The following is a 122,561-nucleotide window of genomic DNA, read 5'->3' on the forward strand; positions in this document are numbered from 1 at the left end:
CAATCAAAAACATAATCAGGTTTCTGAGTGTTCCCTGCTGCACTATATAAACATGATGTAAAACAAGGGTGAAATGACAGTAATGTGCCATTTGATATATATTTAGTATCTGCAAATGTATGCAGAACTGTGGGCAACAGGACAAGATTTTGGTATTGGAAGTGTTCTGGTTTCCATTTGTGGACCATTTCAAGTCCAAGCATACTGACATATCCAAGTAGTAGTCCAAGTAATCTTGACATATGTAGATATCTGTTTATAGAAATTACCTGAAGTGACCGGTGCATGGGAGAGGAAGTCTTTGTCCGGATGGCTGGCTAACACCGGATCAAGCCAAAATATTGGCCCTCACCCCCAGACGCTTTATTGCCATCAGACAATAGGCGATGGGTTCCAAGATTGACTCATATTTGACTTATTTTTCCACGGACAGAGCCACCAAAGTAACAAGAGCAAAGTATTATGCAGGACTTAGTTGTGCCACCACCTCTTCACTTCTTCCTGCCTTTGGCTCCTTCTGTAGGAAGCTAAGATTGGTAGTTTGCAGTAATGTACATGTAGAACCCAACATGATTGTCTTGAAATAGATGAAAGGGGCATCTCTGCCTTGAACTTTGAGTGGCTTCCATCTTTTTATCATCTCCCGTTCGGTTCGCCCCTCCAGGCTACTCAGGGATGAGAAAGATGGCAGGGGAGACAAAGAGCCTGTACCTCCACCATCTCGCCTTCCCTTTGTAGCGCTCTCTCCATCACTGTTAGTCACACATGATTATGCCCTGTCGACTGGCGAGCAAGTGTTGCTATTTGCCTGTAATAGCATGACAATCAGTGTCAATCTGCGCTGGGCTCCAAATGTTGTTCACACTGCGTGTCCTTTGACTGTGTTTTACATATGGTTAGCATACACAGATGCTGCCTGGTCTCCACTCTGTTGATCTTGTTTATACATCTATTCAGTGTATAAGATGTCATGTTGTACATATACACTGTTAATAATCATCTACATTTTCCATGTAAATAAGCCACTCGGCATAATATTGTAGCCTACGTCTAAAGGGTAAACAATTGACTGCCTGCACTTGTCAAATCAGTTATTTTTCATTGGTGAGTATTTTGTTTTGAATTGTTTTCATGATCGACATCAAAGATGAGAATGAGATGAGGGTTAAGAAAGAAAGGGGTGATGGGGGAGGAGACGATAGAGAGGAGACAAGGCAGTGAGGGATCAACGTTCATCTCCCTTAAGTGTTTCTGCTTCACCTTTAATCTATGGAAATGTATGGAGCAGATGAAGTATAATTGTAAGGTGGACTTTGACCATTAAAATCTCTCAAGTGCTTGTTGCAGGAGGGGCCAGAGAGAGACTGGGCAGCAATCACTACGGGTTCACTCCGCTGATGATGGGGAGGGAATTAATTTACCCTGGAGAAAAACAAATTAAGGCTCTACTCAGCCCAGCGCTCCGTCACACAATAGCATATATAAATATTTTATCTTGGGCGATCCAGGTTAGCAAAGGTTTAGTACATCTCCATTTACACAAGGGCCTGCTCTCCACACTGTGGCCTCCGCTCCCCTCTCCTCCTGATGAGAGCCTGCTGTCCTCTCCTTCACCTCCCTGTCTTTCTCCTTTCACGTTCCTCACCACCTCTCCATCTTCCAGCAGTGTCTTTCCCGCTCGTGTACGGCATTTCTCCTCTCGCACTCTCCTCCACTCCAACTCCCACTGTCTCTTGTCTCCACTTTTCCTTATGCGCACTCCGTCTCCTCCAGTTGTTAAATGCAAAAATCCAAATATTCTTTCTCGAGACCAACTTGCCTGGCTCCGATGTCTTAATCCCCTCTGACACAGACGTATCACTTGTTGACAGACAGTGTAGAGTACACCGTGAAAAACAGGATTCAGCTGACACAGTTGAAAATGTCACAGTGATTTATGGACCCGTGTGTAAATCAAGTTTGGAGCTGCACTGCATTATAGAAACAACTCACTTTTCCTATTTAAAACGGAGCACCGACCCCGTTGGATGTTTTGGATTGCAATAAATTTGCCCCAGCAAAAATATGGGGCTTGTTATTTTAGCTTCCTTTTTCACCCGCTTTCCAGTCAAACAATAAAAAATAAGAGCGTGTCATTCTATATTATAGGAAATTGAATAATATTGTAAAATAGCTTTCCACTGAATTGGACCGTACCAAGATTGCCGCTTGTAAAGAAATACCCTTGGTTATAGGTCCCCTGAATGCGTCCTCCAGCCCACAGTTGGATAGCTACAGTATTTATCAAATTAACAATAATAACTGCTATGTTTGTCTTAAAATAAAATATTTTTTTGTTTATATGTGTAGACGTTAGCCCTGTGATAGACTGCTGGCATGTCCACAGTGTGTTTTTTGCATCTCTTCCAAATGCATGCTGGAATATAGTGGTAGAGAAATGGATGATTAGATGTTTGACAGTGCCTGTTGGGAGGTTGTAGTTTAGCCAATGTTTTTATTGAATGTTGCTTCACCTTTTGTGGCTTCTGCGGGAATAACTCAGTGCACACTGTTCCGTACTGAAGTACAAATTTGAGGTACTTGTACTTGAGACTTGAGTATTTCCATTTCATGGCACTTTATTGGCAACTTATACTGCAATAGGGGGAATACTGGAAATCTGTCTTTTTACTTCATTACATTATATATTACTTTAAAAGTTTTTACACAGAAATACATAGTATGATGATTATTTTTATAGATTAAACTACCCAACAGTGTAAAAAGTGATATAAAATGAGGGCTGCAGCCATGAAATATCTACTCAAAACTATCTAATGATATATTATGTAAAGGGAAATTTCTGGGTTTTTTTTTTTTTTGACCCAATGCATTTCCCAGGTAATTATTACATACTTTAAGTTAAGTATATATATTTTATGGAGTAACTTTTACTTGTAATTGAGTACTCAATTACTCAATTACAAAGTACTCTGTGGTATTGCTACTTTAATCTAAATACAACCACTGTCTTTGAACGCCTCAGTTGGAAAGAGCGTTGCGTGAGTTGTTGTGCTGATGTCTTGTTGTTGTTGTCTTGTTGTTGTTGTTGTTGTTGTTGTTGTCAACAAAGTGAGGCAATTAGGGCCACAGCAAGCCAGTAATGACTGCGGTGCGGAGGGAGCGCACGAGGGCAGGGCGACACCCGGTGTGAGAAACAGCACGCGCCCCCGCTCCGTATCCCGCCTCGCAGCAATGAGGCTCGTGCTCTAATGAGAGGGATTTAATGGATTTACAGCCGAGGATTCCTGTGTGTCCGCATGCTCTTGGCTTCGCTGACTAGAAACGTCTGTAATAATTGGTGAGCCGCCTCCACATTAACACGAAGCACACACAGAGAGGGGGAGAGGAGGAAGAAAAAAAAACCCTGCATCTCCTCTTGACTGCTTTCCCACGGCCATGATGAAAACAGGTAGCCTAGGCCAACACAGATGCTGCGCAGTTAGAGGAGGATTGTGGGAGTTGTGTGAACATTTGCGTGTGAAAATTTGTAGACGTGAAGTTTCATAATGAGGGTAATTTTCTGACATTTTTATTTGGACCTGGTTTTGCATAGAAGTTTTGTAACCTACAAAGTGAGGAGTTTTCTGCTGTGAGCTGACAGCAGGACTTTACATGGTAGTATCAACATTAGCGTGTGGTAGGCAGGTGTATTATAGAGAGGAAGCGAACATCCTGTGCTAATATATTTCTGAAAATGTTTTTTTTTTTAATTTTCTTTAAATATTGGGTGTAAAATACATTGGGGTTACATATTATCTTTAAAGTGCAGATTTAAACCGATAATAGGCTACATGGTAATGTGGTGGATTGTGTTTACCTTTTTACATTGCTCTTGAATCCTCAAATAAATGAATAAAGAAAGAAAATAGGATATAGGAAAATTAATTTGCTTTTATGAAAAGATGTAGATTTCAGGGGGGAAGCAAGGAACACATCCCCTCAGTATTTAGATGTATTTGTGCCCCCCAGTAAGAACATGAAAGTACAACAGGATCTTTATTTTGACAAATTTAAAGACATTTACATCATAAATTGATGCAGCAAATGCACATATTGTTGCATGGGAAATAACCAGAATGCAAGGACAGATATTTATTCATTTAATTTTGTGGAGGACCCATAAACTCCCAATTTCATGTGTCCCTTTCAGTGTTAAAACAAAATCCACACATTTGCTTTTATTAAATATATTTGTATGTTTGTTTTTAGTACCCACAGCATTACCCCAACTTCGCATTTCTGCCAATTAAGGTTTGAATTTAGATGCACAATTTTGTCTTTGGTTGCTTGCAGTTCCTCTTTGATCCAACCTTTTCAGACTGAGCTACTCACCAGCTGTCGCCGAGTCGCAGTGTCCTCTGCTTAGTTAATCGATAGGCCTAGTCGGCTAATTCATTGTTAATATGTCCATTGATCAGGTGTCCTCTGGGAGCAGATAGAGAAACAGCACTTAAGCCTAGTTCAACTAACCTTAAGTAAGACATCAAATAAATACCATCAAGTGATATTGCCATGCTGAGCCATGCCATTACAACTGAATGAATGGATTATAGCTTCATTAAGAAACAATATGTTGCTTCTAAATGTTGTTGTAACTATGCAACAGTTATTACTGTGAAGAAGAAGTATTTAATACTATTAAAGGGATTTTAAAGGTTTCAAAATATATTTTATAAGTAAGCTTTATTGCATTTTCGTGTTCATATCAAGATGGCATAGCAGAAAATATGATTTTGTGTTTCCACATGCGTTCATAATGGATTACAAATATGTCAACATTTATTTCACATCTGACCCAAATATCCTGCCTCCCAAACCTCATCTGATTTTAATAAATCGCATCAAAATGAAAACACCGGTTACAAAACCATGAGCTTTTATTGAGTTAACAAGTTAAATTCCCCCCCCACCCCACCCATCCTCCATCCTCCACACTCTCAGGCTGAGGAGAATTTTCAGGACAAAAGAAACATTTAGTGTCTGCTTGTTTATTCCTGTGCTCGCTCTGTATTTATTCACTCCTGTCACTCATCTTTTTTTTTTTTTTTTTTTTCCTCTCTCAGCCTCGCTCTCCCCTGCGGCTTTCTCTCACACACAGGCGGTGTGATGGCGCTGCAGCAGAGAGAGAAAGATCTGGGTGACCATCTGAAACCAATTATGGCGGCGCTGCAGCCACCCAGAAACTCAGTGACGGATGGGGATCTTGTATTTATAGCCGGGGTAATTGGCAACACTCAGACACACACACATAACACGCGCGCACACACTACACGAGGAAGTACAAAGAAATAGACACTTTTGAACATACACACACAAGGCACAGTTTGTGTTTACACTCTGGGATAGACATCACACACACACAGACACGCATGCACAGGCCTCACAGGCAGCATGAAAGGTGCACACTCCCTCAGTGCATGTCTGTCTTGCAGGCAAAGTGACGCAGCCAGAGTATGAATCAAAGTCCTTTGTCATGGGAAGACAAATAAGGCTCAGGGATGGCCAGAGAGGCATGTTTGTGTTTTCCACGGTCTAATCAGAGCTGATGTTTACAGCCGATACTGCAGTCAGGACAGGGGTAGAACATCTCAGCTATCTGTCTCGGCCTGTCAACGCGTCAAACCTGCATGTGAAAACATATACAAAACACATCTGCCTCTTGTTAGGCACCATAAATGGCTGCCATGTGGTCTGCTGATAAATAGGCCAGTCTATTTATTGGAGCTCAACAAATTGGCTACAAACACTGACAAGGAATTGAAGAACTATAAATATTGGGACGTGATGAAATCTTTAAACGTGCTGCAGGTACTTTACGAGGGGTGCCACTCCTTTGCCTTTTTTATGCAGTTGAAGGTATTTCTTTTGACTGCTTTCTTCTTTCACACACCGCCTTGTTAAATAGGTGGGGGGACAATGGCACTCTCACACTGAGCAGGTCCAGGGCTGAGTGTGTGTGTGTGTGTGTGTGTGTGTGTGTGTGGAAGGCTTGGCCGCACTAAAGCTGAGCAGATCTGCCACTTGAGAACGATAAAGAGCCCTGTTACACCCGAACTCTCAGAGAGACGTAACCAGAAATTCCTGAATGAATCGGCAACAGACAAGCCCTAAACCCCGTGTAATTACATATTTGGAGTTTATCGGGGTTTATGCGAAAATGCACAAGTTTCCCTTCCCTGGTGGTCCTTAAACACATCCATATGTTTCCATTTCTGCTCCTCCCTCTGCTCTCTCTCTCTCTTTCTCTCTCCCTTTCTCTCTGTCTCTCTTTTCCCCCCTCCTTTATCTTCCACCTCCTATTTTCCCTCCATGAAAAATGGCTGCGGCGTACAGATGGATGATATGACCCATTGGAGTGGTGTTTTCCTATTGTTAAGTTGTTGTTGACTCTCTAGACTCACAGTGTGACAGATCCAGTTTGGTGTTTTGGAGTGTGTCAAGGCCATCAGCACCGGGCCAGAGCTCTTGGTGGAGCTGTGTGCAAACAGAGGAAGCCGCAGCCTGTCCACATCGCACAGACTGGAACACACACACAAATCTGGGGAGGCCTTCTATCGTGTGTGGCCCAGTTTTTTTTTTCTTCATTTCTTTTCCTCCCCGTCTGCGTCTTTCTCTCCTCCTCTCTCACTCTTTGCTTCTCCCTGCTTGAGAAAACTGATCTGTTTTAAAACACGTGCTAAATATTACCATATTTACATTTTCCTGTTTCAAGAAGGCAGCAAAGGGGGAGTGTATGGTGTGGATTTTTCTTTTCTTTTTTTTTTCAGTGGAAAGGTCTCAGTCCGGGGTTAGGCTCTGTTTGAAACTTTAAACCTTTTTCATGCTTATTTGTTTTATGATTCTGCAGGGCACTGTGTTTACACTAAGAGTGCAACATCTGGATTAGATAATTTGTTGGGAATTAACTGAGCCCGAATGCTTATCGACCTCATCTGATTACATCTGTTTGATGTTTGCTGCTTTTCCTTTTTCAGCGTTCATTATTTTGCAGCCAGCTCACCGGTATTCAGTTTTTGCTGTACATTTTTGTTTGATGTCTTTTTAGACAAATAGAGGATTAACATTGTTAATCCTGCTTCTAATCAGTGGCAGCAACAGGCACTCCATGCGCTGTCCCATCTCTCCAGTCACAGCAGTGCAGGCTTTTCCATAATGGCTTATTCCCAATTAAATCCCACTAGTTATGTTTGACTTTTCATTGACGCAAGAGGCTGCTGAAGTGGACATGTCAGCAACATTTCCCGCCATGGTTTTGCATTGCATTAAGAGGACACAGCAACTGGTTAAATCCTCAGCTCACGTCAAATAATACTCCACACCCTGATGACGTTAATAGAATTACATAAAATGCATGTAACAACTAATGAAATATCACAAAATACAATGGACTTGTGACTCATAATGACTCTGAAGCAGCTGTAAAACCCAAGGAAGGATCTATTAGTCATTGTCATTACTTTCATCAGGATTGTGTCAGTGTTTACACTTGTAATAACTGTTTCTCCATTCTGTTTCTCTGTCCTCTCTTTCTTCATTCTTCCTTCATTCCTCGTGTTTCTCTCTCCCTTAATCACTGTCTTTTATGTATATTTTATTAGCTGCAACCAGCAGCGAGGATACTTCACTCTGTCACACAGTTTGTGAGCTGGCTGTCCCAAATAGTTCAACAAACTTGACACAGCCATTAGGACTGTTTGAGCCTAATTGCTCTGCCACTTTAAGTTTTACTGGGGCTTTTAGGCATAGTATTGCAACACTAGAAAACTCTAATCCTCAGTGAGGCAGTTAAGCACCAAACTGGTTGCATCTTCACTATTTATTTAGTGTTTGATGGAGGGTTGGAAATCCTTCAGCTGTATAACTATTTCTCTGTTATCTTTGGGTGTGGTAAAGCAGAATGGGTATTGGAAAATATTTTATTTCTATTAGCATGACTGCTTTATGGCAATATCCTCCTGAGACCCAAAGTTTGTCTGGTATGCATTTTTAATTTCTCCAAGCTATTTGGGATTAGTAGGACCTTATATGCATATAAAAATTAACATTGTCAAGGATAATGAAGTCCCAAAGTCCTTAAACAAGACATCAATTAAGTCCCAACGTCCTCAAACGAGACCGTAATAAAGTCCCAATGTTACTGTTGCTAAAATGGCTAACATTTGTATGGCATACTACAAACATTATTAATCATAAATAAACAAGTTTCAACCATAAAATCTGATCAGGTTTTGGACCTTGTCCACTTTTGTTTCAGGGTCGGCTGCAGACTGACTTGGTAGACATACCATCTCGTTTTTACATGGATTAGTGTATGGTGGTCTTAGTACCACTAGATGGCACAAAGAAGTGTCCACGAATGAGGACAACAGGTCTAAGTTAAGCAGAAATAAGTACAAGGTCCCGTAAACCCAAAATGAAATGTCCTCATATAAGGACACAGGGTCTCAGGAGGATAATGGCTTCATATGGCTGTTGCATCAAAGTCATGAAATAACTTGATTTAGTTAGTTAAGGAGTAGCCAAAGACATTAACCTCTGCGTTTGTCTTTTGGTTTCTAAAAATCAGTTTCCAGAAAATTCACTGTATTGCAATACATGTTGATACTGTGGTGGAAAGTTTTATCCATAACCTCTGGTCATGGTTATGTTTAGACAACAAAGCTACTTTGTTAGGCTTTGAAAAACCATTATCTTTTGGGTTAAAATAAGTTCATAATGTGGCACAGTCTCCTGGGTGAAAGTCTGTTTGTTTGACCCATCTGCCTCCCATCCCTAATGCTAAAGGGTGCCTTTAGCGTCAGTTTCACATGCCAAGGGCTGTGGCAAAGCGTCTCTATTTGACAACCTGGGAATGAGAATGAGCTGAAATTGTAACTTGACTTAAATAATGGCTCGATAAACACTTTGAAAGGGAGCTATTATGATCTTTTTCAGGTTAATACTTGTAGTTAAGGTTTCTACTAGAACATGTTTACATCCTTAAATGTAAATGCTCTCCTCCCAAATGCTCTCCTCCCAAAAAAGCTCTGTCTGCTCTAATTTGTAGGTGTTTCTGGGTCTTCTGCATCTTGGCGTCTCTGAACCATCACTGCAGCCCTGTTAAACAACTGGACATGCTCCAGCAGGAATATGTTCCAAAATCGGGAAAAATCAAACATCACTGGCAACAAAGACAACGTTTTCCTGACATTAGCATGTAGCTTCATGTAGCAGTGTTAGCTACGTAAAATAACCACTCTGGAGCGGATGACCATATAAAGAAATCTGTCACAGTCTGACATCAGCTTGTCACCAAAGTAGAGCAAAATGTTGGAAACAGAGTGTTCAGAAGGTCTGAAACCTGTAGTTTTTACTCACAGGGATTGCTTTTACATATGTCTACCTCATTATTTGAACTCAATAACATTACATATATAACAAAACTAAACATACAGAAAATAAGTCCCCTTTAGAGAAGGGTTTCTTGACAGAAAGCTAATGGACACAATAGGACATTTATTTCTGGTTCTTATCCATGCTACTGACTGTATCTGACTAAAACAAGTCCCCCCTGGCCTCTATCGGGTTTTTATCTCCTTTCTACGATCCATTACAAAGCTGCCTGCAGTCCCCTGGGTGATCTGCCCTGTCCCCTCTAATCTGGCCGAGCTGCTGTGATTCCATCACTCCTGTGGAACCTCACAGAAAGATTAGTCAGACTCTACGTACAACAGATGTGTCCAACACTTGATTTGTGTGTGTTTTATTGACTCTGGCCATCTGTTAATACAGTTGCTGGTTCCTCCTCATGTGTTTGTTGATGCACACAGACAGGGGAGCTGAGTGCCAGAAGAAACATTCAGCAAAGGAGAGATGAGAGATAGAAAGACAGGGAGAGGGAGAGAATGGAGTTGGAGGTAGGAGGGTAATATTTCATAAAAGACTGCTGGTTTAAGTGTTAACCTGCGACCTGCTGTATTCCTGCATATAGAACAGAAGCGTTTGTCCATGTTTTTAGTAAAGTTGGAGCATTGATTCAGGGTAGCACACAAGCGGCGTACGTTGATGAATGAGTCTCAGATGTTCGGTGCTTTCACAAAACAGTAAGAGCTTAAATTCCTTCACTAGGAGGAAAGTGAAAGATTGCTTTAGATATCTGAAATTCCTCACGGTACCATTCCTTAGATTCCCTCGCAACACTGAAGGCGCATAAGGAGCAGTTGCTGTCAGCATTCCTTGGATTGTCCATTTGTGTGTGTATATCTGCGCATGTATGTGCCTGTGCATGCTTATACGCATTGCAGGAATTTCTGGCCACGCAAAAGGATGATAATGCCTAACAGTTGCAGTCACTTGTGTTGGGTTGTTGTTTTCTTGGACATTCCACCCGACTCCTTGTCTTCCTCCTTTCTGTGTCACTCCTCCTCACAGTCTTCACTCCCATGGTGTCTTTTTCCCCCTCTCCTCCTGTCTCACATAACATTTGTACGAATGCCTTGGAAGCCAGAGAGCTTATGAAAACTTTTGCCTCACATTAATTATCCCCTGTCTTACTAAAATGCCTAAAAGGTGAGACAGATTACATCTTAAAGCTTAACCTACTCACTCAGCAAGAATTACATCATTTAGTCATCTCAATCTGAGACAATATTTTTACTCTTTCATCCGTCCTCCACTCGCTGGCTGCCTCTTTCCCCACATTCCTCCCACACGTCTCCTGTGAAGCTGCCCGTTTGCCCACTGAATGGAAAGTTAAGAGCGGTCTGCTTTTAGCTGCCTCGCTCTTCATGACAGTGGTAATGTTGCTTCTCGCTACCCTCTCTGCCATGTCATGATGATGTGATTTCTTGACTCAGGCGTCACTGGGCCAGTTGAAACCCCAGAACTCCATGTGAACCTGCTGAAAGGGAGGTGGCTCCCGGCCTGGGTAAACACAGTGTGAGGGGGAGCCAGGGACACAGCCTGTTGGTCCTAAATGTGGAGGAAAAATGTCCAATAACTGGTCCTGTGGGGAGCGAGCAGGGCCAAGGCTAACCCTTACACAGACTCACTGGGAGCAGGCATAAGAGTGAAGTTGGACCACAGCTGCTCTGAGGGACGTATAGGTAACAGACAGGATTTAGGCCCGGGTCTTGCAAACAGGAAATCATTTTCCAGGGGGCAGTATCCCCTTTGCGAGGCAGCAAAGTTCAACTCACTTCTAAGTCTACCTACCAAGTACGTTTTCTTAAAAATAAAATTTGAAAATAACCATAAAATTGCTGCAATAACCTATAAGGAAGTTATTCTGGATTAAGTGCATGTTATCATTTAATGAATTGCAGTTTTAAGTTACATGTTAAACTGAGAACAAATTGACCCCAACTCTACAAGGGAGACATTTGAGCTTTACATGGACATGCACTGCTACTTATGTATCCGCCCTTCGTTCTGTACATTCATCCCTCTGAAGAGGTATGGATATCGTCCTTTATGCTTTTTACCTCATTGACTCTCAGTTCCCCCTTCAACTCTGACCGTTGAAGGTTTAAGCACAGTCCAGGCAAGCAGCAGGGGTTCGTGGGAGAAAAAAAATCACACACAGAGAGAACACTGTACTCAGCACAGAGCTGGAGGTGTTAACAGTAGTTGTGTCTATGTGAGGGATAACATAGCCAGACTTGGGTCAGATATTCAGAAGTAATTCTTGTTGCATATTTTAACCTGCATGAAGTGTTACGTGGACTGGGTTTACCCACTCAGAATAACTCAGATGGTATCAGGAAGATAAGTATACTTAATTGACTTTCAAAGAGTTCTTTATGCTTGTCTAACTTGTTGGCACTGCCTGGAGCAATAACCTCCGCCCACACAGCACCTGCAGGATTTAACCATATATCCATGTGGACAGGTATATGAAATCCAAGCAGTGTTTATTTTTATCCACCAGTGCAACGTATCCTCATACAGGACACGTATGATATCTTCTGACAATGCACAAGCAAGGGTTCATACGATATCTAATGAATTAGCGCCCCCAGGAATGGCGTCCTTTTAAGTACTTAATGTAAAGTTGTGTGAGTTAGGTTTAGGCAGTTTAAGTTATGTAGGTTAGGTTTAGGGAAAGAAACGTGGTTGGGTGTCATCACATTACGTGCTTAAAGTAAAGTTATGCACATTTAGGCATACTCCTACCAGTGTATTGGTCACATGATCCTTCTCGATTACATGGGTTAGGTATAGGCAAATTTAGTTATGTAGGTTAGATATAGGCAAATAAAGTTATGTAGGTTATGTTTAGGAAAAGAAACATGGCTGGATCTTTAGGTATAGGCAAATAAAGTTACATAGGTTAGGTTTAGGAAAGTAAAGTTATGTAGGTTAGGTTCAGGAAAAGAAACATGGTTGGGTGTTTAGGTGTAGGCATATAAAGTTTCGTAGATTATGTTTAGGAAAAGAAACATGACGAAAATAACTCAAAGTTCACTTGGTCTGACATGAGACCTGAACACCAGTCTCCCAGGCGGAAAGTCCTGTGTTTGTTTGACCCATTCACCACCCCAACATGTCTCTTTACACAGAATTTCACTCTATATTCTAATTCCTTCTTTACTCCTGTAAGCGTATTGGTCACATGATCGCAGCCTTCTCGATTACATGGGTTAGGTATAGGCAAATTAAGTTATGTAGGTTAGGTTTAGGAAAAGAAACATGGCTGGATCTTCAGGTATAGGCAAATAAAGTTATGTAGGTTAGGTTTAGGAAAGTAAAGTTATCTAGGTTAGGTTTAGGAAAAGAAACATGGTCGGGTGTTTAGGTGTAGGCAAAGAAAGTTACGTAGGTTGGGTTTAGCCAAATAAACCTCTGTAGGTTATGTTTAGGAAAAGAAACATGATGAAAAACTAAACTCAAAGTTCACTTGGTTTGACATGAGACCTGAACACCAGTCTCCTAGGAGGAAAGTCCTGTGTTTGTTTGACCCATCCACCCAACATGTCTCTTTACGCAGACTTTCGCTCTATATTCTAATTCCTTCTTTACTCCTGTCAGCGTATTGGTCACATAATCGCAGCCTTCTCGATTGAAAATGATCTGCATTTTATTCTCTGAGACCTGTTACCAGGCACTGACAGCATGTTAAATATACTGAAGTCATCCACTCTCCCCACACCGGGCCACCTTTTTTCTTTACTGTTGTGTTTCCAGGAAATTAAACCCTTTTGAACTTGTTCTGGTTCAGCCCCATGGCCACTTGCTGCATGTCCCACCCCAGTTCTACCTCACAACCTCTGGGAAGCAGTTAATGCTTTAATTGGCACTTAATTAGTTAATTGACCCCAGTGTTGTCGGGAAGGGGGGGTAACGGGGGGATGGGGGCTCGGGGGCACAGGTGAGGGTGGAGAGGATTGGCCCAAGGTGCTTCCTGTGTCACATCACCAGTGGAGGTACCCATCAACCCCTTTGAACTGGGACACAAACACTGGAAACACTTTCATCGGGCCGATGTGTCATCACAGCCGGGTCCCATGTATATGTATGGGACTGTCTGAAAATATACAAAGTCCAATTTGCCCGGGACAGGCCAACCTCAGGATAATGAATCACATGTGATGTGTATCTGATATGCAGCCTGAGTCATCACCAGATGTTTCAACAGGATTACTTCCAGTTCTGGAGAAGAACAGTGGATTTTTAAAGAGAAACCAACAACGCTCCATCAAGAAAGACAAAGAAAAGAAGTCAACAAACATTGGCCGCCACGATAAGAGTTTATAAAAATTCAGTACTGGAATGCACTCGGTGCCTCCTGAAGGCAGACCAAAGTGTTTCTTGTATCTATAATTGGGGGTACACATGCCAAATGAGAGGAGTTTTGAGGTCAAGTACAGAAGAGGAAGTAACTTGGGCACCAGACCTTCAGATAAAAGCTTACAGGTGGAACCAAGTACAGTCCTACATATGTAAGCAAGCTGTGGTGCTTGTTTGTTCTGGTGTCTGTTTGTATGTGGAAAATGCAGCTCCCAGCGCATAATGTGTTTGCTCAGTCGAAGCATAGCATGTACTCTGGATAACATTCCCTGTCTCTTTCACTTGGCAAAAATACATATGAACCTGTGTGAATTTGTGAACCCATGTGCAAACCTCAGGACACTGACATAACCACACAAACAGAGAAAGCACGCACAAAGGCTTGTTGTTTCTCTGTAGTTCACTCACATATGCAAAAATAAATCAGAGCTAAAATTTGCCTCAGGTCTCATCCTGCTTGCTGTTTCCTTAGAAATTAATAACAGTTTTAGGGGGACTTTTTGGGGGGAGCTGGATCTGTGTGTGAATCTGCGTGTGGGTTCCTGCATTTGCCCCCGTGTGTTTGCACCCATGTGTGTGCATCAGAGAGGGACGCCCAGCAGGCAGTGTTGTTGTAGGTGAGGGTGAGGAGCCCCCTGATGGGCAGCTGTGGCAGAGAGGCCAGCTTTGATCAAAGGCCCAAGGAGAGGAGGAGGAGGAAGGAGGGGAGAGCAGCAGGCCGTCCAGAGGAGAGAAGAGGTGAAGCAGGGCTGCAGAATGGGGGATGACGGTGTCCTTAAGCCTATGATGGGACCCTCCCAACAACCAAGGAAAAACACCTGCTTCTCTGCTACCACCACTGAAACACACTCCTCTGGCAGCACTGAAATAGTGTAACTTGCACAAAATAGTGCCAAAAGTCTGAATTAATTTACCTTTGTAACATTTGGAGCAAAGCAAATCTGGCTCTGTTTCTGCGTTAGATTTCCTCCTCTTGGTGAGATGAAAAAAAGGGGGATGCATGCTGCGGAGTTTTCCAAATAATTGAATAATGTATTTATTCAATAGGCTCTGGGCAGCGTATTGATTGTCGACAGATTGAGTTACGCAGGGAATCTGTGGGAAGTCTCGCAAAAGGAGACGACCTAACCAAGGGCATGTGTGCAAGGAGCCGTGTGGCCAAACAAATGTATTCAGACTGAATTCATGTCGCTTAGGTCATTCTGGCTTCACATTTGCCCTGAGGGAGACGTATTTAATTTAGGCCCTCGGTTCTTTTTGCTTTAAAAAAAAAAATCATACTTTATTTCTGTTTGTTTTTTTTTAAAGTAAATAAATAAAGACACCCGGACATTAAATAAGATACTCCGGTGAATTTTATTTATTTTTTTTTATTTATTTATTTAATATTGTCTTAGGTCGACCATTTACAGCAAATTGTGCCACACTGGAAATTCCGCGAGGCTACTGAGCTGAGAAATTATATATTTAAAAAAAAAAAAAAAGAAAAGAAATAAACTCATAGAAGTAGACTTTGAAACACGAGGTCGCAGTGTCGACACCAGCCAGTTTTCTGTGCCAAGCACAACTGCAAACATCCCTCCAAATCCAGGCTTCACTGGGCTTGACGCACACTGAGAAAATGTAATTTGACGAAATAAATTAATTCCAGTTCGCCACTTAGGCGGACCTCAGCTGCTCTGTCATGGAGCTCATGCTGTAAGAAAACATTTGGAAGAATTTGTTGGTTTTAAGGCACCATTTCCTACTTTGGATACTGAATTTTTAAATAATAATAATAATACCGAAAAAAGGTTTTATTATGAATGATAATAATGATTATTATGCTTATGTTATTTTAGCCCTACTAATTTAGTGTAGTGTAGTGCAATTTAGTTTTTCCTTATTTTTTTCGAATAAATATTAAATATATTTAGATAAATGAACAGTCTGCTCAATTAATCCCCCATTTGTATTTGATTGTTATTATTATCTCAAGCAAATTACAGTAATAAAATAAAGATTTTTTTTAAGTCTTACAGAATTATGTAATGTATTATGTTATATTGTGGCCCATGACTCGCTCTATGAATCACAGTCAGCGACTGTGGAAATGGAGAACATGTGTTTCAGCTTTGACTTGCATGATGCAGCTTTCATGCCGTTGCGCGCTGGGTACAATGATGGAGAATTATTTTCTTAACCTCTGCATTCACCTGCATAATGTTGTTTTTTTCTGCTTTACAATAAATGGCGTTTAAGTATGGATAAAGACGGATTAGGGGGTAGAATTGTTTTTAAAGAAGAGAATGCAGCCCGGCCTCTACTGGACCTTGAAAATGGGTGTTAAATAGTCAGATCGGTCTTTGCTGGCAGGAGAAATGCTGAATGCGAGAGTTAACTTGTGACAAATGAGGTGGGGGTGCTGGTGTGTGCAGCCTGGCAGCAGGCACACATAAAGGCTGTGATTTACCTTCCAGATCCACGCGTGTCATTGCGCTTTGGAGACGGACTCAGGGACGTGCCAATCATTTGGCTTCATCTTTGGCTCAGAGTTAATTTGGATTTTACAGAAACAAGCATCGTTATTACTAGGGTCAAGAAAAGTGCTCTAATTCTGCACAAAACGAAATCCCCGCATTATTTTAATATTGTACAAAATTACAATATTGAGAATGGATGCGTGACTAAACGGCGTGTTATGATGCAGCGTGTATTTCCAGGGTTCTTCTTCATTGATGCTAAAACGGACATTGACTTCCGTGATATAATTATGGCCGTGTTGATCTCCAGAGAGAAAAGAATGACGCTTGTTGGGCCACAAGCCCGAGCCTGCTGCTCTGCATGCAATGGGAAACGCTGGCCCCGTGCAGAGCTGTTTAGTGTGGTTTCAGAGGAGGACCGATGCCATATGCGCTGTCTGTCCTGCATGATGCATGTGCGCCTTGTGGGGTACACTAAAAAAGAAAAACAACAATTAGACATGAATGTGTGTGTCCAAACAAACGAATCAAAGGCCCCGTTGTGTTTGTGGGAAGATGACTGGTGGGGGAGAGATCTCCCCCCCGTCTCTCTTTCTCTCTGGGCTGACCCCGCGTTTGAGTCCTGCGGTGCGAGGCCGAGACACACAGATGGGCTGCAGTCTCTCTTTCTGTCGCTCCCCTCTCACTCTTTCATTATCTGTCTTTTACTCCCACTTCAATTCAGATGAATTCACTTTAATTCAACTCAATAACTCAATTCAGATCTTCCGCAGGGACTATTTTCTGCCTCAAATGCTCGTGTGAATTAAGAAAAATAAAATATCTGTGTGTGTCTATAACGAAGCAGAGAAGATAAAACGTGCGTAAAAGCATCTTCCTGTCTGCCTCCTGCCCACAACAAACAAACAGCAGTCAGTCGGTCCCCGCCTGAATGTCCCAGACAAGCAAAAATACAGTGCTGTTATGGTTTTTCCTGCAGACACGTGAGGATGTGGTTGCACTCCATCAAATATAATAACAGGACCCAAACAACCTGTCATGCTTAGGTCATAATGTCCAAAAACAATATGACGCGTGATGATTTACTTAACTTGCTGCAAAATAGAAAATCTAGCAAGAATAAAAAATAAACAACAACGATGACAAGATGTAATTAACCATGGGGGAAATAAATCTCATTTCAGAGAATATTTAATATCCTTTGTTGGTTTATAAAAATAGAAAACTGCTTTCTGCTCCATGTTGAAGAGGCTACTAATTTCTGTTTTGTGTGATTTATAGTTATTTGAATTCATATACAGTCATTTCACTCTGGGTGGTGACGCAGTCGCTGATTTGGAGTTATTGTAAAGCAATAAACATGCGTTGTTCACAAACTCGCACTTGAGACGTGTGAAGTCTGCGCACAGCTTGTGTGGGCCCGCAGCGGTGGAAAACCTCATGTCCGTTTAGCTCCGCTGTCCCCGATACCAAACTGTCTGAGCCTCAGCCACGGTTTCTGTCCCTCTCACAACCTCCCAAGCTGCTCGGAGATGATATAAAGCTCCAGAAGTACACGGAGCCTGAATAGACCGTGGGGCCAACAAAGCCATGGAGCCGTGGGGCCCCGGCCGTGCGGGGTCTGTGTTTGCAAGCCTCCGGTGGTTGAGACGAGGCGGTGCGTGGGGCTGGGGCTGAGGGGGGTCCCACTGCATTAGGCAGTAATAGGTTTGGGATGACTTAAACGATTTGTTGACTGGGACAATAAATCTGTTGTGTGTTTCTTGGCATGCTGAGGGGAGGATTACAAGTTGTCACACAAAGGAATGCAAATTGCAAGCCAAACTCTCCGAGAGGCCTGTGGAGTAGCCAGCTATTTAGAGCATTTGTGCGGATCTGTGCTTCTCTCTCTCACTATTTTATGTTTCTCTATTAGTCCTAATAACTGTGAAGGGCCTGAGAGTAGCCACTGTATTCATCCCAAATCAATGGCTTTCCCGCACCAGGCCCTATAGACCTCCGCATTTGCATTCTATCGAGTGAGATGACCAGCAGGACAATTGGCGTTAAGTCTCTTTCAGGCGGCCAAATGGAAATCTTGAATCCTAAATGACATTTTCTCTCGGCCCTTTTTATAAAATCCACTTTCCATATTATGATTATTTTCGGCAGAGTTTCTCACTGGTTGAACCATGAGGAGGCCAGAGGTGAAATTCAATTAATATATATTATTTAATTATTTATAGAAACATATATTTATATAGTCTACATATATAATTCTTCACACGTTTTATTTATTTATTGTATTATTTAATATGTAATTTATATACTTTTAAATACTTAATATTTATTTCTAGGCACAGGTGCAGATTGTGGGGGGGGGATGCAAGGGGCATGTCCCCCTTAATTTTATTTTATTAAAGTAGCAGACAAGGTCGTAGCCATGGAGTCAACATTGTGGGGGCCAAATCTGCCCAGGCCCCCACCCCCCAGAAAAAAATTAAAGTTTAAAAACTCATGTCCTGCTGTATATTATTTATTCTAAGCAAGCTCAAGCATACAGGGATGTAGTATACCATATCATAGTGGTATATAACAGTATAACAGTAGTAGTTGTAGTTTTTTTTTCTTGTTTTTTTCCTCCACATTTTTATCAATATATTTTTGAATATTAGGGGGAATGTGTCTCCTCCAATTTGTATTTTACTTGCTGCCTTGGTAGCAAAGGACATTTTTTGACAGACCTGAAGACATTTACACCATAAACTGATGCAGAAGAGGCACAAACTTGTGCTTAAAATTCACCGGAACGTAGGAAATTAAGTGTTTGATGCTCAAGATTTTTTGGGCCCACCCCAGTAAAAACATTAAAGTAGCAGACAAGGCCGTAGCCATGGAGTCAATATTGTAGGGGCCAAATCTGGCAAGGGGTCCACCCCCCTGAAAAAAATTCAAAGTTAAAAAACTTGTGTCCTACGGTATTATATTATTTATCAAAAGCAAGTGCAGCTCAAGTATGCGACAGCTATACAGTATACTATATGAATATGCAATAAATAAAAGCAAGGCTACAGCTGTCGACATAAATTACATATGCAGTGCAACATAAACAATTGACACTTTACTCAGACTTCATGCATGAAGTAATAAAAATTGCATTATAAATTAAAGTAATTTTAAAGTAATTGCCAGATAGTCCACATAACATAATAAACTCATTAGTTGAATTCGCCCATGAGCCATGTTGGGGTATGGCAACACCACTTGTACAAACCACATGCAGAATGGCAGCACACATTTATACTAGAACCAGTACTAATAATAATGGCAATTTGTTCAGTTTATTTGTGATTCTGGTGACATTTGCCAATGATAATTTCAGAAAGTGGAATTATTAGTCAAGATTTTATTGGTTTAAAAGGCTCAGTACATGACATAGCCTATATACATACATATATATCTATATCTATCTATCTATCTATCTATCTATATATATGTATATATATATATATATATATATATATATACATATATATATATATATAATTTATTGGGCATACAAGAATACAAGGCATGCATTTTTTGTAATATGGAGGTGGACTCCTGTACATAAAGAAAAATGACCAAATAAGTCTAGAAAAAAAGAGAAGGAAACAAACAATAACATGTCACACATATGTCCTCATATATCACTCTACAGGGTCACATCATCAAGCAAGTTCATAATTATGTAGGCTTATTTTCCATTTTGATATGAGTCCATAATCAGTCCTGAGGAGATACTCCTTTCTCCTGATCGCCATTTATTCTACTGAGCACATTCATAAGATGCAGTTTCCACCATTGCATTAATGTATTCTTTCAATTCTGGGGCCTTGTTGAGCTGGGGGACGACGGCGGGGGCCGAGGTCCCTCCCAACGCTACTTGCAGCTTTAATTATCAATATATTTTGGAATATTAGGGAGGATGTGTCTCCCCCAGTTTGTATTTTACTTGCTTGGACTTTTTTGACAAAGCTGAGGTGATTTGCATCATACACTGACGCACAAGTTTGCTTCAGATTCAACAGAATGCAGGAAAGTAAGTGTTTGATGCTCATTTTTTTCTGTCAGAGGACCCCCGTTTCATGTCCCCCCACCAATGTTGAAACATGACCTACGCCCGTGTTACTGGAGTCATTTCTCACTTTTGGTTCCTGCTTCACCCTTTAATGGTTTCACTGAGGCTGAGTTTGCAGTTCTCAGTCCTCTCTGCACAGGGCAGCAGTCTGTCTTCATTCATACCTCCTCCTAGCGACTGCAGGCTGAAGTACAGGGACAATAGCTTCCGAAATTAGAGCCCATCAGCAATAACAGCAGGTCGACCCGCGATTGCATGAACAGTAGCGGGATTATTCTCTGCGACGTGTCTCACAAAACAACGCCGGACTGCAGGCCTATTTTGTCTCAGTGCTGCTGCAGGTTAAATCTGGACTGCCGGTCTGTGCGCCAACTTTCTGTCAGGCAGCAGAAAGCAGATGCCTGAGGCCGGGCGGACCAAACCGCAGGACACGGATCAGCACGGAGATAGCGGAATTATTCCTCTCAAATCTCAGCAGCAGTCGCTCTGACCTACCGCTACCAGAGCTGAGAGAAATTACAGACGGCTGAAGCTGCCGGGTCGAGTTACTGTGTTCTGCATCATGCAAGCATCCTGACACAAAGTCATGCTGAAAGTCGCAATGAATTCCACAAAACATCCCTGCAAATTTGATTTACGCCTAAATGTCTGACTATTTCTCTGTGTCAGGCTTTGCAAGGCATTGTGAACAGGCCTAAATCAGAGCATCAGCATGATTTATAATTAATTTCTGCAAGTGTGACATCACAAGTAGCCTAGGTTTCATCAACAATAGTATTATTGCCAATTATGAGCAATAAATAAATACACTCAAGGCAACTTTATCAGCCCATTCAACAAAAATAAAAGCAATAGACCAATTATAGTTTAGACTTTTTGTAGCTTCAGTGCTCAGATATCTACATTTGCATACAGTAGATGGTTTAAAACAAACAGTAGACCCATAGAAAAAATATTTGAAGTATCTAAAAATCACATGCAGCTTTATGCATATACAGTGTGTCTGTTATTTGACAATGTGGTGAGACCACAGCGCCGGGTCGTGCACAGTGTTTAATCGGGACAATATTCTGTTCCAGGTTTTAATCTTGTAAGTTGAAGCTGCTTCAGAGGCCGATCACCTGATTCCTGTAATGAGCTCTGATGGTTGATTCATAACTGTGATTGCAGGAGTCAGTTTCATGTTTTCGCTGAGCGGAGGGTTGTTTTAATTGGCAATCAGTCTGGAAAGTGTGCTCACATTCACACACATTATATTACACACACTTCTAGTTCGTCCAAATGCATGGACACACACACACACACACACACACACACACCGCTACCACACAAAGACCCTACAATACTCAGAATTCATAATGCCTTGTTTTGCTCAAGGTTACCATACCTATTTGCCTTCTCCCCCCGCTCCTTTACACTGCCTGCACAGCAGAGATAGTTTAATTAAAGAACAACATTATCTTAGGGCAGCTGCACTCCTCGCAGTGAGGAATGCCTTGTTTTCAGTGCTGTGTCAGGAGAGAGAAAGAAGGCATGCCACCTACACTAACTGCCGCTTACCCTCTAGCCTATATGGCCCGTGCTCTCTCAATAGCTTTTAATGGTGCGATTGTAAAACATCCTGTCACATGAGGGAGTTACAATGATGTTTTACAGCCCCCAGCTTTCAAAGATGAGCCATAATATTGCCCTCGGTAACTTTTAAAACAGGCTCGGTGTGTGTAAAGAGTTGCATAACGCAGAGGACCATTATTTTTAAATGCACACTGCAAGATGGAGTATGTGTGTCCTGATGTGTATCATAAAGTGGGTACTTAAACACAAGGCCGCTGATATGGACATGCTGCGCACATGGACCTGACCACACTTACAGGATGACTACCAGCACACACTCATGAGTTTATACATAGCAGAGTTAGAAGGAGAGATATTATCCAGACTGAGGAAATATTTGGAGCATTTTTGTACGTGGTCAGACATGAGCACAGGCAGACAGGCAGGCAAGGTTAGGGGGAAAAATGGAAGAAATTGAGTCACCTCTGATCACCTCATCTTGTAAAGAATTATTTTACCAGGACAAATGCTTTTGAATCCACTGGTTATTTATTTACTTTCCATTATCCCCCCCATTTTCAATGAACCCTGTGTGTTGAATGCTGATCTGTTGGCCAGGTGAAGCCCTGTCGGCCACATGATGTGTGAGGCCAGCCGAGAGGGCGGGCCGTTTAAACAAGATTTTTTTTCCCCTAATCAACACGATTGTAACCCCTGCAGAACAAAGGCATGAATATCCATTTCCAAGGAAAAGGGTGAGTGCCCTCTCCATGCCCCCCTCACCCTCCTCACCCCTCGGTGTACTGTACTCGTTACCCTGGTAACCCCATGGGCAGAATGCAGATCAGGGGGACCAACGAAGCGGCCTCTTGTCTCCCCTCACAATTCACCCTGATGATGACTAACACTTTTGTTCATGGAGAGGGCAGGTGGGAGTTACAATACGCTTCAAATCATTGCCCACCCGAGATCGCCCCTTTACTCTCCCTCTCTAACCCCCCCCATCCGCATCTTTCTTCCTCTTTTCCTTTCTTTTCATCTCTCTAACACATTCTCTCTTTCTTTAACTCGATCTTTCCGTTTGTGAATAATACATTTTTCTTTTTTTATGTCCCTTTTTTGTTCATCCTCCCACTCAGGGATGACAGTGAGTCTCGCAGCAGACGTGGCGGTGGTTTGCGAGAGGTCAGTGTTATCTAAACAGACCCATTGGGCTATTTGCTATAGCACCCTCCATCAGGCAGGAAGCTCTGAGGAATCAGCCCATCACTTCAATCAGCCACGACAGCATACAATGAATTTATAATGGCCGGAGCAGGGTGAGGAATGAAATCAGAGAGAGACGGAGAGGCAGGGAGGGGTTGGGGAGGACAAAAGAGCAAAAAAGATGGAGAGTAAAAGAGAGAGGAGCCAGAGGAGAGTCTGTGTCAATGACCACTATGTGGGGGAGTGGGTTGTTTGTTTGTGGTCTGAAACAAACAAGTGATTGTTGAAAGTGAGGAGATGGACTGTGACCGTGTTTGACAGTGAACTGTACAGTATACATGTGTGTGCAAGGTTACGTCCGTTCATGTGTGCTGTACATGCTTGCCTGTATACAGAGTTTTTATTTATGTGTACAAATATACACGTAGCATGTCGAAGCAGTTCACATGCGTGTACGGGTGTGCGCACGAATGTGTTTATTGGCCTGTGTGCAAAGAGAAGTAGTAATCTTATCGCTGTTCAGAGGGTAAGTACATGTGACAGTAGATATATACACAACTCTTGATCAATATCTTGATAGATTGTCAGATAATGACTCTTCGGGCAGATATGGACAATTGCTTCAATATGTATGTTTTCCTGGCTTGTGCGCAGACAGCTTGGCTAAGGGCCACCATCCACAATTCGCGGTCCAAAAGCCGAGCTCGGTCCAGTCTGGACTTGGACTGACTGACTGCAGCCGGCCCCTAACTCCCCAGCACAGCCTCTGCCCTTTGACCACATTAACCGGCGCAGGCAGACTCATCTCTCAGTCTTCTCTTATCACCTGGAATCAAACATTAAAAGAGGGAGGGAGTCGGAGTTACTCATAAAGTCAAAGAAATATGGGAACTTGGAAGGGGGAGAGGGGAGATAAAGACAGTGAGAGGCAGAGAGTGGATTACAAAAAAACTAAAATGATATCAAAAATTGAAAAGTTAAAGCAAATAAGAGGAGGTAGACATGTGAGGATTGGTTTGAAGGCAAAAGCAGGTTATATGAAGCACAAAAAAGACAACAAGCACGACATAGAGCGACACCACGCCATGTCACCTCGTCCTATGAGCTGTCGCTTCTTGCCCCTTCATTTCCGTGTTCTAAAACGAGCGGGGCGGAGTTCAGCTGTAGGCAAACAGGCCATTTTACGAGTACCATTCCGCAATTACCTGTTGCCTTGACTGTTGTGGTTTTAAGAGCGGCCTGGCCTTGGAGTTACCTGGATACACCTGGAGGAAAGCGATAAAAATAGCCGGGGGTATTAGAAACACAGGGCGGGGAGTGATCTCCCTATCTGAGCAGCCACAGTCTGCCCCCAAAATTATATCTGTCTGTCTGCTGTGCCACGACTGCTGGCGCCCACACACACCTCGCCTATCTGTCTGTCAGCCTGCCTGTCTGTGTGTCTGTCTGACTCGATGTGTGTGTGTGTGTACTAATAAAGCCAAGTTGTCTCAGCTAAGCCTGTATATGTCTCTCAGCCACCCTCTCTTCCGTGCACACACACTTGAAGATTTCAGGCAGGTGGTTTGCTGATAGTGATGGGTAGGAAAATATTTGATGTCCCCAGCTTGGCCGTTTAACATTCTCACCCTGTGCTCTGACCTTAAAGAGTGTGCATGCATGCATACAGCGTGCGTGGGTTTGTGTGTGTGTGTGTGTGTGTGTGTATTGTGTGCTTGTGTGGATCAGCGCAGTGCATCGCTGTGTGTTTGTTCGCTTAGCTTTTAGCCCCAGTTAGCCGGTCAGACCCCCCCCACAATCCTATTCAGACACACACACACATACACTGTCCTATTAGCAGGACTTATCAGAGCCCATTTGACCTCCACCTTCTCCCTGACCTCTAGGAGGTGGAGGTCTCCATCCCTCGGGAGAGTGGGTCAGGGAGGCGAAAGTGTGTGTGTGTGTGTGTGTGTGTGTGTGTGTGTGTGTGTGTGTGTGTGTGTGTGTGTGTCTCTGTGTGTATGTGTGTGTGTGACAGGATGGGGGGCTGCTCTGCTGTCTGACTGAGAGCAAACACTGATGGTCAAACACACGGCCTCCTCCAGCCCCCATGTATTCGCTCTCCGTCCTCCTCAGCAACAAGCAGTGCAGCATGTCACATCACCTGATTTTATGTGTCAAGTATACCAGTAAAATTTTACTTTTTATTGCACATGAAATATATGTTAAAGGGAACAGTTCACCTCAAAATCAAACACATATTTTTCCTCTTACCTGTAGTGCTGTTTATCAGTCTAGATTGTTCTGGTGTGAGTTGCCGAGTGTTGGAGATAACGGCCTAGAGATGTCTGCCTTCTCTCAATATAGTGAAACTAGGCACTTAGTTTGTGGTGCTCTAAGCGCCAAAAAATACATTTGAAAAACTCAACAGCGATGTCTCTTTCTAGAAATCATAACACACTTAATCAAGATAATGCACAGACCTTGTTGTGAGCAGTTTCATGTAGAAACTTTTTTCTTTCTACTAGGTGTGGGGGGAAAAAATCAATACAGCATGATATCATGATATTTTGCATTGCGATATTGTATCGATACACAGACGCCAAGAATCGATCTTTTGTTATATACATTGTTTTTACATAATTTTTGCAAACACACATTTTAATACAGCTTTTGGTACTAGAATAATAAAATCAGTTGCTTTTTCGGTCCATTAGATGGCGCTGATGGGGTTTTTTTTTCCTGGTGAGGACGACAGAGGTCTCAATCAGTGGCATTTGGCAGGAAGTTCATCAAAACAAAAATGGCAGCACTGGAAAAAGAAATCAGAAATGGGCCATTGGCATTTAAATCAAACGATACATTTTTAACACGGATTGAAAGATCTCATTTTGCTGCAATGAAAATGATTAAAGTCAGATGAACAGACTGAAAACTTTACCTTATGAGGTCAAACTGATGTTGGCAAAGTTTTCCTTTGGGGAAATAATTTGCAGTTAGAAAAAAAGATAATAAATCGCAATCTCGCAATACTCAGCATATCGTGACCTAAGTATCGTGATAATATTGTATTATGTGTCCTCTTGGGATTCCCACCCCTACTTTCTACCAAACTACTCCCGCCTAAGATATCACCTCGCAGAAAGGAGCGTGCATCTACTGCTAGCTCACCTAGCAACATTGGACTAGCTAGCTTAGCCCAGGTGGACACCGTTAATTTTAACATCTTACGCTGTCACAAAAATTAGCCTCTCATCCAGGAGTAGATACACACTTCCTTCTGCATGGTGATATGGTTAACGGGTGTAGTAGTCCCTATATCAGTCCCTTTTGCTGGCTTTTTTGGGATTGTTGTGGTCTAAAATAACTTAGGTCACAACAGCTTTTTTTAATAATTGCGATGCATGTTGTAATGTTTTTAGGTGTTTTTTTGTTTTGTTTTTCGTACAATTTATTAAAAATCAAAGGCAGCTTGTTCCAGTAAGAATAAAACCACACTGTTCTGAGTTTATTCACTCTAACTTACCTTGACTCTGTCAGTGCTTGCAATAGCAAGAATATCAAGAAGCAGCAGCCTCTGTCGTGATGATTTGTCTTGACTGCTGTTAATGCATTTCAGCCATTCTCTGGATGTGTTTCGGTAGGAAAGTGTTTGTCATTTAATGACTTTTGTGTGTATTCTACCACAGTGTTGCACGTGGTGCAAAACAGTTTACCCCCACTCTTGTACAGAACATCAGGGAGTTGCCTTGCATGGTCTTTAGCAGTATTTTTTGGTTTTAAATGTGAGATATTCGTGCTATACATGTCTGTATCCTCACAACCAGAAACAAGGAAGTGAGTTTGGTGACATTGTGTGGGAAACTGCTATGATTGGTGAAATGCGATTGGAAGTTTTTGCAGGATTGGTTGAATTTGTGTTAATTGTTGTGAGTGTGACATTGCTCCATCATGGAGACGCTGCTTTATTGTACCTAAGTGTAGGTAACTGTATCATAGCATCTTCCAAGAATTGCTTTCCCCACTTTAGCAACAGATTTCATACTGTCTGACCAAACTTGGCCTCTGGAAGTGTTTTATAATGGTTTTAGCTTTATTATCCATTCTTCACGGTTGCAAAACATTAAGTTATCATAACAACAGTAAGATCTAATTTATACTGACAGGCTCTGCTCCCAGCCATGCTGTGCATTTCACATTCTTCCTCTGTGCCATCTCTGCTCCGTCTCCCTGTTTCTCTTATGGGACGTCTCTGTCTGTATCTGCAGAGAGACCACTAGCGCTCTAAAGCCAAATTGTCTCTCATTCCTCCAACAAACCTACCGCCAAATTTACCATGCATCCAAGCCTGCCCCACTCACCAGCTTCCAGCCCAATCATGCAGCCATTTCCGTTTGTCAAAACAGTAACTGACGATATATCAAGTTGTGGTCCCTCTCTTGTGAACTTTGATTTGTTTCCCTGGGTAATATCTAAAACTGTTGGAGCTCGACTGGAAAATGCAAGCATATTGCTCAAATTTCCATTGTGTAAACTTTAAACATAATATGTTCCTTTTAAACGTCTTACCTCCCACAATCAAGTTACCAGTTTTTCCACAAATGGAGCTTCTGAGGAGTTCGATAGAGCCAAGTGTTTGTGCTGTGGAGTCAGTTTTGCTTTCCAGATTGGGTGAATTTCAAATCAGGAAAAAATATCTGCTGCTGCAAAGAAAGGGGCCTAAGTTAAGTTAAGAGCCACAGAGCACGGCACATAGAGTACTCTCTTTGGAGGTCTTTTTTTTCACACTCCTCCATCCTGTGTTCCTCAGCAGACAGGGTCTTGTATTGAAAGGGAACAATAGGCTTCTTAATCAGCAGACCTTTCCCCCTCGCCAGTTCCTGGGTCAACTGATGGCCCACACTGCTTTGTCGCAAGTGAACGGCATAAAATATATGTTTATGAAAAGGAGAATTAATCACAGTGGGTATCTTTGGATAAAGTCATATTTGTTGTTTTTTATACCCTTTCTCCCGCTCTGTCTAGGAGGGCTTTCATGTGGCTGTAATTACCATATTTCATTAGCGTGTGGAGTGTCACCGCTGGAGCATCAAAGCGGTTGGCTCTTCGCATGTGCGGCAAACACTGCCAGGGAAGTACACAACTATCTGTTTTTTTCCCAGAATAAATTCGCCCGCGCCTGTTTTTGAGTGCACTCTCTCCCTCAAGCTGCTGTCGATATCAAAGAGAACCCATTCCGCATGTGAAGTGCCCCTTGTGCAGAATAATAAAGCAGTGCATCATGGCAAAAAACTGTGAAACACAACACTCTCACCACCATCCTTCAATGCACACACAAGGACACACACGCACATATACACATGGACACACAAGCACCCATGGTATTCCTCTCTCCTTTGTACCTACTTTGCTCTCCTTGGTACACATTCGCTCCTTCTACCTCTGCACTCGAAAACAAACTATTTTGCTTCACTGCATGTTGGAATAGAGAAACCAGCGGTGCAACATGTCTGTATCTATTATTCTCATACTTTAATTGAAGGTTTTTTTCCAGGACAATATGCATGCAGTTTGTATTTGCAACAATACATAAGAATCTTTGGGAATGATGCTAGGATTATCTTTGTATTTTTATTATTATAATCCCATTACAAAAAGGTAAAAACTAATCATGAATAGTGACATAACCACAACCTGACGCAGCTTATGCCTCTGTCCCGTTGTCTATGAACTAAAAACATATCAAAGAGCTGTACTGTTGCATCGGTTCACATACTCATTTAATACAAATAATAATATTCATTTGTATAGCACGTATCTTAACAAAGTGCTGTATAAAGTGCATAAAAATAAGACAAAATAAGACAATATTTCTGTAAGAGCTTAAGAAAATAGTGTGTATTGGGGCAAAAACAAAAGGAAATATAACACAGAAGTTACAAATCACAAAAGGCATTAAAAGGGAATGCTTTCCTATAAAAATATGTTTTATAGGAAAGACAATAATCCACTAAACTAAGACAGAATAAACATGGAGCTGTGTACATGCTCAGTGATGTCCTACAGAGACTGCAAATGCACTGACAGACTTTTTCAGAACAAACAACACCGGTCATGGTCATTGTAATGTAAGAATGAGTCACCCAATGCATCATAGTGGCCGCTGTATGTGCTTTAACAGAGCAAATCAACAAAGAATCACTTCCAGGCAGACAACTGGCATTTGATTTGAGTTGCAGAGATATGTGAAATCTGCAAACTTGTTTATTCTCAGCTGTAACTGTAACTTTAAAGATATTCGCCGAACATGGTGGTCAGATCTGTCTGAGGTTTCTGCTGTGCTAATTTTGTGCACTGTGTTGCTTTGCTAGCCACCAAATCTAGCGGCACGGAAGCTAAGCAATGTACAGCTGCTGCAAAACATATTGTAGCCACTTTAAGAATAAAAAGGTGGCTATATTTAAAATATTTTCTCCGCTCGACCTTACACTAACCAATCGAGGCAGCAGTAGACCAGCAACTCCTCTGTTCTGCTAAGTAAAATTACTGCTTCTGTCAGTGGAGTCTGGTGACTTTGAGATATCGGCTTCAGTTCCCCATTGGAAAGAGTTGTCGAGGTAAAGCAGTGAAAAAATGTGATATAAATTGATTCTTTTTAGGTGGCTAAAAACCAGTCAACTGATGTGAAGTTTGCTCATTCCATATGTGACACTGGGGTTTTACCCAGAAGTCACTGTAAACCAACATAGTGATCATGTCTATAGTTTCTGGATAACACTGGGGTTAAATGGCATTGAGTTCCCAGCTATGTTAGGTTGTAGCTACATGGGCAAACGTGCTATGCAAGTATTAATAGAAATGTATTGCTGGTTCACAGAATTGACAAAAATTAGAAATAAAATAAAACCAGCTTTATCCTCAGATTATTATTGCCCATTTTGGTTTTAATTATCAGGACCAGGCTCATTTCCACACTGAATGTAATTACGCAAAATCAAAACCACACAGTCCAACATGACCTCTTTATTATGAGCAGATCTTTGATATGCCTTCACCAGACGCCGTCTTGCCTCGGAGACTTGCACCTGACCTGTGTTAAAGCACCACAAGGCCACAGCTCAATCCTCCGGCTCAAAGCCTCACATCTTCAAGGGGACTGGGACAATGGGAGAGAATAATGTCTCAACCAGCACAAACACTGATGAGCTGCAAGTTAGCAGAGCTCACCAAACAGCACCGCTTTGCCTCTCACTATCAGCAGGATTATCTAAAGGCAGAGGAGCTATCAGCCGTGGGGCTAAACACACTTTTGTTTTCCCAAAGCTTTATGGCTGCCCTCGGCTAGACAGAGAATCAAAGCTCTCGGTGAAATGTGGGGTAACGTCCACCACACAGGACATGGTTAGGGTAGACAGACGCTCCCAGTAACTCATAATTACAGATCCAGTGTTAAAAGATGACGTTTGGTAAACATCCCTCAGCAACAACCAGACAGAGCCGCCGCTCCTCTGCATGGCTTTCAGTGCACACATGTGTCGCCACAATAGATCTGATTAGCTGAGAGACAATGTGTCGCTGCTGTGAATGTGAAAGTCGTGTGTTGTGTTGGGCCCCCGTGATGATTAATAACTCCTCGGCGTGTTATTGCTGTGATCAGCGTGCGAGCTGCAGCTCAACAATCAAAGCGACACACACTTGAAATGCTCTTAACGGCTCCAGCTGCCTGAGATCGATGTTCACCTTGGCTCCGGTGACTTTCAGTCTCTGTGAGGTATCGATCAAAGACGAGGCGAAGACGCAGAAATGTGAAAACACTTCTCCACTTGTGTGTCTTTGTGCATTTCCTCTTCTTTTTTTAGTGATTTTTTTGCACCACATTTTTCACAATCATTGTAAAGGAGGATGTGATAATAGCTTCTAGGTGCGAGACCTTGGAGGGAAGATAACAGATGATCCCTTATCTTGCTCCTGTTTCTTCCTCCCCATCGAGTCTGTGACTTACTGAGAGCACCTTAACGTCCTCTCGGGGCAAACACAGCAGTTTGATTCTTAATCCTTTAACCAGAGGTGATTTTTAACAACTTCCTGGTCCCCTTTCAGTCAAGTCAATGGGTCTGAAGCCTGATCCACTGCAGGCTTCCTCAGGCCCAGTAAGCCTTAACCTTGAGACACTCTCCCCCAAGAGAGAAGGAGATGGAGGGGGGGGGGAGGCAGGCCAGGGGGTGGCGGAGGTGTGTGGAGAAACCAAGGACCTGCCACATTATATGCTTTAACATGACTGGCAAATCCAGCACGGTTAAACAAACTTAACCTTCATTTGTGAAACGGTGCAAATCAAAGGGCAAAAAACGACTTGTGCAAGTAATTACCACCGGGGGAGAGCAACAGGGCAAAGGAAGGATGGAGGGGAGAGGGGGGAGGGGAGGGGAGGGTGGGATGAGGCAAGGCAGCGGTGGTGGTCGGTCTCAGGGACAGCCAGGCGTTAACAAGTTGAATGGAAGGAAATGGGAATCATTTAAGGCGAGGGGCATTTTTAATGAGTTTGCTCAGAAATTGATTTTCCACTGTAATCTTTTATTTATATGCGGCTGGCGGCGTGTCCCCGGCAGAGTGAGGGTCAGCCCTCAGAGCGCCCTGTCAAGGCCCCCACTCCTTCAAACAACACCCCAAAGTCCAGGGAAAATGGTATTCTAGCTAAGGCAAATATTGTCCTGTCTCGGCTTAAGGGGCGAAAAAGCTGTTTGTTCTAAAAAACTTGCTCCTCACTGCTTTTTTTTTTTCTCCCCACGTTTAAGAGGAGGCTGTTTAAGATGGGAAGGCTCTCTTGAAAGATAAGTGTAAAGTTAAAACCGAAAGAAAATTTGCTCTGTAATTATTTATACAGTTTAATTAATATTAATTAGAAGCATTTAATTACAGCATCTTAAGAGGTTTCGGTAGCATCTTACCAGTTTAAAGCTGTTTCAAAATGACTGTACTTAAGACACATATTTGGTTTATTCACTTTATTTGTACTGATTAATTTTGTCACATCAATCCAGTTAGTTCACCCTCCAAAAATAGCCCATGTTTAATGTATGTGGTTGATTATTTTTATTTGCTCTGCTCTGTTGAAATATTGAAATGGATGTTTTGAATTTTTATTGTTTCATGAAACTGTCTGCTTAATACATCCACACACTGCAGTCAGTATAATGTATCTTGATTTAAGCCTAACCCTTAACATACGGTGTTTAGTTGATAAATTTAAATGACTTAGACAAACAGAAAAGATTAAAACAACTCTTGATCCCGTGTCATAAAAGTGGGAGTGAAATGAGCCATAATGCTCCTTCCATTCTGTTATAAATTATTACGCAATCAGACATGAAACAACATCTCTTGTTCTGAAAGTGATAAGAAATGTGAACTGAATTTGCACAAAATGTAAAATATTATGTATATAATAACTGTTTTGAATAAGTGAAATTTTCTTGTAAAAACACAACCTAAAATAATATTAAATGTTTTTTGGTTCTTTGATATTTTGTGACCATGATCGCAAACGTTGCAAAATATGTGTGGTTAATTTAAAGAAATAAGTAGTTTTTTTATTCAATTAAAATTTGTTAAATATTTGTGAATGTATTTCTGACCATAGTTTTTGTTGTAATTTCAAAATACAACATAAACACTATCTGTGATTTATGTGGACTGCAAAGTTTGAATCTGATCAGCAGGTCCAGTTTTCATCCGTACGATTAAATATTATTTATTGGGTTGATTATCATGTGACATTTATTGTGTATTTTCTGGTTAAAGTATAAACATTTTAATTTAGAGATGGTATCCAAAAAGCAAAGCCTTCCTCTGTTGCTGCATGTGCTCAGTCTCAGGCTCTGGTCATGAGGCCTTTACACAGTTTCAGACAGCACACTGTGCACTATGAGCCATCGTTGAAGTTATTCTTTGACTGTGGCGCCACTTAGTGGTCAAAGTGCGAACTGCTGCAGTGCAACGCATTACGTGTGTTTACTTTTCTATTTAAATTTTGTGAGTGGTCACTATGTTGACATTATAATACATGTTCAACACGTGAATATACAAGAAGAAAAGTGTGCTTTTAATAGTTCAACTGGAACACCTTGGGGTCACATGTTGACTTGTAAATGTAAATTATTTTCCTGCAGATTGTTTGATGTGTCTTAAAACCATAAATACTAAGCTGTGTGACTGTAATCTTGATATCCAGGGGTAGTTTTAGGGTTCTCATCCCCTTCAGGCTCCCAAAAGGGAAAATATGCAGCATTATCACAATACTGCAGATACTGTAAAACTTCATTTAAAAGCCCAGTCCCACTTAAACTTAAAATTAATCCACGTGAGTATTGTTTTAACAGGGTAAAGTGGTGTTGTGTTGGTATGCTGGGTATCGTAATCCTTTAGTATCGCAACTGTCTCTCGGATGCTTTGTCTGTCAGAGTTAGATGAAATGAATCATTCATAATTATGTTATCTGAAGCCCAATTTTTATACGAGTAATATTCATACTGGTTCAAATGAACAATTTGATTATATTTCCCGATCTTTGCTGAGCAACTGTTTTATGTGAAAGAAATTAAAGGCCTGTCCCATACGGACGCCTGTCCCAAATATAGGCTCATTGACTTCAGTGATTTAAGCAAATAATAATTGAAGTTTTATGCTAATGTAACCCTTTTATAATCATGTAATTAAAGCCTGCTGGGAAACAGTTTACTCCAATGAGTCAGATTGTATTTTTAAACAAAACCATGCTGATGTTTTGTTTCTGCTTTTTCTCCAGGGTGTTACTGCAGTTATGTCAACATCTAGACATCTAACAGTGAGTACACAGTATACTAACCTGCTTTTGCCCCATTTACCCCATTTTTACAGTAAATCATCAGCTCTTTTACTAAAAGAAAGCTACTGTGTTGATGTAATATAAAAAGATCAGATGAATATTAACTAGAATCATTTATTATTTATCATACGATCAACCCATCAAAATTTACTTTACTATTCAGGCCAATTTTCCTTTTGGCCCTTGTTAGTAAACTGAAACCTTGAAGGTTAAGTGATATTTTTTCTCATAGTGAACATAACTTCAAAAGTGTGGAGAATGTACAAATATAATTATCAATCATCGATCGCTTGAAATGAAATTCATCATCAGAGCGGAACTCCTCCATGCAGACTCAGCTGTCTTCAGACTAAGATGGTTGCATCAGCAGAATGACCTTGTTCCCTCTGCAGACACACTGAACACAATCACAGCAACAAAGCCCTCTGCCTGTCACTGATATTGTTATTGTGCAGTCACAGAATGAGCTGCTTTTATGCTTTCAGTACACCCTCAGTTCAACTCGGTTTTGACCTTGAATGGTTACAGACTGGGCGCTAAATTGTCATCAGTTCACAAGATTCGGGCCAAAATGTGGAGTTAGTCAGTAGCCTGCTGATAATGGTCCATTGGAGAAGTTTCTGGGTTCTGGCTCTGGTTTCAGAGCTCTTCATTGCACTGAAATTTTGAGCCCTGACCACCAATGTATGGTAGAAATTATTCATGTAAAGAAAAAGCAAAATTCAGTTGCCAGGTGTCAATTCAACATATAAAAATATAATGGAATATAATGCAGTTAGGCTCTGAGCAATCTGTATTGCTTTCAAAAATGTGTTCTCCTGTAGATTAACGTTTCTCATTTCATGCTAAATTATTTCAGTTAATTTTGAACCTCTATATGTGTTGTCATGTTCACAGAAAGAGAACAGAAAACTTAGACAAGATGAAGCTGTCTTTTTTATTTTAAAGCTGTTTTTAAAGAGTCAGTAGGTTTGGGGAGATTTTTTTCCTTTTTGCTTAGCTTACTTTTTTTGGACAATGCACCTTCTTTTCTTCTGTACTGACACTGTATTGCATGTTTTGGTATTGTGTTAACAAACCTTTATCTAGGTGTTCACATCTGCTAGTTAACATTTCTTGGTGCAAGCTATTTTTTTAGAACATTTTCAATAGATAAGTATGAAATTATAAGTTATTATTATTATGCTTTTAAAAAGTGAAGGCAACAAAATTGGCCATTTTAAAAATGTAATGGGGACATGTCCCCAGCATCTCCAATATAAATGACACCTTTCACATCTTAAACTCCTCATATCACTGTACACTCTCAAGGAAAAGCCTCTCACTTTACATGTGCCCTTACTAAACCTTTTTCACTGCATTTGTCAAATCAGATCATCAAATCAATCACATTTATTTGTCACATAGACAGCCATGTACAGCATAGCGTGTAGTGAAATTCCCTTGTGCCTAGTAGCTCCAGAAAGCAACTGACAAATAGAAAAAGTAGAATATAGGACTGTAGAGTAGAATATTTGATAAAAGAAACTAGGAATGCACGATAATATCGGCACATTATCGGTACTGGCCATGAGAATCACCCAATGTCCTTTTTCTTATTTTGCACAATGAATAAATATTACATACATTAAAAATGATTGTATTTCATGTTTTCATCTGCTGGTGGGCCATCATAATAACAGCATGCATGTATGATATAATGTTAATTTCACTACAGAAGAGACTTGATGATCACTAAAATCAGGTGGGGAAAAAGCAGATTTATCGATATTGGTATTGGTTATCGGCCACATGAGTTGGTGTGTGTCAGCATATTGGATTTTGGCAAAAAATCCAATATGGTGCATTCCTAAAAGAAACAATAAAACTATAGAATTATGCTTCTGAAAATTGAAACCTGCAATATATGACAGGTGGATGAATTATTGCATTGAATAATATGTTCAACTTTTCTCTAAACCTTTTCACTCTTGAGGTCTGATGACTTTGATTGTATGGTGCATTACCCTGAGTGGTATATCTCTAATGCCTCTGTAGCACTTCATAGTTGTATAGGCTCAAATTGGCGAGCGGTGTTTTCTTACTTTCAGCCTGCAGGTGGCAGATGGAGACCACCTGTTGCACGTTTCTCTTTCTATACTCTATGTTCAACTAAAATGCTGTTAACTCGCAAGTTGTGTTTTCAGTATGTCGTTTATGTGTATTTATTGTATGCAAGAGATGTTTAACTCACAGTCTAACATAATGTACATTCACTTTTGTTGCTTATTTATTTAATTTTTACAATCTAAAAAAGCATTAACATGTTAAACAAAGCATGAATCATAAGCTTTATAATTTGCCAACATGTAATGCACGCACGTCACTAAATTTATTTAAACTGTTGTTATTAAAATAGTGGCTGGCTCTCTCTAGGAAGCTGTGGATGATTCTATTTTGCCTCCAACATTTGGCCATGAACGTCCCAAATGTTTTCTCCACCAGAAAGAAAGAAATCTTTGCACACTTGATTAGTTTTCAAATTTTATTTTTGTCATTTATCTTCAAAAAGCAAGAAAATATACTCTTTTCTTCCAGAAATAATAAATATACAATATTTCTTTATGAACAAAATGCACAATTTACAAAAAAGTGGCAACTGAGTGCTCCACCTCCTACACAGTTCTGTTTGACTGTATGCATTCAACTCATTTATCACAGAGTTATAACTGCTATTAGTACATCCTACTCTCATTATTAATGTCTTATTTTTCTATACAGTATTACAGTTTTCATTAGGTAGAAAGTTCCACCACACAAACTCTTCTTAATTACAGGTCTTCATTGTGCTATGTGTTTGTTATTCTACCATAATACTTTCACAAGGTATGAAGACTCCACAGTCAGTTCATTGCTTGTGTCGTGGCTGAGAGCTTATTCCACACATTTTGAGACAAGTTTGTAAAGACGTCAGCCGGCTGGAGCTGATCCCTCCCTGTGGGTGGAGGCTGACAGCAGAGTTAGCCGTTGTTCCTCCATCTATTTCCTGCATGTGCTGATGGTCATTCCTTGTTTATCAGGTGCATTCCACTGCTCTGGTATGGAGGCAGTAGTGTCTGTCTGTGAGATAACGCTGTCTTGTGGTCACGAGGTGAACAGCATGTGTGATAACAGCCAGGCTAAAATACAGGACAGTGTGAGAATGCTGTGGACTGAGGCCGGCTGGGCTGAGCTGGGGTCGGGCGGAGGGGAGGAAGCTGGACTGGGATGTCTCTCTGCGGCATAGATCTCCACCCGTCGGTGCTGCTCTTGGTGGGTCAGCGGAGGCTCCACTGTCACATAGCCATTGATTATCCTCACATTAGGTGGTGGAGTCGTGCTGGAGTAAAGAGGACACAAGAAATCAGGGTTTAACTCAAATACTTGAACATATCTAATACATTCTTAGGCAACCTAACCAATAGTGGTCTTCAACTTCCCCTGACACACACAGATCTTACTTTAAATTTTATTCATCATATATCTATATTCAAGTCTTCCTTGACACGAATATCACCCAAGCAGCTACTTACAAAAAAACTTAACAACATCTAAAGTTACTGTATAAAGCTGAATATCTTTTGAAAAGCTGAAAATCAGTGGTGTTTTCTGTCTATGTAAAAAAGCGACTTGTTGTCTGTGTTGGATTATAATGATCTGTTATATATACATACCTCCGCTTAGTGTCTTAATATGCTTGACACAGCTTTACATGCGTCCTTGATCCACGATACAATATTATCACGATACATTATTATTACGATTTTAAATATGTTTTGATATGCCGACTATTGCGATAAAATATATCAGAATATGTTGTGGTTTATTACCTTTTTTTTAACTGTAAAATTGTCCTCAAAGGAAAACTTTGTCAACATCTGTTTTATCTAATAAGATCAAGTTTTCGGTTTGTTCATCTCACTTCAGCCATTTTTCTCACAGCAGCAAAATGTGTCTGTGTCTGTGTGAATGAAAAAGCAATTGGTTATATTATTCTAGGCTACCTAAAGTTTAATTTCTATTTGTAACATTAATAATTCATCCGCTAAAAAAACACAAAACAATACTTAGCACTGTATGGCGATAAAATATTGTGATACTATGTTGTATCGATTTTCTCCCCCACCCCTACTACCTGTGTGTCTTTATCACGCATAAAAGAGTTAGACGATTCTTTTTGCTTTCTCAGTTTCTCATTATGTTATCTGTTCCAAATGCCCAGGCGGAAATTGGCAAAAAGGGCATTAATGTATTCTGCACCCTCGGCATGATATATGTTGCAGAATGACTTGAAACCCAAGGCATTAATGTCGTTAAATGCTTTAAAAGCCTGGAGGTAGACTGCTCAAGATGTCAGTTTTTAATTCACCTGGTTACGAAACACGCTCTTTTAAACTTCTCGTTTGAGTTGTGTGTTCCTTTTGCTTCACTTCCTTTTTATTTAGTCTCTTTTTTTTCTGCTTGTAACTGTGTGTTTTTATTTATGCTGCTGCCTATCTTGGCCAGGTCCCTTGAAAACATATTCCCAAACTCAGTGGGACTCTCCTGGTTACATAAAAAATTACAATAAATAAAAAAAAATCAATATAGTAAACAGATTATAATCGGTATCTCACCTATCCCCAATGCGAACCCACAGGTCACTGAAGAGGCGGGGCCTCCCGTGGCCGCGGTGAGCTTTGCGAGGCCGCTTGTGTCGTCCAAATTCCTCCAGCTGGCTCAGGCTGTCGGGGAGCAGAATGTGAGGCAGCTCCTCGTCTCCCAGGCCGGGCATGTTCTCCGGTTCGCCCAGCTCCATCTCTGAAGGACTGGTCGACCAGCTGTCAGGAGATGCTGTGGTGGTGTCGGTGCTCTCCTCGCTGGGCTGCGCTGCAGGCTTTTGAGCTGGATCATGCCTGGAGCAGAAAAAAAACAGATAGAGAGGATATAGAGTCAGTTTACACTCAGCCCACTCTGGGTTTTATTTTTGGCTAAATGAATCCTGAGCATCACTGAAACCTTTGACTTATAGATGGAAAACATGCTTCCTTTGTGTCTCTGAGCTGATCGTATTAGACTGTTCCACTTTTCAAATGTTATTGTTCGTGGTTTCGGACCAGTCTCTTACTTCCCACTTACATCTCTTGACTTGAATCAAAGACATGACTACCACATAGGATGCCTTGCCCCATAAACTCCACACTGAGTGGCAGAAATACCCAGCAGGCAACTTTAGAGGAAGTTGTAACTCTTGTGGCCGTACTGTAACGTCAAAACTGACATCTGCCCGAAGCAGACCACCCAGAATCGCCGGCCGCTCCTCAAAAACTTTTGCCATGCTCCTCTTTCTTCCTCCCATTACTCATACTTTCTCCTTTCTTGTTCTTTTCCTGTCAGTATGGCTCGCATGTGACTTTGCGTTTGAAGGTAGGACATCAAAAGAACTAAATGTATCCATCATTTAGAGGTCCAGTGTGTAGGATTTAGGGGGATATATTGGCAGAAATGTAATATTATACACCAATCAGCCAAAACATTAAAACCATTGGAGGGTGAAGTGAATCACATCATCTTGTTACAATTCAGTGTTCTGCTGGGAAATCTTAGGTCCTGGCATTTATGTGGATGCCACATAAAGCGTTCCACCCACCCAAACAAAAAATTCCCCGATGGCAGTGACCCTCTTTTCAGGACAATGTGTCGTGCCACATTGCAAAAACTGCTCAGGAATGGCACGAAAAACATGACAAAGAGCTAAAGGCCAAGACCTGGCTTTGAAATTCCCCATATTCCAATCTGACCAAGTGTTTGTGGGACACGCCTGTACCCCAGAAGTACCCTGATCCTTGATAGGGCCTCCTTGGATTGAACTAGGCTCCTACCTATCAAGGCATGGACACAGGTTCTTGGGGGTGTCCTGAGGTGTCTGGCACCAAGGTGTTGTTGGCAGATCCTTTGAGTGCTGTGGGTAGGGTGTCCCACGAATGCTCTATCACATTGGGATTTGGGGCTCTTTGTCACATTTCTCTGGCCATTCCTGAGCACTTTCTGTGGTGTGGCATGGCACATTGTTTTGCTGGTGGGTGGAGCATGTCACATGGCATCTACATGATTGCCAGGACCCAAGGTTTCCTAGAAGAACATTGTGTTGTAATGAGATGATCAATGCTATTCACTTTACATGTCAGTGGTTTTAATGTTGTGGCTGATCAGTGTATAATAAGTATGCTTCCTTTAGTGTATAATCACCTGAAAATATGAATTGTTGTGTTTTCGTTACCTCAGTATAAACCATTTATATCTACACAGGGAGCAGATCCTCATCCAAAGAGTCGCCATGTTGCTACAGTAGCCCACAACGGACAAACCAGACACTAGCTTTAGATAGGGCCATTCGTGTTTTCGATTACTAGTTAGCAGCCTCTCCTCAACAAGCATCATTGAGAAAACACTTATTTTAACGTGAAACAGCTTTATTCAGTGGTTTTACTGTGTTATATCACTGGGTCTGTTTGTGTTGGAGAGAAAGAGACCTCTGTGGATAATTCTCCTCTCATTAAAAACCTGAATGTCTGGATCTGAAGTTGTCAGAGAAAAAAGGTGAGCACATATTAGAAGGTGCTGGGCTAGTAGCCTGTCTTGGACAAACTGGACAGCATTTGAGAAACACTGATTTATAAAGTTAAACTGCTTCAATCAGTGTTTTCATTGAACACTGAAGGAATCCTTAACCAGGAGTTCATGCTTGGCACATAGGAGAAGTTTAAGCTGCCTGCAATCTGCAATCCTCACCGTTAGATGCCACTCAATCCTACACACTGCTCCTTGAAAGGAGTTACATGGAAACAAACAGTAGAAAGTTCAGAATTTTCTGTGCTCATGTTAAACTTTTTTACCATTTCACATTGCTAAACATGATATGATGGATCATAGGATGGATCATAGTCATGATTTCCACAGCTCACTCATAATTACCATACTCATTTTGTCCCTCCGGTGATCATAAATCCGATGGTCTGCACTTCTACTTCCACAGACATGAAAACCCCCCTCAGTCAGGGTGATGATAGCTCCAGGCCTGCGGTCAAGCTACTGTGGAGCCAAACCCACCTCCAGTCTGCGCTGTCTGTCAGTCATATAATCGCTCTTTGAGACCTTTTGCCAGTCGGTCCGAAACACTCCAGGTCTGAGGCTGTCATAAACACCTCTCATTCAGCCATCTTGTGGTGTTTTTCCTCGCCTGTCATGTCACCTTGTATCAGGGAGCTATAAAAGTGGTTGTGCACACGTGTAAGTGTGTGGTCGCGTGGTCGTGTGTGCAAGCGTACGCAAGTGTTTTGTGACCACAGTAAGGCAGTCCACTTGTCAGCTTTTAAACCAGAACCACTGGCTAAAGCCCACAACTCTGCAAACAGGGCGGAGGGAGATAGAGAGTTTACAGCTGTAGTGTGCAAGGGAGAAGTTTGTAAAAGGCTGGATGGATGGATGGGGATGCATTTAGTGTTTTTAAAGGGATGCCCCTTGTTGTTTCCATTTTAACCCTGATTCAAGTGGCTTTTGTTACTTTTTTATGGGCCCATGGATCAACCCCCTAGGTGAGACGGGAGCTGCTCTGTGCCAAGGAATGGCGCACACACACACACACACACACACACACACACACACACACTGAGATATTAAGAGGGCTTGTGGAAGGTTTTTGTGGAGAACTGCTGCAGGACGCCAAGCCTCTGTGTGAGTTTAAGTGTGTGTACAACCCCGCTCCTTGGCACTGTGCATCCCTCCACTCACCCTGCATACACATGCACACGTGTGTGTGTTTACCAGTGGTACCAGTGGCTGCTGAGAACAGGCAGAACCACCACTGGCAGCTTGCCTTTGGCAGGCAGGGGAGGGAGGGAGGGAGGGAGCAGGGGAGGAAGGTGAGGGAGTTGATGAGGTATCAAAGGATTCCTGCATAGCTTAGCTATATTTGTTACAGAGCACAATTTGGACCATATCTGCGTTGCACTTCAATAAATCTACCGAGGTTAAATAGTTCGACTCAAGAGAGACTAAGACGGATGTGGACTGGCTGAGTTTCTTTCTCGTTTTGATGGGCTCTGTTGATGGATGTCCACATGTATCTGCACGCCTGCCAAGTACTAAGAGAGCACAAATGCTCTGTTTCACAGTCCATATTACCATAACATTATTAGTGTGATGCTAGCACAAACTCTTTGTCTTTTTCCATTCATCATCTTGTCAGGATCTCAACTGTAACCTGTGAATGATTACTGCGCAAAACAAAAATAATACATCCGTTCTACTGTATTATCAACCTTGTCAGTTTGGTGATGTCAAACAATCTCTGTAATTTTCTCATCAGATATATATAATTAGTAACCCAAGCAATCATCTGCACTTTTCTGTTTTTCCACAACAGATTTTTTGTTTGTTTCTTTGTAACCACGGTACTTTAATCAAATGACATGCTCCATCATCTCTTACACTCTGCTCTGCTTACTCACTCTGTGACTGGCTCTTGGTGATCAGGTGGCACGTGCACGATCTCGTAGCCCTCCTGCCTCAGGATGTCCAGCACGCTGTGGTTCCCCAGGAAGTGACCTAAGAGTAGACAAAAGGCCAAAAGTCAGAACAGATCTAAGAGAAACGAGACAGAGTTCAAGCATTTTTTAATTTTTTTGCAGAGCGTGCATTTGGTCTGTATGACTAAACATAACCTGGAAAACATTCTGACGCTAACAACGGCAACTTAAAGGAACAGTTCACCGCAAATTCATAAAAAGATATTCTCCTCTTACCTGTAGTACTCTTTATCAATATAGATTGTTTTGGTGTGAACTACTGACTGTTAGAGATATCGGCCGTAGAGATGTCTGACTTCTTGCAAATATAGTGGAACCAGATAGAACTCGGCTTGTGGTGCATTTCAAAATACATTTGAAAAAATCAACAGCAGTCTCTCTTCCCAGAAATCATGACTCAGTTACTGAAGATAATCCACAGACCTTGTTGTGAGCAGTTTCATGTAGAAAAACAATTTTCTTTCTACTGAACTACACCTGCTAACCGTATCACTGCGCAGAAGGAAGTGTGCATCTACTCATGGATGAGAGGCTTATGCTTGTGACAGTGTGTGATGTAATCATTAATGGCGTCCTCCTCGGCTGAGCTGTAATGTTAGCTAGCTCAGTGGTGCAACGTGAGTCTGTGCAGTGATAAGGTCAGTGGGTGTAGTTCAGTAGAAAGAAAATAGTTCCTACATGAAACTGCTAACAACAAGGTGTGTGGATGATCTTGAGTATCTTGGTCACGATTTCTGCAAAGAGTTGGGTTGCTGTTGAGTTTTCAAATGTATTTTTTTGACGCTTTGAGCACCACAAACCGAGTACCATCTGGTTCCATTATATTGGAGAGAAGGCAGACATGTCTATGGCTGATATCTCCAACACTCTGCAACTCACACCAAAACAATCTAGACTGATAAACAGCACTATGAGTAACAGGAAAAAATATGCATTTTTGATTTGGGGTGAACTGTCCCTTTAAAGCCAGTTTTTGGTTAGCATGCATTTTGTCTGTTTGACTAAATATGACCTGGAAAAATGTTTTGATGCAAATAACAGACACTCAAGTGTATCTTTAAACAGGATCAACACCAGATACACCCAACATTTAGTCGACTGCCCCAACCAAAGACAATATTTTTCCATCATCGGTCCAGGGATACTTTTATGTAGCGGCAGGTGCAGTCCTGCTGTAAACAGAAGTGAGAAACAGAGTTGTGGAGAATCTGTGAGATAACAAGGACTATTCAAATTGTTGCTCTGTAATGATGTCGGCACTCAACCTCCAGCCCCCTCTCCACCCCTCTTTCCTTCAACTTGTATATGATTCCTTCAGACTGACATCAAACATGCAGGCCTCAGCCCCACGCTGATAAAAGCTTTTTTTATTTCTCCCATCAGCCGATAATCCTGTGTGTCACTCAACCCAGCAATAAGCTGTAATGTAGCTTGACATCACCCCCCACTACACACACACACACACACACACACACGCATACCCTAACAGAAAGAATTCCTATTTGTGCACATGCAAAAATTTGCACACGCTCAGGAATTTGCACACTCACACACCTCAGCTCTCTCCTGCAGCTTATTAACAACACGTTGACAATATTCAAGCCTCTCGCTGGCTTTTTTTTTTTTTTTTTGTCGGGGGCCTTCTGCTCCCACTCAGCTCCTCACCCCCCTGCCAATTTTATCATTATAATGTTCCTGATCATTCCTGAGAGTCAAAGAAAGAGGCACGCGGTCTTACACTTTCTTGGCAGCCGAGTTCAAAGGCAGTGCTGGGATAGGCTGTGGAGTGAGAGGAGGCTTCTAACAACAGAGTGTCGGCGAGATCAGATGGGATTACACAGAGGGGAGAGTGTGAGGTTTTTGTCTGAGTGGAGGTGGGTGTATGTATTTGTGTGTGTGTGTGTGTGTGTGTGTGTGTGTGTGTGTTCCTGTTTTTCTATACTTAAGCAGACTTAATGTCCTCACAAGTGCAGAAGTGTGGATGTATTTCTCATGCCTGTTTTCTTAAATAATTTTCCAGGGTTTGGGAACTTAAACTGAAACATAAGGCAGTGACAGCTACAAGTGATTCTGTCAATGCAACAGAAAACAGAGTTCAAATTAAATCTCTTAATAGAAACAATAACCACAAAATAAAGTCATGGATTGCCTTGAAATATGGTACACACTTTCATGTCCCCCTCAGGATGAATTATAATAACTTTGGTGATCCCTTAACATTTTCTCTAGCGCTACCATCGGGCCAAAATTTCAATTTGTCCAGTACCTGCAAAACTAATGACATCCTCATCAGCCTCAGCTGTATTTTGTATAAAGTGCCCATCAGAGACTGTATTAAAGATGGACTTAGTTTAGTGCAGTTGATTTATAAGAGGACAGTGTGCAATGACATTAATCATTTACAAGAAATTAAATCATGGTTGCACCAGATTTAGCAAAATGCTAATTTCCATCTGTGGTCCTACACAAGTGGACGCATTAAATAAAAATAAAATTCAAGGTGCAATGCAGACTACAGTAAATAGAAGATTAGTCTGTATAATGCAGTATTAAAATATAATGATATATGAGAAAATGGCTGTTAAAATCTATACACTCAAAAAAGTTCCACTACACAAATACCTACTTAATTACTACCAATAATAACTCTTCTCTCCTCTCTCACATTCTTCTCTCTTTTCTTTCATCCCTTTCTCCCTAACAAGACTCCGGGGCCAAAGTCAGCTCATTCAGTGACCGCATGCTGACAGATTCAACCACTCTCATATCTGTGTCAAGCAGCTATTTCATTAATTTCTGCAGGCTGGGGGCAGAGAAGAACACCTCCTGTGTGTTCAGCTGGGTGTGAGGTCAAGCTGCCTGTTTGATGTGCTGACTTGATTTCCTCCGCTCTGCTGTCATGCATAACACGCACAGACTGAGCAGTTTGTCTGTGTGTGTGTGTTTGTTTGTTTGTGTAATTTAAATTGTAGTTTTCCTTCACAGCCGGCAGACAACCACATGTTTTTCATTTCTAAGACACACCTGCTGTAAATCTGACATCCTTAAAGCATTCAATCCCCTTCAGTTTGTTGTTTTCGGGATTCTGTAAACACGCACCCACTTCTTAAACAACCTACTGAATCCACAAACAAGCAGGCCAGCAATGCAAACACTTTTGTCTGCAACGCAGGGCTAAAAAAAGACACACGTAAACTACAAAGGCTGCAGACATGCACTTATGCTCACTTGCCTCCTCACACACACACAACTGTCATTCTCAGGGTGAAAACCACCACTTCTCAAATGTTGGTAACTTGATGTTTGAACTTAAATTGAGGGATTGCACAGTTCCCCATGAGTGGGCACAATTTGTCAAACAAAAACAAAAATGTTTATCTTTCTTCCTCAAAATTTGGACTCATGGAAGAGGTTTATGCACAAGCTTTTCATCTGACAACAGTGGCATGTGTATTGTTTGTCTCTGTGTGTTTTTGTGGTTCATCCCTGTGTGTGGGTGAGTGATTGGGTACAGAGATAATAGCTCTTTCCATACAGATGATTGTGTGTGTGTGTGTGTGTGTGTGTGTGTGTGTGTGTGTGTGTGTGTGTGTGTGTGTGTGGGAGAGGCTGGGCTAGTGTGTTTGTTTTTGGAGTATCCAGACAGTAAACAGTGTGGTGCTTCTGAAGCAGGGAGCAGGCCCAACAAACAGCTCCATTAGCCAAGACGTAATGAGAGGTCAGATGACTACTAATCGCTCCCCTGCTGCACGTTGAGCTCGTAGGCTTACTGCACTGGTAGTACGCTGCAAAACATGCCGCTGATGTGTAGGAAACACTTACAAGTTACTTATAGTAGTATTCTGTGACATTTTGTATACAACTAAAGGTCTGTGGAAAGCTGTGATATCTTCTAGTGTCTGAGTAGCATTTCAAATTCTCTTACAGACAGGAAGTCATGTGTCTAAACTGAACGAAAACGCCAAAACCAGGGATGTAGGATTTGTTTCATCTTTTAGGGGGGGCACATACTAATCCTCCCTGGTTGACTGACGTTATGAGTTCTCAGCAACCTTTTTTCCACGAGCTTTGACCATCCGAAATCACGAAGTACATGATCAGCATCAGGAGGGAAAACCACCCTCACCAACTGACTGATCAAGAACCTGCCGAACTGTTGTGTGGTATATCAGGATGACCTCTTCAAGCCACGAGATCAGATTGAAGTTGGTGAAGATGGCTTTAAGCAGTATGATGTCATCACTGCTCTGCACATGGACGCCATGATGAGTACGATCGATGCATGGTTGGACAACCCGGTGAAGTTTGAGAAGTCTTACGGTGTCAATAACACCCTGGATACTGAGATCGTCCCAGCGTCTGACCATAAGGAGAAAGAGACTCACATCCTTATTGTAGAGGGCCTTCTCTTTCCTTTTGATGGCAGATGCAGCCATTGTTTTTGAGGTTGCATAATGCTACCACCCACTTTACCAAGCATTACCACTGTAGGCCTACGTCTATGAGTTGCATTCTAGCAGTACATCTAAATAAAGTCCTCTTATGTTTTTTATCAGTGGAGACAATTGCACATGTTCTAAATATTGAGAGGGATATGTCCCCTGTGTTCCTTCCAAAATCTACGCTAGTTCATCTAAAACAATTAGAAGAACAATGGAAGTTATTATGAACAAAGGAAAATACAATGCAGAAACATATGCAGTGTCTAAATGCCATACTACTAATTATATTCAGTATGTGCTTTGTACTGTACTTTTTCTGTTTTCTACTAACTAACTTTAATAGCACACTGACCACATGACTTTGGAAGGCCTCTGCCAATTAAACTTTACAACAAGAGGGCAAAATGTTATTCCAAAGATATATATTTTTTCCTTGGGCTGCATCACCATTAGCACATTGTTTTGATATTTTGCAGCTGTGAGCGCTTCCTCTATTTCCATGATTAATGTTTTTATGGTTATGTTCAGGCACTCACTCAGAGCCCCTGGATAAGGTTAGGGGAAGATCGCAGTCTTGATTAAATACTGAAAAAGTAAAAAGTTACTTGAAGCACGAGGCGGGATGTGTTTACTTACTCACTTATGTTAAATCAGAACCACAATCTTTCCCTAACCTTAATCAAAGAGAGTTTGTTGTCTGAACCTAACAGCACACTGGACTCAGGATGCTTTGTCTGACAGTGGTTTAGAGGGACAATAAATCAACAGGGCACTCAAAATTCAAGTGATTTTAAAAAGGGACAGGTCACCCCAAAATAAAAAAAAATGATATTTTTCCTTTTACCTGTGGTGGTATTTTTCCAACACATTCTCACTCCGACCTCATCACAAATTGACATTTGGTCATAGACTCTCCACGTCCACATATGACGTAGAGGGTACCCTGGGTGCGTTGGTTGTTGAGGTTCTGGGACACCGTGTCAACCTCTGCCTGTTACATGCATTGTCTTCTTTCAAAATACACTTCTTTTCACAGGAAAAGTAACGTTTACCTACTGTCTCTTTTAAAATATACACACTATGTTGGTACAACACTGTGAATTGATGTTTTTTTTCCTTCAATAACAAACAAACATGGTTGGCTTTAGGCAACAAAAGCAAAAGCTCTCTCAGGTGAAAGTCAGTGTTTGTTGGACCCATCCACCACCCCTGCCGCCTGCCCCAGACGAACTTTCGCCGCCTTAACTTTCATCCTTGTCCTGCTGCATTCCCCCCTGACACCGCCAGGCGCCATTAAACTATAACGGCAACTGGCCACATATCATGCTGAGTTAAAGGACTCCTTTTTCCTTGGTTTCTGATGCTGCAAGTCACTGCCCAAGCGCTGGATTTTAACGACTTTGGAGTGAGACCAGACTTACTTATCAGTCTGGAATGTTTTGGTGTGAGTTGTTGAGTGTTGGAGATATCGGCTCAAGAAATTAATGCCTTCTGTCAAATATAGATGCCACTCGGCTTGTGGTGCTTAAGGCCCAAAAACGTACATTTCAAAAGCTCAACAGCAATGTCTCTTTCCAGAAACCGTGACTTTCTTTCTCAAGATAATCCACAGATCTTGTTGTGAGCATGTTTTAAATGTAGGAACTATTTTCTTTCTACTGAACTACGCCCGTCAACTGTATCCCCACGTAGAAGGAAGCGTGCATCAACTGCTAGCTCACCTAGCTAATGTTACAGCTCAGCTGGGGTTAACACCAGCCCTGAGTAGATGCATGCTTGCGTCTGTGTGGTGATACGGTTGGCGGGTGTAGTTTGGTAGAAAGTAGTTCCTACATTAAACTGTGAACAACAAGGTCTGTGGATAATTTTCAGTAATGGGGTCATGATTCCTGGAAAGAGACATTGCTGACGAGTTTTTCCAATGTAATTTTTGGTGCTTTGCGCACCTCAAGTTAAGTGCGGTCTAGTTCCATTATATTTGAGAGAAGGCAGACATCTCTATGGCCGGTATTTCCAACACTCAACAATCTAGGTTAATAAATAGCACAACAGGTAAGAGGAAAATATGTATTTTTCATTTAGGGGTGAACTGTTCCTTTAAGTACTAACTCCCTTGAGTATGCTTTAGTATTATTTACATTGTGAGCTATTTTCAAAACGTACTTATATTAGTATGGAATTGGGACCAAGCGTCAGTATCATCATCATGTTCATCACTGTGTTTATTCTGCCGAGTGATCTGTGGTTGAGTTTAAGACTGAAGCAACATAGCTTGTGGTAATGTGGCTCCGAACCACTTACAACCACTTTCACATATCGCCCAGCCCTCCGGTCTTTCTTGCTGCTTTGCTGTCATCGCTCTAATAAAGCAGATATGCTTTAAATATTTTCTTTGCTGAAAAAAAAAAGATAGAGGTGCAACTGTGACTTTTTGCAGTGTGTACACTACCTTACAGGGTGTTTCCCCTCCTGTGGCTCCTGAGAGCAGAGTTAATGACCCAGCTACTCCTCTGTTTAATAACCTTTCCATCCTGATTTCCACTTACAGTAGCGACTTAATGTACTCCACTTCTCCTCCTGTCTGTCTGTGTTTACTGTAGCCACCTCTTGTCTCAGGCGTATCTCTTTATCTGTCTGGCTTTCCAGACTTAATCATGTCTTTTTAGAGCGTCTGCGCTCGTCTGGTTGTCACCACGGCTCTGTCTTCCATCCTCTGTTTGTCTTTCTGTCTCAGTTTTTCCTGTCCTCTCTGTCCATGCAAGGTTGTGTATGATGGCAGTAGTGTTTGTTGCAAAAGGAGGTGTTGCAGCCTGTCTCTCGCTGGTTGCCAACTGGGTTCGACTCCAGCCATGTCAGCACCTCTTTACTCACACCCAGCGTGGGCCTGCACTCCTTCTATCTCTAGCCTCTTCTTCCACTCTCCATTACCATGCCTCTGTTTATGTCTGCTCATCCTTTCCTTTCTACGTCCCTCTGGACAACTTCTAAAGCGCAAAGACAAGCTGGTAGTACAGCAGGGTAAGAATGGAAACAGAGAGCCAGTAAGCACTGGAGATCAGTCCAAAAAAAAAAAAAAGAAAACTCACAGGAAGAGAATTATGTTATTTTTCATTTTTGTGCAAACAAATGTGTTTGCAATTACACTCTGTAAACAATGGATCAACTGATGCGCGCTTGTGGTTTAAAAACATCCCACATGGCTTGCATGCAGACCACCTCATATGAAAATTGCAATCAGAGCACAAACCGTAAGAAAACTAAGAGAGAAAACATGAGGGGGGAGAGTAGAAGCAGGCATTTTCGCGGTGGATTGTGTGAATAGGATGCAGACATAATAGCCAGATATGGAGAATGGCTCGAGGGAGCAAACAGAGGTGAAGGAGGAAGAAAGATGGAAAGCGTGATCGGAGGGTGAGGATTGCACTGACGTACATCCTCCACCCAGCCAGAATGCATGCTGGGTGCTGTTGCTACATTTAAGGTCCAAACAAACACAAGCTGGTGCCCTCCAGCCATTTGAACAACAGATGAAAGAGAGATGAGAAGATGATGGAAAAAGAGAGAGGGAGAGAGAATACAGTGAAGAGAGAACCGAGAGGAAAAATAAAATTGACTTTATAGTTGACAGGGGTGTGTTCTTCTTTAGATTTGTTTGGAAATACGTTCCAGTGTGAGTGTGTGCACGCTGAGGTGATGGGGAAAATTCCTCTCATCTCCATGTGTTTCTGTGTGTGTAGGTGTCAAATGGGTGACAAATTAGAGGAAAAACTAACATGTAAGGTGTTGGACCACCATCAGCCACCAGAGCAGCTTCAGCTCTTTTTTGCTCCAGGTTTCTAAAATCAAGTGGGGTGATCAACGCAATTCTTTCCTAAAATACTCCCTCATTTAGTGGTGGTGGAGAACACTGCCTACCACGTCAGTGTAAGATCTCCCTTGGTCATTTAATTGACCTGTTTGCAAAATCCTGCCCCCAAACGGAGACTGTCTAATAATACCTTAGCACTATATCTCATTTTAGCCAGCCTGCATCCTCCACATGCTGAAACAGTATGATACTCTCAGTGTTTGGAGGGTGGTGTTATTTTAAAAACTAAAAACATTAGTTGCCTGTCAAATTGCATACTTTTTCTTTTATACTTTCAGCATGTCTTCAGCCTTACAGTGTACGTACTTTGGCATGCACTATGCTTAGAACTGGGTTATACTTCTTTGTTATAACATTGCACCTTGGACGTTGACCCGCTTGCTCATAAATCTTTCACAATTTGTAGTGTGAAATTTGAATTCAAACGAAAAGTATGTTATTTGGAATGCAGCAGGTCTTAACTTTATCACTTAATGTTACCTTGGAGATAAAACAAGACGCCATTTGCCGTGCTCACCAGAGACTGAGATCAACCAGAGAACTCTGCTGTTGTTACTTTGCAATGTATGTAGTTTTGACTTTAAGATATACCCACAAACATTGTAGATTGTTGGTGATTGATTGACAGATAAGTCACTGCAGCTCCATCAGCTGTCATTGAACTGTCATCCATCTACAGTTCAATTGTATCTGATGTATCTTGCGCTGCCTGGAGGATTATGGGTCAGAATAACAAGACAAGCATGCTGCCTTGCATACTGCAAAATGCAACTGTATGCATCCTGGTATTTTTGACATAGGGCATTTGACATACTATGTATAAGGACATACTAAATATTTTTCTGACATACAATATAGTATGATAGTTTGGGCACTGTAACACACCGTGAGTGTTAACCTGGTCTACTGTAAGCTGCAATTGTTAGCATGTCCATCTAACTAGCTTAGTACCAACAATAGTATTCACAAAATAAATGGGCATGTCTGAAACTAACTGCATTGTTTTGTGGGGGTAAAGGTTATGCTAAAGAAATATCTGTTCACAACTAATATATCCATCCTTGGGGAGTCAAAATGCTCCTAATGTTAGAATTTAAAGTAACAGTAATGGCTATGTCCTTCCCTTGAATTGGTTTAGTTTTAAGGTTTGAACTCCAGCAACTCCAGCCAAACTTTAAAATTTTCTGTTTAACAGCTGTGATTTCAGCCAACAAAATCGGTGGTCGTCAGATGGAAATAAGAAGCCTGTTCTTGTGTACTTCTAAAATTGAAGTCCTGTTGTTTTAAAGTTTTCCGCGAGCGTTAAATTTGCAACTGTTGTCATTGGAAACTGCACATGTGCCATCAGAGAACAAAAAGCTTGGCAGATGTAGCATCTTTAACAAAGTGGGATGGGGCTCAGTGAAGGGAAAGTTGGGTTGAAGTCTCTGAACGCATCGGCTATCGTGATGACGATATGGCCTCTTGGGGCAATGGCCAATATTTCTGATTCCGCACACTGCTTGCTCAGCATCACAATTTACAGTTACACTAACATTTTGTTCCTTCTGGACCATCGTCAAGAGTATTTTAAATTTGCTACATCGATCGGAAATAGATAACTGACAGTAAGTGATAGTGACATTTGTGCCATCTGTCACATTATATTCCACTTATTAAGAAGAATGCTCATCTTATGAATGAACATATCGACCTTGCAGCTTTCATAAATCATGTACTATAAGTAGGTCTATAAGAACCCAAGATCCCTTTCAACACTCCATGCTGCGTTATCTTATCATTTAATCCTTTGGGGTTCTGGTGTAGCCAGCAGATATCTGTTCAAGACCTCCTCTTCAGTCTGCTGGTCATTGTTTACAGTTTCATCATCAGCTGGAGACAGGCAGTCCAGACAACATTTCGGCTAATCTCAATAAACACATATCTGCAAATGAATGCAGATGAATTAGGGGAAAGAAAGCTAATTAAAAGCTTAATTGTTGTCAGACGATAGCCGATGGGCTGTGAGATTGCATTTCAGCCAATGCATTCCACCTGTTTTGCTCTTTGAAGGGACTGTTTGCCTGCATGTATCCAGAGCGTGCCCAATTGGTCAATATAACTATGACTACTAACGGAAACCAGAATCAGCGTCAGAGTCTGCATGCTTATGATTTGTTTACAGAGAATACTCAGGTTAAGATCTGGTGGTCATCAAATAGTTGAGTGACTCCTCATGCCTTGTATGGAAGCATCTACTTTGTAATGGTTCAGTTAAGTTATTGAGCTTTTTCTTTTCTTTTCTCACCCGTTAAATTGGCAAACCAGTGTTGTTGTCTGCTTGTAGCAGCAGATGCACATGTCTATTTGTGTACCTATGTTTGGTCTAAGTCTTTGTCTTATGCTGCGTAGCACCACCACACTTCAGTAGAACAACATATGAGTAATGCCACAAAGATTTTAATAGGCCCAGCATCCCCGCGCCTTGCTGTGCATTTCCATTTCCAGTTTTACAATACTGGGATCCCTCTATAAATCACACAGCGGCTTTTGGATTAACAGAGCTGAGCCAGAGAAACAACTACCCACGGCACTTCAGAAATACTTGAACCGTTGCCTTGAAAATGGAGCACCGCTTTCACTTAATGTGTAAATCTAACAAGGCAGGACAGTAAATTCCACCTCTCATCTCAGCTCTGGGTTTGTCGTAGGGGAATTATGCTGGAGTCCTGTCCCCCACCTCACCCTCGCACATCTCACTCATTCCTCATCTCCATAATGACTTCACTTCCTATGCATGCGGCACGACGTCTGTCTGTCTCCTTGCACCATACTGAGGTGACAGCTGTTGACGGGGCCGTTCACGTCCAAGTTATAGTTAACGTTCTGGTCAAATACGAAGATCAAGAGAGTTGGGGGGGGATCAGATCCAGAGGCCGACTGCTGCGTGCGGTGGGCCTGACACTGGTCCATGTCAGAAAGGCTGGAGGGCTGGGCTCAGTGGTTCAGTGTTAGAAGCTTTAAAGTGATTCCCCACGTTTAAATATTTAGACTGTGTGAGCTTGCCGCTGCAGTCTGCAAAGCTCTCATGGTGGGCAGAGAGAAAGTGGGTGAGGTGAGGGAAAAACAGATGGGTGCAGAGAGGGAAAGAGAGAAAGTGGAGCAGGAGTACAAAGGCACAAAGAAATGCAGAGAGGAAGGGAGGTGAGCTGAGTGGGGTGGACAAAGTTTAGTGGAAATTGCCCCCATTGTTTGTTTTTGTTCCTGTCAGCTGCGGTCTTTACCATTTCTCCCTGCTGGGATGAGAGGAGTATAGTAAGCAGCTGGCCAATAGTGAGGAAAGACACACACACATTGTACATGTGAGGGAAGAAGCCTTGGTATCCTAACGGAGCTCTGTCTCATGGCGGTCTTTATCTCTCTCATCTCATTCTTGCTCTGTCGGTTCATTTCCTCTCCTCCACCCTTCAGTTAAAGTTGCAGTTTAGACGGAGGCGCACTGAGTTTACATGTGAGCAAGTAGAAAATATCCACAGGTCTCCTTACATTACAAAATATAAACGCTTACATGCATTTCCTTGTTTATGTGTCTTTAAAGAGCACATATATGAGCGCATGTGTTGATGACGTGGTGTGTGTGTTGCTGGTATACATTACGCAGACATGCTGCCCAGCAGGCATGAGCTCAGAGATAAGAGTAAGTGTGTAGGCATGTGATTGTGTAGGTTGCTCACAGTATGTATGTGAATGCTTGTGTGTAAATGTGAGTGTTGCGTTTTTGAGTGTGCACTGATGTGTGCCAGCAGCAACCACAGTTTCACATCAGTTGTTTCACAGGACCAGAGGCCGGCTGGTTTTCATTCTTACCTTTTAATCAGGGTCTGATATACACCTGGGACACCAGGTGAATGCAATTAACTACCAAGTACGAAAAACAGTCCAGCAGAACTATAGAAACTAAGAGGTGAACTTTGCGTTGTTGTACTTTGGTCTCAACAGTTTTTTTCTGTGTGCATGTAGGGCAACATTAATGCCAAAAAAAAAAGATCAAAGCAAGCAAGACTACAGCATTAATGTGTTGATGAAACATAGCATTACGCATATTGGCTCTAAAAAGGCTGGGATGTTCTTTCAGTTGCTAATGAAGTGTGTAATCTTTCAACAAGCTAATGAGCTGTGTTGATTTCATTAGAGGGAGGAATTCAACCAGCGTAAGAGTTACCACAAGACGTTTTCACGCAACCTCACAGTTACACTCCTGAACATTTATAATATGACATGACCTAACAGCGGTATCACAATAGAGCTAATTGTTTCTACAGTAGTTAGAAGGTTATATGTTCTTACATCCTTCGTCAACTTTGCTCATATGGGGCAGAAACAAATTGGGTTTATTTGAATATTTTCCTTTACAAATAGAGTACATAACCTGTGCTAGAGATCAGATCTTTCTATAGGACACATGGCTATCTTAAAGAGGAAACCTTATCTACAGTAGAAAAAGCATAAAGGATGTTTAAACTGTTCACAGAAGGAAATTTTGTATTGTATTGTGTTCTGTTATGTTCACAATACACAGATGCCACACAACAACGCATTTAGCTAAATTAGTTGGCATTTAACAGATTTTAGCTTCAGATTAGGTGTCTTAAACATGTGAATGAGTTATTTAAATTGACTTATTACATGTTTTCTCCATATAGATACATAATAAAATATTGTTGTCGTTCTAGTTCACCCAAAAATTTCAGTCTGTGCCAGAAAAGCTTCTCTCCTCTCTTTCTTTGCTCCATGTCCGCAGGTCATGGACAGGGATGTAAGCAAATTGCTGACTAGCGGAAGCACATTGTTAATTTATGATTGATTGGCAGTCATGAACACACACGCGTACCTACAATCAAATCCAAGTTTCCCGTGGGGTTCATGAATCTGGTGTAGGTTTTTATTGCCAAGGGTTTTTTTTTTTATGTGCAGATTTACAAACATTTCATGAATGACACCAAATGTGTTTGTGTCAGGGGGTGCGCTACATTATATTCACAACCCAAGTGATTGAGATTGGATGCATATTTTGTACTTTACCTGTGTTAGGGATTCGAAAGATAGCAATGTGAGTAAGTGTCTTTGCACAACACTTTTGCTTTAATAATTTTCATTTTAATTTCAAATGTATACAACAAATAACTGTAAAAGTATATGCAAAACATTTGGCAAGACAGTTTAAAGTGTTCACTGTTTCATGCACTGTAAACACACTGTGGAAGTAGAAACCAGAAACAAAGAAAAGTGCGCAGCCTATCTGTAGGTTGTGTTTTCATTTTGAATACTTGGATGGAACTTATCATCCTCTTTTGTGTATGCAACAGGCCATCCACAAATGAATATAAAAATAAAGTTTGAGTTCTTGAAGATAGGAGGTTATAAAATATTTACAAGGACATGAGATGAGAAGGGTGCACTGCTGGAAGGGACATTGTCACACTAGTGGACACTGAGGGAGGACAGAATAGCCCTGTGTTAGACCAAAGACACGTACCGACATACACATCACCCCGCAGAAAACAATGGTGGCTTCTCGGCCAAACTGCACTCCATTTAAAAATAACTTTAGATGTGCGCTAAGTCCAAAATGTCAGTAGGAGAGTACTAATGATATCTCTCTGTCTCTCCCTCTCTATTTGTCTTCTCCGCCGAGCAGAAGACAACACATGACGCACATGCATGGCCTCTCCGCCACTTCATAAAATGTCCCTGCACCTTGCAGAGGTTAAGACAGCATAAAGCAGAAGAGACAGAGCAAGACGGCCGTGAGGGGTGGCGTCACTTTAATAAAGACGAGACGGCAGCAGATGGACCAGAAATACAGGAGCTTAAGACAAACATACTGGCAGGCAGGACAGACAGACAGACAGACAGACAGAGACAGTCAGGTAGAAAGATGGAATTAGAGCTAAGGACAGACTGGAGAGCAGGCAGCAGACAGATGAGAAAAAGGGCTGAGAGAAGCAGATATGTACTAAGAGAGGAAGAGCCACGGAGACAAAGTGACATGCACGCCAAGCAGGCTCTCTCCCTCAGTCATCACTTCAACACCACAACACCACAAGCGACTGCAAAACATATGGGACCGCTCTGCCTGCACAATGGGCTATTATGGGCCTGCGTAGCAGAACATACGCACAAAAATCAACTCTCAGCAAACGGACCCAAAGTGGCTCACACCTCAAAACAAACAATGCTACATGTGTATTTTTGATAGTAACTACTCTTTTGGGCGATAAATATCTCTGCAGATCATATTACTTTGTGTAGCAAACATACACAGACACACGTGTAAGCGTGTGTGTGTGTGTGTGTGTGTGTGTGTGTGTGTGTGTGAAGTGGTGTCTAGGCCGTGGCAGCGTCAGGAAATTCCATGGGATGTTTTCAATAAGGCTGGGCAGCGGCAGCCAGAAAACTGGCAAATGAAAACCTGCTGAAGCACACCACCACACAACTCCAACAACACACTGCGTACCCTCGCAGCACTCGTCCACTCCTCAGCACAAATGATAACTCTGCGTGTACTCGCAAATGACAGTGTATGTTTGTTGTTTGCACGTGATTCAATACAGAGAGGGCGACTGAGAATGCGTATTTTGCTGAGTGAGTGGTGGAAAGAAATCACATTGGCGGCTTGTATCTGTTTACAATAGCAACAGAACAAGTGTCCAATGTGTGTACAGCTTGTCTGCGAGCATGCTTTCCCTTTACTGCTATCATCTGGTGCTGCTGTGTCATTCTGTCCACAGGGGAAACAATGATGAGCTCACTTGGCCTCACAAAGGCCGCTAACGTCATGCTACGGTGGGTGCCTTTAGTCCCCATTACATAATACTGATAGTGAACAGCAGTGGTGGTGTAAAGGAAAAGGATGAGAGACTGTGAGGAGACAGACCGTTTGACATTTTCCCCCATTTCCACTCTTTCGGCTTAGCCAGCTTACTGGCTTCTATAGTTTCATATTAACAGACTGCAATGAGAATGAAGTCAATCTTCTCATCTAATGGTGCATTCACATGCTCCTCTGATCCCACTTCTCCATTTGGGAACCCGTTTTTGGGACTTTCGTGTATTCATGAGCTTGAAGTCATGATGTGGAAACATCACTGATGCTACAAAGAAGATGTGTTGTATTTTATAGATGCAGTCATTATTTTAGGGAACACCCACAAAACGTCAAATCCTTTTACGTCGAGAGAGAAATCAAAGCATTCGCTACCACACTAAAGAATTGCTGTGTGGCTTCCTGCACGTCAAGTAAACTTAAAAATCTAGAGTTTTAGGGTATTTTTTTCAACATGGACTGTATTTTCCCACGGTTTTGAGACTAAGTGATTAATGGGAATGACAGTTTTTTAAATTGTTCCAGTATTGAGGGGGAGCAATAGCCAGGCTTCCGTGTAAACACTCAGGGCATGTTCGCACAATCAATTTACTTAGTTAAAAATGTGTGTTTTTGGCACTGACAGGCTCAGATTATTATTGTAAGTGCCTGACAAGATTACTTAAAGGATCCCTACAGAGATAGACTTTTTCTTAAGAAATAAGACCTTTTCTTTTTAACCCAAAACAGCCCAGAAATTGCTGTCGTCAAACCCACCAGACTCCATTTATATGAATAGTAACTTTATCATCATAAAACACACTTCATTCAAAGTTGACAGAATGAAATAAAACTTACAGAAGTAGTGTTGGTTCAAATTCCCACTGTTTTAGCAATCAGCAACTGACAACTTGATTGAAATAAATCTTAGATTCGTACAGTTGGATGTGAAAATATGCAGGCTCAACACACACTAAAATTACTGTTTATTTACATGGAGTCTGGTGTGTTTGGCAATGGCGATTTTTGGGCTGTTTCTGGTCAAACTAATAGGATCTAACACCCTATCCAGACAGTTTTGGATTGTGTAGCCACTGGTAAAAAAGTTGTGAGCCTCTACTGACCTGTAGTTCTTGAGGTTGCAAATCCCATCTTCAAAACATAGGCTAATGGAGTTGCGTAATGTTAGCACTGCTCTACTGTGTCAAAATGTGCATGGAATTTACCAAAACATGACGCTAGTCTATTACTTCATGGCATACTGATATTATGGTAGGTCTAATTAATTATATGTATTTACAGGCTGGGGAAATGACTGTTTTCCCCACTCTGGCAACGCCCCCAATTAAGACTAGTCACCAACTGTCTTAATTGCTCAGAACCTTTAAACAACATGTTACTAGCAGTTTCCTGTATTACAGGGTTAATACTAATAATAACGTTAACTAATCTAGGTCACTTTAGGTGGACAAAAATTAAAAGATACAAACTAATAGCTTACCATATTACAAATAACGTGAGCAAAAAAAAAAGAAAAAAGATATGCAATACACAAATGAATAAAAAGTTGCTTGCCATCGAACCAACACTGTCTTTCATCCATCATGTTTCTGCGTAACATGATGCTAACTTTTCAAGGTGTGTACCAAAATTTTAGCCAACTGTAGCTGAGCTATTGTTCCGACTTCAAGGGGCGTTCCAACCACATGCATTTACACTAACTCTCAGCAAGAGTTAGCTTATTTAGCACAATGTCAAACAAGCTAACAGACACAGAGTGTTAATTTATTATTAACCAACTAAGTTAGTTGCCTTATACGTCCAGCTGATACAGAGGAACTTACATTAGAGGTCATGTTTATGGTAACTCAGTGAATGTCAGTGAAGGTCCAATAGTCAGTCTCCTTTTAGCTCTGTTTAGCTTCTACTAGCTAACTTCTGCTAGCTTTCTTTACCAGCTAATTGCTAATTTTGCCTTTTTGTTTGTTGCTATAAGCAAGAAGTGCACAGTGGCTTCCGCAGAACAAACTTTTGTGGCTTAAAACTATAAACCAAATTACTGTAAACGAGGTTAAATAGCTGCCTAAAGCTGTAGGGTTTGGTAAAAAGGTTCATGACTGCGAGCAACCACTTTAGCATTAAATCTAGTAATTTGATATGACGGCAATAAAAAGTACTGACTAGCAGAGTTTTGATGTATTGTAGTGTTATGGTAATGCAGCCTACAGTCACTGCGAAAGATTTCAGCTATTCAAAATATATTCTGCATTGCTGACTGGCCTGAAATATGACTGTAACATGTGAGACCGGGAGACTCCAGTTGACTGAGTTGCTTCTGTGGACCATCGATATCATAAAATCTTGGCCCAACAGTGGGCTCCAGTGAGGGAGTAATACTGCTCAGTCAGTCTCTTTTATACTGCCTGGGGTAATTCAATTATGCCTGCTGGAGCTGTTTCACGTCTGTAATTTGTATTAATAACCTGTTGGTGAAAGTGAGGAAAATAAAGAATGTCTGTTACAACATGTGTGTGCATGCAGATGTGTTCAGGAAGGAGGAAAAAGAGAAACTGCTCTAGCAAGTACAAAAGCATACATTTTGCACATAAAAGTACTTATGCTACAGGAAGGTGTAGGTGTACAGTACAGCGAGAGGAAGAGGGGGAGGCTGGGAAGTAAGGTGGTGAGCTGAGCAGAGATGGATTTCCTGCCTGAACCACTTTATGCACACGTCGTATAGTTTAATTACCCTGTGAAAAAACTCCTGGACCGGACTACGACATCGGTAACTCTAGAGGGCCTTGACCTGAGAGCTGCCCCGGCTCTTTCCCGACAGTCCTGTTTTCCTTCTACGCTCTGGACATGGTTCAGACTGAAGGTGAGGGGTCCAAGGGAAAGGCAGCTAGAGGGGCCATTAAAATTTATGTGTTGTATGGCAAAAATGCAACCTGATAAACACAAAAACAGCCACTTGACACAGACGTGGATAGACATAACAGAGATCACTGCTCTGGCAGAAAAACAGCACCAAGGATCATCACAAGTCATACATTTTATAATCCAGAAGAAAAAAGCTGCGTACTATGAGCCCACTGCCCGCAGTTACACACGTCATGTTAATGTGATTTTTGAGATCTGACCATAAAGATTGGATTTTATGTGATCACATTATTGTACGCCCACATTTGGCCTGAAAATTGCTGTTCCATGTCTCCCAGGGCCGTTATTTATTTTAAAATATGTCTGGACAATCTTAACCCTCACACCTCCTGCCCTCTTTATTTCTCTTCATCATTCTAAATATGCACTGTGGTTAGATTGTAATCAGACTTTCACAAAGCATGCCTGACCACTTCCAGAACTACTTCTTAAAATCAAGAAGAGCGCAGTCAGATTTCTGGGAGTCCAGGCTGTCACTTAATACCTCCTGGCATCACTGGATGATAAAATTTCATGGCTGGTTACAGCCATTGGGAAAGTGGGACCAGCAGGGACAGTTACAGGACCGTAAAGACATGAGTCAGCGTCCTTAAGACAGAAATAAGAGATGAGAGAAAGGAAGCTTTGTGATTAGAGCATGAGAGAGACTTTATTAAGGCTGATTTATAAAGCCTTTTTGCATCCTGCTTTTGGTACATTTGCATCTAGAGACACGTGTGTCAGCTGACACAAGCAGTGGCGCCTTCGGAAATGTTTTATAGGAGTGGCTCAATGGGGCGACTGAAAATCTTGGGGTGGCACAGCAAAACCAAAGACCATAACTGAATTTCAAGAATCCTATCATGCTGTTGTATACTGTATATAGGCTCGTACCGTATAGCCTAATTGCCCTTTGATGCAGACTGGCCAATCATAACATGGCAATGGGCCGACTCAGATGAGGGTCCGACAACAACACAGCTGTGCTCCATTGACTCTAATGCAATCGTTTCAGATTTCCTTCATTTTCAGGCTGGTTTTGTGCATTTCCAGCTAAATGTTGTGTATGGCGCACGTTGTGTATTAATGATACTCGTTACCTGGAGAGGTTGGAAAAAGATATACATCTCCCTTTGCATTGTCTCCTGTCGTGATCAGCAGTGATGTGGTGGTTCACTTTTACACTGTGATCTGTAGCCTATAGTTCGGCTTTAGCTTCTAACTATCTTTGTCTTTTTAACCTGTTGTTGCTGCTGAGTCAGTTTGACATCCTGGATATATCCTTCAAACACAGACTGTAGACCCCTCTGTCTGCTTCTTCTCTCTGGAATCACTCTTTCATTTTTCCAAAAATATGATAATAGTTCTTCAGGGAGTGCAGTTAGATACAGCGTGGGCTCCGTGCTTACTCCGACAGCTTGTCGGACCATCACAAAAATCAGGTCAATTGAAAACTATGGCAAGTTAAGGGGAGATGCATGGGTCCCCATGGAACTAATTTTCATTCAGAAATCTTGAGGTGAGAGTTCAAGGGACCCCATTGAAAATGGCCATAACCATTGTTCCCTGTCTAAAATCTTGCCTAACGTTGGAGTGATATTTATCGCCCTTATGTACAAGCTATTTCAAAACAGTTGCTAACAATGCATGCCTGAGGTTGTCTAGTTTCACAAGACACCACTTTCCTTGTGCTAGCTTAAATAATGAGTGTGTCACAGCCTCTTAAACACACTAATATCAGCCTAACATTGCCCCTTAGAGGGCTAGTTTGTCACCTGAAACACAACTCCTGTTAAATAGTAGTAGTGCAGCTCTCTTCTTTTTGTATGTGAATTTACAGGAGGATAGAGACTATTGGTAGGAGACACGATGAGTGTGGTAGACAGATGTTCAGCTGGATTCATTATAAGAGCAGGAACACAGTCGTGCTGGTACATTAAGTAAACGTTGTGGTGGAAAAGATTTACTTTTAATAACCTGTATTCCAGATCTGCAATGAATTAGTGACAAGTTTTAACTGTGTGGTCATAAAATTTGAACTTTGCATGGCATTGGCAAAAGCTTTCAAGACAGCCCAGTGAGTGGCTTACACTTTTGGAAAAGTCTTCTCTTTTCTCAGTTGTTACTTTCAATTAATTTATGTTTTTTTTTTCTTTAAAAAATATTTAATGACCTCTATTGCCGCAGGCTCACAGACCTCTGAAATCATCATCATTTAATCAGTATTTCTTTTTCAGTAATATTTTAATTGCAGTCTTACTAATGTTTTAAAATGCCCTTACCATATTGTAATTGATATGTCCTTTTTTTATTACCAGATTTTGATTTCTTTCTCTCATTTTGAAGTTCTCCTCGAATGAACCTAAAGGGCAGCCCCAGTATCTAGTTTCGTAATTAGCTTTTGTCATAGTAAATCAGACACTAATTACATGCAGATTGTGAGTGCAAAATTAAACGAACGTGCAGCAAGATTTTTTTTTTTTCCAGCTCTTTCATGTACGTAAATCTGGCCCTCATTGACTCTGCCTTCCCAAGGTCTTCACTGAGACTTCTGTGTTTTCTCCATGTGTACGTGTGGGTAAATGTGCTTGTTTGTGCACGTTATAAGGCGTGCACATTGCACATGTATGTGCAAAAGTACTGAATTCAACTTTGTGTGTGTGTGTGTGTGCACGGCATGCTATAACTGTAATGGTTCTTATCACTTCACACTAGCTGTCAGTTCTCTCACACACAACGCTGCACCCTGTAGGTGACCCCACACACATGTTCACCTCCAGTCTACCCAGGCCAGGTTGGACACATTGGAAGGCTCACACATAACTACCGTACTGATGGCGACCTGGAAAACATGAGGCTGCAGTCGAACAGATTTTAACCACGAAATGTGCCCTTTGTATGAGGCAAACGTGACCGATGTATGTGTAAAAATGTCAGTTTTATGTAGATGAGTTTTAAACACCATTACATACTGTCATATCTCTATCTACTCTCAGTTAAAATGCTCACAAGAAACTGTTGGTAGTCTGCTTAATGTAAGCTGACAACGTGTGAGACTCAGCCGCACACACAGTCAGTATTTATCCACAGAAGATTTCTTGGCTGAATACTGTCCTTTTTTTTCAGCACTGCCCTTCTGCACATTTAAACAGATATACGTATTCACATCCAGGAACTGCCCAGTCAACAAACTATGCTTGTGAGGGAAATTTATACAGTAAGTGCCTCAGCAGTAGTATGTTCAGACTTTTAAGCAGAGGGGGAAAGAGAACCACAATATTGTACTCAAGTAAAAATACTATTAGTTACAAGAAATATTACTTAAGTAAAAGTAAAAGTAGGCCTCCCTACTTGTGTAAGAATTCACAAAAGTAAAAAGCTTCATCACACTGTGACCTCCAGCATGCACTGGGGCAGTTTGCAGCCAAGTGTGAAGCATTCAGGATGAGAGTCAGCAACTCTAAATCTGAGGCCATGGTTGTCTGCAGGAAATCGCTGGATTGCCCTTTCCGGGTTGGGAGAGAGTTACTGCCTCAAGCGAGGGAGTTCAAGTATCTCAGGGTCTTGTTCACTAGTGAGGGTAGAATGGAGCGTGAGATGGATCGGCAGTTTGGTGCGGCTTCTGCAGTGATGCGAGTGCTGCGCCGGACCGTCGTGGTGAAGAGGGAGCCGAGCCGGAAGGTGAGGCTTTCGATTTACTGGTCCATCTGTGTCCCAACCCTCACCTATGGTCATGAGCTTGGTTAGTGACCGAAAGAATGAGATCACAGATACAAGCAGCTGAAATGAGTTTCCTTCATGGGGTGGCTGGGCACATCCGGAGGGAGCTCAGAGTATAACCACTGCTCCTTTGCATCGAAAGGGGTCAGTTGAGGTGGTTTGGGCATCTCATCAGGATGCCTCCTGGGCGCCTCCCATTAGTGGTGTTCTAAGCACGTCCAACTGATAGGAGGCCCTGGAACAGACCCAGAACACACTGGAGGGATTTCATATCTCATCTGGCCTGGGAACGCCTTGGGGTCCCCCAGGAGGAGCTGGAAGGCGTAGCAGGGCAGAGGGGTGTCTGGGGTGCTTTGCTCGGCCTGCAGCCCCCACAACCTGGCCCCGGATAAGCGGATAAAAAATGGATGGATGGATGGATGGATGGATGGAAAGTAAAAAAGTAGGTAAAATAAAATGTACTCTGAGTACATGTTGCTGCATTACATTTTTGAGAGGGAAGGGCAAAGGGAGGCAACATGACCCCTAATGTCTAAACAACACTAAATTCCATTTCTATATCTATCTGGTTATCTCAGTTTGATTGCACTGTTGTGTATTTGTAATGTTCACTAAATACTGAGTCACGGGTGTGACTGCCATTCTCGCCACTCACTCCCCATGACCCTTGACCAGTGAACGTAAACATTTACAACAAGTATCTCTTTCAGAGTGTCAGCTGAGTGCAGTGTCACCTCGTTGTTGCCCCTCCTTCCTGCGGCCACAGAAACATCTGCAGCTTTGTCTCTGCTGAAGTTCCTGATTTATCGCCTTTCTTTTTTTTTTTTTTTTTTAAAGATATTTTTTGGGGCATTTTTTAGCCTTTATTTGATAGGACAGACAAGTGTGAAAGGGGGAGAGAGAGGGAGTGACATGCAGCAAAGGGCCACAGGCTGGAGTCGAACCCGGGCCGCTGCGGCAACAGCCTTGTACATGGGGCGCCTGCTCTACCACTAAGCCACCGATGCCCCAGATTTATCGCCTTTCTTTTGTTCCATTCTCACACAGTTAATGATGACTTATTCATGTAGCTTTTGATTTTTACTCAGTTACAGATGCGACTTGAAGTAAAGCAAAGTATAATACTTGTGATATGTGCAAGTAAAAGTACAGATTTTTAAAAATGCTCAATGAAGAACACAAAAAATAGCATTGTTACAGTAACGTGAGTAAATGGAATTTCCACTTCTGCTTTTTAGACTTTGGGAAAAGTGCTGTTTCACTCTCTATACCCCATGAGATTCAGTCATTTAATCATGTAACCACCCCCCTTCCCTCTCCCCCTCATAATTTTAATTTACGTACTTGTTTGAACTGAGCTCTCACACAATAGTACAGCGCTGCATCAAAGCTTTAACTCTGCCTTATTGGTATACAAATCATATAGATCCTGCAAATAATATAACAATAACGTAACACCTCTTTGATCTTAAGAGCAATACTCTGTATTTTCAATATGCTTTTGACTGAAGCCAAAAAATGTCCTCACGCTTATTGCCTTAGAAAAATGTTGACATATCCTACCCATCTCTGTGCATGTATTAAACAATACATTGCTAATAACTTGTAATAGGAAACATGTCTGTTTTCTTTTTCATTTTCTTGTATCCCTCTACTCTTCAGTGCTTGTTTTAGCCTAAGGAGTTGGACTGGGTTCGTTGACTTTCTGTGGTTCACATGAGTTTCATTGTTTCATAAACACAATGTGGAACATGAGAGGGATGTATCATCAGCCCTTATTTCTTCATCTATACGCACTTTAGAGAACCACTTATTTAAGTCTTATTACACAAATTTATTCCTCCATCGCAGTCATAGTTCATATGCTAACTTCAGCCCGTACACACACATAGCAGCTGGATAGTGCAACAGCGGCCTTGTCCAAACAGCACAAAGAGCGCAGGGAGCGAAAAATGCACAGAGGAAGGACCGAGGCATTCAGCATTAATCATACACTGTGGCACACACTCATGAATGCGCACACGCACACACACACACACACACACACACCCTAAAGGCGGCACCACCCATTCTCAGATGCACAAGCGCAGACACAGAGTCATACAGTAAACAGACACCCACCCACCACCTGCTTTTGTGGGCAAACACACTTACATGTGTATATACACACACACACACACACATCCCCCAGGACACACTACACCATTCAGGAAACATTAGCAGCATTAGCCAGGAATGCTAATTGAAACAAACAGCTCATGGTTTCTTCATTTCTGAGGTGGGAGCTGGCTGTAATTGAGACTTCTGTGTGTGTGTGTGTGTGTGTGTGTGTGTGTGTGTGTGTGTGTGTGTGTGTGTGTTGGTATAGACACCCACTTTTTCATGCCAGAGATCTGGTAACCATTGTACACTATTATTGTCCTGCTTTTTCTCCGGCTTTGCTTTCAAACACGAAAGAGCGCAAATTATTCACCATAAACACACATTAGTGCTGACAGATTCAGTGTTCCAGACCAAAGCAAACCTGATCTCTGTTTCACTTCACAATTACATGCAAACACACACTCTCAGCTCCAATCACAGTGTGTTTGGAGAGACCTCATTTAATGCAAAATGGAGATTCAGGTTTGAGTCACTGTCATGATGGATTCTTGTAGTGTTTGGCCTGTTGTTTAGAGAGACATCCTATAACCAGCAGGGCAAAGGTCAGCCTCTGTGGCCTATGGAAGAGCCCCAGGGCAAGACTTTTATCCTAAACCTCACCCTTAACATCCACCATTCAGTATCTGAGGTTCCCTTACCGGCACCAAAAGCAAAAAAGTAGGTCTGGTTGGGATTTCTCTGCAGCAAGGCTGACACACGGCGAGCCATTCGCTCGTTGCGTTTGTAGATGAGCTCCTGGCGGAAGTAGCTGTCGATCTGCAGGGCGGTCATGCGGTCATGAGCTGGCAGGGAGCTGTTGATGAAGTGAGGCAGCTGAAAGAAAGAGAGAGCTTGAATACAGAAACGTTCATGATGAAATCCACAGCAGAATAAAAAGCTCATGAATCATTTGAAGCGAACATCAAACACAATAAAGAGAGAACTGGTGTTAAAGAAATTACGAGGGATAGAAAATGAGATGGAAAGAAAGAAGAGGACGGTGTTGGTGACAACCTGGGAAATGTGTGTGCCCGTGTGAGTGTGAGAACTGGCAAGCGGGAGTGTTTGTGACAGTTTGACAGAAAATGACCAATGCAGTTCTCAGGCTGGTTTCTAAATGAGACAGCATCAATGAATGGAGGACAGAGAGGGAGGAGAGGAAAATGTCAACACATTTTTGTATATCACTGTGTACACTAATGTGTTTACATATGTGTGTGTGTGTGTGTGTGTGTGTGTGTGTGTGAGAGAGTGGGTACACTGTGCGAAGGCAAGTGCTTGTGTGCACGATCAAGTGTATCCACCAGTGTGAGCGTGTGAATGTGTGTTTAATTGCTGTGTGATTTATGAAGAGCCAGGCAGGCAGAGACAGACCACGCTGGCTCCGCTCCACTCTTGGCTGCATCAGTCTATTCAACAGGCTGTTAATCTGTGAGGATGAGCGGGGGTCGGCGGTGGGGTAGCGTGGGTTTGGCATCAGGGTCTTAGCTGTCCAACTCGGAGACACACAGACACACCTAAACACACACAGTCTGTATTTCAGGTCTTTTACTTCCTGTCAGGGTATCACTGTACCTGTGTTTGACTTTTATCTGGCTCTGTCTCTTGATATATATGCAATAAAAAATAAAATATTACAGATAGGTGAAATCCCAGTACGTTCTATTTGGTCCGGTATGCTGTTCGCTGTCTTTTCTTAACTTAGGACTGTTTTTACTGTTGTGGTGCCAGAATCCTTATTGTGTGAGGGTAAATGCAATTAAATTTTTTGTAAGAAAACTGTGAAACATTAGGCCTTTTTTTATTATTTGTTCTTGTTTTTTGTCACTAGTTTTACTCCCTGCAAATCAGCCTATGAGGATGCAGTTGGCTTTAATGCCTCCCATCCTCTGTTTTCTCTCCTCTGATAGAGGACTGACCTCAGAGCAGTCCTCCTCTTCTGTAGGATTTCTGTTTCTGTCCTGATTTCTTTCACTGTCCTTCACTGGGGTCTCTTGCACAATTTTTCCCATGTTGGAAAGAATCAAAAGATGGAGGGATCAGAAAAAATTTGAGGTTTTTGTGTCACTGTGTGTTTTTGAGTCTCCATCGGGTGTTGAGTGCACATATGCAGATGTGTTTAATCTGGAATTGTGTTTGAGTGTGACAAGAACACATGCATACATAACAGTCGCTGTCTGAAACTGAGTTACAAGTTGACACAACAGCAGAACAGCTGCGAACGGTGCATAAATCAGTGTGTGTGTGTGCGAGTGTGCGCGTGTGAATGTGTCAATGTGTGGTGTCTGAATACTGAATACATGGGGGGATTTATTATACCACATGTGAACAAGGTGCTGCTCTCCAGCATCCATCCAAAATCTGTATCTGACACATTTTCTCTCACTCCCACGACCGCCCTCGTACAGTCTGTTTCAAATAATGGTTGAAAGGTTTTAATTCACACCTCCATCGCAGATTTCTTTCTTTCATTTGTGATGTGGATTAAAGGAGAACTCCACCAATTTTACACGGACTTGCTTTTGTTGGGGGGGGGGGGTAGTATTACTGCATATGAGAAAAAAATTGTATGAAGTATTTTGTGGCTCCAGAGGGACCTGTGTGATGTTTGATTTTTATCCTCAAGTGATTTCACTTGCATTGTCGCCTCACAGCAAGAGGGTTCTTGGTTCAAACCCCCCAGTCTGTGTGGAGTTTGCATGTCCTCCGCATGTCAGCGTGGGTTTTCTCCAGCTTCCTCCCACAGTCCAAAGACATGCACGTTAATTGGTGACACTAAATTGCCCATTGGTGTAAATGTGAGTGTGAATGGTTGTCTGTCTCTATATGTCAGCCCTGCAATAGTCTGGCGACCTGTCCAGGGTGCACCCCGCCTCTTGCCCAATGTCAGCTGGGATAGGCTCCAGCCCCCATGCAACTCCTAACAGGATAAGCGGTTACGGAAAATGAATGAAAACATGATGTCACTTTAGTCAGCGTTAAGGCTGAAGACAACATTTTGAAGCTACTGGACCTCTGTAGCCCACTATCTCTGCTTGAGGCTAGCAGCTCAAGACGAGGCTCTGGCATAACAACTAAAATTCTTAAATCTCAAAAACAATTCTTGGCAGTTGTGTGTAATGTAGGGACAGAGGTTTTAACCACAGACTCTATGAAAAAGGGACGTCACCTATTGGTACAGGGACTACTGTTTTGAAGACTCGATTTTTGAGTTGTGGCCGTCGCCATTTTTGTTTTGTGGAGCCAGAAGTGATTGTACTTTGAAGAGAGAATGGAACTGGAGGATACGCATCGCTACGCCTCTATCCTAAATGACAGATCATCATTGTAGCCACTAGTCTTGTCAATCACAAGGTAACCATGTCTGAAATCATACCTTGCTTTTATTGTCTATTTTACTCTAAATGGGACAAAATTTTGAAAAAAAAAAACAACAAAAAAAACCCAGAAACATCATATTGCATATTGCAAACTCAACAGGAAGATGTTTGATGAGGTAACAAATCAAGTGAGAAGTAGGGGGAGTCGCCCCCTGCTGGCCAGTAGATGTGCATGTTTAGGGCACTTTTGCATCTGCTTCACTTTTAAGACTTGGAGGCTACCTCCATTTCTTTTGTACAGTCTATGGTTTTGACATAGAAGAGGATTGTCCATCTTGAGTCCAACTGTGTCATTAAAAAAAAGCAATGCTAAATCAGTGGAGTCTTCCTTTAAACACATTCACATTAAATGTGTGTGCAGTAAGTTAATGCCAGTGTGTAGGAAGGTGACATTTTGTCAGACTCCATAGGACTATGTAGGATGGCCATGTTGTCTATTTTGGCAAGCTGCCACAGAAAAAGTCTATTATATTTTTGCTTTAAATATATCACATGGAATTTATGGTCATTTGCTATTTTTTGGATGTGCCTTCACAGTTTACAATTATAAAACCATGTGTGTAGATTCCCATGTCATTTAAATTAACTGTGGCAGGCAACATAATGATGTTATCTACCACAGTTAGTTTTTACTCACATTTGGCAGGTTGGTGGTTGTTAATTTTAAGACCTGATGAAATCCAAATGGTTTGTGTGACTCAGTCATCTCTTTACATATAGTTTCTCAGTAAGGAAAGAAAGCCAGAAAGAAAGACATTCACACAGATATGTGTAGCCTGAAGCCTTGTATTGTCTGTCTGTGTCTTTTCAGGGTCAGTGATCCAGGTTCATCCGGATTGACAGCGTTTCATTATTCACAAGTAAGATGAAGCAGAGTTGGATGATTAAGTTAAAGAGAGAGGTGGAGAAGGCGTGCTTCATCATTGCTCTGATGAGTGAGGATAGCGTGAGGGTTTCATGACGAGAGGGAAAAAGTGTTTAGTTGGAGCGGGGTCAAGGTGGGAGTGTAGCGGTAAATGCAGATAACTTATCACAGGAAAGGCCATTAGCTGCTCTGTATCCCAACCTGAACAGGAAATGTGGAGTGACAGGGAGATATTTCCTCCCTTCCTCACTACTGGTATTGCTCTGCACTGACTCGCTCAGTCTTTCTGCCAGCAGTTCACTTTCTTTCATTTGTGCTTTATGATTTGGCTTGGTGAAGTCCTATTTTCTCTTCTATTCTCTTCTTTTATACTTTACTGTCTTTACCCTTCCTTTCTTGTCAAAATGTTTGCAGCAAACTAACAGTTCAGTCCTTTGAAGTTGCTTCTTTCCATTTTTCCTTTAGCCCTATTCTCTCTGGACTAGTATTGCCAGGGGTACTCATGTGAATCACAAATACATCTGTGTTTTTGTGCAGCACATTTGCACAGAGTAAAGAAGTCTGCATTTTACTCACATTTACTGACATTATCCCCCAGATATGATGCACACAGTCAGCAGTAACTCCACTCTACACAAGATAGAAACACTCTACAGCACAAGTAGTGGTGATGCACAGTTTTAACCTCCTTGTTAGAGCCATGTCTAGCAAGTCCTTGTTTCCTTTTATTTTTTTGAGTCACTCTAATGTGCCACCTCACCTGGCATCTTGGAAACCTTTAATTAAAGGTGTGCTGAGGTGAGCTTGGAGCATGGAAGACGTCACGGGGTTACAGTCTTTAACAGCCATGTTTTGGTTAAGTTTTTATTGTTTGATGAAGTCGTTTCCCACCCCATTGATTTGAACTTTGTTTTTGTAAAGGCCTGTTTGTTTGGGTATTTTTGTTTTCATTTTTTTCAACACGACAGTGAAGACAATCAGTCCTTAGTGTCACCTTGCAACTCTCCATATCTCCTGCAGATCATCCATTTTCGTAACCGCTTATCCTCTTGAGGGTCGCGTGGGGGGCTGGAGCCTATCCCAGCTAACATTGGGCAAGAGGCGGGGTTCACCCTGGACAGGTCGCCAGACTATCACAGGGCTGACACATAGAGACAGACAACCATTCACACTCACATTCACACCTACGGACTGTGGGAGGAAGCCGGAGTACCCAGAGAAAACCCACGCTGACACGCGGAGAACATGCAAATAACAACAGAAGGGCTCCCTCCTGGGACTGAACCAGGAGCGACAGTGCTAACCACTATACCACCATGCTATTTGCTACTCAGTTATAAACACTGAAACTGGCTCACGGTATCTTGCTTGAGGGGACCAATATCTTACCCAAGGATACTTTGACTTGCGAAATGGAGCTGGGGATCGAATTGCTGATCTTCCAACTAGTGGATTACCTCCTGAGCCACAACCACCCACACTAACGTCATAAGATCACAGACAACCCTTGTAATTATCACAAATAACCAGAGGTCCCCAGGACATGTTAGTCCCACACAAGTATGGCTGTGTTCTTTTTAATCTAAACTTTTACCCTTTACCTTATTTCTTTTATGTCCCTGTTCTTTCTTATCCATCTCTTTCTGTTTGTCTGTCTTTGACTTTGTGTCTGTGATGGATCAGGGACCAGTTGAGTGTTGAAAAGCATTACCCTGTCCTGCACCACTCTGCTGTGCTCTGCTCTGAGTCCCGTCATCGACCTCTTTCTAATATGATGAATATTGAACTGGGAGAGAATTCGGGGTGTTGGAAGCCTCTGTATTAGGTCCTATCTATCAAAAAACACCTGCTCTTTTACGGCCTTCGAAGTTCTCACACACACACTCTCTCACACACACAAACCTGCTATAGATCACCAGGCTACAGAAAAAGGCACCACAGTCAGGCGTCTGATTGCTCTAGCATGTGCTGGGGAATGTTAATACATGTTATTATGACACGCGGAGCAAAGGCGAGCTGGTATGATTTAAAGCGCCCGTGTGGGAGATGACTGTAGCCGCGACTGCAGGTGAAACTGTGGCTAACAAGCTCTTCATGGCCCTCAGAGAGACAGAGATGGATAGACACAGACAGTGTGAGGGAGAGAAAGGGAGATATGTGTCTTAACAAGAGAGGCATGGTGAGTCTCTCTTTGAGTGTCTCTGCTGGAAATGATGTGGAATCTCTGCAGTTGAGCGGTGAGTTGAGGTTACATGGTGTGTTAGGTTTAATGAGACTTGAGGATCAGTGAGGGAGGTTGACACAGCATAATTGACTTATGAGGAGGGCTTTCGAGTACATCTGCATGCAAAGTGCAGATAGCTACAGCTACTGCACTGTGTGTGTGTGTGTATGTGTGTGTGTACGCTATATATTGAATGGCCTTTTGACAGCTAGCAGAGCTGGGTGTGAAGACTGATGAGGAGGCCATCGCTGAAGGAGCAGAGGCTATGTTGGGAAACACAAAGTTAGAGGAGGTCAGATGGCGTGTTTACGGCTAAGTCCAGAGCTATTAAAGTGCCAGACTATCAAGTAACTTGAGGCTGAGAGGGATTAAGATGGCAATGTGCAGTTTTGCGGAATCAATGTGCAAGCCTAAAAGTTTGAGGTGACGATAGCGTAATGGCAGAGAAGTGGGTATGAGAGGGTTGCCAACTCAAATCGAGGGTCTGACAGATTTGGGTTTTTGAATGCCGTTACAGATGTTTTTGGACCAAAGCTGCAAGTAGCTGGAATTTTGTGTGACTATTTTATTATATCAGAAACGTCACCTTCCTCTTGCCCAACAAAACAAAAAGAAAAAATTACAAAGATTGATTTTCACTCTTAAATTCTTGGCAGTGAAACGGCCTCTGGTCGACTAGAACTCTGCTCTGGGTTGGCCCTGCTAAGTGAATACAAATGGGAAAGTAGAATTTTATATGATGCTAAAGGTGCAGAGACAGTCATTGCGTCAGATTAAGTAATCACTACAAAATAAATGATCAATGAGTCATAAATTCTTGACGTGACTTGTCCAAAAGAAATGGATGAGTACAGGTTGGACCCTGACCAATCCGTAGAACGCTCCTTGCTCCATAGAAGCTGTCCAATTGGGTCACAGAGGGTGGATGCTGCATTGGTTGTCTTTAACTATGAGACACTGCACAGGATAATAAGAGCAATTGTTTTTGTTCCTGACACACAAGAACAAAAAACACCTACACATGTTTATCTTGTTCCAAGTTCCTCTCGAAATCTCCATGGACATGACAAGGTTTCAATTACAAATAGACCAACTATCCCACATTTTGACAAATGTTGATACATCCGCATAGAGTTAAAGGGAAACTGGGAAGATGATCTTCTGTGTGAGGAGTACTGTTGCTCAGCACTTGTAAAAATTAACATGGAAATGTATGAATTATGGCGTAAATGATGATGATTGCCCTTTGTTCCTGGCTCACAACATCTGTCGTGTCAGACAGTTTTTGGGCTGACATGTGTAGTCTGATTCCAGCATTAACATTATGACATTATCTTAGTATGTGAGCTCTTTTTCTTACAACTTAACATAATCTAAGGAAGCAGGTTGTTGAGAGCATAAAAGCAGCAAGACCGTCAACACAGATTGTTGGACTATATAAAACTTTGTAATTGGGAAAATATGGGAGATAATATAAAAAAAATGGGATTTTTTTGGCAAAGTGAAACAATGGCATCAGATCATTTGTATTATTCTTGGCAAGTGGTTCATACTCATTTATGCTGTTTATATTGCCCTTTTTTTTATACCGGCTCTTTTGATTGACTCTTTATGTGCTCAATGCAAGCACAAATCCAGCTCTTAATGCGAAACTCAGAGCGCATGTGTTGCCTGGACGTAGTTCTCAACATGGAGGTGGATGAACTGGTGGCTAGCAGCTTACGATTAACTCTATGAACAGTGCTGAGCTACGGCAACAGTGCTGACAGAGTTAGGAGGTGATATCCAGGGAGGAAACCAGAGGGTGGGTGCTATGCTTCTGTGACAACGGCATTCCAATATCAGTAATGACCACCATGTAAGTGCAGTGCAAAGTGGCAGGGATGAACTAGCCAGTGAAATACATATGTGCACAAACATACATGGACCAGCTTAGCAAAACAAAGGACAGAGAAGCTCAGATTACAACCCACGCAGAGGGAATATGACTTTGTCTCTGCATAGGACGCCATAACTTCACCATATATTTACTGTGTTAATGTACTGGGCGGCACAGTGGTGCTGTGTTTAGCATTGTTACCTCACGGCAAGAGCGTTCCTGGTTCTAACTTAGGGTGGAGGGTTTGAATCCCAGGGTGGGGGAGCCCTTCTGTGTGGAGTTTGCATGATCTCCCCGTGTCAGTGTGGGCTTTCTTGGTGTACTCCAGCTTCCTCCCACAGTCCAAAGACATGCAGGTTAACTGGTGACTCTAAATTGGCCGTAGGTGGGAATGTGACTGTGAATGGTCGTCTGTCTCTATGTGTCAGCCCTGTGATAGTCTGGCAACCTCTCACCCAATGTCAGCTGGGATAGGCTCCAGTACCACCTGACCCCCAGCAGGATACACAGTTACGGAAAATGAATGCTGTATTGGTGCTCTTGCAGAACATTTAATGAAGCTGAGAAAGTTAAGTCTTAGCTGAAAGGAAAATAAATAGGGAGCATGGTTTTATTTAGGGTTGAATCTTTGAGGAGCCATTTCTGCAGATTATAGGTACCCTAAAATCTAAAGGAGGAGCCCAACCTGTGAGGTGTCATGGTTGAAGATGATGGAGCTGAGGTCTCCACAGTTGTAGTGGGTAATGAGGTCCTCAGTGGTGTAGGAGCCCTGCAGGCTGCCTGCTCGGACGCCCTCGTGCTGCAGCAGCGTCTGGTTCAAAGCAAATAGCACCTGCAGAGAGGGAGAGAGAGACGGAAAGACAGGAAGGGCGCTGTTACTTTCTGCATCCACAAACTCAGTTTTCTCCGCTCTGCGCTCGAGAGGAATTTGCCATGAAGGGGGAGAAATTGTGCAAGCGTGGCCAGTGTTCCTCTTTTAAAATATAATGTGACCTTAATATACAATGAAGCCGTTATTCCTGAGTGTCGGCGAAATATAAGTTGTTTTGCAGCGTTTTCATTTCTTTCAGGATATTTTCATACACTTTCCATACAGGCTGACTACAGGTAAAAGCAGACCACAAGAGACATGGCAAAAATCCACTGACTTTCTTCTGAGGGAAGGAGAAAACAGAGGGAGAAAGGGAGGGGTGAGGAGAGAGAGAAGCCCTTTAAAAATAACCCTTCTTTCTCTTTCACCAGGCCAGGGTGCCGTAAATTTACAGCAGCCATTAAAATCAAAAGTAAACCCTCTTTAGAGAGAATTTATAGCGTGCAGCCGCCAGCCAGCCCAACAACTCCACAGCTGTCCTAGACACCAGGGGTTAACCTAGCTGCTCCCGCCCTCTACAATCCCACGCCACCTCTGACTGGCCTGGCAAGCGGGGCCGAGTTGTCAATCACTGTTAAGCTCCCTATAAGGAACCAGAGGTGTGTTAAAGATTTCTTTTCTTTTTCTGTACAGCAGATTTCACACAGTGCTACATATACACCTAGTAAGACAGTTTCAGTCGACTTGATTAGAGCAACTGACTCAGCTCATCATATCTTCAAACACCACCAGACTGATCCAGGTCTATGATCCTAATTACCCCGAAACCTGAATAGAGCTTCGGAAAATACTACAGGGAGAACGTCAGCATCCCGGCCCAGATGATTTGTGGAGCAGCTTAGGGCCGATACAGCTGCACAACTGATTGAGCCCGATGTCAAAAGTCTGGGTCGTAATTCACGCAATTAAGTTATGCTTTTGCAATCATAAATGCCCATATCGTGCATATTGAATGTTTCAACTCCAGGTAACCCTTACGCCGGGATAATCACAACCAAGCACTAAGCTCAACCTTGTGACTCCCTCTCTCTGTCTCTCTGAGGTCATTGTGTTTGCAAACCAGTCTTGTGGGCTCATTCTTGCTTTAGTGCGCTTTTTTCCATAATGCAAAGAGACAACTGATGAGCTAACGGCACATATAACTCTCTCATTATCCCCCCTTCTTGTCTTTACTTCTTTCTTTCTCCACTTTCACTTCAGAGGAGTGCCCATCCTCTTCTCATCTCTCTGCCAGTGCCAGATCCCGAGCCCTTCCTCCCACTCTACAGCCAAAGAACTCCAAGAGTCTGATCTTATTTATTCTTTTTGACATGTTTCATCGAGCGTATTTTCTGCTATGCTCAGCGCCGTGCTGTCGCCCCGCCAGAGGTGCCTAATCCAGGAATGGGTCTTGATCAAACCTGTACCCATTTCAGACCTGGAAAAAAAAAGGACTTTCATGCTTTTCTCAGCTTATATCTCAGCACCAGATTTCCCAAAACCCAGAAGCCCCCCTGCTGTTTGAGTTATGACACTATACCTCATTTCACTTTCTATTTCCATCTCACGTAAGATTATTTTATAGCTCTAAACTTAAGGTCATGCTGAGGTGTGATGCCAGGCCCAGGGAGGCCTCGAGTTCTGCCTGGTGGCTAACTAGCGGTAGCTAATTCTGCTTCTGCAGATGCTGAGTCTGTGCCAATATGTTGCCACTGCCCCAAGTCTTTGACCCACAGGGCTCTCTGCCACGTCTCGAAGGTTTTTCCAAGAGAAACACCAGAGCAGGCCCTGGGTACAGTCAGGGGCTGGAGCTGGCAGAGCAAACACACCTGCCAGGCAGTTTGTAATGCTGCCAGCTCCGGTAGTTTCCCTTAGCACGGCAAACTGCACCAGACACGACAGACAGGAGGGAGAATGCAATGAAGGATGAACGGTAAGAGCGAAGGGGTGTGTGTGTGTGTGTGTGTGGTTGGTTGTGTTGTTAAGGGAGTTGTTATTTCAATATTGTCCGTCTCCCGGGGAAAGAACATCTCTGCAGCTGTAACCATGGCGCCTGAGTTTGTGCTGGGCTGAATGAAAGAGCACGTCAATCACTGCGGGAGAGGCTGAAGGGGAGAGAGGAAAAATGCAAACATTCCCTGTGTATGTGTGTGCTTGCATGCATAACGTGTGAATATGTGTGTGTGCACGCACGCACGTGTTGGCTGACAGAGTGGGTGTTCTCATGCTGAAGTGGCCCACTCACTCTGACAGACTGGCGCTTTTACAGCCAGGCCTTTTCAAAGTAACTAACATTGACTCTGCTCACCACATAGTTTACTACTGCAGGTCTCTCTTCTCTTTCTTTTTTTTTTTCTCCTCATCTCATCTAATACATGCGTGAGAAACTCCCATTGTAATTAAATGAAACCTTTATAAGAACAAAGCTGGAAGGAGCAGAGCACATGGATGGACTTGGAACCTGCGATCTGAGCGCAGCACTCCAAAAATTCATTAGCGAGTGTTGGAAACAAATCAGAAAAAAGGGGTAGGGCAGGAGTGGGAGCAGCTTGAAAAAAAAAGAAAAAGAAAGAAAGAAATCAGAGGGATCTTTTATGTTTCAGAAAATGTCATTTATCAACATGTGTGTGCATTGCAGCAATTGACCTTGAAGTGCGTTAAATCCTGGCTGTTTGCTAGCAATAGTGTTAGCTTGTTTGAAGGTTTTACGGGTCTGAAGCATGAGTAGGTGCCGATGACAAGGAGCTGGAACTGAGGGAGCTCACTCTTGTCGACTACATCACTCCCCTTTTATACCTCCTTAAATCTGAATCGGAGAATGTGAGTGATGGATAGTGCTAAAGGGCTTCGGGCTGCGATACAACAGAAGGAAGTGTCAAACCATGGAGGCCAAACTCTGAACTCTGGCAAAGAGGAGAAAATATAATACCCAGGATTGTTTTTTACTTTGCGGCTGTAGGAGTTGGTAAAAGCAAATGAAAAGCACACATTAACGACAGCAGTAAATGCACAGATAAATCACAGTATGGTTCCTGTCGGCTTTAATCTTACTCCCTCCCTCGTGTCCACCTTCCCCTAGCCACCCTTTTAATTTCTCTATCCGTTACTCACTTCTTCTCTTTAAGATGTGGCAAAACAATGAGACACTATTCGGTCATCCTGCAAACTAACGGAGAAAGAAGAAAGAAAGAACAAAGGAAGGGAGGAGTAACGGCAGGAGAAAGACGAAGAGCAGAGAACAAATGCCGGAGAGAATTGAAAGTGTGAAAGAACGGTATAAGACAAATAAAGCCTTGTTCTCTATGAGAGGAGCATGTGTTGTGCAGATGGAGGTGATTCCTCTCAGTTTGCGCAGTACAGAGTTTGGGTTGGGTGGTGCACACACGTGTAGGGCTATAAACCTGGCATGGGCAGTGGGTATAACCAGGCGGTCAGGTGCATGAAAGCGTGGCAGTGTGTGCCAGCGTCAGGCAGGAGATCTGAGAAGAGTTGTTCTTTCACACATTTCCATCTTTATACCAGATTTACTCAGGTTATTTCTCTCAGTTTATCTGTTCGTCTCTTTTGTTCTCCTGGTTTTGCTCACCAGTTCTTTCCTGTCAGGTGTTACGTGTAACATCCATAGACTGTATGAAACGTAGCTACTTTGATGTCACCCACTGGTTTGTGCACTGCTCTTCTGAAGTCTCAGGTTTGGCATTTTAGCCGTCACCATCTTTGTTTTTTTTTTTTCTTTCCAAGCTAGAAAATTCTTATTCAAACAAGAGGGTGGAGCTGTGAATGACTTAGGGGTGGATATTACTCATAGACTCAAGCAGCCCTGCCCTTAAATATGCATAACCTTAAGCCACGCATATGGTTACTGTAGGTTGAAAATACCTACAGAGCCACTTGGTAACGATACGACAGTAATAAATCACCACTTTTTTAGGCTTCTGATCAGAATGAGCATGTCTTTTTTTATGACAATGAAGCATTTTGCTCGCTGCTTTTGCGTTACTGAGTGACGGCCATTTTTCCGCTCTCTGCTTCTCACATTTTGCAGAAGCGCCTTGAACGCCTTGAGTTAAAAGAACTACAACTCGGATTGGAAAAGCGTGTTTTTCCCCATAGTCCAATCAGATGAATTGAGAGGCGGGCCTTCTGCGGTGGCGATGACAACAAACGCTAGTGTACATGGTTTGTGCGAAGCTAACTTTAGCTCACTTTCAACGTCGCCTTAGGCCAGTGGTTCCCAACTGGTCCTGCCATGGGATCCATATTTCTCCTCAGTCCTTAGTTCAAGGTCCACACAGTGTAATAGATTCAGCGTCATACTTGAGCGTCATATGATGTTTGACCATTTTGTCAAGCTAGTTTACTGTCTCTGTCAAGTAGCTGTCTGCTATTCAGTCACTCTACAGCAGGAAATGGCACTTCAAAATAAAAACTGTGCTGGAAATTCATTGTACTTGAAAATAAAGTGTGTTTTTAACAAACTTCAGTCACTTGCGGTCCGTTCAGAATGGACCTGCGACCCACTTTTTGACTGCGACCTACTAGTTGGGAACCACTGCCCTCGCCAAAATGCAAGACATATAAGAAAGAATGTAGTCTCAACTACTTTCTAACTTTTTACCAACTAGGCTCAATGATTGACAACAGATTGTCCTGGCTCCTAAATCCTATAATATCCTAAAATAAGCGTTGAACCAACCATCATCCAGACAAAGCTCCAGGACCAGCTGGTACTCCCTATGATTTCTCCTTTTTCTGAGGGTCTCATGTAGGCTACCCGCAAAGATCTTCATTTCCCCGTGTCCAGTCCCCAGGCGCCCTCCACCTGATTTTAATCTACATATATGTGAGTTTACTTACTCAGAAGTCTCAGCCTGCAAAACCCGCTCTGTTGAATTTGGGCCTAAATAGTCACATTGGCTGACACTGTCGGAAATGAGATGAATTGCTTTACTCAGTGGTTGCCATTACAATGAATAGTCCTGGGAATAAAACGTCCTGAACCCTATGTTGAGCACCACTGCTTTCCTACACAAACATTATTTTTGTAGGTAAAGTGCTAATATCTGTTTTTTTCCTTCCTCTTTAAAGGAAGCACATGTGGAGCTTAGGGAAGAGGAACAAGCAGCAACATTATCTTTGTGACAGAGAGCTCAGCACCAGTTGATTCTTTAAAACATTGTAGTATCTAGTATGTAGTAATACAGACCATCCACACAGAATGGGAACGCAGCTCTTTCTCTGTCTTTATCTGTGGTCATTTAATCAGCCCCCGATAAAGAAAACAGTACAAACAGTTTGAGGGTGGCGCGTTCCCCTCGACCGCTCTCGTCTCCCTGAGAGCCGCTTGTGTTTCATCGCCTGAGAAAGAGAGGAGCTAGACCCCTGACCCAGGACACGCACTGCTGGGTTCCTCTGGGCCGAGCCAGCTTCCCCTCTTGGGCTCCGGCTACAGGCGGCATGAGGGGATTGGGTTCACAGCACCCTGGGGTGACTGAAGGGAAGGAGGTAGGGAGTTGAAATAACATCCAGGGCAACCCAAGAATAGGAGAAGTGCGATAGCTCATCCCTGTTCCCCACAGAGCAGCCCCAAAAAAGGGTGGATACCAAATTTGTGTGAGTGTACTTTCCCTTTCATGGCCACAGTAGAGGACCATGAGAGACTTCATAAAAAACAGCCTTGTGTCCATTTTCTTTTAACCTGTACTATCTCAGTATGACTTCATGCTCCAATGCATGTAGCAGTGGTGGGGGTATTTTAAAAGCCTACTGTTGTCTGACCTTTTAGTCCATGCTAGCTCTGAAAAGCACCTTGAATACATTAGAGTGGAAAGATGGTGTCACACAAGACTACATCAAAGTCGTCTGGACAGTCTCACATGATAGCCTCACTGTTGTCTCCTACAGTTTTATCAACAAGGTCCTCAAAACTTGTTCTTTCCTTTTCTCTCCGAGGGAATCGTGTAACCTGTCGAGGGCTTTAAAGGCAACAGTCGAGCATAAAAATGCCTCAAATGCGACCTCCAACGTCAGAGCCTTGCCAAAATAGTTTTACAGCCCTTCGGCGCCTTTCTGCGTGTATCGTTTGCTTATTTGAAGGTAAGCAGCACTTTCAACTCATCACATCTGGCATGAGCTACGGCAAGCCAGAGCCCTGCTTTCTTCCAAATCTTTATCCCTGTTAATACCCACGATGCATACACACTCGAAGACACATATACAACCACCCATAAGCACACGCTAATAATTATAAACATCACATTCCTCTTTGAGCAATACCTGTATACAAACCACATATTGCAGAAAATGAAAGGGAAGACCTTTCAGATCGTCTGCACTCAGACAGCACCAATATTTCCAAGTACTGTTTCTCTTTTGTCTCTGCCTTTCTTTCTCTTCCCACTTCCTTTCTCTCTTCTCTTATTTTCTCTGTTTCTCTGTCTCACTAAGTCCCTCGCCCTGCCTGGTCTACCTCCTGTCTCAGCCTAGGAAATCCAGGGATTACCAGAGGGACAATCCCAGTGGCAGGGGCCTGCTGCTCCCAGCTTCCACAGAAAGCCCCCTATTCTTCCCCCTCCTTCTTCCTTCCGTCCTGTCTTATTTCCTCTCTGAGGCAGGGGGTGAGGGTCTAATGATGGGAGATATCCCTCTCCTAGTTTGGAATGGTAAAAGTCCTCTAAACATCCACCCCCTCCTTGTCTTTTTCATACCCTTCCTTTCTCTGACTAAAGTTCGTTCTCTTCTCCTCTACTGTCCTCCTTTCTCTGCTTGCTCTTCTCTGCTTGTTTTGTTCCTCCGATAAAACTAGACCTATAGGCACCCATACAAACACGCATACTGTATACGCCCCTCCAGTCCCCAGAGCCTCCTGTCTCTCCTCTTAATAAGAGTCTCCAGTGAATGGGGGGGTGGGTGTCGCCCCTACACTTGTCCACAAATAAACCCCGCTGTTTGACTTGGCAGTGCTGCTGCTGCGCCAGTCATCCCAGCTTTCCTGCCTCCCCAGAAAACAGAGAAAATAATAAAGTATCACTTGATCCGGACTGAAAAAGCACACAGCTGGTCCCTCACTGTGAATGCCCACAAGCAGAGGGTGTGAAAGAGTGGTGGAAAATTATGGAAGGAAATTGTGCTAATTTTTGTTTTCTTTTAACATCACAGGGCCCAGAGCTGTTTAACAGGAATAAGTCTGGGTGTAAATATATAAGGACAACACAGCTGAAAATTACAGAAGTAAAGTAGATGAAGGTCACAGGTGGAAAAGGAAAATCTGTCACATTCCACCTAAATTATATAGGCAACTTAAAGCTGCACTTATCTATATTTTTATATGAACAACAGATCAAATTACTTTGATATTTTGAATGGTATTATTTATGACAGACAGACAGGCAGAAACTCTACAGTTCCCTTATGCTTTACAGAAAGTTTTAGTGTCTTTCAGCTTGTTGTTTTGGTTTTATGACCCATAGCACTTTAATGTTTGGGTTCAAACTGCAGCAGGCAGTTGGTTACAATGTAAAAGCTCAGCACCAATCAGCGGACAGACAAGGTAAGCAACTAACTGGTGAACATAGTTAAACTTACATTTATCAAGTGGCCAGAAACACAACTCTAAGGTCCTGATACATCATAGTCATTGACTACGTTTACATGCACACCATTCTGATTAAGGTCAATATTCTGGTTAAGGTAATATTCTGAATAAGGTGTTAATATGCGGTGCAGCAACTGGAATATTCCGTTTACATGTTAATTGACATATTCCCGTGTTTTGGCGTATTCCAGAAAAGACCCTGGCCTACTGGCCTACCAGAAACGCTCTTATTTAATGCAACACTCAACCTGCGGGGGGCAGCGATACACCTATAGGCATCTGGTCTGCTGGAAATACAGAAGAAGAAGAAGAAGAAGAAAAAGAAGAAGTTGTGTTTATAATGAACAGAAGCTGTAATGTTTGTTTCCGACATACTCGTGTTGTCCTACTTGTGCTTTTGCACCAACACTTAACTACAACACTCCTGCTGATCCAATTTGTCCTCAACAATGAAAGACGAGAGTGAGAAGAAAAGGCAAACGAGTGTATGGACCTTTCCTTCCAGCTTATACCGTTCACGCTAGCCAGAGCCCCCCAGAGTCTGTGGATGAAGGTACAAAGCCAGTTCTGCTGTTCTCCCCACTTGCCATAACCATAACAACACCGACAACCCAGGATTCCTTGTGAATCGTGCATGCGCAGACATAACTGAATATTCAATTACGGGGTATTTCCCGATTAAGGTGTATACATGTCACAATATTCTGGTTAAAACAGGCATATGCAAAGGGTCGTATTCGGAATATTCTCCAACCGGAATATGACCTTAATCAGGTTATGCACGTGTTTACATGACTCGAGCGCAACCGGAATATTGAGGATATTCTGAATAATACAGGAATATGGTGTGCATGTAAACGTAGTCATTGATGGCATCTATGTGAACAGACGCAAAGTATGGCAATAATGGTATCATCACAATGACGTTTGCCATCAATCTGATGGAGACAGAAAAGCATGGACGCTCACGATTTGTTCGCAACTTAGGTTCATTCTATCAATTGATCAAACAAGCCATCAAATAAAAAAGAACACTACTTTATTACCAGGCCACTAATGGTGCTCTGTATGCTTACATGAGCAACCTATGCTCTTACATGTACCCTGCCAATCTGCACTCATATTAGAGGAGCAGTAACAAATGCAACAACTTTGCCTCTGGACTCTGGACTAATTTTCGGGTATCATATGCCATCAGAGAGGGGGTGGCATGGAAATATGTCCAAGTGCGAGACTGTCATGCACAGATCAGCAATACAACATAATATACAATGAAAAACAACGTAACATTAGCTATCTAGCTAGTTAGCTACTGAAACATCAGTCTGCTACTAGCGATTTTCTTTCATTATGCTTGTTATAAAGAAAAGGACCATAATACATTTAACGACATCAAACTAAGATAATAGGATAGGTATCGTAATTTTTAAAAACTCTAACGAAGAAAACACATTTGTGGGTTGCTTTTGTTGCATGTGTAGATATCTTGCAGGTGATTTCATGTAACACTTGGTTTGAAGTGTGCTTCCAAAAAACACTTTGCCTTACCCTTCTATCCTCACAAGAATCGGGACACCCTACCCCTAGATGTAAACGTGCAAAAGAGAGGGCTAAGTAGTAGGGGCAAGGGATGTATTGTTATTTAGCCAAAATCAATGCTAATGTTGCTTAGTTTATCTAGGTGTTAGCAATCGTTATTAATCATTTCATTAAATAAAAATATGTCAGTATTAAGACAAAGTTTACAGGCTGTTGCAGTGCTCATACATGGCCAAAAAATCTATTAAATAAATGATTTTTTTTTTTTTTTTTAATTACTGCAGCTTTTATAATGTGCTGAAAGTGCAGCCTGTACCTCAGCTGTCAGGGTTGGTAATAGTATCCCCTCTGAATCACAGAGGAACTGAAGAAAAACACTGTGTTTGCTCGAGTATCATTTTCATCATCCTTAATAGCGTGATTCACTTTAGTTCATCGGATCACTGAAGCAAATAAACTGCAATTGAAGTAAATGAAATGATCTCACCCACCATCAGATGCGTCAGATTCCTTCAGCTGTTTTAAGGAAAAAAAAGATTAAAGGACTCGCTAAGATCTACACTAGATCAGGTCACTCTAACCTTATCTCCCTCAAAGCTTGAAGTCCACCTCCAACATTATGGCCTCCACTAATCCAAACACATTTCACAGTCTGCTTTTTTTTCCAAGAGAAAAACTCTCATTGAATTCCATCGGATTTATCCGGCTCCCATTATGATGTGTGATGCTATCCAAACCAGATGAGCTGGGTCTTCTCCGCGGCATGAGAAAGGAGCAGGCAGAAACAGCCGTGTATGTTTAAAACATACCTTCCCGGCCCCTAACCAGGGTCCAACCACTCTCTCTTATCTCTCCCTGCCTGCTTTGGTTGGACTAATGGCTTTAGACAGAATAATTCCCAAAGAATGATTTGTCCTTTGCAAAGTCCACATCTGAGGTCCGGCTGAAACATGAGAGCAGCACATAATCTCCTGCATGAACATAAATTGTGTAATGGAGAAAAGACCGGATCCAGATTGAGAAACAGCAATTGTCCAAACTGTTTGTAGGAGCGGGTCCAGGTGACTGAATTCATTTCTTTTTAGATGGAGGAATCCTTGGTTTCTGTGTGTGCGTGCGAGGCGAGCACGCATGCAGCCTTTGAATCATCACACATCATTCTCATGATGTTCAAATGATGTAATGCCTGTCAAACTGATTTTTCCTTTGTGAGTTTGTGTGTGTGCACCTCAGCAAGCATCCAAGATGGAATTGTTCTCGTTTGCACTGTTTGACAGGCAGATTGTATTTCCCCTGCAGAGTGGTGGACACTTTAGGAGCATACACTGTAATGCAGCGGATCATAGCTATAAAAGATAGCATATTTTTATATCAAAGAGATATGATTTAGAGGTTTTATGTATGACTTAACATCTGCATGTTGTGCATGTGTGTTTCAGTAGTGGAGCAGAAGGTAAAAGGCAGAGGAGGAGGAGAGAATAAATTAACTGAGAGAGATGGAATAAAACAAGAGACAAGAAAAGAGGGAGAAAGAGGAAAAATGGAAGAGACACAGTAGGGGGGTGTAATGTAAAAATATGCAAGAGTCAAAAAGACAAAAAGGCCAGATGTTTACAGTTAACCAGGAGAGGTAGAGAGAAGGGAGGAGGGAGCAGACCTCCTGCCCCTCACCTCCTCCCCCTCTGTCTAACAGGTCTGGAGCACAGCTGGGCAGCTCTGTCCTCCACCATCTCCTTTCTTCATCCTCCCAAAGCCCCTCCATCCTCAGCCCTGTCCCCATCCCTCCAAAAACAACTCATGTCTCTTCATCTTCCATCAATTCTCAAAACCCTCAATCACCAGCCTTCCTCCCTTTCCCCACCCAGGTTATGCGCTCTCAATGACAAATCTCTAGATTATACAGTTCAGCAACAAGCCCTTCATCCCTCTCCCACCCATCCCTCGTTCTCTCTTTTCTTTCATATGATGGCGGCTCTCCTTCCACCACTGTCACTGATCTGTGTTTATTTAGCTTTCATGTCCTTCCTCCTTCCTGTGTCCCAGTTCACACACACACACACACACACACACGCACGCTTATACCTCACTGCCTGTGTGCATACATGCATGCATGTGGATACTGTGTGCTTGTGTTTCCATATGTGTCTGTCTTCACTCCAGAGTTTGTCCAAATTGCACAGTGCTCCGACTGTCTAAGAGACTGGAGCAGCAGCAGAAGGAGGAGGAGTGAGTGGACCAGACTTCCTCTCCTCTTCTCTCCTCTCCTTCAGTCACGGCTCTATTAGACTCGATGCTGAAGCTAACGCGGCGTAATCCCACACAAGCACACCATTTCACGGCAAATCAGCGGGAGAGATGTTCGATTTCATGCAAGCGTATTCAGCCTGCAGAAAAACAGAGAGAGGCAGAGCGGGATCATAACGTATACACAGAGACGCAGACTTTGAACAAGCGGGATACGAGTGTGAGTGAGTGTTGAATAGAAGTTTTCAGGGGGGTTCTGACGAGGAGTGAGGGTCATGCTGTCATTTCAAAACCTCCTGTCAGCACATCCATGAGGAAGCAGAGTCCAAATCATTTCCCCGATGAAAACAAGCTGTCTTAGATGAAGCGTGGAAAGAAACACAACAAATATATACAACTTTCCCAACTATTGCCCGCCGCGGTTTGCCAACACTTAACAACTGTGGGACCACCAGAGAGACTTCTGATGTGTTTGACAGATATAAAAAGTATTTTTAGTGTTGGAAAATGTTTATTGGCTGCATCTTTTCTTACAGTAATGAGAGGGAGATTAACCCCCTGCCATGCCATACAGCTTAATTTTTAGTGTGTGTGTGTGTGTGTGTGTGTGTGTGTGTGTGTAATTTCGTCTTTGTGCATTCAGTGGAGAGACCAGTCCAGGACATGTTCTTTAGCCTCTGCCAAAAGAGGAGGAACGCACCTTCCAGTAACTCCTAAGATGTCTTTTTGTTGTGCATGCTGTCTCCTTATCTGGCGAGCCACTGGTAAGCCCACGCTCAGGAGCCAGCTGGGTTTTGTTCAGAGATGGAGGGTGTGTGATCCCAGCGTGCAGTCACTGTGGCTGAGCTAGCCGTTGTGTGTAGCCAGAAAATGCCTCCAAACTGCAAGCTGCTTGAGTACAGTACGGAAAAGTATGGAGGCTTTGGAGCTGTCAGAAGGCGCCTCATCGGAGCTGAGCTGAGCAACAAGTAAACTAGTTACTTGTGCTGATGAGGAGTTAGTAAATTGATGCACCAATCAAACCAATATCTGTCACACACATACAAACTATTCGAGACAACCTTTCCGTGCTGCCCGGCTTTGATTACAGACATGATGCAAACTCCTGCTGTCTCTCTTTCTCTGTCTTCATCTCCTCTGCTCTTTTTCTGAATGAAAAGCAGATGAAGAGCAGACTAACAGTAAGTCTACAAGGTTTCATGTGCCGGACTCACTGGAGAAATCTCGGTCCACTTGAACACTTCTTAATCCACTTCCACAGTACTTGGACTGATCATAAGGAGCGATATCACACGCTCACACAAAACTCCACCATCCTCACAGAGGCCTTTAAACGGCAGCCAACATCCTTCACAGAGGAGTGACAGCTCAGCTGGTGACAGAGAAGGAAACGTAAGAAGAAATGCAATATGACAGCTGAGGATGAAAAGGAAGGAAATGTGACTGTGTAAGGCCCTGTCTGCACATATACGGCTATTTTCCTATATGTTTAGACTTATCGTCCACACACACACACACAGAGCTTTAGGTCACCAACTTGGAGATCTGGTTATTGTTTATCTGTGTGGACATGTAAAACAGAGTGATATTGTCCAATGACTACTTTACACTTAAACTTAGTATTGCTGCACCAGTAACGGATGAACAGAGGCATCTGCTGCATCCAGTATTTTTGCACTACCTTAGTGACCGCGGTTTAAGTCTGCCAGAAATGCAGATTTGGATCAGAGTTGGTCGAACCGGCAGGTAACGGGACACTTTCCAGAGTGGGATTGTTGTGGATGATGAATAAAAGGAAAACTTAAGCATGTCCAGAGCATCTCTCATATGCTTGTCCTTAAAATGAACGTGAATCAAAGGTGATGAGATCTCCAGTAGGTGTTTTGAAAAAGGTAACATCAGCCTGTACATTTTGACAAACAGAGACTGATGAAGACGGCTAGCACCGGCGAGCGTCTGGAGTTGTTTTTGCGTTCCAGTGTGGACAGAGATGATTTGAAATCATGTGGACAGTTATTTTTTGAAAACAAAGGGGGGAAATATCTTTTTCAAAAATACCTGTTTACGTGCAGACCGGGCTTAAAATTAAAAATGAGGTACTTACCCATACATCGAATTTTCTTCACAAGCAGCATTGTTTGAAAAATCCAACGTAGAAAACAATAAAAAAAAAAAAAGGAAAAAAAAAGACAAAACGTGGATGCCCTGACAAGGAGAAAGTTGTGGAAAAAAGAGATTTATGAGGTTAGGACATCAGCCAGGAGGCCTCCAAAGTGCTTCTCTTAATTACTGTGGTTCGTAACTTTTGGCCTCACCTCACCATTAATTAAGAAAACCTGTTCCTACTGACAGCTAAAGCAGACATCACGCCTGCGCTGAAAACCATACTGAGGAGGAATTAATCATTTTTACGAGCAGCCCATAAATGATTCTGCCTGCATCATCACAGCAACTAATCAATGTTGGAGGAAGGAGAGTTGGAGAAAACAAGGATTTGTGTTCATTTATATGTGACAGACAGAGAAAATAGAGACAGTGTTTGTGTCTGTGTGCGAGGAGGAGAGAGGCCGGAGAAAGAGTTAGCAAAGCCAACATGGAGACAGAGCAAAACAGACAAACAAACAGACAGGAAAACTCACAGAAGCAGAAGAGTGGGAGGCGGTGAAGGCGGAGGGAGAGCCCAGTGATAGGATATGGGAAATAACTCCTCTATGCTGCCAGTGGTTTGGAGGTGGAAGGCAGCGTCTCGACAGCATGTGGTGGAGGGGTTACAGTAACACTGGCCATAGATTAGTAGCTCTTCCTCTAGCTGGCCTTGACTAGAAGCCGTGTTGGCTGTCACATCAGAGACTGGGCATTTAACTGCCCTCATAAGACTCTCATTATTTCATAAATCTGCAGTTTAGGCGCTCAGCTCTGTTGATTTGAGGCTACGCCAACACTTAGAGAATGTTTTTACAATCTCCTTAATTTATTTACAACCTTGATTCACTTTTGTGTGTAGTGTATATGCATGTGTGTGCGTGGGAGGGTGTATGAGAGAAAGAGGTCGAGGGAATCAGAGAATGGGAGTGGATGGAGAGAGATCCTAGTGGAAGCGATTGAGCTCATTGCCGGTTTGCTTGTTGTTTGCGTGGCCGCCGCATGTGTCTGTATGCACCATCTAATGTGATAATTCTAGAGCAGCGCCAACAGGAGAATTAAATTTCACCATGTCTGGTGCACACATGAATATATTCCCTCATGAATCAGTGACACATATTTGTACGACCAGTTTTATTTTACTCTTGTCACATTCTTGGCTCTTCCTTTATCTCTGAATTGTCTTTGTTATCAGGACTCTGGTGCTGTTACTGCATGCTTTAAGTCTGACCTGCAGCCTCCTCATGTCTTGAAGCACAGTTTGATAAAATGCACAATCTACCATACTCAAAAGAATGCAACTGCATAAACAGATGCATACTGCTGGAGTGTAACTGTACGTTCTATCTCATCTTTCTTGCTGGCTTGCTTGCAGCACTTCCATATATATCCAACCTCCAACCACCCAGAGCTCTCAGCGCTGTAGCCTCCCAGGGAAAGTGCTTGGTATGAAGAAATCCAATATGATTAAGACTATGATTGCTGCCTCTAATAGTTTTAGCACCCATACCCTCTATTAAGGAAAACATTGGGTTTGGACCATAGCTCAGCGCAGGCTTCTGACAGAGGGGATCAGCCTGTGGGAAAGACCCATAATTCAGTATTTGAGTGTGTGTACTGTATGTGTGTGTTCAGTAGGTGTAAGTTGTACATATGGGCACCTACATCTGTCTTTGTATATGCATGCTTTTTTCTGTGTGTCTATGTGTGTGTGTGTGCTTGTGCAACCCACAGCGGCTCAAGGGCAGACTTGGTCAGCCATGCTGAGGGTTTGTGGTCACCCCGACCAACAGATCACAGGATTGTGGCTTTAAATGGGCCGCAAATCATCAAACAGGCCACACGGATGGAGAGGAATGCTGAAGCAGACGGGAGGAGCACTAGATAAACAAGATTACCACTTCTGCAGTTTGTCTTTTCTAGAAGCCAAAGAAAAAGAACTTTAGGAGAAACAGCTAATAGCAGAGGTGTTTCGTGTTACATACAGTAATGTGTATGGGCTGCTATAAATGAAAGATCATAATATTTTAAACAGCATGCATAGTATAAGTTTGCTTATTGTTTTCTGTGTGTTAGTGTACAGTTTTATTTATCTGCCTCTTTTTCTGTGAAAACCATTTACTTCCAGAGCAATATTTATGACATGCAAGAGAGGGTTTCCTCAATTAATATACACTTTTTCTAGCCTAAAGTCAGACATATTGACAGGTTTTTGACATTCTAAGCTGCTGACAAGTATAGTTTCAGAGACTTTTTCTTAAAAAGAATTCTTTTTTCATTTTTAAAACCTTTTAAAGGCCCTGACACACCAAGCTGACAGGTTGCTCAAAGTTGGGCTGTTGGTGAGCATCTGTTGCCCTTGTCAGTACGGTGTGTCCCGCACCATTGCCCCTCATCGCCCCGCCGATACAGCATGTTGAATTGGTATCAGCGACAGTAGAGCTTGCCAGTGAGCTCAGCCCAGGAGAAGAGAAATGGAAGTGAGGAATGTAAACAAAAAGCTCAAGTCAAGAGGAAGTGAGGTCAAAACAAACTTGTTACTTGAGGTAAGATTGTTTTTCCTTAGCCACTGAGCTCTTTAACAGAAGCGTTTCCTGATGGTTAGTGTTACTGATCACTGGCACATGGTAAATTTGCCCTGTTCTTTCAACATCGGCTTGTGTTGATAATGTGCTAACTGGCTAACTAGCATCAAGAAGGATTTCCAGTTTCCCTTTTTGAATGAGAAATACAGACGACTGGTCTGCTGGTATAGAGAGTTATTTCCTGTCATGTAGGTACAGAACGTATGTGCTGGTTGACCATTGGCTGTAGTCTTTGCAGTGTATTCATGTGCAACTTTTCTGGCCAAGATACGGCGACGTCAGGCAATGCAGTACGGCGCCTTCATCACTGCCAGTTCTCTGAAGTTGCTTTGGTGTATTTGGGCCCTCAAGAAAGTTTTAAACTTTTTTAAGTGTTGTGGTTTTTTTGTTGTTGTTATGTTTAAATCTCACTGTGGTGGGGCCTGGCCACACCAGGACTTGGAGAAGCAACATAGTTGGTGAACCATTGTAGCAAGTTAACAGCTAACGCTAACACTCCCGCTGGCTAGGCTAGTGCTCTGTCACAATAGCTCCAGGAGATTTTCTCTATTTTCTCTCTACTTTTTTTCACTCCCCCTGACATTTGTTTACCGTCATTCACCATTTTTCTTAATAAAAGGTTGTAGAGGTAGCTACTGTAACTCACCTGTTAAATTAGCTTGGTCGCTAAAGGGACAATACGTTTACACATTTTATTCGAAAGACATTTTTGTACCATCAACCCTTGTCTAATAACTGTCTGCAAATTTTTTCTCTTTTGTGGAACAGTTTAGACTTTGATAGAGGAGGTTAAATCAAAGTGAATGGTGCAACACAAATTTTGGACTCTCTGCCTTTCCATGCCCTCAAAGGTCAGCACTGTCAAGATGACTTGCCATCGGTCAATGGCACAAATTTGCAGCTCACTGTTAACCAAAGTTAAACTGGAGGAAATTTTGCCATTGTAAATGACGATGGGCTTCATCTTTGAGACAAACCTTTACTGTTAAACTAAGAGTGCAGGATTGCAGATTTACTCTACATGTGGCCAGGCAAAGTTTCAAATCTGAGTTGGAAAACTGTAGCTTTTTTTGTGTTGTAGGAAACACTGATTAAGAACTTTAAGTGTAGTTCCTCTTAGAGGCCAATATAATGGTGCACAGACACAGAACAGTTGTTTGGATGCAAATGACCGAACATGTGTAACTACATCACAGTTGATGTGAGGACAGTGCCCATATGCACACGCACACACACACTACTTCTTTGTGACCCTGGCCTAACCTTCGTGTTATCTTGCTCTTAATCACTGCCGGAGACTTCAGGCCAACTGTCTGCCTGAATTGACTCTGAAGCCACAGACACACAAACAAACACATTCAAACAGTCCCACGTCCACATGTACACACACACACAGACACACACACCTCAACTAATGGGCCCAGTCTCACCACAGAGGAAACAATTTCCCAACAAAGCTGCTGTGAGTTTCCAGTTATTTATTGTAAGAGATGATGTGCCTTCTATATTCTGAGCTATAATATAGACCTGTGTGTCACCAAACTGAACCTAACTTTGTGCATTAAAATGAGCTGAAAACAATAATTGCGTCACCATGCCCCTATCTAATTAATTATATGTGTATCACTGGTGGTATTGTCTAAACAAACAAGCTTTTTTTCCACACTAAGCTTTCAGTTTCCATTTCACCACACTCCCTGCTGGGCCAAAGCCTATATTAATTAACACTGGGATTTTACTAGATCACTGTTGGTTTAGTACCAGCTACACATCAGCTGTGACAGTAATTAAGAGCTGAAGTCGAGACCGAGGCTCCTTGAAATGAGAACTGCTGTGTGTGCATGATGTTATCGACTCGAGGGTCACTGAAAACAATATCTGTCAAAGTCAATTGAGTAGAAATAGAGCCACATCAAGCAGTGCCACAGTCTGTGTGTGTGTGTGTGAGTCTCTGTGAGTGTTTATGTGTTCTCCTGCATGCATGAGTGTGTGCCAGTGACCCAGTCGGCAGCGTGTGGTTACGGGTGAGTAGCCGTGGTTTCAATGGCTCCACACACACACAGAGAGGGTCCTGCTGACAGATGCCTTACACAGTTCAGGGTTACAACAGAAGAATGGAAAAGAATGATTGTACTCTGTAGCTCCCACAAATAAATACCCTGTCCACCACAGCCATTGTTGTGAAAATACCATAGAGGAAGTAACACACAATTAAACACACACTGGTATAAACAAGCATACACATACAAACATATGATGGACCTGAAAGATAAGAAAAAAAAAAAAATCCCACAAACACACACTGATGTTTGAAGACCAGGGGCATTACCTTTTGAACAACAGGAACAAGCTCAGGAATGTTTACCCCGCCAAAACAAAGCTCTCCCTCTCCCAGCTTCCCTGCTTTCTTTCCTTATCCTCGGGACACCATCCCTTTCTGTCCATCTCATTTCCTCTCCCTCACCGACTCCCTGCTCCCTCTGTCCGCACCCCCACCCTCACCCCCACCTGGTTCATTTCAGGCCAGCCTGGCAGTGGCCATGGCAACACTCCAAGAAGGTGGTTGAGTCAACAGAGAGCCACAGAGGCCCTTCTCTTAACCTCCGTCTCTGGGGGTGAGAGGGTGCAGTGAGGGGACCTCAACTTTTACTGCAGAGATCTCTGAGGGAGAGGAGGAGGTGAAGGAGACTGGTGAGGAGAGGATAAAGGTGTAGAGGAAATGGGAGAGACTGTTCAGAAGACAAAATTATGTCAACACTTGTGATAAAGAGACATTTAACTCTGAAGTTTCTTGATCTCAACAGCAAACACTCCCACGAATGTGAGTCATATTAGTTTGAATGCCAGTAGCAGTTGTGCTATAAAAGAAGTCTGGAAATCCAGACTGTTATGTTATTGTGATGTTGGCTCATGTGGACTCTGAGTTTCTAAAGCAGCGTGAGACAAATAGGAAAGCTCTGAAGAGGCCAAGTCATGTATGCAGGTGAAAATGTATTCAATAAATCAAGAGAAACAGTCTAAACAAAAAAATAAATATGCCTGCCAAACAAACAAAGAGACACCTAGGGTTCAGTCATAACAGAATTTATGATGCTGAAAATTTGGGGTCAAATTTTGATTGAAACACCATGACCAGAAGATTGACTCGCAGAGGAGTAAATTTACACCGTGCTTTTGTATAGAGGTCAACTTAAATATACAAATACACTTTTGTTTTTTTATTTTGTTTTTTTTGTGGTTAAAGATTGCTGTTGGATTTTTTAAATTTAGTGTGGCTGCACCTTACATTTTTTGTCATTATCAGTTATTCTCTTGATTATTTTCTATTTTCTGTTTAATTGATTAGTTGTTAAAATGCCAGAAAATGGTCAAAAAAATGTTGATCAGTGTTTCCCAATGTCCAAAATATGTTTTTTCTTTTTCTACAACTCATAGATGTTCAGTTCACTGTCACAGAGTAAAGAAACTAGAAAATATTAACATTTAAGAAGCTGCAGTCAGAGAACAAAGCTGCTTAGGTGGCAATTAATTTAATAATTGACAACAAATTGATTAATTGTTGCAGCTCTAAAATTCACAATATGAGAGTAAGGGGATAGAAAGGAAAATATGCAAGGAGAATGGGCGATGGCATGTGACAAAGGCCCCCAGCCAAATAGATTCCAGACAGGGATGCTGCAGTTACATGGTATGTATATGTATGTATATATACCAGTACGCCAAGGCCACCATCATGCCTTGCAAGGTTGCGCCATTGACAAATTGCAAATCATGTCCAAAAATGGAAGGACATTATTATATTGGCTAGTGATACTCAACTTAAGGCCTGAGGGGCAGATAGGGTGCAGAAGTGGCCTGCCAACCCTTTTATTTTGTGTAATATGAATGTAATTAAGGTGCCAGAGTGCATCGAAAAGCAACCAAATATAGCTTGTTTGTCAAAAAAGTGCCAGGGGACAGATCTGGGCAAAGTTCTGAATGTCCTAGAATCCTAAATCCTAGGCACACCCCTGTGTACACTTGACGTGTGGCTCAACTGCCTTTTGGCAAAGATGAATAAAGACAGGAAATGTCAAAAAAAAAAATGAAAACAGGCAGTTCATTTATTACATATATATATACTGATAAATATTATTTATTTATTAACTGGCCAGTTGCCTGTCATTTTGCAAAAGAGGCCAACAGGCAGAGCAAGTTGAGTATCTCTGATAAAGGCGGTGTCCTGTGTTGTGTCCTATGTAGTACATAGTACAGGATTTCGGGGGCAACGTTAATTACTTCTGGCTCCTGTCTCTCTTTAGGTGTTCAAGCTATTTTGTCCACCCTCTGAGGGTGTACGTGAGCGGCAAGTTGGAAGGTGGATGAGGTCAGGACTGAAGGAGCATAGAGGAAAAGATAGGAGAGGAGATGAAATGCTTCGCTGTCTGGCTCTCGTGTTGTTTCGAGGGTGCGATGGCTTTTGTCAGTTAACACTCATGCAGTACGTTTCCCCTGCTGCTGCCACAATGGTGGACGAGGTGTCGGTGTCAGAGTGTCTGTAACGGTGAACAACGCAGACACACATAAATAGAGCAGAGTCCTGGGATGGGCGACACAGACACATGTTTATCATTGAGGGGATTGGTTGGATTCCTTTCATGTGAAAATGGCTGACTGTTCCCTCGCTCCCAGCCTGACCCCTCAGCTGCCTTTATCTCCTTCACGCTCTCTGTCGTACTCTCACTTTCCCCCTCTCTCCGTGACCTCTTTGCCTTCTCCTTCTCTTACTCCCTGGACGATTTCTCTTAAGCACTTTCTCGTCTCTCCTGTCTAGCCCTGACCCTGTGGCCTTCATCTGACTTTAACACCCATTTTAGTCCTCCTCATGTCTCTCTTCCTGTCTCTTTCACTACCCTCTGACCCATCTGCTTTTCATCTGAGCTCAGATAGACGTCGCGGAGAAAGCTGGTGGTTATGGCCACGATGGAGTTAGGTGGGGAGACGCATCCTTTAGATTATTATTGCTGACTGATTGATGCGTGCGAACAGCGTGTCTGCGCGATTGTGTGCAATTTAACAGTTGTCGTCACGTGCGCTTATGCGGGCGCATTCCTGCATGCAACGCGTGTGAAAAAATAAGTGAGTTATTAAGCTTCACCAGGGATGTTTGCCTTCTCATAATAAATGCACACAGATATTTGGCACGCTCCGACACCAACCCCCCAACCCTCACACACACATTTACACACAGCAGTTCTCAGTGCGATGAGCTGTCAGTCCCTGTTAGGCTTGGCATTCTCGTTAGCACGCGGTTTGGATCCCCTTTCAGAGGAGCTAAACTCAGGACCTTTTTCCCCTCAGCATTCCACAGAGCGGCGAACAAGAAGGGAAGAAGACAGACAGGACCTCTCATGATATTGGAGAGTTTGTATTTAATCATTTGTTGAAATATCTCTCGTGCTGTGTGAGTTTTACAATTCACAGTGAGTCAAACGGTTTAAAAGGCCACCTCCACGCCGCCTCTAATAATCATGTCTTCATCTAAACTGCCGTGAGATCACCCTCGGGTATATCAAAGGCCAGCTGTGGGAAAGAGAAATTGAGCTTACCGAAGCACATTTACCTTATGAATAACTTTACCTTAAGTTTCAATTACATTCCTTCCAAATGAGCCCCCGAAGAACCCACGGCTGATTAAAAGGAATTTATTTGTGTTACTCTGGGAGAGAAAGGGGAATAGAGTTGCTTTTTACAAGAGCCAGATCAGCAGGTCCTCTTGGGTGGGCAGTGCTGCCCCAGAGAAGCTGAACCCAAACCAGACATCCTTCAAAATGATTTCATCCACAATCACTGGTGTACTCACGACTGCAACCAATCCAAGAAAAGCTGCTTTATTTTTTTTATTTTATTTCTTTGAGAGAAAGCGAGAAAATTGCTTGAAGTGGAGGGGAACTTCCACCATTTCAACAGACATGCCCCAAAATTTCTCCAAAACTTGGCACCCCACCAACCAAAAAACTCCCGTCTCCACAGTCCGCTCCATGCCAGGTTAGCCCGAGTGAAGACGGATGGAATTCCTGGAACATCTTGCAGACTTAAACCAGACTTCACACTCTCTTAGTTCTTTTTTTTCCTTCACAGAAGAACCTGCTGATGGTTTTGACAAATACTCTGTCTGTGGTTGGAGTGTGGGTGTCAGTGAGGTGTGAGGAGGAGCAGCTTAAATGCCATATTTGATGCCACAGGGTTCAGTGGTTTGGGGGCCCTGGTGGTTCAGTGATTCAGGGTTTGGTCTCGTCGTTCAGCCAGACAACGTCAGGTTTGAAGGGAAGGAATGATATGTGATGATAAATAACTCATCATGTTCTTGCCAAGCTTTGGGGATGGTTTATATCAATGCCCAGAGTGAATGATTCAGTAAATGCCAGACAGTGTTTCTTGCTGTACACAAGTACCAGTAAATACTTCAAAAACAATAAAATAGAAATGCCTTTGAAAGATACACATAAAAGTATCATGACACACACAAAGAGAAACTCAAGTAAAGTGAATTGAACAGTTTATCAGATGTCTCAATCTCAAAGTCAGTCGGCAGTGAAAAAAAAGGAGCCTCAAGTCTTTGTCTTCCTCAGAAAAATGTGAACTCAAAGTGAAAAAGCACTTTTTAATTTCTCGGTTTGTTTTCTTTCTCCTCTTTCACCACCTCCTGTGATTTCTTTGTCTCTCTTCCCCCTCCTCATCATTCTCATCTTCTCTTCCCATAGTTTCCAGGGAGCCTTCCAGCTTTTGTTTGAGTCAGGGGCCGTTTTGTGTAAACAGCAGCCGGGTTGAGGTAAGATAGTGAAGTCTGTGCGGTTTATACGACCTGACCAGTTTCTTACATCAGTATTCCTCCTCTGATAAACACGATAAAAATGGATTCTGGCTCTCTGTGGCTTTCTTTTCTTTTAATTTTTTACATTTGGACTGATACAATGCATAGCAATTCATTACATATGCGTTTTATGACCCCAAGGCCAATGAAGTGATTTACAAAATCTTTTGTTGTACAGTCAAAGCGTAAGTATTCATTTATTGAAACCTTTTGGACATGCAAGTTTGCTTTATTCAACAGCAGCAATAGACCCCCTTTATTTGGCTTAACTTGCTTCCTTGGCAATGTGGCGCAAAACTAATCCATTACATGCAGCGAGTGATTCAACATATAAATGATGTACTGTACTATTTGTAGAGCTAGCGTGCCATTTTTTTATGCCTCCACGTCGCAGACAGCCATGGTCAGAGGCAGCATATTTTCGGGTTGTCTGTCCATCTCATTCTCATGAACGTAGTATCCTAAGAACGCCTTGAAGAAATATACGCAAACTTGGCCACTTGGACTTAAAGATGAACTGATTCGATTTTGGTTGTCGAAGATCAAGGTCACTGTGACCTCACAAAACATGTTTTTGGCTGTAACTCAAGAATTCATGTGCAGATTATGACAAAACTTTTTGACATCATAATGTTCTGCAAAAACACTTGTCTGAACATTATCCAACGTCATAACACAGGAACAGAAGAGGAGACATTTTGTCGGATACTCATTTGGTGGCACTACTCAGGGCTGTCGCAGTGATGGAATTTCCCTTACAGTGATTAAGGGTGTCATTTTTTGCATATTATTCCATTTATTCTGATTTTAGTGCATTATAAATAAGCTTTACTGGTAGGCTATTATCAGGTATATTGTTGCATAACAAATTAAATACTTGTTCATTGTTAAATGCAGAACCCAGAAGGGCGATGAGGTGCATAAGAGGGGCAGCTTTTTTTCAACCTGAGACGCTTCAGTTGCGTCTGGTGGTGATGATACAGAATATCCATGGAGGTAAGAATGTTAGCACAAGTACTTTAATTCAATTTATTTGTTACATGAAATCATAAATATGATTTCAGTCAAATTAATAGTTGTCAGTTCCTTCAATATTGTAGTAATCATTCAGTATCCTTGTAGCTTGAGGATAGAAGCTCCCCCTAATGTAACCGGTACCTTCTTCCTGACCTCAGCAGGGTGAAAAGGCAGTTATCCATGTGGCTGGGATCTTAAATGATTCTCCTGGCCTTATTTTTGCAGCGTCTGGTATAAACATCCTATATCCAGAGTAGGGCATCACTTATGTTGTGTTCAGCTGAATGAAGCACTCTTTTGGTGCTATTTCCGTACCAGGCAGTGATGTTCCCCGTCAGGACACTCTCAATGGTGCACGAGTAGAAATTCCTGAGAATTTGAGAGGATAACCTGAACTTCGTCAGGCGTCTCAGGTAAAGGAGTCTCTGCCTAGCCTTTCTCACTGCAGAGTCAGTAGACAGTGCCCAGGCCAGGCTCTCAGTATTGTGGTAGTTTAGCTGACATTTAGGAGTAGGTTTATGTCCAGACACCAGTGGGTCGGGTCCTCTACTTCTTTCAGGTAGACCTCCTCATTGTTATCTGTAAACCTAATGATGGTGTTGGAGTCTGAATTGGCACAGTCATATGTACAGGGAGTACTTGCTCTGGATGAAGGGAAGGCTGAAGCACGTAGGGAGAGAGGACAGACCCACCAGTCTCTGTGTGTTTAGTATTAATTTCTCCTTCATTGTTGTTGTTCAGCAACATTACCATCAGCCTTATTTGTCTTGCCCGTTCTCCACTGTGACTGGACGATGAGGCGAGCAGCTGCAGTGTCTTACTCAAAGTAGAATATTTTTCACCTCTCTATGACCAGAAATAAACAGCAATTGTGCAGCTCTCAGGGCAGAGTAGACGCTCATCATCTTGTCACACTGCTGGCATTTGTAGCAGAAGATAAATATGCGGCAATCCCTTGAAAAAAAAGTAAAAACATGAACATAACGGTTGTGGTGGGTGCTCGCCATCCCCTGCAGTTGGCTTGTCAGTAGCGCAGTAATCCAGTACTGCGGTTATCTGGACAGCTCTACATTAATCTTGGGTGTCCATTTTGGATATTTGAAGCATTGTCTACTGTCATGGATACATATGAGTCTAGACAGACACGATGGCTGTTGGAGGCCTAAAACAGTGAAGCGGTCACTCTAGTTTTATTATTAAAACTTATCAGTGAAGGTCAAAGGTTGTGCCTTTTTATACATTCAATAAATGGTTCTTGCAGGGACACTCACCATTCATATACTTCAAAGTACAAATTGCCCAATGTAGAGAAATGTACAAGGACACACACACACACACACACACATACACACACACCATGGCCATCAGTCTTTTATATAATTACTGATGTTCACTATAAACAGTCGTAGCATATGTGCCGAATTCTCCAGAAATTGGTCAAAAGACAAAACAATGAGAGTAATTTGTGATCATTTCACTCCTACGCCTTCCTTTAACATACAGACACATTTACAGGCGTATTGGGTTTCATCAGAGCTATTGTGCTGAATGGCTTTTGTCTCGAGGCAGCTGTAGGAAAATGTAAATCAGCACTGTAGTCATGATCAACTTTGTCAAGGCCAAGACCAAACAAAAGTCAAGTCCAAGTCGATTTGAAGACGAGCCAATGCCTTACTTCTGACCACTGCCACAATGGGGTGCAAATTTGTCAGGATTGTTATTGATAGTGTACGGGGCTTTGTGTTATACTTGTATTGGACTGCATTTCTCAACAGCATATAAATTCAATTTGAGAGAGTCTATAATCAGTAGCCAGCTGGACATCCATCTATAGACAGCGGAGCAATAAAGGCAATTACGCCTGTGATTTCCACATAATTGAGACTTCATTTGTGTCAGTCTCAGGCAAAATAACAAGACCTCAAGAAAAATACTGAGACAAGACCAAGATAAATGAGGCTGGAGTCAGAGAAAAGACCACAGCTTTAGGAACTCCGATCGCTAACAGCATGAAACCCAGACTGCACTTGGGTCCAGCGGCACTACAGAATATAGTGAGGGCAGCGGTGTTGCAGCGGCGGTCAGCTGGGACCTCGTGTCCAAACATTGTCGTCACTCTCATCCTTTCTCCATCCCTCCCCATCCTTCCCATCCTTCACCTTATCCCTTCATCCATCCCCCCATCCCACTAAATACCCCGGCTGTTAGCAGGCATTAAAAAGCCATTCACACTGCTCTCATGTGCTTGGGTTGGCCGTCACCAGAGCTGACTACAGAGGCTTTGAGGGGGCCTGGCCTCTCTCTTTGTCTCTCTTTCTCTGCGTCTCTCGTGCACTCTCCCCTTCGTATTTTGGCAAGCTGATAAAATAGACTTGTGTTTCCATTCCAATACTCACTCGCTCTCTGTGAGCTTTTCACAAAGATCTAGCTTTTGGCTGTCAACAATGGCACGCATGCCTGTACCGTCTGTCTGTCAGGCTTCTGCCGGCCACCCGAGGCGTTGACACTACTACCTGAGAGAATCAGCAGCAGAAAAATCTATCAAAAACATGGGATTTGTTCATGCCAATGCAGAACATTGCTTGGCTGACGCAGCGCCCGGTCCATATTTTTCATATTATCAGATGCTGTAAAGTTGCAGCGTGACATAAGACGTTGAGGGCCACATCCGTTAGAGACCAGTGGCAAGGAAACGCTCTTCACCACTAGCGGACACTCCATCACGATAAAGTATGGAACAACAGAGGCAAATGCCATGTATGGCAAAACCAAATTCCACTGTGTGTTATGAGCACGCTGCCAACAAAACCAGTGGAAAAGTGCCCTCTTAAAAAGTTATTTGCAAACTCTGCTTACTTTGGGACCACATGTTTGATGTAAAAAGAAAAACATTTTCTTCAGTTTATCATTTTGATCATCTTACTAAGAGAAATACTGTAGACCGGGAGTTTTATAAGTCTACTGTGGGCTCTCCCTCAGACAAAAGTGAGAGGAATACGCCATGTATAATGTTCTGTATAATGTTGCCATGGTGTCAGTAAGTCAGCTGTTGGCTACAACTTGAGCCCTGTTTTTTCGTTATATATTTTATTGCCTATTAGTTTCCATTTTGGCAAATTGGCACCAATTAAAGTATGCCGAATTAGCTATTAGCAGCTTCTATTTGAAGTGTAAGGATGTACACGCATCTATCACTGGACAACACGGTGGCTCTAACTGTTACACTATGGTGCACTAGGTACCCCTCCAGCAACAGTTTTGGATGCTCAGGGACTGCGTGTCACTTTACGCCTGTTACATGCATTGCGTCTTTCAAAATAAATTTTCGTTTGTACAGTTTCTGCTTGATAAATGCATGCAGTCTATTTTCAAAATAAACTTAAATGTTAGTAAAAAAAAAAAAAAAAAAAAATCATTTTAAGGTTACATCCTGAAGTTAAGGCAACAAAATAAGGTGGTTAGGTTTAGAAAAAACATCATGGTTTGGCTTAGAATAAGTGCATTTGTTACTAATGTAATGTAACATTCGTCACTAGCGTAGTATGCTACACATTTTAGCTCACTGCATTTATTAAAGTAACTCGATTGACTTTTGGTTTCACATTGGACACAAACAGCGGTCTTCCGGATGAAAGTCCAGAGTTTGTTTGACCCATCCACCTTCCCTCCCATCCTCCATGCAAACTTTCTCACTCCTTATACTATAGCTGCTCGGAGTGTCAAAAAATGCTGCCGTCCAGTGCATCTTATACTGTAGCTAAAGGGTGCCTCGATGCATCGGTATCTGACCCCGAGGACCGCTAAGCAAGCGTCAATATGTGATGAGTTGGGAATGAGACTGGGTTGCACTGGATTATTTTGATACTCTAAAAGCTTATAAACTAATGATTCTCAGGCAAGGTACGATTTCTAAACAGATTTATGGTTGTTTTTTCAATAGAAAATGTAGATAATGATATCAGCCTAAAGCGTCAAACTGAATAAAAATATGTGTTTTTATCAACGATCATAGTTGTTAACGAGTTGTTAACGATCATATCAGGGCTGATCCAGGCATATTTTAATATCATTAGAAAGTTCTACCAAAAAACCTTTACCTTTAAAATATTGAAATATTTACATTCTATGCCACAGAGTAATCCAAACAAGACACCTGCTGAAAGTGACTCTTGTTAACAGTGAGAGACGGACATAAATAGGTATTTCAGAGCAAAGTACGGTTGCCATTCACATTGGGTGGTATATTGTAGGATGCTGTTACTACCCGAAGGCAGGTGGTCTGGCACAGAGCTGACAGGGGCATCAGAAACCAATAACTGTGTCTGCTTACACACCGACTTTCCTCTGCCAAGGTAAACTCACATATCTATCTGTTCCCAGAGTCAACTTCAGCTGAGAGCACTACTGTATTTTAGTTTAATGGACAGTGCCTTTCTTTTCTATTCTCTGAATACCTTGAAAAGTCCTCATGGGACTCATAGGACCCTTAGGACCAGCATCTCTGAGGCTCAATAATTAACACATTGTATCATGTGTTTTCTCCACTGGTTGTCTGGCTACCTTCCAGTGATGGCAAGATTCCAAATAGTCACTTCTCCCAGTCAAGAAATGGGCCATGACATAAACCCTGTCAGACTGCAAATTGGCTTTTTTTACACTCTCTGTTTGTACGGATTAAACAAATGACTTATAACATGTTAATTAGTCATATGTAGATGTGCTGCTAGGCAGATTTCTCAACATATGGACAGAGCCTGGCTTGCAGTTTCCCCCATTTCCAGTCTCTATGCTAAGCTAAGTTAATTGGATGCTGACTGTTGCTTAAAGGGATATTTTGCCAGTTTTTAATGAGCTTTGTAATATATGTGTAAAAACACTATTGTAAACTTCCACCCATCTTACCAGCGCACAGATCTCACTACTTATCTCCCAGCTCAAATCAAAGACTGTAGCTTGAACTACAGATTATATTTTCTCATTTTCCACGAAACAAAAAGTATAGAAGTGAAATGAGAGAGTCAGACCAAACTCCAAACAAATGGTTAAACTCAGCAGTGTTGAGTTCATCAAATATAATCCAAGATTTTGGCACTACATTGCCTAGTTCTCATCTAAAATGTTCTTAGAAAGATACTTTAGTGCACTGTTGAGCTGTATTACGAGAATTTGTGACCAGGAAGTGGACGCCCTCCTGTAACGTGTAAACAGAGTCTGAGAAAAAAAACAAGGATCAAAGGCAGTGCTGATCAAATTTGAACCAAGATTCTGTTACTGCATTACCTGTTTCTTGCCTAAAATGTTTTCAGAAACATATTGGAAAAATGTCCAAGCTTGCAGTACATTACCCACCAGTGGGAGCGTTTATGGGTCCAGTGCAGTGCAGTTGAGCAAAAACAATACCACATCCCTTTTCCAAAATTATTTGCATCTTCCCACTGCATAGACAGCCTACCTTTGTGAAAAAAAGCATCTTTCCACCAGTGAAACACTTCTTTAAAAGTGAATGAGTGTATTTTCCAAACTGTCAAACTAATGCTTTAAAACCATCAATACACTTATAATATAAAAAAGGTGTAAGGTGGTGTGCGGTGTGTGTGAGCTACAAACGTGCTGTGAGAGGTTTTGGAAATACCGGGCTGATCACACAATGAACTTCTGTTCAGTGAGTGCAGTGGTGCAGCTTAGCCAGGCATTATGGCAGAAACCAAGATTTGTATCCTCAAGTGTCTTAAAACCACACTAAACCTCAGGAATATGTGGGTAGAGTGAAAACATAATTTAATTTAGCAAATGCAAATGAAGCGTTGAAAATCTGAGTATGGATGAATGTATTCAATATCCATGTGTAACTGTGCATAAAGACTTGAGTGCTAGATGTTCCCCGCCTGCCCATGACAACAAATTTGTCTGCGACAAAGCCGACTGCCCCACCTGTTCACCATTAATAAAGGTTTTACTCCATCAAACTGTTTCCCACACAGTCCCACATCTGTGATTCACACAACACACACATTCACCTCCGCAGCCCTTCAGGCTGACATGTTTCCCTGCTAATCTGTTTGCACAACTCTGGTGTGACCACAGGCCAATTACACATCGTCACATGATGCACGCCCACAGGGGAGAACGAAGAAGAAAAACGAGCAAAGAGCCACCCACTGAGAGCCCCTCTTTTCGTAACTTCTCCCCATCTCACCCCTCTTCTCTCCCCCATTCTCTCCCCCCTCCTGCCTCACTCACTCATCCCATCCCCTCCATCTCCAGCTCTCCCACTCAGTTTGTGGCTGTAATTACAGCTGCCCATCATTTTGGCTCTCCCTAAACAACGGCACCCCTCAGAGACCACGGTCCCGCCACGACTCTCTAAGCAAATTTGATTTCTCATCTCATTTACGTTCCATAAACTCTGCCATATGTTGGATATTATATTTAAACTGTTCCAGTGGACGCCAAGAGAGCATATGCCTTGGGAAAGGTAGGAGAACTGTGTTGGAAAAACTGCACTGGTGAATGACAGGTGAAATTAAGCGTGATGCGAGAGAGAGAAAAGTCAAAAGCCAAAAAGAAGAGAAGAGAGAGAAACTTCACAGCAGCATCCTTTATTTTTTTTCATTGTTGTCTTTTTTATTTTGGCACAGAGGAAACTGTCGAGTGGAGAAAGTGAAAGGTTTCCTCTGTTATTGTTGCTCTTGCGCTCTCACAGTACCACCAAATTGAACCATTTTATTTTCCTCTTCTCCCATTCCTGTTTTGCCTGAGCGGTGTGGGGGTAACTCTGCTTCCCCCTCTCCCTACTTCTCCACTTTGCTTTCTCGTAATCCCTTTTTATGTTTCTTTTTTCTTTTGGTCCTTTCTCTCGTGCTAAGGATTGTCCAGGTCACACACAGGGCAGCCAATTGTATCATAACTTTTTTATCCTTTTTCCGTGGCAGATTGATAGGAATTTTCACACAGGACTACAGAAAGTGTGCTAAAGAGTATTGTAAAACATTTGGACATCACATTAGTGTACTTTTTGCCACTGTCCTGGTATAGTGAACTCATCTTACAATGCAAAAGAACAAGAAATAATCTTAATCTATTCATCCGTATTCACTAAACCGCTTATCTTGTTAAGACCAAATTTTCAGAAACTAATTGACTCAGGCCTGCGTCATTGCAAGGAACTGAAAAAGTCATGTTCAACAACAGTGCAGAGGGGGGTTGGGGAGGGGGCGACTGGGGCTTCAGCCAAAGAGATGGGGTCGTCCAGAGGGCAAGGACAAGGGCAACCAGCTCCCTCTGTCAATCCGGCTCAAAGAAGCCCTAATTTGAGAGGTGAAACAGAGGCCTGAATGCACAAATGCCTGAAATCCCATTACACTGCTGATGAGGGGCTGAGGGTTTTTGACAAAGGCTGCTATAACATACATAAATGTGCAACAATATCCACATCTAGATTTCAATATGTTTGATGAGTTACAGGAAGGAACAAGGTTGGCTGAGAGCAGGTCTGCAACGGGAGGATGAAAGCACATACAGACAGTAACATCCTTCAACTCTGTGACTCAGTTCAGTTTGACCTGCGAGGTTCTGTGTTTGTGCTTTCACTTATCTGCGCAGTAATCTATCCCTGCAAAGCTGTTTGTGCTGGTACCAGAACATCTGTGTCTCAAGTCTCGTTAATGGCACTGGAGCCTGTCTCCTGCCTCCCTGTCTCTCTACCCGTTGTCGTTGCTTTCCCGGCTGCCTGCTGGTTTGTCTGTCTGCCTTCTTCAACTGAGAGGTGCTCTTGGGTTGAGAGGTGTGTAATGGGCGTCACTCCACCCAATTGCATCGTGGTGGGGCGGGGGGCGCGGAAGAGATAGGATAGATAGTGACAGGATTTATGTGCTACCTGATAAAATTTAAAGTGGAGCCTTGTTTCAAGAGCTCCAAATAGGAGTTTTCACATGGGGCGGGGAGTTGGGGAACAGCGCCAGGCCCTAGTCACGCTCACTCAGTTAGAGGCAGCAGAAAAGCAGCCACTGGATTGGAGTTGTGCTTCTAAGTTAAGATCGCTATCCTCAGTAGTGGAGAGTAATGAGGTGCATTTACTTAAGTTCTGTACTTAAGGTTCCAGCGATATACTAGTTTCAAGGTATACTGTGATATAAAAGTTGACGGTTATCATGCCATGTACATTTGCCTATGTACAATATTGGGAAAAAATATCCTGAAAATAAGAATTGTAGTGTTTCCGTTACCTTAGAATGAGATGTTTATATCTACATAGGGAGCAGGTCCTCTTCCATAGAGTCTGCCATGCTTCTACAGTAGCTCAGAACAGACAAACCAAACATTGGTTCTCAGTTTTTTTAATGTGAAAGTGCTTTACTCAGTGTTTTTACCAGTTGTAATCACCTGGTCTGTTTGTTTTAAAGAGGAAGAGACCATGGTGGATAATTCAGCTCCTGGTAAAAACCTCCTGAACAATGAACACTGAAGGAATCCTAACAAGGAGGAGTTTCACCAGGTTGCGCTCTGCATTCTGTAATCCACACTGCTATTTTAAATAAAAGATCTGAGCACTTTTTCCACCACTGACTATACTTTTGAACATGTATGAAATCATTAGTTTACGAGGCCAAGCAGGTGTATCAACTGCTTCCAGACAGTGTCAGCGTAATGCAACTCTGGTTCACCTGCTTCACAGACTTTCAGAGAGGTTTATGAAGTTTTACTTTGGGCCAATAATGTCAGTGGTTGAAGCCTTTATGATTGCTGGGAATACTGGTCATGTGAACACAGCATTGGAGGGCATAGCTTTAACAAAAAACTGTCAGTGCTTATTGTCGTTTTTCTCAGCTCTCACATGAGGTGTTTGCTAGGTTAAATTGAAACAGTCTTGACACAGCACAAGTAGCGCTACTCAGTGGCGCAATTGTTTAATCATGAATAACCTACATTTGAACCAAATCAACACTTCTTGTATGAGACTATAGAATTAAAGTGTTTTTCCAAGTGTGAATATGCATCACCTCTGTGTGAATGTGTGACACACAGCGTTCGCCAAAAAAATGACGTACATGTTCCCCACAAGTCTGACTGGATAAATAAACATAAAAAGCAGAACTGAAACATCATTATTTGACTTGCAGGTTAATGCAAGTAAAATGGTGTGAAAGTGAAAATGAGCGTGAACGTGCAGGTTTTTGGAAAGGGGGGGTGCAGGAAGGTGAGAGGTGTAAGCAGAGCTGAAGTGCTCCGCTGGGTTGTGTGTAATGGGGGACAAGGCAGAGGGGGCAGAGAGGACGCATGGGTCACATTAAAACCGGGTTCAGTGAGAGGGCTCCGCTAATGCTACCTAATCCCCAACAAGCCTGCCTCACACAACACACACACACATACACGCAGTTGTTTTCTTCTGGCACCCATTTATGAACGTTGGCCAATGTGAGTGTGTGTGAGAGAGGTGTGGTAGTATGTGTGGCTGATGTCACAGGCAGGCCGGGACGCTGAGTTCATCTCGGACCACCAAACGTCCGACATGGAAAGTTGCATGCCATGGCGCACTGGCAATCTTTTTTCCATGTTCGCCCACGCTGGCCGATATTGATACACCACATTGTCTGGTTATTTGTCTGGTGCTGCTCTTTCACTCTATATGTCTGTTAGCACTATATAGCGTATATAATGGCTGCTGTGCGTTTCAGTTTGGTTCCTCAGTGACTTTAAAGATTGATGGTGTGGATAGAAATCAGTCATGGCACTAACTTTGTTCCATTTAGCACCAATTGTCTGTGTCTGTTAATGCATAAAATTCTTGCTACTGCACTCCTGAGGAAGAGAAACTCAGGATTTCACACTCATAAGCAACCAAAGCAGTTCATGTTTGGCAGCACATTATTCAGGCCTTGTCCACATGTAAATGGGTATATATGACAACATAGCTTTTTCTAGGCGTTTTGGCCCTCCGCCCACACGCAAACTGCATTTTAGGTCACTGAAAGTTGACCTTTTAAAAATCTCCATCCAGGGTGAAGATTTTCAGAATCTCCATTTTCAGTGTTAATGTGTAGAGACAGAGAAAACAAAGCTTTTGCCTTGTGACATCAGAGTATGCGCCGTCTCCTTTGTGGTTTTCCCAAGAGTTAAAACAAAACACAGTAAAGCAGCATTTCATCATCATGCAAGACAGACCTGAAACAACCTCCCAGATGATATCAGACAAGCCACAGCTCTGATCGCTGTTAAGTCAGAGCTAAAAACTTTCCTTTTTTACACTGCATACTCTACACATTAATTGTTTCTAATTTAATTTACTTGTGCATCTAAAAATGGGAGTATTGAACACGCTATTTTATTTAATTCTTTTATTTTCACCTCACTACTTTGCATTTTTAATTTGTAAATCTTTTATCTTTGCTGTATGTTAATCACCCTGTAAAGCACAGTGAATCACCCTGGTGTATGAAATGTGATATACAAATAAAGTTGCCTTGCCTTGTGAAGCGTCACAAATGAGACGGCATGTTGTGTAATGGTGGACATGGCTAAAATAGTGCTGGACATAATTTTGCTAACCAGACTTTTTACATGTTTACACATAAATGTGCAGTTACACTTTCACTATTGAGGCAAAGAGGTGTGAGAATCCGTTACGAAGGCCACTGCGCCAAGTTGCTTTTGTTTTTCAGGCTTCTGATTTGCAACATGTGTGTCTTTAGGGTTGAGGTTGTATCCCGGCCTGCTGATTTGGCATGCTCTGGACAGCACTTCAGTTGTGTTTTTGCACAGAGATTTTTTTAGAACAGTGAGTGTGGATGGGATTTTTTCAGGAGGTTAAAACCCTCTTTAAAAAAATATCTGTATATATGTGGACTAGGTCTCAGACTGTCCTTAAAAAAAGAGAAGAAAACATCAGACATTTCAGCAAATGCCAAAAAGCTCCATGTGTTTAAATTTGAATATCAAGTGAATTATGGCTGTTGTCTGTCGGGAGCAAACGAGGACTTAGTGTGACAATCTACAGCCAAAAAGTCTGCAGAGGCAGGAGGTCAGGGTAGATTTTGACTTAGGAGTCCTGTGTTTACCTCAAATAACCTACCAACAGTTAGCAATGATTTCTTCTAACACTTAAAACTAACGTTCTCTAACGCTAACCAGGTTACTACTGAGCCTAAGCCTGTAGATAGCACTGTTAGATCATAAAATGATGTTAAACATTATGTATTTGTCTTTCAGGAAGGCCTTTACATATCGCGCATTTGTCACTTGTTAGAATTATTTCATGGACGATAGATAAAGGTTAAAGGCTGCATTCCCACCTGCAAGAAAATAGTGTCTGAACACCCTATAAAGACTAAGAATATGCTGGAAAGAAGTGCTTTCCATGTATTTACAAGCTGTGAACTGTTGTGCCGCTTTTCAGCTTTATCTCAAACTCAAAATTGGATAGGGAAGAATGTAATTGTGAGTGGTAGCACGTAGAGAGAAGCACAAACTCAAATGGCGCGCACATCACTTCGCAGAAACATGCAGTGACCGGTGGTTTTAGTTAGGGTAACCTGGTTAAACAAAGGTTATAAAACAACGACGTCCCAAAAGACAACAACATTCCAGAGGGGCCAAGTGTGGCTCTCTGAGGAAATCAGTCAGTCACATTCCTGTCTGTGATCAATCAGCCCCTGGCCCAGACAACCTAAGATTAACCTCTGCCATCCTGGAAACTACCTGCCCTTCCCATAGAAAACAACCTCCAGCTCAGTACGATTTACTGCAGTTTCCCTTGTTGTGATGAGCAAATATGTAACGTAGAAATATGATGTGTGTGTCTTTGAGACAACCTGCCTGCAGCGAAACACGCTCAATCACCATTCACTTTACTGCATTTTCCACTGTTAAAGATGACAAAATAATTACACAGACACGGAGTGCAGTTTAAGCGTGCGTGTGTTCGTGTAGGCGTGTGCTTTGCAGCTTCGGTCCTCATTCGAAGGGAGGATGGCTGCGGAGTGAAGATGGATCCACAGTGTGACGTGAGGCCGTTTAAGCAGAAAGGAACGCTCATTCTCTCCACCAAAGGGAGAATGTGGGCGAAGGAAGGAGGGGAGTATTTGGCACATTGAACACTAAAGTATGGAAGAGCGCTCCGACCTGCCACGCTTTGCTCACTACCTCAGAGGCACTCAGCTCAGTGACAATGTGGTGGAGTCATTACTTCAGGTCTCTCAGGTACGGTACTGAGTGTGAGGAGGGATGTGACCTCTGTTGGATTCACTGAATGGAGACAAAGCAGCGGGTTTATAGAGGAGCGCAGAGATTACAGTGAAGTTAATAGTTCACAGAAGAATAAAAAAATCTATTTTTTTAGTTTTCCTACTTTCCCTGCATGTTTTACTTCTACCTCAGCTCCTGAACTTGCCACTTTTAACTTAAGTGACTGAGTGGAGAGGGTTATCATGATAGCCCTGATGACTCGAGTTTTCCAGTTAAGGAAATACTAAAATTGTGGCACTTTGTTTAAGTGGAACATTTCTTGTAGCTGCGCTGCACCCGGTTCCTGTCAGCTCTTGTCTGTTGCCCGCTCTCAAACTCAGTCAGAGCTTTAACTATTTTTTCTCACATTTTTTCTCCTCACAAAATATGAATCCCGTAAAAGAAATTGTGATTTATTCAGTTGTCAAGTGCACAGCTCCCCTGTTTTCTCAGCGTCTGCGTCCTGCCTCTCTACCTCTCTCCACCTCGCCGTCAGCCTGCAGTGTTCTGGCCAGCACATAATTGTCTAAGTGCTTCTGGATGGCAGCGGGCTATTTGGTCATTAAGGGGCCTATTAAGTCATTAGTGCAACAGTGGGACTGCCGTCTGCCTGCCGACAGGACCAGATGATCGCCCTGATACGTGTTGCCTCGCAGTTTTCCACATATTTGCGCAGGTAATTATAGCTTAGATGTGAAACACCCTTAGATGTCACGCTTAAAGAGGGGATACATGTCGCCAGCACACTTTAAAGGTAATCTCCTCCTCCCCTTCTCCTCCACCTCCACCTCTTTTTCCACTTGCCATGTGTGCAGATGAGCAATAGGTTAGCAACGGGACAACCAGAGCCTCGGGACATGTCAGGGAGAAAGATAGGGAGAGGGATCCAAAAAGAGCAAGGAGGTCAGAGAAAAGACGAGCAGACAAAGAATTACTTTTTCCATCAGTCAGCCTCTGTGGCCAACACATCACTTCAAACTCGCACACCCGTCACGGAATGTAAATATTTGGATATGGGTAAGGTTGGATGTTACTCAATTCCTCCCTTTAAAGATGTCCTGTTTAGGTGAACACGGTCCAAAGAACACAACGCAAAGTATTCTGCATGATTTGATACGACGCATGAGAATCTTATTATGATTTCAGTACCGCTGTTACTCTTAGCAACCCCTGCCCAGCCAGGAGACATTCACTACCCTGGGCTCACAATATTACATTCACCACTTACCATAAATGCTCATCAAATAACTGCCATGTTCAGCCAGAAACCTCTGGATCTGTACGCAGAGAGACATTCCTCCTGGGTATGTGCTGTATTTTACTTTTACTGTTTTCAAATAATCAAATTGCTCATTTGTATCCTTGGGCCATATACTTTATGAGGGCCAATCTGAATTGGAAAACCAAACACAAATACAAATCAAATTGAATATCATATAAAGTAATAGTGGCTTATGGGAAACACAGACTGTGTGGGTCTAAACACAGTTAAAGGGAATTTCTCTGGCCCAGACAGACAAAACTTTCACTTTATGACCACTGTGTGTAAATTCAGCAGTTGCTTTCCCAGCGCCATGCACTTTTCATTATATATTGTGATGCAGATATTGGAAAAACTAAATGTCATATTATATTACCATGAAGAGATAGATTGTTGTGATAGTTTAGCCGCATCTCCAGGCCTGAGAGTGCTCCACTGTAACCACAGCATGATATGTGAAGCTGCAGTGTCAGCACAACACAACGCCTCAGCCTGCCGTCCCCTCTAGAGGAGGGACGACACAGGAGGTTAACTGATTGAAATAGACATGCCAGGCTGTCACTGAAGCTGTAAACAGAGGACGCCCTCCTGCTGTGAAGAAACTGGAGTCTGTCACCGACCGCCCTCCTATCGCTTAAAACCTTACCCGCTTCCCTCTGTAGCTCTGAGATGACAACACTGGGGTGTACCGACAATCCGCCATCTCTCTCTAGAGCCCTTTCTACACAGAGATCCTGTATTTATGCTGCAACGAAGACGCTTCATTACACCACTTTTGTTTTTTAATGCAGAGCCAAACAACACTGGCAAAATACCACCTCTGTGAAACTGTGTAACATGTCATCAAAACATCACAGTCGTCCCATCCTGATGGCTCACACTTTTTACACCGACATCGATTCAGTCAAGGGTGTATGTTTTGTTTCAATCTCAGTGAGAACACATTAAATGGAGGTGTTTGGGGATCCTCTACCAGAACATTTTGAGCATCAAACACTTAATTTTCCTTCATTCTGGTGAATTTTGTGCCTTTTCTGCATCAATACAGGGTATAAATGTCTTTAATTTTGCCACAATAAAAGTCCTCTGCAACTTTACTGTTTTTACTGGGGGGGACAAATGCACATGTTTTAAATATTGAGGGAGACTTGTCCCCTGCGTCCCTCCAAAATCGCCTTTGGATTCAGTGCTATTACTACGTCCACTGCTGGTTTAAAGGCGAGACAACTCAGTCCCCCCTTTCCGGGATCATACTTTTTATACAGAACAGCCAGGCAGAATAGCGGTGCAACATTCCCCCCTTGAACAAGCAGTGTAAAAGGGGCTTCTCTCTCACACACACACACACACACACTCACAAACACATAGTTGCACGAGTCGTAGCACAAAATAGCCCAGGCCAATGGAAACTCAGAATGGTCAGAGGTTGAGCCAGGTACGCTATCAGGCCGGGCAGTGCTCGCCTGCTCAGCAGTGCCCAGACTGACCCCAGCAGACTGCCAGTCTCCTTACCGCTCCGCTGCTCCACGGCTCCACTACCACCTCCCTCCGTGACCCTTGACCCCTGCACAGGAGACAGGCGCCACCGATATGATGTAATTTCTCTCCGACATGGGCCAGTGGCCTCGGCTGCAATGCGACCCAGGGAAAATAAATATGGGTGTTTATTTGGTGGGAGTGAGAGAGGCCCACAGGCTGGAGCTGCCCTCAAGTTTCCCAAAAACATTTTTGCACCGGAGCCGTTTTTGCTCCACATCTTAACTCCAATAACAGACAGTATCTGGGTGAAAATAAGCCTATGCAGCATAAATACATGGTACGCCTGTGATGCTGAGACTGGTGACCTACTCAGTTTCACTAGTTGCAAAAGCACCTTGCATCATCTGATTTATTATTACCTGATGATAAGTTATGATGGTAATTTGCTGATCCACCTTTAAGGGAAGAAGCTGTTTAGGAGTCATGTCCTGGAGCTGTGCAGCACCAAGCCGACTAAGCATTCGCCAGCCGTTCCTACTCGCTGCTCAAAGCATTCACAGAGACATTGGTACTGGCCGGCCCGCCCAAATGTCAGCCTACATCGTCCTCCCAAGAATTGGAGAAAAACCATGCACCGTGACCCACCTTTGTTTCCACAAGCTCTAAACTGCCTCTCACAGAGACATCCGCACCTCTCTGTGGTCTAAAGAGCCCATAGAGAGGTCTCACACAGACAGAGCTCTTGTTAGACCACATTGGTCTGAAGAGGGCTCTGGCACACTTAACATCTTTCCGACCCTCCCACACTACCACCAACATCGCCACTACAAAGTGAAGACTGATGCATTGAAACACCCGCTCCACCTCCTGCTATCCTGGACAGAGTGAGGTCACGGGTCCCCGGCAACCTGTGGGCCCGGATCAGCGCTGTAAGACCACTCATCTGTCTGTGGTGTTTGCCTCACTGCACTGGCACCGCTGGGTCCAGGTGCCTATGAGAAACCCACAGTGTGACAGATGATGAATCACCAGCCTTTATGTTTCTAAGAGCCTCTCGGTAGAGTCAAAGTTACAGGATATTGTAAGCAACTGCTTTTATTGGGAACAAATAATATGTGGGCCGTCAGGGTTTGGAACCTTTCCCAACTCAGATCTCCCTTTAAGCATCGCTCATGTTTCAGATTAGCGTTAGCGGTGAGACGATGCACATCAGTCTCCCTGCATTTTCAACTCCGCCACTGCCTTTACACTTTCCTTATTCCTCAGTCGGTCTCTATCTCTGCCTTTCTCTCTCTGCGTCTCACTTCTCTTTCTTCTGACTCCCACCCACACATTCTCTCTTTGACTCTTTCTCTATCCATCCTCCTGACCTCATCCTTGTTACAGTCGAGCGTAGAGGGAATCAATCAACCATAGTGTTCAGATTAAATCACAAATTATTATAATTGAGAATAATGGTTTCCATGTCAGCTTCAGTTCAGCTCCGAATTGTTCTCATGCATATCTGGAAATGAGAGGGTTGGAAACTCAGAAGTCCAACGTCGCTTGTGCTCTGGCGGGGTGAAATTCAAGTTATCCATGATCCAATTTTGACTGGATATCCAATAAAGCTCTTATCTGAATTTGAACACCTGTCTTGTAAAAATGTAACCCTCCCTTGTAAATTCAGAGCCTGTTCTTTTCCCTGAGCAACGATAGATTATGTTTATTGCAGTGGAATAGAAGTTCTCGGAAAACAAACACAGCTTTCTAAAGTAGGACTCTGTACTGCTACTCAACGCTGTTAGGATGAAATTTAAAACAGTGTTGTTTTTAGGGGCAACTGCTGCACCGTGCCACACTAAATAGAGATCAGTTTTAGGGACAGTTAAACTGAGACTACTTTATGGATGAAGAAGAAAGAAGGCGTGAATCCCCTTAAGATAACAGAAAAATGACACATCTACTGGATTTAACTATACAGATTGCAAAGCCCTCATAACGGCATTAGCACGTCTCCTCTTCATTACTGAGAGGTACAGTGTGCCTTGCAGAGCTTATTTCTAGGGGCAGTAAAGTTCCCAGGCATGCAGTGGGACTTTGACAGCGTAGTTAGGAGGTGCTGATGAAAGAGGAGAGGCTGGGAGCCCATTGCCTCTCAAATTAGCCCCTGAGCCCTCCGACCTGTCACATGGAGGCTTAGGCACTGCCAATGTGCATGTATGGAGCTTTGCATGCGTACAGTGTGACTTCGTGTGTGGTGTGCCGTGCGTGCACAGCACATGTGCTTGGTTGTGAGTGCTGCATGAATACACATACTGAGATTATTTCCCTCCCTAATGTAGATCAAAGGTTGCATCAGAGCATAAATTAGAACCGAGCATCCTGTGCGTGCTGTCGAAGCTCATCGCAGATTTTTGTGGGACCCCCCACAGTTTGAGAAATGATCTCCAGCCTCCAACTTAGGTGACTCCCAAATGACTAATTCTTTAAATAGCTGCATGTTCCCTTAATGTCTCAATCATCAGACAAGATATTAAAGATGGATACACTCCCCATGTTTTGCTCATCAAGTAATTAGGTTATTTTGTTCATCTTCCAGTCTCCGATTACAGTGCGGGTCTCGCAATACCGCAGAGAGCCAGACAGACAGTCTGCATTAATGAAAGAGAGAGCTCTCTGCTCTTCTCACCTTCTCTAATCTGTTCTGCATGTGCATCGCTCAGCCTGACACCCTCTCTGCAGATTCAGCTGTTGAGTGTGTTTGTTTAGTGAGGTGGATGGACATCCATAACCGTAAAGCTGTCTCCAGCATAAAAGATATAATCACTTTTTTTTCACCTTACAGTGCCTTCTCCCACACCCTCTGACGCTCGTCTCGGAGACGGTGCAACATCCAAAATCTGTCAACTTTTGTGGATTCCAGAGTTCGGCCTGCTTGTCTTCAAACTACAAGCAGAATGATACAGAATCTTACATCTACTCATGCCCCCTCTAGGCCTGGCTTGTTCTTGAGATTCCTTCAGCTATTCCAGCTGTGTACACACACGGAATGAAATGCAAAAAAGAAGAAAATAAACAAGCATTCATTCCTCCTCTTACCTGAGAGAAGTTGAGTCCATTCAGGGGGTGACACTGCTCCTCCACCCGCTCTACCGCCCCTGTCGTCTTTCCCATCCTCTCAGCCTCTTGAGCCAAGAACAGATCCAGCACAGGCGTCCCCCTGGAGCGAACGTCCCACTCCGTCAACGAGTTGACCATCAGCATCACCCACACCGGCCGTTTCCTCTCCCAGTTTCCCGCAATGGCGTTGAACAGGTAGTCAGCATACAGGCCTCGGCCACGCTGGTCAGCGGTCATCCAGTAAGGCATCATGTGTTTGACGTAGTCCAGATGGCGCTTGAGGCGGCGGTACAAGTCTCGAGGTAGCAGGGTCTGCAGGTTCTCCCCGTGGGGCAGCAGCTGGCAGCTGGTCAGCTTAGAGATGGTCAGCGGGTCGGTCAGGTCCAGCTCAAAGAACACATTGCGGCTGTTGTGGAATGCCTGCTTGGATCTGTCGGGGATGAAGTCCCAGACTCGAGTGTAGGGCACGTGGATGGTACCAAATAAGTACGAGGGTGGGTGAGGAGGAGCACGCTTTACTCTCCACAGGAAAGAGTTCATGTCACTTTGCTGTGGAAGAGGCAGAGGAAGAGGGGAAGGAAAGAAAATAAGAGATGGAGGTAAAGATTTTGAGAGCGAAAGGAAACAAAAATACCAGAACCATCATCTTAGAGCGATTCAACTATAGCTGACACATTTTTCCTCTGTTGTGGTTTACTGGCTCGTAGGCTCGGGTCAACAAGTTAAAGATTGAAATACCATTTTAAGATGACGGCAGGGGAAGTCTAGTCAGCTCGGGGCTGTGCTGTGAGGGCTTGCTGCTGTGGTGTGGGCAGGGGGTTTATAGAGGGGCCTCCGGGGCTGTAAACAGACCCCCGTGTATTGTTGAGGTGCATACCTCGGTTGCCAAAGCCTCATTCGGCCTGGGAAGCATTTTGAAGGCTGCAGTGCAAATATACTGCACTGGAGCTCATAAAAGCCAAAAGCTGAAAGAAACCTGCTCTCCATTCTGACCCCACTGTGATACTTTTGTTTGTGATTTTTTTTTTTTTTTTTTTTTACACCAGGCAGGGAGATGTGGTGCTGACAGCCTTAAGTGCGGCACTGTTTTTGTCCTCTACATGGTTTATGTTACAGGAGGTGTTTGTCTAGTGCGGTTGTATTTATACAAAACAATGTCACAATGAATATGAAATAATCACAGCCATTCTAAATGAGCATACGGCCGTATTGCATTTTTAAATATGTTTCTTGTTAAGTGCTCCACAAATGTGCTGTGCATGTGTCACGACTTTGATGTTGGCATTATTCAAATATGAAAAAAGAATTAACGTCTATAAACAATATCAAACTTCTGGCTTCTGAGACACAGTGTAATCAGGCATTTGAGGGATGAAACCCATTACAGTAAAATAAAGTTATTCTTAGAAAATGTTTACTTCTAAAATTTAATCAAGATTTCCTTCAGCTGTGTTCCAATTATACTGCAGACTGCCAACGCTGCCTTTGTCAAATAAAACGTTTCAAACGGGCTGCCAAAAAGCGAGTGAAGTGGTCTTGTGGGATGTTCTGTTATCATCCTAATTAACTGCAATGAACATACAGTAATTTCTGGCGCAATCTCTCCCTCGACAGAATAAATCGAAAGTGCTATGTATAATTCCAGAGCAGCGTTTCTTCTCTTCAGATAGACTAAGATGTTTAAACAGATTGTTTCTAACTCAGTTTTCACATTGGCAGGGTGAAGCCGACACTGCAGACTGACGGGAAGGCTTTGGACGGCATTAGATGCATTAGTGCGCTCTCCGTCATAATTCTGAGACACGGAAACTTAAAGAGCAGAGCTTTTTTGGTATGCATGTGCAGCTTTTTGTCATTTCGTTAACTTGCACGTGTGCGCCTAGGCCTCCCCCCCTATAAGTGAAGAGGTTTTTCGACATGGAAAGTGTGGTCGTGTCCTGAGGAGAGGCGAGATCCCCTCTGCTAAAGCTGCGTGGACTTTTCTGGAGAGCCTTGACGCGCAGGGCTCCTTTTTATGGGGGTAATTACTCTTAACAGAAAACAGAGACCACTGTACTGACGCATTACAAATCACATGAAGCGAAGGAGCACCAAGTCTTCAGTGATCTCTGACAACAGATCCATTATCCGCAGATAGGATATAACGCACTAATGAAACAAAAGCCTGTGATCTCCAAACGACTCCCTAATGATATCCGCACACTCATGCGCACAACCGCCAAGTGTCATATTTAAAATCTTGCCTGTTGCTGACTTCATTTTTGTTTCCAATAGGGGAAAACACGTTGGATGTGATGAGTGCAGTCATGATTTTAATTAACTTATCCCTCCTTATGTCGAGGATGCATTCACAGTGGGTGGGAAGCAGACAGACAGTCAGACAGACGCATTAACTGAGCTGGAGTTTGGCCGCCTGCTCTGCACTGCTGCACTTCCTCACAGTGAGAGTTCAAGCCACATCCGTAATTTCACCAATATGCCCCGATAAGTGTTTTAATAGGCCGTGCGTTGCGCCCGAAACATGATCACGCCTGAAAGGTCAGTGAAACTTTTCCAAATGAAGTCAAGTCACCCGTGGGTGTTCCCCCACTTGCGTTTGTCACATAAACAGCCATAAAGTTGGCGAGCTTTAACAATTTCTCTTGGCAAAGGCGCACATTTCTAAGGCCTGGATCTCCTCTTGGAAGTTATTTCAGGGGCCAGTTCAGAGATACCTGAAGTTAACATGTCTGGAGATGACGCACGGTTTTTTTTTTATCACTGACCTTTAATGAAAATTAATACAGAAAATACAGGAAAATTATTATTATTATTACTATTATTATTATCATTATTATTATTATTGTTACACATTGTAGGCATTTCCCATTGTAACTATTATTGTAACTATTATTTTCATTCCCGTTTTATCGTTCCTTCATCATTGCGCATCAGTTTATCAGTTAATAATAAAAGATTTTCCGATGTTTAGGAGGTTGCAACCTTTGGCCTCATTATAGAGCACAATTGTGATGATTAATAAACTAGTCTTCATGAGGTGTGATGATGCTCTCCTGTCGTAAAGTCATGCGCAAAATTAAAAAAAAAACCACTTAATTTAGATTCAGTGTATTTCTACAAATAGAAAGACACTTTATGATGTTGACAACAAGTGTGACTATCTAAAATGTATGACTCTGTAGGCTGGGTAACAGTGAGGGTTAAATCTTAATGTGTCATGCGGTTTCGATCCCGCGTCTGTGTCCTTGACCCAACACGACTCACCGACTTTGGTGCGTCGCACTGCCTCGGTCTGTCCGGTCGGTGTGCGCCCCAGGGTGCCACGCCGTGCAAGAGAGCGCTCAGGAAGACCCAGCCGAATCCCGGCAGACAGACCATCGTGTCGAAGTGACAGGGACACTCCTGACAGTCAGCGCTCAGATGTCTCCTCCTATATGCTCTCCTCTCCTTTGGAATTAAAAAAAAAAAGTTACCGGTGGCCTCTTGGCTCACATGTGCCGCACGGCTGGAGGACCATTCCGCCCCTTCCCCATTCCCGACGCTGTCCGCGGCTGAGTTTAGTTTCTGTCTGAAACTTTGTCTCCTTTCACTCGGCGCGCAGTCCTGAAGCACGAGCTGAAAACTCTTTGGAGAGTTTCCGCGGTGCGCTCCGAAAGTTTAGAGCGTCTTGAAGTGGAAGAGAGGGAGGTGGGACGACTTGAGTACCCCCCCTATCTCACCCCGGTACACACAACACACACTCACACTCTCACACACTCCTGCTTCTTTTAAGAGGAGGGAGCGCAGGTTCAGAGAGGGATGACAGGTTTGCGTGAGTAAAGCCCCACAAGACAGACCTGAAAAGAGTGCAGAGTGAAGAATGAATGTTCTTATAAACTCTTGTAGTCTGAGTTTGGACATTATTTTATTCATCACGGTCGTTTTCCTATGGTTTCACTCACTATTAGGCAGTATTCCATACACTAGAATATCTGTAATGCTCAGTAGTGAGTTTATTTGGTTGCTTAGTATCATATATTTCTTTGTTTTTAATGAAACTAATGGAGCAGTCAGTTGTTTTATACTGGACTTGTTTAGCTCGATGGAATTTTTTATATTCAATTACTGCAGTGTTTTTTTCCTGTGGTATTATTTATTTGTTTAAAATAGTATCTTTATATTTAGACCAAAAGAAAAAAAAGTCTACCCACTACATTTCTCTAAGGCTTTCAGCCTCATCTCACAGTCTTCATCTGCAGATGGAAAGCCTGATGTCTAGTCTCTGTATGTCCATTGTACTTTCCTGCAAAAATCTCACCACAGTGCTTCTGCATTTGTCTCATATTTCCTTAAATGGTCTCTGTAGCTCTTTATTTTAAAGGAGCAATGTATAGGACTTAGTGGCAACTTGCTGTGAGGATTGCAGATTGCAACCTGCTGAAACTTCTCCCATGTGCCATGAAGCATGAATTCCCAGTTATGATTGCTTCAGTGTTCATTGTTCAGGAGGTTTTTACCATGAGCCGAATTATCCGTGGAGGTCTCTTCCTCTCCAAAACAAATAGTCCAGGTGATTAAAACCAGTAAAAACACTAAGTAAAGCAGTTTCATGTCACAAGTCAGTGTTTCTCTAACGCTATGAGCTCATCGCAGCTGCTAATATGTGCTCACCTTATTTCTCTGATAACATATGATCCAGCTGTTCAGGAGGTTTTTAGTGGGAGCTGAATTATCTGCAGAGGTCTCTTCCACCCCCAAAACAAACCAGTGACTTTTGTTTTCCCGATACTGTTTGGTTCATCACTGAGGGGCTGCTAACTACAGTGGCTGTGGCGAAAATGCAAATGTCCCTT

The 122,561-nt window shown here is 42.6% G+C and overlaps 1 protein-coding gene across 1 annotated transcript; it reads right to left on the bottom strand.

Annotated features, from left to right (window-relative positions):
• Positions 1-36,554: 36,554 nt before the first annotated feature.
• Positions 36,555-121,504, bottom strand: trabd2b (TraB domain containing 2B). The gene is made up of 7 exons (XM_049588871.1): positions 120,994-121,504; positions 117,709-118,278; positions 75,530-75,676; positions 67,156-67,330; positions 42,484-42,580; positions 38,611-38,889; positions 36,555-37,334 (listed from the first exon to the last, which is right to left on the bottom strand). Exons 1-7 carry the CDS (start codon positions 121,105-121,107, stop codon positions 37,100-37,102), a joined length of 1,617 nt encoding a protein of 538 aa, XP_049444828.1. The 5' UTR covers positions 121,108-121,504; the 3' UTR covers positions 36,555-37,099.
• Between the last annotated feature and the right edge of the window lie 1,057 nt (positions 121,505-122,561).

Source organism: Epinephelus fuscoguttatus, linkage group LG10 (genome assembly GCF_011397635.1).
Source record: "Epinephelus fuscoguttatus linkage group LG10, E.fuscoguttatus.final_Chr_v1".
Taxonomy (NCBI): Eukaryota; Metazoa; Chordata; class Actinopteri; order Perciformes; family Serranidae; genus Epinephelus; species Epinephelus fuscoguttatus.

Excerpts from the sequence above, each read along its gene's own strand:
- trabd2b (XM_049588871.1), bottom strand. The coding sequence starts at position 121,107 with ATGGTCTGTCTGCCGGGATTCGGCTGGGTCTTCCTGAGCGCTCTCTTG. Across the intron at positions 75,677-117,708 it reads ATGGACTCAACTTCTCTCAG|GTGCTATTTGCTTTGAACCA; the intron begins GTAAGAGGAGGA and ends CCCTCTCTGCAG. Across the intron at positions 38,890-42,483 it reads CACCAAGAGCCAGTCACAGA|GCATGATCCAGCTCAAAAGC; the intron begins GTGAGTAAGCAG and ends TTTCTGCTCCAG.